The sequence below is a fragment of the Bombina bombina genome, chromosome 1 (assembly GCF_027579735.1).
Source record: "Bombina bombina isolate aBomBom1 chromosome 1, aBomBom1.pri, whole genome shotgun sequence".
Classification (NCBI taxonomy): Eukaryota; Metazoa; Chordata; class Amphibia; order Anura; family Bombinatoridae; genus Bombina; species Bombina bombina.
The window spans coordinates 1432898959-1433043137 of NC_069499.1; the positions used below are offsets into that span (position 1 = coordinate 1432898959).

The 144179-nt window shown below is 37.5% G+C and overlaps 1 protein-coding gene across 1 annotated transcript; it reads left to right on the plus strand.

Annotated features, from left to right (window-relative positions):
- The first annotated feature begins 15565 nt into the window (after positions 1 to 15565).
- Positions 15566 to 111053, plus strand: CERS2 (ceramide synthase 2). Its single transcript, XM_053705491.1, has 11 exons — positions 15566 to 15707; positions 39116 to 39289; positions 58890 to 59007; positions 66710 to 66828; positions 71959 to 72016; positions 82178 to 82228; positions 82693 to 82785; positions 85738 to 85866; positions 99739 to 99845; positions 109515 to 109668; positions 109840 to 111053. The coding sequence occupies exons 2-11, from the start codon at positions 39117 to 39119 to the stop codon at positions 109969 to 109971; spliced, it is 1134 nt and encodes a 377-aa protein (XP_053561466.1). The 5' UTR covers positions 15566 to 15707; position 39116; the 3' UTR covers positions 109972 to 111053.
- The last annotated feature ends 33126 nt before the right edge of the window (positions 111054 to 144179 follow it).

Consider the following 144179-nt stretch of genomic DNA (forward strand, 5'->3'; position numbering starts at 1 on the left):
ATCTTACTCAAACCCAGGCATTTTCTTTTTAAATATTCATTAGTGTATTAACACAAGTGCACCATCAATGTTTCAGCCCTGCCTTTCTCAAGTATACATATTTATATATTCAACGTACAAATAATATGTATATAATGAATTGGAATACTGCTGTAAAATAATGGTGAAGCTAACATATAGTTTTAAATCCCTGCATGGAATAACCCCAGATCACAGAGTCCTCTAATGGTTTTAAATTTTTATTGGAATGGCCTCAGAATTGAAAACCCTGTGAAAGTTACGCAAGTCACTTTGCAGCTTTTCCAGTGGATTAAATTAAACCCCAATCTCTGTAACATTTTCAGAGGTTTCTTATCTAATATTAGCATAATAAAAGGTTAACGCCTTTGAAAGCTTGGTAGAATTCATGTTCCTTTCCTCTTTAGCTTGAGTTAATCAGAGATGACTGAGGACTCTGAAGCTAAGTATAACATAGCCCTATATAAAAACAATCTCAGGGTAATTGCAGAATGCACATCAGGTCTTAAGTGTCTCTGGGGAATGGGGTAGACACAATTTACCAATGTATTTTACATTAATGGCAGGGAATATAAATTATGAATATATATTGCATTATTTTATTGTTTTACAATGCTTAAAAAAACATTTTTTTTTGATGAGCATGTGTTTAATGATCCCAGTGATGTTTTATCTTCTATTACTTCTACAATCTACAGCAAAATAAAAATAAATATAAACCCTTTTGTGCAGTGTAACAATTCTTATGTAGGATAGAACTGTTTTGTTCTGCCTGAGCAGAAGAAACAAGACCCGTGACAGCAACACCCCATAACAAGAGAATAAGCCTACTAGTAGCCTGAAAAGGCATGGGGCCCATCTGTAAGACACAAACAACAAGCAAGTCAGAGGGCCCAACACAATAAAAAGAGGTTGCTGTTAGGACATTTTGGGGCTAAACTTCCATTCCTTTTCAAATTTGTGGTAGAGTAGCTAGCAGAACCACACAACTGAAGATAAAGGGTACACATTAATCGCAGTACAGCACTACTAAAGATAAGGGGTATATAGTAACCAGCAGAGCCGCACTACTGAAGATAAGGGGTACACAGTAACCAGCAGAACAGCACTACTGAAGATAAGGGGTATACAGTAACTAGAAGAACCGCACTACTGAAGATAAGGGGTACACAGTAACCAGCAGAACAGCACTACTGAAGATAAGGGGTATACATTAACCAGCAGAACAGCACTACTGAAGATAAGGGGTATACAGTAACTAGAAGAACCGCACTACTGAAGATAAGGGGTACACAGTAACCAGCAGAACAGCACTACTGAAGATAAGGGGTACACAGTAACCAGCAGAACAGCACTACTGAAGATAAGGGGTACACAGTAACCAGCAGAACAGCACTACTGAAGATAAGGGGTACACAGTAACCAGCAGAACAGCACTACTGAAGATAAGGGGTACACAGTAACCAGTAAGACAGCCCTGCTGAAAATAAGGGGTATACAGTAACCAGCAGAACAGCACTACTGAAGTTAAGGGGTATACAGTAACTTGCAAGACAGCACTACTGATGATAAGGGGTATACAGTAACCAGCAGAACAGCACTACAGAAGTTAAGGGGTATACAGTAACTTGCAAGACAGCACTACTGATGATAAGGGGTATACAGTAACCAGCAGAACAGCACTACTGAAGTTAAGGGGTATACAGTAACTTGCAAGACAGCACTACTGATGATAAGGGGTATACAGTAACCATCAGAACAGCACTACAGAAGTTAAGGGGTATACAGTAACTTGCAAGACAGCACTACTGACGATAAGGGGTATATAGTGACCAGCAGGACAGCACTACTGAAGATAAGGGGCACACAGTAACAAACAGAACAGCACTTCTGAAAATAAGGGGTATACAGTAACCAGAAGAACAGCCCTACTGAAGATAAGGGGTATATAGTAACCAGCAGGATAGTACTACTGAAGATAAGGGGTATACAGTTACCAGAAGGACAGCACTACTAAAAATAAGGGGTATACAGTAGCCAACAAGTAGAGTAGACCAGCTCCTAAATCCGTAAGCGATCTCCAAACTGAAAATAAGAGGTATACAGTAGCCAGCAGGACAGCACTACTGAAGATAAGGGGTATACAGTAACCAGCTGGACAGCACTACTGAAGATAAGGGGTACACAATAACCAGGAGAACCGCACTACTGAAGATAAGGGGTATACAGTTACCAGCAGGACAGCACTACTGAAGATTAAGGGGTATACAGTAACCAGCAGAACAGCACTACTGAAGGTAAGGGGTATAAGGTAACAAGCAGAAAAGCACTACTGAAGATAAGAGGTATATAGTAACCAGCAGGATAGTACAGTAACCAGAAGAACAGCCCTACTGACGATAAGGGGTATATAGTAACCAGCAGGATAGTACTACTGAAGATAAGGGGTATACAGTTACCAGAAGGACAGCACTACTAAAAATAAGTGGTACAGTAGCCAACAAGTAGAGTAGACCAGCTCCTAAATCCGTAAGCGATCTCCAAACTGAAAATAAGAGGTATACAGTAACCAGCAGGACAGCACTACTGAAGATAAGGGGTATACAGTAACCAGCTGGACAGCACTACTGAAGATAAGGGGTACACAATAACGAGGAGAACCGCACTACTGAAGATAAGGGGTATAGAGTAACCAGCAGAACAGCACTACTAAAGTTAAGGGGTATACAGTAACCAGCAGAACAGCACTACTGAAAATAAGGGGTATACAGTAACCAGCAGGACAGCACTACTGAAGATAAGGGGCACACAGTAAACCAGCAGAACAGCACTACTGAAAATAAGGGGTATACAGTAACCAACAAGCAAAGTAGACCAGCTCCTAAATCCGTAATCAATCTCCATACTGAAGATAAGAGGTATACAGTAATCAGCAGGACAGCACTACTGAAGATAAGGGGTATACCGTAACCAGCAGGACAGCACTACTGAAGATAAGGGGTATTCAGTAAGTAGCAGGACAACACTACTGAAGATAAGGGGTATATAGTCACCAGCAGGACAGCACTACTGAAGATAAGGGGTACACAGTAACCAGCAGGACAGCACTAATGAAGATAAGGGGTATACAGTAACCAGCAGGACAGTACTACTGAAGATAAGGGATATACAGTAACCAGCAGAACCACACTACTGAAGTTAAGGGGTACACAGTAACCAGCAGATCAGCACTACTGAAGATAAGGGGTACACAGTAACCAGCAGAACAGCACTACTAAAGATAAGGGGTATACAGTAACCAGTATGACAGCACTACTGAAGAAAAGTGGTACACAGTAACCAGCAGAACAGCACTACTGAAGTTAAGGGGTATATAGTAACCAGCAGGACAGCACTACTGAAATAAGGGGTATACAGTAACCAGCAGGACAGTACTACTGAAGATAAGGGGCACAGAGTAACCAGCAGAACATCACTACTGAAAATAAGGGGTATACAGTAACCAACAAGCAGAGTAGACAAGCTCCTAAATCCATAAGCGATCTCCAAACTGAAGATAAGAGGTATACAGTAACCAGCAGGACAGTACTACTGAAGATAAGGGGTATATAGTAACTAGCAAGACAACACTACTGAAGATAAGGGGTATACAGTAACCAGCAGGACAGCACTACTGAAGATAAGGGGTATACAGTAACTTGCAAGACAGCACTACTGAAAATAAGGGGTATACATTAACCAACAAGCAGAGTAGACAAGCTCCTAAATCCATAAGCGATCTCCAAACTGAAGATAAGAGGTATACAGTAACCAGCAGGACAGTACTACTGAAGATAAGGGGTATACAGTAACTAGAAGAACCGCACTACTGAAGATAAGGGGTACACAGTAACCAGCAGAACAGTACTACTGAAGATAAGGGGCACAGAGTAACCAGCAGAACAGCACTACTGAAAATAAGGGGTATACATTAACCAACAAGCAGAGTAGACAAGCTCCTAAATCCATAAGCGATCTCCAAACTGAAGATAAGAGGTATACAGTAACCAGCAGGACAGTACTACTGAAGATAAGGGGTATATAGTAACTAGCAAGACAACACTACTGAAGATAAGGGGTATACAGTAACCAACAGGACAGTACTACTGAAGATAAGGGGCACAGAGTAACCAGCAGAACAGCACTACTGAAAATAAGGGGTATACAGTAACCAACAAGCAGAGTAGACAAGATCCTAAATCCATAAGCGATCTCCAAACTGAAGATAAGAGGTATACAGTAACCAGCAGGACAGCACTACTAAAGATAAGGGGTATACAGTAACTTGCAAGACAGCACTACTGACAATAAGGGGTATACAGTAACCAGCAGAACAGCACTACTGAAGATAAGGGGTATACAGTAACTTGCAAGACAGCACTACTGACAATAAGGGGTATACAGTAACCAGCAGAATGGCACTACTGAAGATAAGGGGTATATAGTAACCAGCAGGACAGCACTACTGAAGATAAGGGGTATACAGTAACCAGCAGAACGGCACTACTGAAGATAAGAGATATAGAGTAACCAGCAGGACAGCACTACTGAAGATAAGGGGTATACAGTAACCAGCAGAATAGCACTACTGAAGATAAGGGGTATACAGTAACCAGCAGGACAGCACTACTGAAGATAAGGGGTATACAGTAACCAGCAGGACAGCACTACTAAAGATAAGGGGTATACAGTAACCAGCAGAACGGCACTACTGAAGATAAGAGATATAGAGTAACCAGCAGGACAGCACTACTGAGGATAAGGGGTATACAGTAACCAGCAGAATAGCACTACTGAAGATAAGGGGTATACAGTAACCAGCAGGACAGCACTACTGAAGATAAGGGGTATACAGTAACCAGCAGGACAGCACTACTGAAGATAAGGGGCACACAGTAACCAGCAGAATAGCACTACTGAAGATAAGGGGCACACAGTAACCAGCAGAATAGCACTACTGAAAATAAGGGGTATACAGTTACCAGCAGGACAGCACTACTGCAGATAAGGGGTACACAGTAACCAGCAGGACAGCACTACTGAATATAAGGGGTATACAGTAACCAGCAGGACAGCACTACTGAAGATAAGGGGCACACAATAACCAGCAGAATAGCACTACTGAAGATAAGGGGTATACAGTAACCAGCAGGACAGCACTACTGAAGATAAGGGGTATACAGTAACCAGCAGGACAGCACTACTGAAGATAAGGGGTATACAGTAACCAGCAGGACAGCACTACTGAAGATAAGGGGCACACAATAACCAGCAGAAAAGCACTACTGAAGATAAGGGGTATACAGTAAACCAGCAGGACAGCACTACTGAAAATAAGGGATATACAGTAACCAACAAGCAGAGTAGACCAGCTCCTAAATCTGTAAGCGATCTCCAAACTGAAGATAAGGGGTATACAGTAACCAGCAGGACAGCAGTACTAAAGATAAAGGGTATATAGAAACTAGCAAGACAACACTACTGAAGATAAGGGGTATACAGTAACCAGCAGGGCAGTACTACTGAAGATAAGGGGTATACAGTAACCAGCAGAACCACACTACTGAAGTTAAGGGGTATACAGTAACCAGCAGAACAGCACTACTGAAGATAAGGGGTACACAGTAACCAGCAGAATACCACTACTGAAGATAAGGGTTTCACTTTATTTAGAATGCACTTGTTGTACACAATATTATAAGCACCTTTAACCATTATTGTATGTGGTGAAACACCTCATACAATAATAAATTTGGAGTTTTATATTGTTTTTACCTAATTGGTTAGTGGAGTCGTCTCTCCCCCCCCCCCCCCCTCTTCAATGTGGATCCACTCCCAACATATACCTTGTGATGTTTTAACAATCTTATTGTGATTTTTTATGTACTCATTGTTTTACACTTATTGCGATTTTAACCAGTGTGGTTTTCATTTATTATCTGGATTATTTGGTTTGTTTTTCTTGATATTGTAATAAATTGTTTAAACCATTTTAATTGAACAAAGTACTGGTTCCTGGAATATACCTTAGCCTTTTTTGGCGCTCCTATTTACCCACAATTGTATTTCCTATTAGACCTATTAGGGGGTCTTCTTTATAGTGCAGCAGGTATAGGTCTAGGCGCTGCCCGCTCCCCCATTCACCATAGGTATACAGTAACCAGCAGTACAGCACTACTAAAGAAAAGGGGTATACAGTAACGCAGAATAAGGGGTATACAGTAACCAATAGGACAGCACTACTGAAGATAAGGGGTATACGGTAACCAGCAGAACAGCACTACTGAAGATATGGGGTATTCAGTAACCAGCAGAATAAGGGGTACACAGTAACCAGCAGAACAGCACTACTGAAGATATGGGGTATTCAGTAACCAGCAGAATAAGGGGTACACAGTAACCAGCAGAACAGCACTACTGAAGATATGGGGTATTCAGTAACCAGCAGAATAAGGGGTACACAGTAACCAGCAGAACAGCACTACTGAAGATAAAGGGTATTCAGTAACCAGCAGAACAACACATAGTGAAGATAAGGGGTATACAGTAACCAGCAGAACAACACTATTGAAGATAAGGAGTATTCAGTAACTAGCAGTACAGCACTACTGAAGATAAGGAGTATTCAGTAACTAGCAGTACAGCACTACTGAAGATAAGGAGTATTCAGTAACTAGCAGTACAGCACTACTGAAGATAAGGGGTATTCAGTAACTAGCAGTACAGCACTACTGAAGATAAGGGGTATTCAGTAACTAGCAGGACAACACTACTGAAGATAAGGAGTATATAGTGGCCAGCAGAACAGCACTACTGAAGATAAGGGGTATACAGTAATCAGCAGTACAGCACTACTGAAGATAAAGGGTATTCAGTAACCAGCAGAACAACACATAGTGAAGATAAGGAGTATTCAGTAACTAGCAGTACAGCACTACTGAAGATAAGGAGTATTCAGTAACTAGCAGTACAGCACTACTGAAGATAAGGAGTATTCAGTAACTAGCAGTACAGCACTACTGAAGATAAGGAGTATTCAGTAACTAGCAGTACAGCACTACTGAAGATAAGGGGTATTAAGTAACTAGCAGTACAGCACTACTGAAGATAAGGAGTATTCAGTAACTAGCAGTACAGCACTACTGAAGATAAGGAGTATTCAGTAACTAGCAGTACAGCACTACTGAAGATAAGGAGTATTCAGTAACTAGCAGTACAGCACTACTGAAGATAAGGAGTATTCAGTAACTAGCAGTACAGCACTACTGAAGATAAGGAGTATTCAGTAACTAGCAGTACAGCACTACTGAAGATAAGGGGTATTAAGTAACTAGCAGTACAGCACTACTGAAGATAAGGAGTATTCGGTAACTAGCAGTACAGCACTACTGAAGATAAGGAGTATTCAGTAACTAGCAGTACAGCACTACTGAAGATAAGGAGTATTCAGTAACTAGCAGTACAGCACTACTGAAGATAAGGAGTATTCAGTAACTAGCAGTACAGCACTACTGAAGATAAGGAGTATTCAGTAACTAGCAGTACAGCACTACTGAAGATAAGGAGTATTCAGTAACTAGCAGAACAACACTATTGAAGATAAGGAGTATGCAGTAACTAGCAGTACAGCACTACTGAAGATAAGGGGTATTCAGTAACTAGCAGTACAGCACTAATGAAGATAAGGAGTATTCAGTAACTAGCAGTACAGCACTACTGAAGATAAGGGGTATTCAGTAACTAGCAGAACAACACTATTGAAGATAAGGAGTATTCAGTAACTAGCAGTACAGCACTACTGAAGATAAGGGGTATTCAGTAACTAGCAGTACAGCACTACTGAAGATAAGGAGTATTCAGTAACTAGCAGTACAGCACTACTGAAGATAATGGGTATTCAGTAACTAGCAGAACAACACTATTGAAGATAAGGAGTATTCAGTAACTAGCAGTACAGCACTACTGAAGATAAGGGGTATTCAGTAACTAGCAGTACAGCACTACTGAAGATAAGGAGTATTCAGTAACTAGCAGAACAACACTACTGAAGATAAGGAGTATTCAGTAACTAGCAGTACAGCACTACTGAAGATAAGGAGTATTCAGTAACTAGCAGAATAAGGGGTACACAGTAACCAGCAGAACAGCACTACTGAAGATAAAGGGTATTCAGTAACCAGCAGAACAACACATAGTGAAGATAAGGGGTATACAGTAACCAGCAGAACAACACTATTGAAGATAAGGAGTATTCAGTAACTAGCAGTACAGCACTACTGAAGATAAGGAGTATTCAGTAACTAGCAGTACAGCACTACTGAAGATAAGGAGTATTCAGTAACTAGCAGTACAGCACTACTGAAGATAAGGGGTATTCAATAACTAGCAGTACAGCACTACTGAAGATAAGGGGTATTCAGTAACTAGCAGGACAACACTACTGAAGATAAGGAGTATATAGTGGCCAGCAGAACAGCACTACTGAAGATAAGGGGTATACAGTAATCAGCAGTACAGCACTACTGAAGATAAAGGGTATTCAGTAACCAGCAGAACAACACATAGTGAAGATAAGGAGTATTCAGTAACTAGCAGTACAGCACTACTGAAGATAAGGAGTATTCAGTAACTAGCAGTACAGCACTACTGAAGATAAGGAGTATTCAGTAACTAGCAGTACAGCACTACTGAAGATAAGGAGTATTCAGTAACTAGCAGAACAACACTATTGAAGATAAGGAGTATTCAGTAACTAGCAGTACAGCACTACTGAAGATAAGGGGTATTCAGTAACGAGCAGTACAGCACTACTGAAGATAAGGAGTATTCAGTAACTAGCAGTACAGCACTACTGAAGATAAGGGGTATTCAGTAACTAGCAGTACAGCACTACTGAAGATAAGGGGTATTCAGTAACTAGCAGAACAACACTATTGAAGATAAGGAGTATTCAGTAACTAGCAGTACAGCACTACTGAAGATAAGGAGTATTCAGTAACTAGCAGTACAGCACTACTGAAGATAAGGGGTATTCAGTAACTAGCAGTACAGCACTACTGAAGATAAGGAGTATTCAGTAACTAGCAGTACAGCACTACTGAAGATAAGGGGTATTCAGTAACTAGCAGAACAACACTATTGAAGATAAGGAGTATTCAGTAACTAGCAGTACAGCACTACTGAAGATAAGGGGTATTCAGTAACTAGCAGTACAGCACTACTGAAGATAAGGAGTATTCAGTAACTAGCAGTACAGCACTACTGAAGATAAGGGGTATTCAGTAACTAGCAGAACAACACTATTGAAGATAAGGAGTATTCAGTAACTAGCAGTACAGCACTACTGAAGATAAGGGGTATTCAGTAACTAGCAGTACAGCACTACTGAAGATAAGGAGTATTCAGTAACTAGCAGAACAACACTACTGAAGATAAGGAGTATTCAGTAACTAGCAGTACAGCACTACTGAAGATAAGGAGTATTCAGTAACTAGCAGAATAAGGGGTACACAGTAACCAGCAGAACAGCACTACTGAAGATAAAGGGTATTCAGTAACCAGCAGAACAACACATAGTGAAGATAAGGGGTATACAGTAACCAGCAGAACAACACTATTGAAGATAAGGAGTATTCAGTAACTAGCAGTACAGCACTACTGAAGATAAGGAGTATTCAGTAACTAGCAGTACAGCACTACTGAAGATAAGGGGTATTCAGTAACGAGCAGTACAGCACTACTGAAGATAAGGAGTATTCAGTAACTAGCAGTACAGCACTACTGAAGATAAGGGGTATTCAGTAACTAGCAGTACAGCACTACTGAAGATAAGGGGTATTCAGTAACTAGCAGAACAACACTATTGAAGATAAGGAGTATTCAGTAACTAGCAGTACAGCACTACTGAAGATAAGGAGTATTCAGTAACTAGCAGTACAGCACTACTGAAGATAAGGGGTATTCAGTAACTAGCAGTACAGCACTACTGAAGATAAGGAGTATTCAGTAACTAGCAGTACAGCACTACTGAAGATAAGGGGTATTCAGTAACTAGCAGAACAACACTATTGAAGATAAGGAGTATTCAGTAACTAGCAGTACAGCACTACTGAAGATAAGGGGTATTCAGTAACTAGCAGTACAGCACTACTGAAGATAAGGAGTATTCAGTAACTAGCAGTACAGCACTACTGAAGATAAGGGGTATTCAGTAACTAGCAGAACAACACTATTGAAGATAAGGAGTATTCAGTAACTAGCAGTACAGCACTACTGAAGATAAGGGGTATTCAGTAACTAGCAGTACAGCACTACTGAAGATAAGGAGTATTCAGTAACTAGCAGAACAACACTACTGAAGATAAGGAGTATTCAGTAACTAGCAGTACAGCACTACTGAAGATAAGGAGTATTCAGTAACTAGCAGAATAAGGGGTACACAGTAACCAGCAGAACAGCACTACTGAAGATAAATGGTATTCAGTAACCAGCAGAACAACACATAGTGAAGATAAGGGGTATACAGTAACCAGCAGAACAACACTATTGAAGATAAGGAGTATTCAGTAACTAGCAGTACAGCACTACTGAAGATAAGGAGTATTCAGTAACTAGCAGTACAGCACTACTGAAGATAAGGAGTATTCAGTAACTAGCAGTACAGCACTACTGAAGATAAGGGGTATTCAATAACTAGCAGTACAGCACTACTGAAGATAAGGGGTATTCAGTAACTAGCAGGACAACACTACTGAAGATAAGGAGTATATAGTGGCCAGCAGAACAGCACTACTGAAGATAAGGGGTATACAGTAATCAGCAGTACAGCACTACTGAAGATAAAGGGTATTCAGTAACCAGCAGAACAACACATAGTGAAGATAAGGAGTATTCAGTAACTAGCAGTACAGCACTACTGAAGATAAGGAGTATTCAGTAACTAGCAGTACAGCACTACTGAAGATAAGGAGTATTCAGTAACTAGCAGTACAGCACTACTGAAGATAAGGAGTACTCAGTAACTAGCAGTACAGCACTACTGAAGATAAGGGGTATTAAGTAACTAGCAGTACAGCACTACTGAAGATAAGGAGTATTCAGTAACTAGCAGTACAGCACTACTGAAGATAAGGAGTATTCAGTAACTAGCAGTACAGCACTACTGAAGATAAGGAGTATTCAGTAACTAGCAGTACAGCACTACTGAAGATAAGGAGTATTCAGTAACTAGCAGTACAGCACTACTGAAGATAAGGAGTATTCAGTAACTAGCAGTACAGCACTACTGAAGATAAGGAGTATTCAGTAACTAGCAGAACAACACTATTAAAGATAAGGAGTATTCAGTAACTAGCAGTACAGCACTACTGAAGATAAGGGGTATTCAGTAACGAGCAGTACAGCACTACTGAAGATAAGGAGTATTCAGTAACTAGCAGTACAGCACTACTGAAGATAAGGGGTATTCAGTAACTAGCAGTACAGCACTACTGAAGATAAGGGGTATTCAGTAACTAGCAGAACAACACTATTGAAGATAAGGAGTATTCAGTAACTAGCAGTACAGCACTACTGAAGATCAGGGGTATTCAGTAACTAGCAGTACAGCACTACTGAAGATAAGGAGTATTCAGTAACTAGCAGTACAGCACTACTGAAGATAAGGGGTATTCAGTAACTAGCAGAACAACACTATTGAAGATAAGGAGTATTCAGTAACTAGCAGTACAGCACTACTGAAGATAAGGGGTATTCAGTAACTAGCAGTACAGCACTACTGAAGATAAGGAGTATTCAGTAACTAGCAGTACAGCACTACTGAAGATAAGGAGTATTCAGTAACTAGCAGTACAGCACTACTGAAGATAAGGAGTATTCAGTAACTAGCAGTACAGCACTACTGAAGATAAGGAGTATTCAGTAACTAGCAGTACAGCACTACTGAAGATAAGGAGTATTCAGTAACTAGCAGTACAGCACTACTGAAGATAAGGGGTATTCAGTAACGAGCAGGACAACACTACTGAAGATAAGGGGTATATAGTGGCCAGCAGAACAGCACTGCTGAAGATAAGGGGTATAGAGGAACCAGCAGAACAGCACTACTGAAGATAAGGGGTATACAGTAACCAGCAGAACAACACTATTGAAGATAAGGAGTATTCAGTAACTAGCAGTACAGCACTACTGAAGATAAGGGGTATTCAGTAACTAGCAGTACAGCACTACTGAAGATAAGGAGTATTCAGTAACTAGCAGTACAGCACTACTGAAGATAAGGAGTATTCAGTAACTAGCAGTACAGCACTACTGAAGATAAGGAGTATTCAGTAACTAGCAGTACAGCACTACTGAAGATAAGGAGTATTCAGTAACTAGCAGTACAGCACTACTGAAGATAAGGAGTATTCAGTAACTAGCAGTACAGCACTACTGAAGATAAGGGGTATTCAGTAACGAGCAGGACAACACTACTGAAGATAAGGGGTATATAGTGGCCAGCAGAACAGCACTGCTGAAGATAAGGGGTATAGAGGAACCAGCAGAACAGCACTACTGAAGATAAGGGGTATACAGTAACCAGCAGGGGGTAAGTCATGCAGCGATGGACAGCAAAGTCTAAATATATATTTATATGAATATATACATATATGTATATGTTTATATCTGCATATACACATATTAACACATAAACATATCTGTATATAAGCATATACATATATATTTATAGTAATAACACAGTCCCCATAGACCCCACACCCGCTCACTTTAACCCCTTAAAAAACTGCTTCCTGCATATTTTATTAAAATAAAATAAAGATGCTACAATTTGTTTTTATACAAAAGGAACTTCACACTTTATTTTAGGGGCAATTATGGGACATTTTATAAATTAACCAGAGGTCTGACATCTCGGTAATTTGGTAAGCTCGCGGTAGCAATAACCAACCACTTGTAATGGCTGGTTATTCATTGAACACCCATAGATTCTGTTAGGGAGCTACAAGATCATGTATAGAAAGAGAGAGCAGTCTGGGTCATGCATTGGATTTGGAATCTATTTAAGATATGTAGCTCGCATGATGTGGCTACAGATGCCCTTTGTATAATTTAATTTCTAATTGGTATGCAGCTGAAATAAGGGGGTGTAGGGAGCCATATATATTATCTAATGTCATTCATGGATATATAATGGACATGTATTGGAATATAATGGTATGCACATGCTCTGAGGTCTCACTTGGGTATATAGCAGGCGTATCTGATCTAAGGTCTCCTCTTGTTTCTATATTTAGTGAATAAAGCATTACCCTTTATTTATATCTCTATATTTCAAATTGTCTTTTAGTTACCATTGAGTGAGTAATATGTATGTGTGTGTATGTGTGTTTGTATGCATGTGTATGTGTGTTTGTATGCGTGTGTATATGTATGTGTATGTATGTGTATGTGTGTGTGTGTGTGTGTGTGTGTGTGTTTGTGAGTGTGTGTGTGTATGTATGTGTGTGTATATGTGTGTGTGTATGTATGTGTGTATATGTGTGTGTGTGTATGTATGTGTATATGTGTGTGTATGTATTTGTGTGTGTGTGTTTGTGTGTGTGTGTGTGTGTGTATGTATGTATGTATGTGTGTGTGTCTGAGAGTGTGTGTGTGTGTGTGTATGTATTTGTATACTCTATGTATGTGTGTGTATAAGTGTGCGTATGTGTGTGTGCATGTGTGTACTGTATGTGTATGTGTATGTATGTGTGTGTGTAAAAGTGTGTGTATGTGTGTGTGTGTGGGGGGGCAAAACATTTCTTGCACTAGGGCTCACTATTTATTAGTCCTGTCACTAAGCAGTCCTATACATTTATTGAATCTAATCCTTACGACTGCTTATAGCATATTTACTAGTGTGGCCCATAGTTTTATCGACCATGTAGAATTTAATTAAATTAGAAGCTAACCATTAACATCTATAATTGCTTAAGGTGCCCAGTACTTGATATAAGAGAAATCACTAAGACAAGAATTTTTTTTGGTAAATAAGACATGCTGCATAAAGCGAAAGGTTTCTCCCCATCTCATAGAGCGATGTTTCTCTGAACTGATGCAATATTTTAGGAATCAAAATAAATCAACTGAGTTAATATAAAATATAGGAATTAGTAGCATACATACATCATCAAAATGGGTTAAGCCACCCCTTTAAGAAATCTGAATTTATTTGTAATTGTAAAATGTATTATATGTTTATAGTTATTTTATATAATATTTTAGACCTATAATTTTCTGTATACATTGCAACATGGTGTAAAATGACAAATATAATAAATATATATATATTTATTTATATATATATATTACGGTTGCTAAGTGTCCAGTATTCAAATGGGCAGCCTAGTATTTTAGCAGGCTGTCCTGTAAAATCTTCACAAAAATACTGTTAAATTACAAATTTTTATAGGTTGTTAAATGTAGCTAAATGTAATAGACATCATATGCCTCAATGCATAACAAATATGGAGCAGAAAGAAGAGAGTGGTAGTCAAGTGGGTTAAATCTCTACTATATACATGTCATCTCTACTATATACATGTTACTGGCAAGGCAACCAAAGAAGTCAAATATTGATTTGCATGTTACTGGCAGCTAAGGGGTAAAATGACTGCTCACTTGAGAAAAACAAATGCACATTGGTAGATCAAGAGTTGGGGCTTTTGGGGGGATATTGTGTGACCACATCTAACATTGTGCCTGCTTCAGTCACCTAGAGATTGCCCGGTATTTTTGTGGACAGCTGGCAACCTTAATATTAATGCTGAATGAGGGACACTGAAATGTGTGTTTGAAAATTTTAATAACTCACATGCTGCTATTTATCCTGTACAAAATAGAAAATTATATATGTATGCTACTGAGAGATAGCAGTGGGGAGCCAATGACAAAAGACAAATATTTTTGTAGTCACCATAATTACCATATAGCTCCCAGACAGTAGTGCAGTGCTGCTGCTATGTACTGTACATAGTGTGTTTGATAATATAATAAAATGTAAAAGTCCCTTAAAAGTATATGCTCTATCTGAATAATGATCATTGCCCATGCCTGTAATGTATAATTTCACTTTAAAAGACAGACACAAATAAAAAAAAAATTAAGTTTATAATTATTGACTAGTATATTGAATTTTTCTTTTAGGCTTAAATTCACACACCTACATACATTCTATATACTAATAAAAGAGTTTTGATTTATTATAACTTTATTTCGATGGTTAACCAATGTTGTTGCCCATCATCCACCCCTCATCTGGCAAGCCTAGTAGCCATTCCAGTTATTTCCCAGCCTGCTGAATTCCCAGTACGACAGCAGCAGGGTATACAGGTATTTCAATTAAAATTAGTATTGATGACAGAAACTGCAGCAACAACAGTTAATTGTACAGGTTTAACCGGGTGGGAGGAGAAGAAAGTAACATATGGAGGGAGTGGACAAAGTACCTAGAGAGGAAAGGGAGAAGCCAACAGGCGGGGTGGAGTGGAAGCAACGTCAGAGGATCTGATCTCCTGGGGAGAGAGGGGAAAGCTTCAGGGACACAGTAACGCTGGCCCAGGTCCTGTCTCCGGCTGCAGGAAGAAGCGCTAACTCCCTATACACAGCAAGTGAGTAGCGAGTGCTTTATTTGTTGCACAGTTTGTGTAACCTCTGACACCTAAAAGGGTACTGTGTGAGTGAGGGCAGGGCACATGCTTACAGGGGAACTGGCAACCTTTAGTTTGGAGGGCAATGCTATAAACTAATTCAGCCTTTTCATTCGTTTTATTATAGGGTATACAGGGCAAGCCTGTGGAGTGGGGCCACCTTAATTGCATGGCCTGCCCACACCTGTATGCAGTTAGTGAGTATAAGTTCTATAATATAGATGATGCTTTCATGTGTGAGTGTAGTTCTGTGACTGTATTTATATGGGTAATATTAGTATTCAGGGGTTACTCTTCTCTTGTGTTGTATTAAACTTTGTGGATACGCTTATATACTAAACTGGAGTACTGTTATGATGTATATAATCATACACTTTATTTTCCCTTTACTATTATTATCTAGTACTGATGTTGATCATTTTTTTTATCTCTGGTATATATTAATGTAATAGTGGATCATCTCTCTTTTTGAGTAACTGAGTATTCTAAGTGATCTCAAGTTTATAATAGAGAAGTACTCTGGATGTTTTCCCATCTGTAAAGTGCTGTGTATGCCAATCTGAAATTAGTAACAGCTGTGGTGTGGATGCCCCCCTGCATGTAGTATTGAAGCATTATGGATGCCCTCCTGTATGTGGTATTGTGGCACTGTGGAAGCCCTCCTGTATGTGGTATTGGGGTGCTGTGGAAGCCCTCCTGTATTTTTGGTGTCTTCTGGAATAATTAAGTAATATAGATGCTATTATTATTGAAAGAGATAGATATATATCTATCTCTAATCTCTATCATCTCAAAATGTAACTCTTCTGATTCAGATAGAGCAGGGGTGGTCAACTGGTGACCCATTGGCCATGTGTGGCCCTCTGCACTAGTTTTTGTGGCCACTGGGAAGGATCAGAACTAAAAATGTGTGCCATAGTGTTTGTGGCTACAGAAAAAAATGTGTGCTTTGAGACTTCTGTGGGAGGTAAAACAAGGTATTGAGAACTCATAATTGTACTCTGGAGGGGAGAATGGACAGAGTGCACCCTGCAATGTGAATCTAGCCCTGTGCCACTTTATGAAATCATTATTTGTGTGTTTAATAGCTATTTATATACAGCTTTTAAACTATTGATCTGTGGCCACTGCCCCCCCCCTTGTGTTAAGTTTGCCATCACTGAGAGCATTACATTATAAACTACTTTCCAATATTATTCTAATGTCTAATGAGCTTTGTTTTATATTGGTATACAGTGTTGAAAAGTAATACATAGGTATGCTCAGGAGCAGCAATAAACTACTGGGAGATAGCTACTGATTGATGTCTGCACCTTATTTGCTCACCTGATGTGTTAAGCTAGCTCCCAGTCATGGTTGATACTTCTTAAAAAAAAAAAAAAAAAGAGAATTAAGTAAATTTGATAATGGAAGTAATTTTGTAAAGTTGTTTAAAATTGTATGTTCTATCTGAATCGTGAAAGAGGGAAATTATGTTTTTTGTGTCCACTAATTACAGTAGAATTGCATAATTAAGGGGCCAGTCAACGTTCAAATTAATGTTACGTAACGTTAACTTAGCAACACCTGCAAATGAAAAAAGGATTTTTAAAGATTTAACCCCCCAAAACCGTACTTACTGCACAAGTACATAAAAGACAATACAATAACACTCCATCTAAATTTCAAATAAGCGTTTTTTTTTTTACCAATTTATTTTTTCCCCATTTGCCGACCGCCCTGTATCATGTGACAGCCATCACCCCCCCTGTATCATGTGACAGCCATCAACTAATCAGACTAGTATATGTGTACCCTGTTAAGTTTTGCACATGCTCAGTAGGTGTGTTTATAAAAATGTGCAACATTTTAATAGAAGTAAATTGCATGTGCCATCTGATTAACCCTTTTAAGGACACAGCTTTCAGTTTGCTCAATTGTTTTATGACGGAAAAATTCCATCATATCTCCTTAAGAGGTTAATGAAAGTATAGTTTTGACTTTAGTGTCCCTAGTTTTCTTATGTAATGGCAATACTGTGACTTTCCTTGTTTTACTGTAACAAATTCCTAGGTTTACCTCACTGACTAGTAGTAATGGCTTTAAAACTGTTTTGCTCAGGGACATCATTGGCTTGAAACTGATGTGACACCTTAGATTTATTGTATATGCCAGTGACACTCCTAGGCACTCATGTAATGTAATATTGAGATATAAATGGTAAATCCTTCAAACTGTGGATGGCGATCAGTATATGTATTATGTCCTCCTATGCATATTAATACCATTTGGAGATATCCTGTTTATAATATTGTGAAAACCTTTCTGTGTATAGCAACAGTGTTGTTGTATATGCTCTGCTGCTTAGCTTCATAGTGGTGGAGTTCCAGGATACTCTATGTATAGTAATGGTGCACTTTGGATGCCCTCCTGTGTTTTGTAAAAGCATACTGTGGATTTCACACTCAAAGAAAGAACAGCAAATTGTTCTGTAGAGCACTTGAGTTAACTTCTGCCACCACCCTTTGTCCATGGTTACACTGAAGCTGTGATATTTGGCAGCCATCCTGATGTAAACTATAGTCTACTGTGGGTGCCTTTAGATATAGAGCCAAGGAATACCATAATTACCCCTATATACAACAGAGTGCATATACGTCTATGGATATCATGTTCTGTACAGTAATGGACAACTATGGATTGCCCCTCTTGTATAGTAATTGATTATTGAATACCATCTTGCACAGTGATGGATAATATAGTACCACTACCTGGGATACCATCCCATGTATAATAATTTGTACCCTCTATAGATATATGGAGAAAGGAAACAAAAAGTTAGGAGTCTGGGGTAAAATTCTAGGAGCCAGTGGCTCCTAGGTTTGTCGAGCCCTGGTAATAGAGTATTATGTATATGGGAATTGAGTAATCTGATGCCTTATTCTGAATGCCATACAGTAAGTAAATTACTAGACCTGTCTTGCTCTGCATACTAATGGACTTGTGTAGTAATTAAGTACTCTCAGTGCCACACAGTGTATACCAGGGGTTAACAGTTAACTTGAAACCTAGAAGCCAGCAATAATATTTAAGTTCTAGCCACATAGTTTATCAGCCAAGGAAGGAAGTTTTATAGAGAGATTAGAGAATTCTACAAAAAGTCAGTAGCCAGATTTAAATGTTTTTGTCTCTGGCTTTGTATTTTAATAAATAGTCTAGATAGTGGGAGTATTGTGGTTGCCATACTGTGTTGTTATGAAGCTAGCTGAATACCTTCCTTTGTATAGTGAAACGTGTTGTGGATAGTTTTCTGCACATCTGCTATACACAAGCTTTCACAGTACTCCATGTATGCTCCACAATGTATTATGTTGTGAAAAGCTATTTTTCCTCTCTATAGTGATGTCTGGGCACTGGGAGGACTCGTACCGCAAGACCAGGTACACTTTGCCTGGCAGTTAGAGTAACACCTGATTAAGTCAAGAGTTTTGCTTTTTTTGTCATTGTTGAATCATGTGATATTCATTAAGCCATGAACATCTTTATTTAGCTAGCTTTATCAGGGAATCCTTTTAAAGGGATATGAAGCCCAAAGTTTTTTTCTTTCATGGGTCAGATAGAAAATACAATCTTAAATAACTTCCTCATTTACTTCTATTATCTAATGTGCCTTGTTTTCTTGGCATTCTTTGTTGAAAAGCATTCTTAGGTAGGCTCAGGAGGTAGGATCTAGCTGCTGATTGGTTGTAGCAAATATATGCCTTATGTCATTGGCTTACCAATGTATTCAGCTAGCTCCCAGTAGTGTATTGCTGCTATTTCAATTAAAGGGATATTAAACCTAAACATTTTCTTTCATGATTCAGATAGAGCATGCAATTTTAAACAACTTCCTAATTTACTTCTATTATCTAATTTGCTTCATTCTCTTGATATTCTTTGCTGAAAAGCAGATCTAGATAGGCTCAATAGCTGCTGATTGGTCGCTGCACATAGATGCCTCGTGATTGGCTCACCAATGTCTATTTCTATTTATTCAACAAACGATATCTAAAGAATGAAGCAAATTAGATAATAGAAGTCAATGTGAATGTTGTTTAAAATTGTATTCTCTATCTAAATCATGAAATATTTTTTTGGGGTTTAATGTCCATTTAAGGATACCAAGAAAACAAAGCAACATTGATAATAGAAGTCAATTGGAAAGTTGGGGCACATTCCAGTGCGGAACATTTGTGTTGGCATATCCCTAAAAGCTGCCCTGGAGAACCTCTTAACTTTATTGCCTAAAACAAGAGGAAATAGAAAGAGGGAGTGGAGTTCAGTAAGTTGGATAAGATCTGTTGTAAAATTCCATGGATCTGTGTTATCTGTGTCTTCAGTTGATACAATGTTGCACAGTGAAGATACATTTTTCAGTCTCTTTAACCCTCCCAGTGCCAGGTGAGCATAATTACAGTTGCTTGCTTGCTTATTTTTTTTTTTTTTTCTCTTGGCTTTCATTTGAAAGAAAATGAAAATGTTCTTTGTTTATGCTTACATGAATGTGTGTTTTATAGGATAAGTAGGCAAATAAAGATGTATCTAAATTACAGTGCAAACTCCATGTCAGCCCTCTTCCTGTCAGTACATGGAAATGAAGCACTGCATTAAGATGGACATTAGACTTGCCTTGGTTTACTTTGATCTAAGTATGTGATAATCTATAAGAGATCCAATATTTAGTGTTATTTCAGCAGATACTGCAATATCCCAAGTCATAACTTTCAGCATTTCACCACAAGGATAAACCTTTAATTAATCTTGGCAGGTTTTTGGTTTATTCATATGATAAAAAAAAGTATATCTATGTATAGACATTAGTTCATAGTATCTTGAAAAAAGGGGTTGACAAACCTGTTTAAAATTGAGGAGCCAGACAGTTGTATTTGTGTACAGATATATGGAGAATGTAAAAAGTAAAATTCTAGGAGCCAGTGGCTCCCTGGCACCTGGGTTTATCAAGCCTGGTCTTATGGGGTGTTTAAGTGCAACAATAAAATGTTCTGTTTTTAAATCTATTTTTTTTTTTATTAATTTGGAACCAAGTGATGAGGTGTTTTTATACATTTCCAAAGCAGTTTAGGGTTGGCATAAATGTAAAATAAAACACACGTAAATCATGTGCAGAAATAAGTCTAATTTTATCAAATATATTGTGTTAGAAAATGCATATTCCTGGAAGTTATTATAGTTTTAGATTAATATTTACCTTTTTTAAATGGGGGGGGGGGGGGGAATGTGGCTCCAGGGAGTCCGGGCACAGTAGTTTGTGTGTGTTTTTTTTTTTTTTTTTTTTTTTTTTTTTTTTTAAGGGTCAGATCAGCAAAGTGTTGTCTACTGCTTCTGTCAGAGAATTTAAGACCATGCTGAGTCTGGCTGCTGCGTTGGAAATACGTCAGGTGGATGGAAACACGGTCTTATGTCAGCTGTGCTCATAGCAAGGAAGAGAGATGCTGCAATTTGCCCTGCTATTATCCCTAGGCAAATGCATTTTGCCATTTACCATGGCCCATTTGGAAGGAGCCCCAACATCGGGCTTTGTCAGTGCCTGCCAAGGCTGGGTTCAACAAATCTGTTTAATTTTGGAGCCAGGTGTACTTTTAGAAGCCACACAATGGTATTTGTATATAGATATATGGAAAATAACCCAAAAAGTTAGGAGCCAGGGATAAAATTCTAGAAACCAGTGGTTTCTGGGTTTGTCGAGCCCTGTGCTACAGCCTACATAGAAGTAGTACCCAAGCATTAATACGTCTGGGTCTACCTGTGTGCACTTTTAAATGAGTAAGTTCTTACTGTAAAACAACTGTTTTCCAACTTTAAACTGACGTCAGTGTAGTGTAGCGGGGTATTCGGAACAAACCACATTCACTATTTTTTGTTTTTAACCTGTGAGGGAGCGTTGGAATCACATAAGAGTTTAATAATCGTTATATACATTGTTCCATTCTTGCATTTTCTTATGAGTAGTATGCTAGCACCTGTATGTTCTATAATATGCTAAGCATTATGTGTGTAAATACATAATACTTGAGGTAAGCCCTTATTAAATGCCAGTCATTTCCAGCAAGTGTCTTGTTTTACTTTTTGTCTGTGCCATGTGTGTTTTGTTGGTGAAATGACGTGAGCCAGAGTTGTAGTTACACGCACTAGTACCTTTCTCGCAGTGTTGTGAGCTAATAGTTCCAGTGCAGTAGACTAATCTGAATAAAGCAGGTTGTGCTTGAGTAATTTTTCTCTGACATGTGGGCTGGGTTGTGTACTTTGGATACAAGGAGTCTTCGCCCTTTTTGATGGTGAATCACTTCAGAGCGTTTACACCAGAAAGCTGCTGCTAACAACTTTATCACACAGCAATTGATATGATTTTATATTCTCTAGTAAAGATTTTATCTCAACTTACATACTCATTTTACACTGTCAGAACGCCATTTAAATGGACATGCTAATGCAAACATGACGTGCAAAAGGAGCAAGTGATTTGAGTGGTCATGTGACTGCCACTGCTGATCAGCTCGCCAGTAGTTTCTTGCTCTTAAGCTGAAATGCTTGTGGATCCTGGACAGAGTTTTGCCTATGTGTTTAACCTCTTTGTGAGGATTAAACACATTACTGTTTAGGGCATGTAATATTTGCATTGGGCGTCCCTTTAAACCTCCATATAGAACAAATAATTCATAATCGATTCTGATATAACATATAATGTTATGTATTTGCACATAGTTATGATTTTGACTAATCAGCTGATTAGTAAACATGGTTATTTTACCTTTACTTCTGGCCTGCTGGGGAGGCCTGAGCACAGGTTTGAAAACCAGTGATCTAAGGCAATGCACTGAATAATACAAAACTTACAACCCAGATTTTGTTATGAACGGTGGCTTTGGGAATAGGCTGGACCTGGCATAACACCCATCCTCAGATCGCACTGCCCTCTCTTAGCTTATCCTTTCCCCTATTGCATATTTCTACCCCTTTACTTCTATTCCTTTTTTTCACTACATTCCCTTGTCTGCCTTTTCAGTGTATGTATGTGTGTGTGTATATGTATGTGTATGTGTATCTATCTATCTAATCTATCTATCTAATCTATCTATCTAATTTATCTCTCTCGGAAAAGTCTACTTCAAAATTGTTATTGTTTTAAAAAGATAGATAATCCCTTTATTACATAGCATATCACATGGCTATTATCTATTGACTTGTGTTTTAGCCAATTAGTGTTGTGTCCTGCACAACTCCACGGGAGTGAGCACAATGTTATCTATATGGCCCACATGAATTGGCAGTCTTATTGTGAAAAGCTAATAAAATTGCATGCTCTTATCTGACTCATGGAAGAAACATTTGGGGTTTCATATTCCTTTAATCACCCCAATACTTCTGTTATTCTGCATTCAAGTATGTTCTCTTGTTCTAACTTTTCTTATACTGTAAAGAAACATTCAGAAGTTTTTTTTTGTTGTTGTTGTTTTTTTGTTTTTTGTTTTTTTTTAGCTGGCTAAACATTATCCCCAGGCAAAGGTGCTAAATATTTGTTTCACAGTAGAACAGGGTTATATTAATCTGTAGTATGTACTGTTTAGTGACAGGATAGCAGGTTCACTAACTGCCCTTTTTTTCTGTCTAGCAATGGTTGTCACTTAAAACAATACTGTACAGGGATTGAAAAGCAGTGAAACTTGGCAACGTACAAGCATGATAATGCAGTCTTGCTGGTTTGTCCTTACAAGAAATATTGGGTTACTTAAGGGCATTTGGTGAGAATACTTTCAAAAGCGAGGATCAACTTCTTTGTTTAATTACCTCTAGAGTTTGTTTATAGCAGGAATAGGTACACGGAGGGACAAGTTTATAGAACATTGAGTCTATCCCCTTGTTCTCTTCTTCCCAGTACCCCGCTGATTTGATGGTTATACATAAAAGAAAAAGAGAGAGATATTATATATATATTTCCTCATTACATTTCCTCTCCTGGAGTCTTTAAGTGTTTAGCATTTTCTATTTGCATTTTGTAATGACTCACATTTATTATTGGCTCTGTGTCTCCACTTTTTATGTTTCTGTCTACGAATACAAGCAACAGTGATACAAGTGACAAGGGACAGAACAGCCATGGGGACCTCTTTAATGTTTCCTTCCTCTGCAAGCTCAGACCTGCCCGATTTTATTGTCGTATGCCTAAATGTTTCTCACCTGTGCAGCTGTGAACATAGCTTTACTCTTGGAAAGGTTTTAACTATTTGATTGCTGTAGTGCATGTGTTTTAACATTTAGTATTTGCTGCTTTTTTATTTTGAGTTGCGTATGTATGTATGTATGTATGTATGTATGTATACACACACATCCTATACACAGTAGTACTCGGAAAATCCCATACACCAGGTTGCCTTGAAAATGGGTCCAGGTGCTCAGTAAAGTGCCCTGATCCTGCTACTGGAGTACACAACCATATGGCATGACAAAAGTAGCTTATACCATGTGATACGTTGTTGTTGCATTTCATACTGCAATAATTTAACCCCATCATTACACATCACATTTAAAAAAAAAATCTGTGCCCTTGGATTTATAACAAACTTGTGGGGCGCTGATAAACATACATCCAATGCATGCATTCATGAAGGGCTTGAGAAAAACATAATTTATGTAAGAACTTACCTGATAAATTCATTTCTTTCATATTAGCAAGAGTCCATGAGCTAGTGACGTATGGGATATACATTCCTACCAGGAGGGGCAAAGTTTCCCAAACCTTAAAATGCCTATAAATACACCCCTCACCACACCCACAATTCAGTTTAACGAATAGCCAAGAAGTGGGGTGATAAGAAAAAAGTGCGAAAGCATATAAAATAAGGAATTGGAATAATTGTGCTTTAAAAAAATCAAAACCACCACAAAAAAGGGCGGGCCTCATGGACTCTTGCTAATATGAAAGAAATGAATTTATCAGGTAAGTTCTTACATAAATTATGTTTTCTTTCATGTAATTAGCAAGAGTCCATGAGCTAGTGACGTATGGGATAATGATTACCCAAGATGTGGATCTTTCCACACAAGAGTCACTAGAGAGGGAGGGATAAAATAAAGACAGCCAATTCCTGCCAAAAATAATCCACACCCAGAATAAAATTTTAATGAAAAAACATAAGCAGAAGATTCAAACTGAAACCACTGCCTGAAGTACGTTTCTACCAAAAACTGCTTCAGAAGAAGAAAACACATCAAAATGGTAGAATTTAGTAAAAGCATGCAAAGAGGACCAAGTTGCTGCTTTGCAAATCTGATCAACCGAAGCTTCATTCCAAAACGCCCAGGAAGTAGAAACTGACCTAGTAGAATGAGCTGTAATCCTTTGAGGCGGAGTTTTACCCGACTCGACATAGGCATGATGAATTAAAGATTTCAACCAAGATGCCAAAGAAATGGCAGAAGCTTTCTGGTCTTTTCTAGAACCGGAAAAGATGACAAATAGGCTAGAAGTCTTTCGGAAAGACTTAGTAGCTTCAACATAATATTACAAAGCTCTAACAGCATCCAAAGAATGCAATGATTTCTCCTTAGAATTCATAGGATTAGGACATAATGAAGGAACCACAATTTCTCTACTAATGTTGTTAGAATTCACAACCTTAGGTAAAAAATTCAAAAGAATTTCGCAGCACCGCCTTATCCTGATGCAAAATCAGAAAAGAAGACTCACAAAAAAAGAGTAGATAATTCAGAGACTCTTCTGGCAGAAGAGATGGCCAAAAGAAACAAAACTTTCCAAGAAAGTAATATAACGACCAAAGAATGCATGGGTTCAAAAGGAGGAGCTTGAAGAGCCCCCAGAACCAAATTCAAACTCCAAAGAGGAGAAATTGACTTAATGACAGGTTTTATACGAACCAAAGGTTGTACAAAACAATGAATATCAGGAAGATTAGCAATCCTTCTGTGAAAAAGAACAGAAAGAGCAGAGATTTGTCTTTCAAGGAACTTGCAGACAAACCTTTATCTAAACCATCCTGAAGAAATATAAGTCTTCCAGACTCTATAATATATCTCTCTAGATACAGATTTACGAGCCTGTCACATAGTATCAATCACAGAGTCAGAGAAACCTCTTTGACCAAGAATCAAGCGTTCAAACTCCATACCTTTAAAATTAAGGTTTTGAGATCCTGATGGAAAAAAGAACCTTGAGACAGAAAGACTGGTCTTAACGGAAGAGTCCACAGCTGGCAAGAGGCCATCCGGACAAGATCCACATACCAAAACCTGTGAGGCCATGCTGGAGCTACCAGCAGGACAAACGAGCATTCCTTAGAATATTGGAGAATACCCTTGGAAGAAGAACTAGAGGCGGAAAGATATAGGCAGGATGACACTTGTAAGGAAGAGATAATGCATCCACTGCCTCCGCCCGAGGATCCCGGGATCCGGACAGATACCAGGGAAGTTTCTTGTTTAGATGAGAAGCCATCAGATCTATTTCTGGGAGTTCCCACATTTGAACAATCTGAGGAAATACCTCTGGGTGAAGACCATTCGCCCAGGTGCAACGTTTGGCGACTGAGATAATCCGCTTTCCAATTGTCCATACCTGGGATATGAACCGCAGAGATTAGACAGGAGCTGGATTCCGCCCAAACCAAAATTCGAGATACTTCTTTCATAGCCAGAGGACTGTGAGTCCCTCCTTGATGATTGATGTATGCCACAGTTGTGACATTGTCTATCTGAAAACAAATGAACAACTCTCTCTTCAGAAGAGGCCAAGACTGAAGAGCTCTGAAAATTGCACGGAGTTCCAAAATATTGATCGGAAATCTCACCTCCTGAGATTCCCAAACCCCTTGTGCCGTCAGATACCCCCACACAGCTCCCCAACCTGTAAGACTTGCATCTGTTGAGATTATAGTCCAGGTCGGAAGAACAAAGAAGCCCCCTGAACTAAACGATGGTGATCTGTCCACCATGTCAGAGAGTGTCGTATAATCGGTTTAAAGATATTAATTGAGATATCTTTGAGTAATCCCTGCACCATTGGTTCAGCATACAGAGCTGAAGAGGTCGCATGTGAAAACGAGCAAAGGAGATCGCATCTGATGCGGCAGTCCTAAGACCTAAAATTTCCATGCATAAGGCTACCAAAGGGAATGATTGTGACTGAAGGTTTTGACAAGCTGATATCAATGTTACACTTCTCTTGTCTGACAAGGACAGAGTCATAGACACTGAATCTATCTAGAAACCTAAAAAGGTTACCCTTGTCTGAGGAATCAATGAACTGATTGGTAAATTGATCCTCCAACCATGCACTTGAAGAAACAACACAAGTCGATTCGTATGAGATTCTTCGAAAAAGAGAAGACTGAGCAAGTACCAAGATATCGTCCAAATAAGGAAATACCAAAATCCTGTTCTCTGATTACAGAAAGAAGGGCACCGAGAACCTTTGAAAAAAATTCTTGGAACTGAGGCTATGCCAAACGGTAGAGCCACAAAACTGGTAATGCTTGTCTAAAAAGAGAATCTCGGACACTAAAAGTGATCTGGATGAATTGGAATATGCAGATACACATCCTGTAAATCTATTGTAGACATATAATGCCCTTGCTAAACAAAAGGCAGGATAGTCCTACAGTAACCATCTTGAATGTTGGTATCCTTACATAACGATTCAATATTGATAGATCCGGAACTGGTCTGAAGGAATTGACCTTCTTTGGTACAATGAAGAGATAAAATAAAACCCCAGCCCCTGTTCCAGAACTGGAACTGGCATAATTACTCCAGCCAACTCTAGATCTGAAACACATTTCAGAAATGCTGAGCCTTTGCTGTGTTAACTGGGACACGGGAAAGAAAAAAATCTCTTAGCAGGAGGCCTTAACTTGAAGCCAATTCTGTACCTTTCTGAAACAATGTTCTGAAACCAGAGATTGAGAACGGAATTGATCCAAATTTCTTTGAAGAAAACGTAATCTGCCCCATACCAGCTGAGCTGGAATAAGGGCTGCACCTTCATGGGTACTTAGGAGCTGGCTATAGGTTTTTATAAGGCTTGGATATATTCCAAACTGGAAATAGTTTCCAAACTGATACCGCTCCTGAGGATGAAGGATCAGGCTTTTGTTCCTTGTTGTGAGGAAAGGAACGAAAATGATTATTAGACCTAAATTTACCTTAGATTTTTTATCCTTTGGTAAAAAAGTTCCCTTCCTTCCAGAAACAGTTGAGATAATAATTTATTACCCTGGAAAGAAAGGGAAAGCAAAGTTGACTTAGAAGACATATCAGCATTCCAAGTTTAATCCATAAAGCTTTTCTAGCTAAAATAGCTAGAGACATATACCTGACATCAACTCTAATGATATCAAAAAATGGTATCACCAATAAAATTATGAGCATGTTATAGAATAATAATAATGCTATAAAATTATGATCTGTTACTTGTTGCGCTAAAGCTTCTAACCAAAAAGTTGAAGCTGCAGCAACATCCGCTAAAAATATAGCAGGTCTAAGAAGATTACCTGAACATAAGTAAGCTTTTCTTAGAAAGGATTCAATTTTCCTATCTAAAGGATCCTTAAATGAAGTACTATCTGCCGTAGGAATAGTAGTACATTTAGCAGGAGTAGAGACAGCCCCAAAACCTTAGGGATTTTGTCCCAAAAAACTCTAATCTGTCAGATGGCACAGGATATAATTGCTTAAACGTTTAGAAGGAGTAAAAGAATTACCCAAATTATTCCATTCCCTGGAAATTACTTCAGAAATAGCATCAGGGAGATTAAACACTTCTGGAATAACTACAGGAGATTTAAATGCAATTAATACTTCTTTAAATAAAGAACGAATAAATTCCATCTTGAACAAATACAAAGATTTATCAGCATCAACCTCTGAGACAGAAACCTCTGAACCAGAAGAATCATTATCAGTATCAGAATGATGATGTTCATTTAAAAATTCATCTGAAAAAAGAGAAGTTTTAAAAGACTTTTATGTAAACTAGAAGGAGAAATAACAGACATAGCCTTCTTAATGGATTTAAAAAAAAAAAAAAATCTCTTATGTTTATCAGGAACACTCTGAAAATTAGATGTTGACGGAACAGCAACAGGTAATGTAACAGTACTAAAGGAAATTTTTATCTGCATTAATAAGTTTGTCATGACATGCAATACAAACAGCTGGAGAAACAGATACCAAAAATTATAGCAGATACACTTAGCTTGGTAGCTCCAGCACCGGGCAGTGATTTTCCTGAAGTATCTTCTGACTCAGTTGCAACGTGGAACATCTTGCAATATGTAATAGAAAAAACAACATATAAAGCAAAATTGATCAAATTCCTTAAATGACAGTTTCAGGAATGGGAAAAAATGCCAAAGAACAAGCTTCTAGCAACCAGAAGCAATGAAAAATGAGACTTAAATAATGTGGAGACAAAAGCGACGCCCATATTTTTTTAGCGCCAAATAAGACGCCCACATTATTTGGCGCCTAAATGCTTTTGGCGCCAAAAATGACGCCACATCCGGAACGCCGACATTTTTGGCGCAAAATAACGTCAAAAAATGACGCAACTTCCGGCGACACGTATGACGCCGGAAACGGAAAAGATTTTTTGCGCCAAAAAAGTCCGCGCCAAGAATGACTCAATAAAATGAAGCATTTTCAGCCCCCGCAAGCCTAACAGCCCACAGGGAAAAAAGAGTCACATTTTTGAAGGTAAGAAAAAATGATTAATTCAAATGCATTATCCCAAATATGAAACTGACTGTCTGAAAAATAAGGAATGTTGAACATTCTGAGTCAAGGCAAATAAATGTTTGAATACATATATTTAGAACTTTATAAACAAAGTGCCCAACCATAGCTTAGAGTGTCACAGAAAATAAGATTTACTTACCCCAGGACACTCATCTACATGTAGTAGAAAGCCAAACCAGTACTGAAACGAGAATCAGCAGAGGTAATGGTATATATAAGAGTATATCGTCGATCTGAAAAGGGAGGTAAGAAATGAATCTCTACGACAGATAACAGAGAACCTATGAAATAGACCCCGTAGAAGGAGATCACTGCATTCAAATAGGCAATACTCTCCTCACATCCCTCTGACATTCACTGCACGCTGAGAGGAAAACCGGGCTCCAACTTGCTGCGGAGCGCATATCAACGTAGAATCTAGCACAAACTTACTTCACCACCTCCATAGGAGGCAAAGTTTGTAAAACTGAATTGTGGGTGTGGTGAGGGGTGTATTTATAGGCATTTTAAGGTTTGGGAAACTTTGCCCCTCCTGGTAGGAATGTATATCCCATACGTCACTAGCTCATGGACTCTTGCTAATTACATGAAAGAAAAGAAAAACTGGGAGGTAAATAACCAGCTTGGTAAGCCGAGCTGCACCATTTATTTAATCAAAATAAAAATTAGACACAAACTTCCAGTCCCAACTAGAATCAGTTGGCTTTTGTTTTGTCCTTCAAGTGCACAATAGGAAGTGTCACGCATAACTCACACCATATAATAACTTTATCATAGAGAAATGTAACGTACATTGTATCATCTATTTACTAAAGCAAGAGATCCTTTTGCCTATGTGCCAATCAGAAGCAGCAAACCCCTGTACCTGCCAATCACTGGCACCCAATATATTTATGTGCACTATTCGTGAGTACAATAAATAAAGATGAAATAGGGAAGGCAGACGAAGACGGATGGGCCGGCTCTTAAGTTTTCATAACTGCTTTTCAAATAAAGATACCAAGAGAACATAGGAGTAAATTAGAAAGTGGCTTAAAATTGCATGCACTATCTGAATCACGAAAGAGAAACATTTGGGTTTAGTGTCCCTTTAAACACAGTTATATAAAAAGACACTGTGCATTAATAAGCTACTTTAAAACATTGAACTCAATTTTTTTTCATTGAGTCCGATAGAGCAGGCAATTTTAAGCAACTTTCTAACTTACTCCTGTTATCTTTTTTTTTTTTTTTTTTTTTTTATTCATTCTCTTGTTATCTTTCTTTAAAAAAGCAGGAATGTAAGCTTACAAGCCGGCCCATCTATTGTTCAGTACTTGGGTACAGCTTGCTGGTTGATGGGTAAATGTAGCCACCAATCAGCAAGCGCTGAACCAAAAATGTGCCAGCTCCTAAGCTTACATCCCTGCCTTTTCAAATAAAGATACCAAGAGAATGAAAAAAAATAATAGGAGTAAATTAGAAAGTTGCTTAAAATTGCCTGCTCTGACTCATGATAGTTTAGGTTTAGTGTCCCTTTAAAAACAGTTATATAAAAAGACTGTGCATTAATAAGCTAGTCTAAAACATTGTATTTTTGTTTTGCACTTTTACATCCGTTTAATTATTGGAGGTTTCTACCATATCACATCTCTCCCTCCTCTCCTCTTTTCTTACACACCCACACTAATCCCCATTAGATCCACACTGATATTAAATGAGCCAATAGTATGTGTGCTGCAAATATTGACAGGTGCACAATGTGTTGCCCTAAATCAACCTAAAATATGAGAGCTGCATTGTGGAGCCAGTGCTTAAAGTGACCTGAAACCCAAACTTTTTCTTTCATGATTCAGAAAGAACATTTGAATTTAAACAACTTTCCAATTTACTTCTATTATCTATTTTGCTTTATTCTCTTGATATCCTTAGTTGGCAAGCATACCAAGGTAGGCTCAGGAACAGTAATGCATTACTGGGAGCTAGCTGCTGATTGGAGGCTACACATAAATACCTCCCTTTTCATTAGTTGACAAGATATGTTCAACTAGTTTGCAATAGTGCATCCTTTTAAAGGGACATGAAACCCAAAACATTCTTTAATGATTCAGATAGAGCATGCATATTTATCAACTTTCTAAATCACTTCTATTATGAATTTTTCTTTCTTTTGGTATCTTTTGTTGAAAAGCAGGACCATAAGCTCAGGGGCCTGCCCATTTCTTGAGCACTATATGGCAGCAGTTTTGCAAGAATGTTTATTCATTTGCAAGAGCACTAGATGGCAGCATTATTTTCTGCCATCTAGTGGTCCAGACATCTACCTAAGTATCTCTTCAACAAAGAATATCATGGGAACAAAGCAAATTTGACAATAGAAGTAAACTTTTTAAAAAAAAAAAAAAATACAAAATACAATAGATGTGTCTAGTGACTCAGTGGATAACAACATTTTTTCAAGCCTGCCAGCATGTGACCTTCCATTGACTTATAATGGGGACATCTTCCTGATTGCACAAACGAATGCAAATTATTTCCAGGGATTTAACGTGCCGTGTGCCGTGTTAATGACAGTTTTATTTATAAGTAAAAGTCAATAAACAAAGTCTATAAATGTGTAGCAGGATATTCCGGAAGAATTAGCGCTAGTTTCACACTACAGCATCAGTCGGAGAACAGGAATTTGAACGGCACAAATAAAGAAAACATATTACACGGATTAAAGGGATATGAAACCCAACATTTTTCTTGATTCAGATAGAGAGCATGCAACTTTCTAAATTACATTTGGTGTATCTTTTGTTGAACAGCAGGACCATAAGCTCAGGAGCCAGCCCATTTCTGGAGCACTATATGGCAGCAGTTTTGCAAGAAAGTTATCCATTTGCAAGAGCACTAGTTGGCAGAACTATTTCCTGTCATGTGGTGCTCCAGATACCTACCTAAATAAACACATATAGGAGCAGGGAGCTTGAAGAGGTTTAAAAGATACAGTAAAGTAAAAAATGAACAGCTTTTTAATTGACTTCTATTATCAATATGCTTAGTTCTTTTGGTATCATTTGTTAAAGGGACAGTCGACACCAGAATTGTTGTTGTTTCAAACGTTAGATAATCCGTTTATTACCCATCCCCCAGTTTTGTATAACCAACACTGTTATATTAATACTTTTTACCTCTGTTATTACCTTGTATCTAAGCCTCTGCAAACTTCCCCCTTATCTCAGTTCTTTTGACAGACTTGCAGTTTAGCCAATCAGTGCCTGCTCCCAGATAACTTCAGGTGCACGAGCACAGTGTTATCTATATGAAATACGTGAACGAACACCCTCTAGTGGTGAAAAACTGTTAAAATGCAATCTGAAAGAGGTGGGCTTCAAGGTCAGTGCTGACTCATAGGTAACTCCACGGGCGTGATCACAATGTTACTAACGACCTCTATATGTGAACAAATGTAAAAATACATACAGATAAGAAGCAGCCTTCAAGGACTAAGAAATTGGCATATGAGCCTACCTAATTTTAGATTTTGTCTAAGAATACCAAGAGTACTAAGGAAAATTGATGATAAAAGTAAATTGGAAAGTTGTTTAAAATGACATTCCCTATCTGAATCATGAAAGTTTTGACGAGACTGTCCCTTTTAAAGAGTTAACCTAGGTGAGTTCAGGAGCGTACACCTGTCTCTAGAAATCTGGCAGCAGTGTTTGTAGCTATGTATCACATTGCTATAAACAACGTCGCAAACACTGCTGCTATGGATGCGTGCACGCTCCTATGTTCCAATCGGCCTACCTAGTTTTACTCTTAACAAAGGATACCAAGAGAATAAAGCAAATTTGATAATGGACGTAAATTTTAAAGTTGTTTAAAATTGCATGCTCAATCTGAACTATGGAATTTTATTTTTTACTTTACTGCCCCTTTAATGTGCCCATAGGGTAAAACCTGCACCCTGTGAGTCCATCTTATTTGTATTTATTTTTTCCACTCCCTGCATTGCTCTTTGACTTCCAAACCTCAGCTACCTGCAGTACCCAGCTAGAGAACTCAGCGAATAGAATAGAATAGCACATCATTAAAAAAAAAAAAAACACATTTTTTAAAGGGATATCAAACCCATATTTTTTCTTTCATGATTCAGATAGAGCATGTGATTTTAAACAACTTAGCAATATTTCTTTGTTCTCTTGGTATCTTTTGTTGAAAAGCTGGGACGTATGCTCAGTAGCTGGCCCATTTCTGGAGTACTATGGGGTCGATTTATCAAAGGCTTTTGCCAGCCTTTGAGACCCTACGACTGCAGGTTCTCACAAGACCGCTTCTAGGTGGCGAATTTCCATCTCCCCGGTTTCTTTCAACCGGGGAGATGGCAGCGCTATTTCCTGTCATGTAGCGCTCCAGATGCCTACCTAGGTATCTCCAACACAGAATATCATGGAAACTTTTTTTTTTATTATTATTAAATTGTAAGTTCTGACTGAATCACAAAATTATTTTTTTTTGCGTTTCATATCCCTTTAATATTTCTTATAACTCCTATTAAAAGGGACATCTGTTTTAAAAAAAAAAAAAATGGTCATTGAGATTTTGCTAAAAATCTGGTTATATCTCCCAAAATGTCAACCCATTAATTTAACCAATAGGGGTAAAATTAAGACTTTATATATTTTTCCTTTGGGGATATATTTCTGGATTTTAGTACCATAGGGGTTAATTTAAGACTTCATATTTGTTTTATTGTTTTTTCAAGTAATTTATAAGATTTTGTGTTTAGAGAATATATTTCTGGCTCCTATCACCTCTAACATTTATGAATTTGGGTCTGGGAAATCTGACCACCTTAATTTTAATTGAAGGTTTTGTGGGCAACATATGCAGCACTTTGAAAAACTTGTTTGCCTAACCGTGTTGTAAACTGTAACTGAATATCTGTTTGGGTCTCAGACTAAACAGAGTTGGCACTTGGTAGACATGGTTACATATCTGTTTATCGTGCACAGTTTTAGGATTTGTTACTCTGTTGTCCAGGAAGCAATATATGTAAATATGTTTCTGTTTTAACGTTTTTTGAGCTTGAGTTCCTTTATAGCATGACAACGAATACAAGATGTAAAACACACAGACATGGTCATGTAGCAATATGTTGTATGAGTTTTGTTTTACCACAGTTCTGCTTAGTGTAATTAAAGGGATACTAAACCAATTTTTTCTTTTCTTTTTTTCGTGATTCAGATAGAGTATGCAATTTTAAGCAACTTTCTAATTTACTCCGATTTTATTAATTTTTCTTTGTTGTCTTGGTATCTTTATTTGAAAAAGCAGGAATGTAAGCATAGGGGCTGGGCATGGATAGCGCTTGCTGATTGGTGGCTATTTTAAGCAAATCTTTCATTTTACTCATTTATTTTTCTTTGTTCACTTGGTATCTTTATTTGAAAAGCAGGAATGTTAGCTTAGGAGATGGACAATTTTTGGTTCAGCACCCTGGGTAGCCCTTGTTGGTTGATGGCTACATTTAAAGCCACCAATAAGCAAATGCTACCCAGCTGCTGAACAAAAAACAGGCTCCTAATCTTTTCAAATAAAGATAGCAAGAGAACAAACAAAAAATTGATAAAAGGAGTAAATTAGAAAGTTGCTTGAAATTACTTGCTCTATCTGACTTGTGAAATAAATAATGTTGGTTTCATATCCTTTTAAACTTTGCAAAACAGTTTATGAATAGGTTTGGGGTTGTAAAATATTTGCATGTCTGTTTTGTATATCATAGTACTGCTAAGTCTTCTAATGTGCACTGTATTTATCAGTTTCTTATGAGTGCATGTTTGAAAATGGAGATTATCATCTAAATTATAGGTGCGGCTGGTAACAGCAAACAGTGGTTGGTGGGGGTATGTATGAGGGCAGTTGGGGGGGGGGGGGGGGCAAAACAGGGCACTAGTGGTTAATTTAAACTTGTCCTGATTAGTTAAGCCATGCATTAAAGTATCTGATTTTTAAATAGATTTCAAGTTTTCTTTTGTGCTTATTTTAGAATGGACTGTTTTTAAACTCAGAGGGGTTTTTTTTTTTTGTTTTTTTGTTTTTTTTGTTCTGTAACATTTGACATTTTTGTGATACTGGTACCCTTTTATGTTCAGTGTGCTCAGAAGTTAAAGGGACACTGAACCCAAATTTTTTTTCTTTCGTGATTCAGATAGAGCATGAAATTTTAAGCAACTTTCTAATTTACTCATATTATCAAATTTTCTTCATTCTCATGGTATCTTTATTTGAAATGCAAGAATGTAAGTTTAGATGCCGGACCATTTTTGGTGAACAACCTGGGTTGTCCTTGCTGATTGGTGGATAAATTCATCCACCAATAAAGTGCTATCCAGAGTTCTGAACCTAAAAAAAAGCTTAGATGCCTTCTTTTTCAAATAAAGATAGCAAGAGAATGAAGAAATTGATAATAGGAGTAAATTAGAAAGTTGCTAAAAATTGCATGCTCTATCTGAATCATGAAATAAAAAAATTGGGTTCAGTGTCCCTTTAAGAGATAGATGTGGTGATGATGAGGTGGGTACAATTTTCATCTTGTAATATTGCTGCAAGTTTATTTTTTTTTATTTTTTTTTGCAAACATGTTTTATTAAAATCTAGACTATTGTGTTTCCACAATATTGTGGCTGGTGGGATTTTGGGAAGAAAAGTAAGAAGTTTTAAACTGATATTAAACATTAAATAAATACTATATGCAAATATTAGCCTGCTGTGAGTAATATGTTGATATATGTAACCAATATGTAAAACGGGCAATAAGTGTGCAAACAAGGCTGGGCTTTCAATTTTGCTTAGTTTTTACACTATCCTGTATTAAAAGGACAGTCTACACCGTAGTCATCTTAAAGTCTTACCTTAGATTAAGCTGCAAATAGCTTCCTGCACGTGTTTCTATATCATGCAGCAGTAACAGTAAAAAAGTTATTTTAAAATTAATATTGTTTCTGGTCACTTTGAAATGGCTGGCAAGCTCCGCCCACTGATGACATCATGTTCTGGGCTGCATTAAAGGCTCACTAGTTACAAAAGACTCACTAGTTGGATTCAACAAACTGTCAATGTTATTTAGCAGAGTGCATAGATGCAGCCCAGATCATGTTGTAATCGATGGGTGGAGCTTGGCAGCCATTTCAAAGTATTAATATATTTTTGTTTTTCTGTGATTACCTTGTATATAAGCCTTTGCAGGCTGCCCCCTTAAGTTCTTTCGACAGACTTGCATTTAGCCAATCAATGCTGACTGATAACATTGTTCTCACTCCTGTGTAGTTATCTATATGGCACACATGAACTAGCACTGTCTAGCTGTGAAAAACGGTCAAAATGCACTGAGATAAGAGGTGGCTTTCAAAGGCTTAGAAATTAGCACATGAGCCTACCTAGGTTTTGCTTTCAACAAAGAATACCAAGAGAGCAAAGCATTTGATGATAAAAGTAAATTGGAAAGTTGTTTGAAATCACATGCCCTATCTGAATCATGAACGTGTAAGGTTGACTAGACTTGTCCTTTAAGGGGAAAACCTAGCTTCCAACATGACAGCGCCTAATTATAGATACTAACTGGAATAGGAAATCCCACAAATTTCAGAGTTTAATTGCAGGAAATGGGAACAAAAAATAACTTGCTGTATAATTTTTTTATTTTTTTACTACACGTAATTAAACATTTTTTATGACAATTTAAATTTGTTTATGTCCGTTTTAATGCCATTTACTGTTAAATAACATGTTAGTATAATGATAAAATGCTCTAATTTATTTGTACATTTTAGTAGTGTCCAAATGCACTTTAGTAACTTAAACCCCTCCAAAGGAGCAAAGCACTAACTAAAGTTCTGCTCAGGAACCATTGTGCATTAACAGGAGATGACCAATGCTCCAATTAGAGGTTAAACACAGTTACCAAGGGAATATCTTGTGTAATAACAAAATGCACTAACAAAGTGCAACATTTTATTAGTGCATTAGCATGATGTCCCCTTTAAGGATTGGCTAATATTTAACCAAAAACCTGGAAAACAAGTTCTGGAATCTAATTACCCAAGCTAGATGTATACTGACAGCCTGTCATTAACTGCCAGCATGAGGCATGCAAACTGGGAAATACCCCATCAGTTAGTGAGCCCATCTTGCTAAAATTCTATTATGGCTCCTAAATATTTATTCAAGGGACATTAAAAGTGTAAAGAAAATGTGTTGTAGCATTTTTTTATTGCACTGTTGCTTGCATTATCTGTATGTTTAACCCCTGCAACGGCAAAAATAGACATGCAGTCACCCTCATCTATGTTTAGTGTGGGTGGGAATACCATAAGCAAACTCGGCTATTTCAAATGAGGAAATAAAGGTGAAGGAGCTATTTGTAAATTATTTAACACACTAGATGGTAAAATGGATATTTGGGAACACATTAAACAGGTGAAAATATCCCTTTAATACTGTTACATAAATGTTGAGCTTTTGTGATTGTTCTATAGCAACACAAAACAAATGTCTAGAGGAACAGATTAACACCTTGTTTGCTATGTTTTGCCACTTTCATTATTTGGCTTCAGCAGAAAAGATAAGGTTATGAACTGTAAATGTTAACATTGAGACAGATTATGAGTAACGCAAATTTGCGCTTATGCGAGCGTGATATTTGCCCTCCACTCGTAACAGCGCACGCAAATTTGCCCGTTTCTGTGCTTGTGATAAATTTTCACTCCACTTGTAATTTAGCCCTAATTAGGGCAAATTTTGCTTTAAATTGCAGGCAGAAAATAAAGGTATTCTCTTCTAGTGTGCTTAGGGCTGTATTTATCATGTGCCTGGTGGACGAGGTTCGCTATCATGAACTTTGGTCGCTTGGCAATGCCACCCCCTGCTCACATGCAAACAAGGGCTGTCAATCATCCCAATCGGAACAGAATGATTGATATCTGCTACACTTTAGGTGAGCGAAGAGGTTAAAGGGACCGTATACAGCAATTTTCATATAACTGCATGTAATACACTACTATAAAAAATAAGAGGCACAGATACAGTATAAAACTGTTTAAAAATGTATTTCAAAGCTCTGTTTAGCTCTGTTGAAAAGGTAGCTGGAAAGCCCACTGCAAGTGGGAAATTAGACACTACCTCTCCCCCTTCTTTTGCATATGAAAAGACCCTTTACACAAACAGGAGCAAGCTGGAGAAGGTAGCCGACGGTATTCTCCTAAAACTCTAGGGCTTGGTTAGGAGTCTGAAAATCAGAGCAATGTTATTTAAAAATAGGCAAAATTATACATTTAAAAAAAAAAAACCAAAAAAAACCTTTAAGGGCTATATAAATAGATCATCTACAAATTATGAAAAGAAAAATTGAGTATAAGACTGAGTGTCATAAGACTGTAGCTACTTAACCCTGGGACTTCGCAGCTGCATTTGCAACTTAATACATGGGGCATATAATGCCTCATTACATTTAAAACTTGCTTACTTGACTTTTGTTGATGACTTTAAGAACTATTTGTGTTAATCTTCCTCTCTTGCTCTAGTTTAACAATAATTCTCTTTCTTTGTTCCAGGATGTTCAAAACGATCTACAATTACTTCTGGTGGGACAAACTGTGGCTTCCTGAGACTGTGACATGGGCGGACCTTGAAGATAAAGATGGTCGTTCATATGCCAAAGTGTCGGACCTCTATGTAACTATCCCCCTCGCATTTGTGTTCCTTGTAGTGCGATACCTCTTTGAAATGTGAGTATCTATCTGTGTAGGGATTGGAAGGCTGAGACGTGACACAGTCCATATAAAGTCTCTCTCTTTATCGATGCCCTGACTGTAGAGAAGAAAAGCATTTGGATCTATGCATTTTTTGTATTTCTTTAACAGTGGTTAATAAAAACTCCCTGACCATACAGACAGTTAAAGGTACCCCCCCCCCCCCCACACACACACACACACACATTTCCTTCTATGGCTTTATCTATATCTATTGTTGTTTTGGTAGAATAAAAAAGTGCATAGGGATTATCTGCTGGAGCATGCCTAGAAGATGTGAACTCGGTTGAAATACAAATCCTGTGTCTAAACATTGATAAGTGTGGTGGGGTTGGCTGCTCCAGGCAGCTAAGTCATGTAATTCATTTTGCTTATTTTTGAAAATTATTTTAAAATACTTGCTAGCAATTTTTAATTTTTTTTTATGCAAACTAGTTTTGACCTTTTAAAGCCGTTATGCCATTCTATTCCGTCATAATTGCACTGGGCTTTAAAGCCGTTATGACGGAATAGAACGTCATAGCTAACGGCTGTCCTGAAGCCTTCTGTGCTTTCAGGATTTGATCGCTGTCTGGAGGGCGTTCCTAGGGTTGTAGGGACGCCCCCCAGACGCGATCCAATAATTGAAATCTCGCGATCGTGTGTTTTACATCGGAACAGTGGACTTTGTTACGTTTAAACAGATTTTACTTAAAGGGACAGTCTACATCAAAATTGTTATAGTTTAAAAAAATAGATAACACCTTTACTACCCATTCCCCAGCTTTACACAGCTAACATTGTTATATTAATATACTTTATAACCTTTAAACCTCTAAATTTCAGCCTGTTTCTAAGCCACTGTAGACGGCCTCTTAATCACATGCTTTTGTATTTGCTTTTAACAAAAGGAGACTGCTAGTTCATGTGGGCCAAATAGATAACATTGTTCTCATGCCCAGGGAGTTATTTAAGAGTCAACACAGCACTAATTGGCTAAAATGCAAGTCAATATATAATAATGTCATGTGATCAGGGGGCTGTCAGAAGATGCTTAGATACAAGGTAATCACGGAGGTAAAAAGTATCTTTGTAAAACAGTGTTGGTTGTGCAAAACTGGGGAATGGGTAATAACAGTATTATCTATCTTTTAAAACAATACAAATTCTGGTGTAGACTGTTTCTTAACATTTTTCAGGCCAACAAAAAAACTGTTTAAATGCTAGATTCTTCTGAATGATAAACAAAAGTTGTGTTCAGTACATTTTTATAAATAGGTTTGTGATGGTGCGCTATAGCAGTGATTTTCAACCTTTTTTTTTTTTTTTTTTTTTTTTTACATAAAAAAAAAAAAAATTCTGTGGCACACCACCATCCCAAACTTTTAAAACATCACACATTGTAGCCTAATACAATATTATGTATGTATGTGTGTGTGTGTGTATATATATGTATGTATGTATGTATATGTATATATATATATATATATATATATATATATATATATATATATATATATATATATATATATATATATATATATATATATATATATATATATATATATATATATATATATATATATATATATATATATATATATATGGCACTCTCACTTTCAATGTCCCAATGCCAGGGTGCCAGCAGATAAGTATACACGATGAAGGAAGGCACTCACTGGTCTTTTCATCAAAACTTTATTGTCAGCACTCTCAGGCCGGACCGGGTACACATCCAAAGACCCTGCAACATGCACAGCCCTGGGTGCAAGGCCCAAACAAGGAAAATTACAAAAAATAATATTTTTTAATATAAACACACAGAAAAAGTCCAGCACTCACTCACAAGCTCTCAACTAAGATAAAAAGCAGCAATGGAAGAATTAGTTATCGCATCTGGCCAAATGGGAAAAGCCCAGGTACCTCGTCAAGGTTTCTTCCAATAAACCTGGGTCCCTAAACAGGCTCACAATCAAACAACTGTGAAAAAATGGAGGGTGCACAGGCTTATGTAATTTCCCAAACATATACAAAACATGGGGTGGGGTCAGCACTCTCAGGCCGGACCGGGTACACATCCTATGACCCTGCAACATGCACAGCCCTGGGTGCAAACCAGCACTCTCAGGAAGCTGCACTGTCACCAGAGCCACAGGCAGTTAACCCCAAATCAGTCCATATGAAGGGGTTTGGAAAATGAATTGCAGGCAGTACCAATATTAGTTATAGATAAAATTAAATATTTATTGAAAACTTAGTTAAAATTCCATAGTTGGAAGGCACATTTTATGTATACATACAACCTCAGCACACAGGTGCTGCATCCGACGCGTTTCCTGCTTTACAACAAGCACTTCATCAGGGATACACAGCTGTTCTCCCTGTGAATATTTAAGCCTTTCACATTTAACCCTTAACAATGCTGTCAGAACTTTCAATGGTCTTTCCATACCGCATTGTTAATAATGTATAATACACATATATACTTTTAAAAACATATATTGTAGGCAAAAAAAAGTTATAAATATTCAGCATTCTAAACATTTATAAGAAACTCCTAAGCTATCTCAAAGATATTGCTCCCTAACTTTTAAAGGGATCACTAACATGATATAATACATTTTTTAGATCAAAAACAAAATTAATTTGAGATCCTGGATATTTAATTTTCCTTTTCTATTATAATCATGTTAGAACTTTATTATTTTAATAAGTAGCTTTTTTTAAAATGTTAATTAGATGGTACAATGGTTTGAAATAAATTTTATAATGAATTTTATATCTGAAATAAAGAGGCTATTTACAATACATGGTTTTGTAATTTTAAATTATTATGAACGATACACACTCTGAATACCTTCTCATGGCTTATGTGTTGGTTTTATTTTCTAGTTATTAGATGTTGAATTAAGCTAAAATTCCTATTCCTATCCAATTATTTCTTGTTGTTTATTATGTTACCTAGGATAATAGGAATTTATATTTTATACTTTGCATATATTTGTTTTAGCCTATAAACAACTTTAAGTCCCAAATTTTGTTGATACCTTTTGGGAAGCCTGTTTGGAGTTTGTGTATCCAAAAAGCTTCTTTTTTATTTAAGTATGCTAATCTGTCCCCTCCTGTAATTTGTTTTGTGACACAATCAATTGCTTGAAATTCAAACAAAGATAGGACATATTTCAATGAATCTTCATCGAATGTATGGCCTGGTCTATGTCTAGAAAAATGTTCAGCAACTGGTGTCTTTGGTTCGAAAGACTCCAAGGAGAGCAAATGCTCTCGGATTCGGTCCTTCAGGGGTCTAATTGTTCTACCTGTATATTGACACCCACACAGTTTACAGGAGATAAGATACACCACGTACCTCGATGTGCATGTTAAATACTGAAATATCCTGAATTCTTGTTTTGTAATGTTTGAGTGGAAAATATCTCCTACTTTGACATAGTTGCAGCTTTTGCACGGTCTTACACCACATTTAAAGGTCCCATTCTTTTTGGTTAGCCAGTTGCGTGCAGGTCCCTTTATATTTTTAGCAAAATTTCTTTTCACATAGTTGCCTATGGTTTTGGCTCGTCTTGATACAAATCTTACACCTTCAGTTGTTATATTTGTTAATGATGGTTCTTTACTTAGCATGGGAAGGTACCTTTCCACAATTTTACAAATTTTATGGTACTGATTACTGTATTTTGTTGAAAAGACAAGTTGATTATCATTGACTCTTCCTTCCCTTTGTTTATCACTGAGTAATTCAACTCTATCCATAGATCTGACTAGTTCAATGGTTTCTGTGAGGGCTTTCTCTTTATATCCTCTCTTAATAAGTCTATTTTTTAGATCTTCTGCATGGGTGTTATAGTCCCTGAGATTGCTGCAATTTCTGCGCAACCTCATAAATTGTCCCTTTGGGATTGCTCTTTTTAGATGTGTGGGATGGTGAGAGTCTGACCGCAGGATGGTATTACCTGAAATATCTTTCCTGTATGTTTCTGTATATAAAACATTATTAATAGTATCTATTTTTATCTGTACATCAAGAAAAGTGATACTATCTCTATGCCAAGTGTATGTAAATTTTAAATTCATGCTGTTGTCATTGAGAATCTTAACAAAGTTTTCTAGCTGTTTGATATCTCCTTGCCATACTACAAGGATATCGTCAATAAAACATTATCTTTGTAGTCATTTAGTTCTCCAAATATCTTGAAAATCTCAAAATATCCAAGATAGATGTTCGCATATGAGGGGGCAAATTTTGCCCCCATTGCGGTTCCTCTATTTTGCAGATAAATATTATTTTCAAATACAAAATAGTTATGTGTTAATAGAAATTTTACTGCATCAACCAGATAACTAATAAAGACTATGTCATATTCTGTGTATAGCTTGAGGATCTCCTCCAGCGCCAAGAGGCCTTGTTGGTGTGGAATGCACGAATAGAGAGACACCACATCTATAGTAAGTAATAGATATGTATCTTTCCAAGTAAACTCCTCTAATTTTCTAAGGAGTTGTTTGGTGTCTCTCAGATATCCGGGCATATTCCTCACAATTGGCTGGAGGAAACCATCAATCCATTCCCCCAGGCGCTCTCCCAGTGTGCCTATAGTGGAAATTATGGGTCTCCCCGGGGGGCAAAGGGGATCCTTATGCATTTTGGGTATGTGTTTAAATGTTGAAACCACTGGGTATCTTGTCAATAAATGTTCTGTTGTTTTGTCATTTAAAATTCCCAATTTTTTGCCTTCAATCAATAATTTTTCCAATTCACTTATAAACTTTAGGGTTGGATTAAATGTCAACCTCTTATAGGTGTTTTTATCACTAAGCTGTTTATATGCTTCATTAGTATAAGCCATTCTATCGACTTCTACTATCATACCTCCTTTATCGGAGTTGGAGATCACTATGTTTTCATTTTTTTGTAGTTCCCTTAGGGCTTTCCATTCTTTATTTGTTAGATTATCTGACTTCCTTAATTTCTGATTTTCTTTGCTATTTAACCTAGTTATTTCTTGTTCCACTATGCTATGGAAAAGATCTATAGTATCTCCCCTAGATTGTGATGGATAAAAGTTTTATCAGTTATATTCAACCTACTTCTAGGGATGATATGGTTTTCTTCATTAAATCTTACACTGTCACTATTTAGTGAGGCTAGATTAGTTACATCGCATAGTTCTTTAAAACTAAGTTTCTCAAGATCCATAGGTATATCTCTGTTTACATTTGATAAATTTGACATATCCATAACATCATTATCATCAACAATAGTATCTACATTATTGAAAAAATGCTTTCTTAGTGTAATTTTTCTTATGAATTTATTGAGGTCTAGCAGAGTATCAAAGAGATCAAAGTCATTTGAGGGAGCATAACTTAGTCCTTTAGAAAGTATCCTTTGCTGGTCTTCACTAAGGACTGTGCTAGATAGATTTATTACATTTTGCCCCTCTGACTCCTCCCGTTTTTTGGTCCCCTATTTGCTCTGCTAGGGTATCTTGGTACTCCATCTTTAGGTTCCGATCCTGGTGTCTTGTTTTTTGCTCCTGTATCAATTTTCTTTCCTCTTGTCACTAGCTCGGATAGGGGTTTTCGGTTTGGGTTCTCCTTTGGTCTTGTGGCAGTTTCTTTACTTGCTGTGGCTCCCCCTTCTGATTCTATCTCTGCATAGTCATATTCCTCTATGTTTGGCTCAGTTGTTAATTCAATATCTGAGTTACTAGTAGTGTTTTCTGTGTCATCAGTTAGACATTCTGTGCTGTTTCCACTCTCATTAAATGAGACTTTTTTCTGCCCAGGATTTCTGTTATTTCTTCTGGTCCTTTTCTTCTTTTTACTATTGGTGTTAGCAGTCCAATTATAAACTATGTTTAATTCATAGTCTTTACAGTCACGATGGTATTTGTTAATTTTTCTTTCCATTATGTCTTTGTCCAACTTTTCCAGTGTTTCATTGTACTGCTTGACATATGCTTCATATTTAGTATCTTCCAAATGTGCTTCCAATTCTTCTTGGATTTGAGCCAATTCAACTAGCATTGTTTCTCTTTCCTTCCTCTTTTTGATCAGGAGTTTATTCATAAGAATCAAAGAACATTTAGTTAGAGTATTATTCCAGTCCTCCATAAATTCTTTATCTTCTCTGTCATTTGCAGGATATTTCTTCATCCTGAGGCCTCTTGGTACTTTATTTTCATCAATATACAATTGCAAAAATTCAATTTCCCACCATAGCCTTAGCTCCTTTATGCTACTTTTCTCTTTCTTTGAAAATAAGTTTCCTATTTCAACCTGTGTGCTATCTTGGGTTGTAGTGCCTTTTATTAGGCAGTTAACCCCAGTCAGGCCTGGGTGCAAGGCCCAAACAAGGAAAATTACAAAAAATAATATATATATATATATATATATATATATATATATATATATATATATATATATATATATATATATATATATATATATATATATATATATATATATATATATATATATATATATATATATATATATATATATATATAATGAAGGAAGGCACTCACTGGTCTTTTCATCAAAACTTTATTTAGTGTGAAGTTTCGGGGGGACACTCCCCTTCCTCGTGCGTCCCCAAAACGTCACGCTAAATAAAGTTTTGATGAAAAGACCAGTGAGTGCCTTCCTTCATCGTATATATGTGTATGTGTATATATATATATATATATATATATATATATATATATATATATATATATATATATATATACATACACACACACTGTATGTATTGTGATGCCATGCCTCCTACAAACTATACGTGACACATTGACATTCATTCACAAACAATCATAATGAATGTCAATATGTCATGGTTGTAAATAGGGTTGCACCGATACCGATACTAGTATCGGTATCGGTACCGATACCAAGTATTTGCATGAGTACTTGTACTCATGCAAATGCACCGATACTTATACCGATACCTCCACTTCCTACCCATATGCTATCTTGTGGCATTTTTTCAAACTGCATGTTCCCATTTCATTTTAAACTGGTGTGGAGACTAAACTAAAAATTGTTTACTACTGTTCTGCCAATACAAATTGCTGTTATTTGTATTATTGTAGGAGAGATCACTGTACCTCGTTCAGACAAACCCCTGAAGTACTGGTCAGTTAATAAACTGAGATTTCCAGCTCTGGCTAAAATGGTCCAAAAATATCTTTCTGCCCCATGCAGTAGTGTGGAAAGTGAAAGACTGTTCAACTTAGAGTCAAACCTCCTTACTGATAGCAAAAACAGACTTATAGCTGAACATGCAGAGAGGCTTCTGTTCTGTTCCCTAAAAAGAAATTGCCACTAACTTTTGAAAAATTATTCTAATTGCTAAATTGCCTATTTTACTGCTAGTTCTCATCTTGCACAATGATGTTCAAAACATACTATACTCTGAGGAACATCCATAGGTTAGCTTATATAATTGCAACAAGAGTACTCATGGCAAAAATTAAGTTAATTCCAATGAGCACTCATCCTGCAATTATAGGAATAGATTTAAATTACATTTGATTGGTAAGCTTTATTAATGCTTTGTTCACTATTCCAACCCCATAGACTTTAGCATAGCATTGGTAGAACTTACCAGTCAAATGTAATTTAGCCCATAGTGTTGTTCCCCATGATTAAACAGTGCATTGTTCTATTTTTACTATTTTTTCTATTTTTTACTGTATTGCACTTTTGGTTGGTTGTGATTTTATATTTGTTATTTGTTGTTATTATTAATATATTTTATTGTAATATTTTTATTTATAAACATGTTCTGTGAAGTTTATGACAAATAAAACTGTTTTATTATTTCATAATGTCTTAAGTTACAGTCCTTCATAATTATAAAGAAGGAATCTTAAACAATTAGTCTGTATTGTGCTTGGTTAACTGTCACATGACATTAAAAAAAAAAAGTATCGGTAATTGGTATCGGCGAGTATTTGAAAACAAGTATCGGTACTTGTACTCGGTCTTAAAAAAATGGTATCGGTGCAACCCTAGTTGTAAATGATACTGTAAAAATAAAGAAGAGTGTGCGCTGGCAACTGTGGGGATTAGGTCCAATATTGATTAAAACATGACTGACAATTTTTAAAATATGTATAAACCATTATATATAGGGTTGCACCGATACCACTTTTTTAAGACCGAATACAAGTACTGATACTTTTTTTTTCAAATACTCACCGATACCAATTACCGATACTTTTTTTTTTTTTTTTTTATGTCATGACAGTTTACCAAGCACAATACAGACTAATAATTTAAGATTGCTTCTTTATAATTATGAACTGTAACTCAAAAGACATTTTGAAATAATAAAAGTTTTATGTGCTTGTTGTCACAAAGTTCACAGAACATGTTTATAAATAAAAATATTACAATAATATATATTAATAATAACATTAAATAACAGCTGCAGCAGCTGGGGCTGGGAAGCTACAATTTAAAGGGGTGATTACTGGATGAAATTGGTTTGTAGGGTGCCTATATAACTCATCAATCTGACATTTGTACTTAATAAAAAGTTATATAATTTAATTCTGAAAATAATATTGGGGAAGGAGTACCCAGTAATCCCCTTTGAGAAAAATGGGGCATTAGCATTCTACTGACTCAACAGAAAATAGGGCTGGTCTTCATATTTTTCCAGGGCTGCTTTTTATTCCCAGTCCAGCCCTGGCTAAGGATGTTCCTCAGAGTACAGTATGTTTTGAGCACAATTGTTTAGGATGGGAACTAGCAGTATAACAGGCAATCTATCAATTAGAATAATTTTTCAAAAGTTAGTGGCAAGTTCTTATTAAGGAACAGAAGCATCTCTGCATGTTCAGCTATAAGTCTGTTTCTGCTATCCGTAAGGACTTTTGACGCTAAGCTGAACAGTCTTTCACTTTTCATACTACAGCATGGGTTAGAAAGATATTTTTGGGCCATTAAATCTCAGTTTATTAACTGCCCAGTACTTCAGTGGTTTGCCTGAATGAGGTACAGTGGTCTCTCCCAGGTAGGCTTCCAGCTGTAAAGTAGCAACTTTTGGAACACTGCCCTGACGTACAATAATACAAACAGCAGCAATTTGTATTGGCAGAACAGAAGTGAACAATTTTTAGTTAAGTCTCTACTCCAGCTTAAAATGAAATGGGAACATGCAGTTTGAAAAACGCCACAAGATGGCGTATGGCTAGGAATTGGCGGTATCGGTTTAAGTATTGGTGCATTTGTTCACAGTTATGTAGACTTTTAATCCACCTATGTGCTGTTCGTTCAAACAGCTAATCCTCAAATAGAAAGTTCCGTTCCTAGTCAAGATAACCAATCAACAGACAGTTCCGTTTCTTAAAATGTTAGATCAGCAACCAGTATAAATGCTTTGCTAATATGCGTCCCAAATAATATCCTTTTCACTGTAAAAGTGACAAATTCAACCTCGCTGTAGGGCTACAACAGCTCTACAGTGCCTACCTGCTCTTTCTTGAGCTGAATCGTCCGTCGGGGTACGGCACAGGTGTCTGGAGCGGCTCCTGTCAGCTGGTGGTGTCACTGAACGTCTCGGAAGTAGATCCGGCTAAGATGAGAACTCTGCGCAGAGTGTTTTGGAGAGAGGTAAAGTAGTTCCAAACAATCTCTTGTAATCCTTGACAGTAGTGCTGTTTAATCACTTTGTGATTATCTGTCTGAGTCCTTCAAAGCGTTTCGCCATGTACCATGGCTTTATCAAGATGGTTCAGACATGTTTTCAGCTTCTTTATATACATATAATTCGTCTGTGATTGGTCTGTTAATTTTGATGACGTCCCTTCTTTAAGGTGGATTGTAAATAAGGTGGATTGTTGTTCTTGTCAGATATGCTTTTCAAAGCTACCGTATCTTTGTTTTGTTTCACAAAGTTTATACTCATCAAAAAAATATACAAAATACATAAAAGAATACATAAAAAGTAAAAGAAATATTTATTGGACAATTGATTACCTAAAACTACTTAGTAGGAGCCATTAAAAAGTACTGATTATAAATATATAGAAAGTCTAATATTTATATTTATTAATAATATAGAAACTACAGGGATAAAAATTATACAACAGAATTGTTGTTAAACTGATATTATCTCTGTATGTTAATACATATCATTGGGTCCTTTTGTAGCTTCAAGTTAGGGTTAACTTTTGCTTTTATACATATATATCTCAAAAACAGGAGGTTAAAAATGATTAATTTCCCAAAAGGGGAAAGCCAACCGCCTACTGAACGACACAGACACTTACAAAAAACTTAAATTATATCCTATGAACAAAATTAATACAAACTTACAAAACATTTTAAAAGAGGCCAAAGTAAATAACATAATTAACACCAAAGAATTCTATTTCATCTATCAAAAACATCCTAAAATGGCCATGTTCTATTTCTTACCCAAGATTCATAAAGATTTATCTAATCCACCAGGGCGCCCTATAATTTCGGGCATATCCTCCATTTGTTCAAATCTTTCCTTATATGTAGACACAAAACTCAAGAAATATGTCCAAGAATTGCCATCATACCTCAAGGACACTACAGATGTTTTGAATTTACTAGAAAACCTGAAATGGCAAGAGAATTATATTTTGGCAGCTAGCGACGTTAGTTCCCTGTACACCAGTATCCAACACGATAAAGGTATTGCGGCTATAGATTGGTTCCTAAAAAGTGAAAACAGTACGCAAATGAAACAAACAGTTCATCTTAAACAGTATAAAATTTATACTTGAAAACAATGTTTTTGCATTTAACGATGACATATATCTTCAGGTACAAGGTACCGCAATGGGCACGAGGTTTGCTCCCAGCTATGCCAATTTATTCATGGGTAAATGGGAACACCATTTTACCCAGGAGCATGAGCTGGGAGCAAACCTCATGCTATTCAAAAGATACTTTGATGATATTTTAATAGTGTGGAAGGGGAGTGAAGACAACCTTATCACTTTTTTTGAAAATATAAATCAGAATGATTTAAATTTAAAATTCACATACACAATAAGCAGGCAACAAATAACGTTTTTAGACTTGGATATTTATATAGAACAAGGGGAACTAGCAATGAGAAACCATTTTAAAACGACAGATGCCAATAATTATATCCCCACACATAGCTGTCATCTAAAAAGGTGGATAGACAACTTCCCCATGGGTCAGTTCCTTCGAATTAGACAGAATTGTTCGAAGCTCTCTGATTTTGACACACAGGTCAAGATCTTAGAAGATAGATTCCTAGAAAAAGGATACAATCATGATATTTTAAAAGAAAACATCACTAAAGTCAGAAACATGTATAGACAGAATATACTTTCTAAAAAGCGAAGAGTTGAAAATAAAACCAATAAAACTTTAAAAGTACCTCTAGTTACTAACTATGATTGTCACCATAAACATCTAACCAAAATTTTAAACAAACATTGGCATTTGATCAAATCAGATCCGATTTTAGGGAACAGTATTTCCGAATATCGTAGTATTGTCTTTAGAAAAGCAACCAACATTAAGAATATCCTCGCGCCTAGTGATTTTAAGCAAAAAATAAATCTAACAAAAGATAAAGATCTAACCGGAAAAAAATTACAGGGGTACTACCCCTGTTACATCTGTAAAGCCTGCCAACACAGCACCAAATGTAAGGAGTATAAGTCCACAAACACGGGTAAAAAATACAACATCATAGAGACCATTAGATGCAGTGATAAGGGGGGTCATATACTTGATCCAGTGTACATGTGGGAGAGACCTCTAGAGTTTTGCGAACAAGGATTAGAGAACATCTCAACCTAATCAAAAAAGGGGATCAGGACACTAGGTTGTATGAACGTTTTAGGACAGTACACCACAACAATACTAATGACCTCAAATATTGGGGCATATTTAGAATCAATAAACCATGGAGAGGAGGAAATTTTGATAAACTGCTCCTTAGAAAAGAAGCAGAACTTATTTTTGAGCTCCAAACTCTGTATCCCCAAGGACTAAACTCAGAGTTAGATCTACACCCATTTATTTTAGAGTGAAGATAACATGAGCCCCTTTCAAAAATACCCACCCCTATTTTATAAGTATTTCTAGGTATCAATGATAAGACCATTTTCTGGGGATTTTAAATTATTTAGATATATATATATATATATATATATATATATATATATATATATATATATATATATATTTTTTATAGTGGGAATTTCTAAGATTTTTAGTGTTGGATTTTTAATTAGCTTTTTAATATTAATATATTTTTTTTAATATTAGGATTTTTTATTAAGATTGTAATAACTTGCTAAAATATGACATAGCCACATCTAGCGAGAAATGCATCCCGTATGTGTGTATATATATATATATATATATATATATATGTATATATGTATGTATGTATATATATATATGTTTATATATATATATATATATATATATATATATATATATATATGTATGTATATATATATATATATATATATATATATATATATATATATGTATGTGTGTGTATATATGTATGTGTGTGTATATATGTATGTATATATATATATATATATAGCAAATATACGAATGACCCCATATATAGAATAAGGAATATGATGAGACTCACTATATATGAATATAATTTAAATACATATCTATCGATGGAATACTAGTCCTATACAATATTTAAAATGAATCATTTTTAACCTCCTGTTTTTGAGATATATATGTATAAAAGCAAAAGTTAACCCTAACTTGAAGCTGCAAAGGACCGAATGATATGTATTAATACATAATATCGGTTTAACAACAATTCTGTTGTATAATTTTTATCCCTGTAGTTTCTATATTATTAATAAATATAAATTTATAATCAGTACTTTTTAATGGCTCCTGCTAAGTAGTTTTAGGTAATAAATTGTCCAATAAATATAATTTCTTTTACTTTTTATGTATTTTGTATTTTTTTTTGATGAGTATAAACTTTGTGAAACAAGAAAAGAGATACGGTAGCTTTGAAAAGCATATCTGACAATTACAACAATCCACCTTATTTACAATCCACCTTAAAGAAGGGACGTCATCAAAATTAACAGACCAATCAGACGAATTATATGTATATAAAGAAGCTGAAAACATGTCTGAACCATCTTGATAAAGCCATGGTACATGGCGAAACGCGTTGAAGGACAGATAATCACAAAGTGATAAAACAGCACTACTGTCAAGGATTACAAGAGATTGTTTGGAACTACTTTACCTCTCTCCAAAACACTCTGCGCAGAGTTCTCATCTTAGCCGGATCTACTTCCGAGACGTTCAGTGACACCACCAGCTGACAGGAGCCGCTCCAGACACCTGTGCCGTACCCCGACGGACGATTCAGCTCAAGAAAGAGCAGGTAGGCACTGTAGAGCTGTTGTAGCCCTACAGCGAGGTTGAATTTTGTCACTTTTACAGTGAAAAGGATATTATTTGGGACGCATATTAGCAAAGCATTTATACTGGTTGCTGATCTAACATTTTAAGAAACGGAACTGTCTGTTGATTGGTTATCTTGACTAGGAACGGAACTTTCTATTTGAGGATTACCTGTTTGAACGAACAGCACATAGGTGGATTAAAAGTCTACATAACTGTGAACAAAGTCTTTTAGACTTAACGCTACATCTTATATTTCATAGTCTAATATAGACTAACCCCCTGTTGCACAGAGTCAAACTGCTCTAATTATTGTCAGATATCTCGATCAATATTTTACTTCTTTGTATATGTTTATGTACATGACCGGTCATATGTTCAATTTTTATATGTAATTATTTTATTTCTATAAATAGATTACATTTTTAACACGTTTCCATTTGTAAGATTACTCCTTTCTTCGCTTTGAGCCTATCTAACGTATAATAGTCTTTTGCTATATACAATTACATATACACTTATATAGGGGTTAATATAATATTATTTCTTTGCTTTGAACTTATTTAACGTATAATAGTCTTTTGCCTTATACAATTGCATACACACTATATAGTGGTTTATATATATATATATATATATATATATATATATATATATATATATATATATATATATATATATATATATATATATATATATATATATATATATATATATATATATATATATATAATTAAAAATTGTCAGTCATGTTTTAATCAATATTGGACCTAATCCCCACAGCTGCCAGCGCACACGCACACTCTTCTTTATTTTTACAGTATCTCCTAATATATCTGCTTTATGGGAGCAGATTAGTGTGTGTGCAGGGGATAGATTTGCGCACCTTATACCCTCTCTTAACACATGGTTGTAAATGATGCCTGCCTGTCTGCCTGATGAGCCTGTCGCATACCTTTTAAAATTTGAAAGAGGGACACCCCTGCACTGGGAATAAAAAACGAGCAAAATTTTAAAAATATGTCACACTGTTGTCAGTCTGCCGGGGCACACCTGAGGATCTCTCACGGCACACTAGTGTGCCGCGGCACACTGGTTGAAAAACACTGCTATATAGAAATGTGTATTTCCTTGAGTCCTATTTCAGCCACACCTGTAGGAAAATGTAAATGGGAAAAATTTATGACTAATCTATTACAGAGCAAGTTTAAGTAAATGAAAATTAATGTTTTACTCATCCTAGAGTTTTCTGCTCTCTGACCTGGGAAGCAGCTAATTAGAATGCCAAACACATACAATATGACAGGGCTGACAAACAGTTTGAGGGTGCTTGTATACAAATGCATGTAGAAAAATATAAAAGTTAGTGGCCTTGAGGTAAAATGCAGTGATCTGTAGTTACATAGCTCCCAGGATTTTCATGCCCTGTTATAGGACATAAATGGAAGGAAGTAATTTGAGGGCGCCTGAACTGTATTATCAGGAGCCCTCAACTTGTGTACAGGGTTGAATAATATTTATAGGGGTTAACTACCCAAGGCAGAACATGCTCTGATCTGAGATGTCATCACAGAAAATGCAGCTTGTGTGCAGAAAGAATGGGACAAATTGAGGAACTGTTAGTACTTTTTTCTTTGCAGCGCTGCTCCACACCAAGCTGTTCTTGGCTGCACTGTGTAAATGTTTTCTTTAACACAATACATCCAGAGCGAAGCACTTTTTAAAAGGGGACGGTCCAATACGGAGCAAAGCTGCAGTGCATTGATTGATTGTCTCTCAGGGATTTTTTTCAACACTACCCCTAGTCTTTCCCAGTCTGCAAAGCTGAGGCTCCTGAATGTGAGGGTTTCTTCATTTTTTTTCTTCTAATTATGTGATATTAGACCAACAGCAAAGGAAACAAATGCATTAAAGACGTTTTAAAAAGCTAATCAAGGGGGCGTGTCCGGGCTATGGTCCAAGATGGCCGCTAAACTAGGAACTCTGTAATCCAGTGTTACATTCTGCCTGTAATCTGGAAATTAAAAAGCCATCCAGAGGGAATTCATACCCTATAACATGGGGGATACCTTGCTGACTGGAATCATATGAAAAATTTTGTTTGCAACGCAACTGGACTCCCTAGACTGGACTGCTGAGTGTCTCTGGCGGCTTCTGAGAAGAGAGAGCTCGCCCCCCCCCCCCCGGGACACCGGGTAAACGGAGAATAGTGACATTCTCTACCTAACAGATACATTGAACATGGGAGACTTGTGTGCTTTTGCAAGAACTGATGTCCTCTTTTGAACGCACAGTGTGCTGCAGTATCACGAACTCGGGGTACGCCACGCCATTTTCTGCCTACAGGCTACTTTGCAACTTAGTCTTCCAATTGGCCCTGTTCAATTTCGGCGAGTGCAGCACAGAGTCTTAAGAGAGACACCATACTTTGATGTGATCCATTCCCCGAAAAGTTTGGGACTCTGCAGATATTTCAGTGTCGGTATTGGCTAGTGGAGGAGACCTGGTCTCCTAGTTTTTGGGCTCAGTGATGGACAGAGATCTCAAAATTCTGTCTATACATTCTCAGTTCATTGTCTGGCCCATTTCTTCATGGACATAGGAGGCACGCCTATATGTACTTTTGTCTGCACACATGATGATTTCTCTATTACATCTAGGTCTCTCTCAGATATGTTTTATTTACATGCTAGGTTCCTAGAATGGGGGCCTGACTAAGATTAGGATTAGGTTTTGTTGCACTTAGTTACCTAGTTTGGCGTTATGTGCATATAGAAGTTTAATGCTGCGAGTCATAGATTCATTTAAGTACTGCACATGCTTTGCCTTTCCTTTTTTGAATGATATTTCTATTAGGGAGACTGGGGTTGAACTGTCATACTCAAATAAATATAGGTTATATAGAACCCTACCAATCTGTTAGGTCCTAGAGGGCTCCTGGAGCTATAACCCCGTACATTTACCTCATACTTATTTTCAACACACATGGTCCTAAAGCGGCCGCTAATTTTCAATTGAGGTATGTTCCATTCTCATTTTTACATGTTTTAGGGGAGCTAATACGTACTGCACAGATATACCATTCTTTGCTATTGCAAATAGAATACATAATGATTGTTGGGGGACCATTATATCACTAAGTTCATATTGATTACTCTACTAGATTCATATAACTGTGGCTGTGCTAATATTTACAGCATTATGTATGATAAATATAGGATCAGCACAAATGTTTATATATATTTTTTTTATTTACAGGAAGATCTGCGAATGCATTATAGGCTGCTAATTCACTCATATCTATATAAAATATCTAAAGTCCAGGACCCTGCTTCTCTTAAATATGGGTTTACTCAATACCATAGAATACCTTTATTTTTGTTACCTGACTATGTACTGCATTAAGCAGATATAGAGTATCACATTTCCTTGTTGTTGTTTGTTATGGACACCCGAAGACCTATGGCTTTTCTTTTTAGAGTTTGTATAAGAAAACTAGGTCTTATGACTATCATTTATGTTATGCTCTGTCCATGTTAAAATATTTATATATAAAATGAGGTACCGCTCATGGCCTACTATATTTCCTACTGTTTAGGAATTTATGCTGTTTGTAGTTGTAAGACATGCCTATGTATTAAGTGTGCAAGAATTAATGTATGTATAGGTATGTTGCCATGAAAGTATATAATGCTATTTATGTACGTCATTGTTGCCTCAATAAAAATTATTTAAAAAAAACAAAAGCTAATCAAAATTTATTTTTTCTCTGCAGTTATTTTGCAATGCAATTTTCAACTGTTGCAATATATAAATTATATATAAACTGCTTTATTCTCCATTTATTCATTACATTGCAGTACTTTAGTGTAACTGCCTAATTTAAAAAAAATAAAAATAAATCTCATTGCAGAAAGTGAAAAACAGTTCTGCCTCTGGGGTTAACTATAGGATTGTGTAGTATGAGCTTTAGCTTATTCTCGCTAAAGGTGCAGTGGAAACTAACAAAAAGAAAATGTCACGAATGACAAAAATGTATCTATGGGGGTCATAAACAAGACTAGTTCCATTCCAATATACATTCAGAAAATGCAGAATGTGGTCGTCCCTGTATATATTTTATCATGGCGTGAAAGCTTGCATCTGTTAGCCGTTAAAGGAAATTGTGTATCCAATGATCAGTTTTTCCTAATGGAGTCTGTTAAATGGTTTATATATTAAATTTGGTTTATATCTGTCCCATAACAAAATGTTTGCTTTTTTTTTGGTGCTGCTGTTTATAGTTCTGATACAAGCCAAGTCTGTTGTTTTTATACAACAGTAGGTGATGGTGCCAACCTCTCTTATCTGTGATGCAACATAATAAACAAATTCCTTGTTCCTAGCACTATTAGATACATTTTGAGGATTAACATAAAAGCATATTCTAACAATTCCTCAGAGAATGTTATTTTTCCTCTATGTGTTTAACCTTCACCAAGAGGTGAAATATATAGCTAAAGTTCTTCTCTGGAACTGCAACTCATTGCAGCTTCTGAGCTGGAAATGGTCAGTGAGCCAGTTAGGAGTGACAAACGCACAGAGGGCTCTATTTCAGCAGCTGCAAATGCCGTTTTGGAGCACTTTCTAAAGAGGCTGCAGGCTATAGTTAAGAAGCTGCGGTCGTCAAATCTAAAGTGGCATTTGTTAATTCTCCTGGACTTCTCCAACCCAGGTGATTGACAGCCCATTTGTCTACCGTTAGGCCATTAGTAAATGTAACCCATAGCCTCCAATTATGCTAGACATAATGATGTATTCAAAGCAAAGATTAGTCTTAGAATAATATGTAGATGTATATTTTACAATTGTATTAGTTGTTTAAATATTGGAAATATAAGTGCAAAGGTTTAGTTTCTTTAAATTTAACTTCTATAAAGTAATGGACGCCACCATGTTTGAACTAGTTTTCTATTCATCTATTTGTGCAAACAAGGCTGTGTGGAAGCCTTTTAAGATAATGCTAGGTTTCACACAGCCTTGTTTGGATAGTCTCTCTTTTTTTTTTTTTTTTATTGCCCAATTATTTGTCCCTAATTGCTATCAGTAATAAAGACAGATAAGGGAAAACTTAAATTCCAACATGGCAGCCCCTATTACTTTTAGAGACTCTGGAATTTAGAAAACCAACAATTTTCCAAGTTAAAAGTTTAATTAAAGGAGACAAAATAAGTTAATGAAAAGTATACAGAAAATTTTTGGTTTTAATTAAACCTTTTATATTAAAATCTCATACTGTTGTTAAAGGGACAGTATAGTCCAAAATAAACTTTCATGATTCAGATATGGCATTTAATTTGAAACAATTTTCCAATTTACTTTTTTTGCCAAATTTCTAAGCCCTTGAAGGCCGCCTCTTCTTCTCTCAGGGTATTTTGACAGTTTTTCACCACTAGAAGGTGTTAGTTCATGTGTGTCATATAGGTAACATTGTGCTCATGCACGTGGAGTTCCTAGGAGCCAGCACTGATTGGCTCCTAGGAACTGAAATAAGTGGGCAGTTTGCAGAGGCTTGGATATAGGATAACCACAGAGGTAAAAAGTGTGTGTATATAACTCTGTTGGTTATGCAAAACTATGGAATGGGTAATAAAGGGATAATCTATCATTTTTAAAACAATAACAATTCTTGTGTAGACTGTCCCTTTAAATGTCCCTTTTTTTTTAAAAATCGCTACATTTTACAACTGTGCCTCGGATTGTGCATGAACGCAATATCTTTGTTATACAGCGCTAAAATCTCCATCTGGGCTATCTGTTAACGTTTCACCAGTATTATTATAATGCTTTGGTTTAAATAGTTAACCATCCACGTGTAATACTATGTGCAAGGCCACAAAAAGATAATGCACCCTACTCTATCACGCTCCACATAGTACAACAAGGAGCAATAGTGTAAAATAACTAGGGGCAATAGTGTAAAACTGTTATACAGAACTAAATAAATTTTTTTTTTTTATTAGAATGTCACTTTAAAATTCTGCCTTTTGCCTATTACTTTCAAGCACTGTGGCGTTGAATAGTTTCGGTTATAGGAATTCCATTGCCTGCTATTGGGGAATTCCCTGTATTATTATTTAATTATTTCTCCATCTGGTCTCTCTTGCAGATTAGTAGCCAGTCCACTTGCAAATGCCCTTGGTGTGAAAGACAAAGTTCGGCTACGGGCAGCACACAACCCAGCTCTGGAAAAATTCTTTAGCTGCTCCTCAAAACACCCCAAACAGGTATGTTGTTAATTTGAATGGCTGCCTGTCTATAATGTAAAAAAATAAATAAAAAAAAATAAAGGACATTTCTCCAACATTGGTGTGTCCGGTCCACGGCGTCATCCTTACTTGTGGGATATTCTCTTCCCCAACAGGAAATGGCAAAGAGTCCCAGCAAAGCTGGTCACATGATCCCTCCTAGGCTCCGCCCACCCCAGTCATTCTCTTTGCCGTTGCACAGGCAACATCTCCACGGAGATGGTTAAGAGTTTTTTGGTGTTTAAATGTAGTTTTTATTCTTCTATCAAGTGTTTGTTATTTTAAAATAGTGCTGGTATGTACTATTTACTCTGAAACAGAAAAAGGATGAAGATTTCTGTTTGTAAGAGGAAGATGATTTTAGCAGACAGTAACTAAAATCGATTGCTGTTTCCACACAGGACTGTTGAGATGAAGTAACTTCAGTTGGGGGAAACAGTTAGCAGACTTTTCTGCTTAAGGTATGACTAGACATATTTCTAACAAGACCATGTAATGCTGGAAGGCTGTCATTTCCCCTCATGGGGACCGGTAAGCCATTTTCTTAGTTAAACATAAAAGAATAAAGGGCTTCAAAAAGGGCTTAAAAACTGGTAGACATTTTTCTGGGCTAAAACGATTGCTTTACTAGGCATATTATGCAGATTCTAACTAATAATTGGTATTATAATCTTGGGGAACGTTTAGAAAAACGGCAGGCACTGTGTTGGACACCCTTTTTCAGATGGGGGCCTTTCTAGTTATAGACAGAGCCTCATTTTCGCACCATTAATGCACAGTTGTTTTTGGAGAGCAAGGCATGCAGATGCATGTGTGAGGAGCTAAGAATCACTGAAAAAGCTTATAGAAGGCGTCATTTGGTATCGTATTCCCCTCTGGGCTTGGTTGGGTCTCAGCAAAGCATATAGCTGGGACTGTATAGGGGTTAAATGTAAAAACGGCTCCGGTTCCGTTATTTTAAGGGTTAAAGCTCTGAAATTTGGTGTGCAATACTTTTAATGCTTTAAGACACTGTGGTGAAATTTTGGTAATTTTTTAACAATTCCTTCATACTTTTTCACATATTCAGTAATAAAGTGTTTTCAGTTTGAAATTTAAAGAGACAGTAACGGTTTTATTTTAAAACGTTTTTTGTGCTTGGTTGACCAGTTTAAGCCTGTTTAACATGTCTGTACCATCAGATAAGCTATGTTCTATATGTATGAAAGCCAATGTGTCTCCCCATTTAAATTTATGTGATAAGTGTGCCATAGTGTCCAAACAAAGTAAGGACAGTAATGCCACAGATGATGATATTGCCCAAGATGATTCCTCAAATGAGGGGAGTAAACATGATACTACATCATCCCCTACTGTGTCTACACCAGTTATGCCCACACAGGAGGCCCCTAGTACATCTAGTGCGCCAATACTTATTACCATGCAATTAACGGCTGTAATGGATAACTCCATAGCAAATCTTTTATCCAAAATGCCTACTTATCAGAGAAAGCGCGATTGCTCTGTTTTAAACACTGAAGAGCAGGAGGGCGCTGATGATATTTGTTCTGACATACCCTCACACCAATCTCAAGGGGCCATGAGGGAGGTTTTGTCTGATGGAGAAATCTCAGATTCAGGAAAAATTTCTCATCAAGCTGAAACTGATGTTGTGACATTTAAATTAGAACATCTCCGCACACTGCTTAAGGAGGTGTTATCTACTCTGGATGATTGTGACAATTTGGTCATTCCAGAGAAATTATGTAAGATGGACAAGTTCCTAGAGGTTCCGGTGCCCCCCGACGCTTTTCCTATACCCAAGCGGGTGGCGGACATAGTAAATAAAGAGTGGGAAAGGCCCGGCATACCTTTTTGTTCCCCCCCCTATATTTAAGAAATTATTTCCTATAGTCGACCCCAGAAAGGACTTATGGCAGACAGTCCCCAAGGTCGAGGGGGCGGTTTCTACTCTAAACAAACGCACTACTATTCCTATCGAAGACAGTTGTGCTTTTAAAGATCCTATGGATAAAAAATTAGAGGGTTTGCTTAAAAAGATTTTTGTACAGCAAAGGTTCCTTCTACAACCAATTTCATGCATTGTTCCTGTCACTACGGCAGTGTGCTTCTGGTTCGAGGAACTAGAAAAGTCGCTCAGGCACTTAAATTGGCTAACTCTTTTGTTTTAGATGCCGCTTTGCAATTAGCTAGATTAGCGGCGAAAAATTCAGGGTTTGCTATCGTGGCGCGCAGAGTGCTTTGGCTAAAGTCTTGGTCAGCGGATGTGTCATCCAAGACAAAATTGCTTAACATTCCTTTCAAAGGTAAAACATTATTTGGACCAGATTTGAAAGAGATTATTTCAGACATCATTGGAGGAAAGGGCCATGCCCTCCCACAGGATAGGTCTTTTAAGGCTAAAAATAAGCCTAATTTTCGTCCCTTTCGCAGAAACGGACCAGCCTCTAATTCTGCATCCTCTAAGCAAGAGGGTAATACTTCACAACCCAAACCAGCCTGGAAACCAATGCAAGGCTGGAACAAGGGTAAGCAGGCCAAGAAGCCTACCACTGCTACCAAAACAGCATGCAGGGATAGCCCCCGATCCGGAACCGGATCTAGTGGGGGGCAGACTCTCTCTCTTTGCTCAGGCTTGGGCAAGAGATGTTCAGGATCCTTGGGCGCTAGAAATAGTTTCTCAAGGTTATCTCCTGGAATTCAAGGAACTACCCCCAAGGGGAAGGTTCCACAGGTCTCAATTATCCTCAAACCAAATAAAGAGACAGGCATTCTTACATTGCGTAGAAGACCTGTTAAAGATGGGAGTGATACATCCAGTTCCAATAAAAGAACAAGGAATGGGATTTTACTCAAATCTGTTCGTAGTTCCCAAAAAAGAGGGAACATTCAGACCAATTTTGGATCTGAAGATCCTAAACAAATTTCTCAGGGTTCCATCGTTCAAAATGGAAACCATTCGAACGATCCTTCCCACCATCCAGGAAAGTCAATTTATGACCACCGTGGATTTAAAGGATGCGTACCTACATATTCCTATCCACAAGGAACATCATCAGTTCCTAAGGTTTGCTTTTCTGGACAAGCATTACCAGTTTGTGGCACTTCCATTCGGATTAGCCACTGCTCCGAGAATTTTCACAAAGGTACTAGGGTCCCTTCTAGCGGTTCTAAGACCAAGGGGCATTGCAGTAGTACCTTACTTGGACGACATCCTAATTCAAGCGTCGTCCCTGTCAAAAGCAAAGGCTCATACGGACATCGTCCTAGCCTTTCTCAGATCTCACGGATGGAAGGTGAACAAAGAAAAAAGTTCTCTGTCCCCGTCAACAAGAGTTCCCTTCTTGGGAACAATAATAGATTCCTTAGAAATGAGGATTTTTCTGACAGAGGTCAGAAAATCAAAAATTCTAAGCTCTTGTCAAGTACTTCACTCTGTTCCTCGTCCTTCCATAGCGCAGTGCATGGAGGTAATAGGTTTGATGGTTGCAACAATGGACATAGTTCCTTTTGCACGAATTCATCTAAGACCATTACAACTGTGCATGCTCAAACAGTGGAATGGGGATTATACAGACTTGTCTCCGATGATTCAAGTAGATCAAAAGACCAGAGATTCACTCCGTTGGTGGCTGACCCTGGACAATCTGTCACAGGAAATGAGCTTCCGCAGACCAGAGTGGGTCATTGTCACGACCGACGCCAGTCTAGTGGGCTGGGGCGCGGTCTGGGAATCCCTGAAAGCTCAGGGTTTATGGTCTCGGGAAGAGTCTCTTCTCCCGATAAACATTCTGGAACTGAGAGCGATATTCAATGCTCTCAAAGCTTGGCCTCAACTAGCAAAGGCCAAATTCATAAGGTTTCAATCAGACAACATGACGACTGTTGCATATATCAATCATCAGGGGGGAACAAGGAGTTCCCTGGCGATGAAAGAAGTGACCAAGATAATTCAATGGGCGGAGGATCACTCCTGCCACTTGTCTGCGATCCACATCCCAGGAGTGGAAAATTGGGAAGCGGATTTTCTGAGTCGTCAGACATTCCATCCGGGGGAGTGGGAACTCCATCTGGAAATCTTTGCTCAAAAAACTCAATTATGGGGCATTCCAGACATGGATCTGATGGCGTCTTGTCAGAACTTCAAGGTTCCTTGCTACGGGTCCAGATCCAGGGATCCCAAGGCGACCCTAGTAGATGCACTAGTAGCACCTTGGACCTTCAACCTAGCTTATGTATTCCCACCGTTTCCTCTCATTCCCAGGCTGGTAGCCAGGATCAATCAGGAGAGGGCCTTGGTGATCTTGATAGCTCCTGCGTGGCCACGCAGGACTTGGTATGCAGACCTGGTGAATATGTCATCGGCTCCACCATGGAAGCTACCTTTGAGACAGGACCTTCTTGTTCAGGGTCCATTCGAACATCCGAATCTGGTTTCCCTCCAACTGACGGCTTGGAGATTGAACGCTTGATTTTATCAAAGCGTGGGTTTTCAGATTCTGTAATAGATACTCTGATTCAGGCTAGAAAGCATGTAACTAGAAAAATTTACCATAAAATATGGAAAAAATATATCTGTTGGTGTGAATCCAAAGGATTGCCATGGGACAAGATAAAAATTCCTAAGATTCTATCCTTTCTACAAGAAGGTTTGGAGAAAGGATTATCTGCAAGTTCTCTAAAGGGACAGATTTCTGCTTTATCTGTCTTACTACACAAACGACTGGCAGCTATGCCAGATGTTCAAGCATTTGTTCAGGCTCTGGTTAGGATCAAGCCTGTTTACAGACCTTTGACTCCTCCCTGGAGTTTAAATCTAGTTCTTTCAGTTCTTCAAGGGATTCCGTTTGAACCCTTACATTCCGTAGATATTAAGTTACTATCTTGGAAAGTTTTGTTTTTGGTTGCAATCTCTTCTGCTAGAAGAGTTTCAGAGTTATCTGCTCTGCAGTGTTCTCCTCCTTATCTGGTGTTCCATGCAGATAAGGTGGTTTTGCGTACTAAGCCTGGTTTTCTTCCTAAAGTTGTTTCTAACAAAAATATTAACCAGGAGATAGTTGTACCTTCTTTGTGTCCGAATCCAGTTTCAAAGAAGGAGCGTTTGTTACACAATTTGGACGTTGTCCGTGCTCTAAAATTCTATTTAGAGGCTACTAAAGATTTCAGACAAACATCATCCTTGTTGTTTGTTTATTCTGGTAAAAGGAGAGGTCAAAAAGCGACTTCTACCTCTCTTTCCTTTTGGTTTAAAAGCATTATCCGTTTGGCTTATGAGACTGCCGGACGGCAGCCTCCTGAAAGAATCACAGCTCACTCCACTAGGGCTGTGGCTTCCACATGGGCCTTCAAGAACGAGGCTTCTGTTGACCAGATATGTAAGGCAGCGACTTGGTCTTCACTGCACACTTTTGCCAAATTTTACAAATTTGATACTTTTGCTTCTTCGGAGGCTATTTTTGGGAGAAAGGTTTTGCAAGCTGTGGTGCCTTCCGTTTAAGTGACCTGATTTGCTCCCTCCCTTCATCCGTGTCCTAAAGCTTTGGTATTGGTTCCCACAAGTAAGGATGACGCCGTGGACCGGACACACCAATGTTGGAGAAAACAGAATTTATGCTTACCTGATAAATTACTTTCTCCAACGGTATGTCCGGTCCACGGCCCGCCCTGGTTTTTTTAATCAGGTCTGATGAATTATTTTCTCTAACTACAGTCACCACGGTATCATATGATTTCTCCTATATATATTTCCTCCTGTCCGTCGCTCGAATGACTGGGGTGGGCGGAGCCTAGGAGGGATCATGTGACCAGCTTTGCTGGGACTCTTTGCCATTTCCTGTTGGGGAAGAGAATATCCCACAAGTAAGGATGACGCCGTGGACCGGACACACCGTTGGAGAAAGTAATTTATCAGGTAAGCATAAATTCTGTTTTTTGTTTTATTTTCTAGAAGATTTTTTTTTATGTGCACATCAATCCACCCATAAGACTACAGTACTTTCTTTCTCCCCTTTATAATTTTAGTGATATTTTACATGGAGTTTTACTAATCGGTTGTAATGAAGTTGCAATATAACTTAATTTTTAATATACCCCCCCACGCTCTGCCACCCACTTCAAAAGTTAAGTTTTCTGTGAGCTAACAGATCGATTTGTTCTCCAATTAACTCTCTCCCCATATGGCACTTTTCTTGTAGCTAGAGTGTTGATTGGAGAACAATTCAAAGCTTTTAAAACATTTTTCTGTGAGCTAAAGTGGCCGGTGGAGCGGGCGGGGTATTTTGCTATCTATTTATCTATATTAAAAAGTAAGTAATAGCGCAAATTTGTTACAACTGATGACAGTGGCGTCACTAGGGTTGGTGTCACCCGGTGCGGTAAGTTATGGTGTCACCCCCCCCCCCCCCGGAAAGCAGACACACACAAAAACACAGGCACACACACATACAAACACTCAGACACACTTAAAAACATACTCAGATGCACACACAAACACTCGGAAACACACTCAGACACACACACACAAAAACTCAGACACACACTTACAAAATATGTAAACTGCACTGCATTAATTATGAAGCTCATGCCTAGAGCTGCTCCCTGGCTCAGCAGAGCACCAAATGAAAGATAAACAGAGCACTCTAAAAATAAATCACTAAAGAAAAGGTTTAGGCGCAAACTATGAAAATTCTGCTCTCTGACTCTGTTCTAAGCCTGTCAGTGCACAGCCCCGGGCCGCGTGCCTACCGCTTCTTATGGCCAATCACCTCTGCACTCTGCCCACCCCCAGACCCCCGCCCGCCCTCCTACCTGTTCAGTGTGCACTTAGTGTACCGTAACCGTAATGGTCTGGTGGGCATCATACGTGGCTCCTTCACTTTAAAGACAGTGTCAAACAGTCATGCGGTCAGGTGCCAGGCATCCCCTCATGATTTGCCAGTTTCCGTTTAGAGAGACAGCACAGCAGTGAGTGACTCCACTGCTCCACATGTCACTGAGCAGTGAGCACAGATAGGCAGGCAGGTTTAGGCTAGCAGCGCAGCTTTGCAAGCCCCACGGCATGCCCACAACATTCATAGCGAAATTGGGCAGGGGAGAAGCAAAGTACAAACAAGCAAAAGCAGCCGGGAAAACTATTTGTTGAAATTGCAGCACTGGCTCAAGGGGCAAACAATTGTGTGTCTACAACTTCCCCAGTCCCACCAATGTTCCCAAATGCCACCCCCTCTAATAAAAAAAAAATCTATGCATCTCAACATTGTATTTCTTTGAATTTCAATAAAATTTAAAAAAAAAAAAAAAAAAAAAAAATTTTTTTTTTGGTGTCACCCCCTGGAGGGTGTCACCCGGGTGCGGCCCGCCCCCCCCGCCCCCCCCTAGTGACGCCACTGACTGATGAATTAAACTTCATAAAATATCCGGATCTGATTTTAAAAAGGGGGAGACTTTACCATCACTTTAATTTGGCCACGGCAAAAGAGATTGCATGAATAATTTTGAGTTTTGTTTACAGTTTTTAAAAGCTTTTAATAATGTATCTTGTATGTAGATCTTCAGTGCAGTGATAACTGCATTTATGAAAAACATACTTTTTAAATTAAATTTTCTAAACTGATATGATTAAAATGGCAATGACAAAGCTTTGAAATGGGTTTTAAAATCCACAAATTTCCCCTCCCCACAGACTGATTTAGAAAACCTTTCTCGCTCAAGTAAATGCACAGTACGGCAAGTAGAGAGATGGTTCCGCCGGCGAAGAAACCAAGACAGACCAAGCTTGTTGAAAAAGTTTCGGGAAGCCAGGTATAACAGGATTAATTGTGTTTTTTTTTTTTGTTTTTTTTTAAATAAACTCATTCAGATTTTCAAGGGACACTTTTTGCAACTAATAAATAGTTTTTAAATTTATTTAAAATTTGGAAGAAAAGTCAATTTCTGATTGATACACGTCACTCCCCACACAGACAACACAATGCAACAAATACCTATAAATGAACATCACAATAAACTTTGTTCTTCCTGTTCAGCTTAGATTTCAGCCTAGAATAGGCCAAAACATGCCGATGTAAAAAAAATATTAAAGGTATCAGTACATACTACAGTATTGTTATTTTGGTATCTATGCTACTCCTATCTATACATATATAGGGTTGATCTCAATCCTTTAATGTATCAAACTATTTATCTGCAAAAATCCTGATTTTAAATTATATATATATATATATATATATATATATATGTGTGTAAGTAACAAGAACTTGCACTCACTGGTCTTTTCTTCAAAAACACACTTTTAATGTAACGTTTCGGCGATAGAGTATCCCCTTCCTCAGACATCTATAATATATATAGATAATATATTACACACACTATACACACACACACTGTGGAAGTGCTTTCTGCTCTTGGACTACCACTCCTAGATTGTTATTAAAATAAAAATGTGCATTTCTAGGTAAGCAAATCTTTAAATGACATAGTGTCACTAACCTATGTTTAGACCTATATATAGACAGACCATATTATGTGTTGGGTCTTTATAAAAAGCACTATAGGGCTTCTTCTGAGGCCCAGTTTGAATACATTGCAGTACATTGTAACTCATGATAAAAACTCCCACTTCATACAGTTCAAATACCTTTTCTAATCTGTTTACAGCAAAATACACAATTTTATATTACAAGAGGGTCCAATTGGTCTTTTATGATAATTATTGGTTTGTTTCGGTTAAGGTGTAATTTATCTAATATAAAATTATCAAAACCTGTCATTTATAATTCTTAAAGACATAAAGCACATTAAGTACTATAACTTTCCAATAAACTTTTATTATTTACCTGCATGCTTTCCTTTAAGTTAACTGTAATAATGGTGGGTTCTGAGAATTGGAGTTGCACACTGAAGACTTAAGGCTAACACTGCAACATACCTGTCAGCAGAGGCGATAATGCATTGCATATTTTGCTAGTTAAATGACAATGTCTTGTCTACTTCAGGAGCACATGTAATGGCACCTCCTAAATAAGTAAAGGGGTGAGGGCTATGGAAAAACGGCAAACAAGGTTTAATATATTTAGAAAGTTTCACATTTGACCAGTATATTAATGTATTGCAAGACTTCAGAACATTTCTCTTGTTAAGTGTGTTCAGTCCACGGGTCATCCATTACTTATGGGATATATTCTCCTTCCCAACAGGAAGTTGCAAGAGGATCACCCAAGCAGAGCTGCTATATAGCTCCTCCCCTCACATGTCATATCCAGTCATTCTCTTGCAACCCTCAACAAAGGAGGTCGCGAGAGGAGTTGGAGTTTTTACTTAATAATTCTTCAATCAAAAGTTTGTTATTTTAAAATGACACCGGAGTGTGCCGTTTTTTGTATCTCAGGCAGTATTTGGAGAAGAATCTGCCTGCGTTTTTCTATGATCTTAGCAGACGTAACTAAGATCCGCTGGCTGTTCTCGACATTCTGAGGAGTAGGGTAACTTCAGAAAGAGGGGAATAGCATGCGGGGTCCCCCGAGAATTTTTACAAAGGTTCTGGGCTCACTTCTGGCGGTACTAAGACCACGAGGCATAGCGGTGGCTCCGTACCTAGACGACATTCTTATTAAAGTGTCAAGTTTTCAAAATGCAGGTCCAGGTTATCAAAGATTCTTAATGCTTGCCGTGCCCTTCACTCCATTCCAAGCCCATCAGTAGCTCAGTGTATGGAAGTAATCGGCTTGATGGTCGCGGCAATGGACATAGTGCCATTTGCGCGCCTGCATCTCAGACCGCTGCAACTATGCATGCTAAGTCAGTGGAACGGGGATTACTCAGATCTGTCCCCTTTGCTAAATCTGGACCAGGAGACCAGAGATTCTCTTCTCTGGTGGTTGTCACGGGTTCATCTGTCCAAAGGAATGACCTTTCGCAGACCAGATTGGACGATTGTAACAACAGATGCCAGCCTTCTAGGCTGGGGAGCAGTCTGGAACTCCCTGAAGGCTCAGGGATCGTGGACTCAGGAGGAGAAACTCCTACCAATCAACATTCTAGAACACTGAGGTTCATCAGGTTTCAGTCGGACAACATCACGACTGTGGCTTACATCAATCATCAAGGGGGAACCAGGAGTTCCCTAGCGATGTTGGAAGTCTCGAAGATAATTCGCTGGGCAGAGTCACACTCTTGCCACCTGTCAGCGATCTACATCCCAGGTGTGGAGAACTGGGAAGCGGATTTTCTAAGTCGCCAGACTTTTCATCCGGGGGAGTGGGAACTACACCCGGAGGTATTTGCTCAACTGATTCGTCGTTGGGGCAAACTGGATCTGGATCTTATGGCATCTCGCCAGAACGCCAAGCTTCCTCGTTACGGATCCAGGTCCAGGGACCCAGGAGCGGTGCTGGTAGATGCACTTGCAGCCCCTTGGGTTTTCAACATAGCTTATGTGTTTCCACCTTTTCCGTTGCTACCTTGACTGATTGCCAGGATCAAACAGGAGAGAGCATCAGTGATTCTGATAGTGCCTGCGTGGCCACGCAGGACCTGGTATGCAGACCTAGTGGACATGTCGTCCTGTCCACCATGGTCTCTACCTCTGAGGCAGGACCTTCTAATTCAGGGTCCTTTCAACCATCCAAACCTAATTTCTCTGAGGCTGACTGCTTGGAGATTGAACGCTTGATTCTATCAAAGCGTGGGTTTTCGGATTCGGTTATTGATACATTGATACAGGCTCGGAAACCTGTTACCAGAAAAATTTACCATAAGATATGGCGTAAATATTTATATTGGTGTGAATCCAAGAGTTACTCATGGAGTAAGGTTAGGATTCCTAGGATATTGGCTTTTCTGCAAGAGGGTTTAGAAAAGGGCTTATCCGCTAGTTCACTAAAGGGACAGATTTCTGCTCTGTCTATTCTTTTACACAAGCGTCTGGCAGGGAATCCAGACGTCCAGGCTTTTTGTCAGGCTTTGGCTAGGTTTAAGCCTGTGTTTAAGGCTGTTGCTCCTCCGTGGAGCTTAAACTTGGTTCTTAAAGTTCTTCAGGGTGTTCCGTTTGAACCCCTTCATTCCATTGATATTAAGCTTTTATCTTGAAAAGTTCTGTTTTTGATGGCTATTTCCTCGGCTCCAAGAGTCTCAGAGTTATCTGCCTTACATTGTGATTCTCCTTATCTGATCTTTCATTCAGACAAGGTAGTCCTGCGTACTAAACCTGGGTTTTTGCCTAAGGTTGTTTCTAACAGGAATATCAATCAAGAGATTGTTGTTCCATCATTGTGTCCTAATCCTTCTTCAAAGAAGGAACGTCTTTTGCATAATCTAGACGTGGTCCGTGCCCTGAAGTTCTACTTACAGGCAACTAAAGATTTTCAACAAACTTCTTCCCTGTTTGTCGTTTACTCTGGACAGAGGAGAGGTCAAAAGGCTTCGGGTACCTCTCTCTCTTTTTGGCTTCGTAGCATAATACGTTTAGCCTATGAGACTGCTGGACAGCAGCCTCCTGAAAGAATTACAGCTCATTCCACTAGAGCTGTGGCTTCCACTTGGGCCTTTAAAAATGAGGTCTCTGTTGAACAGATTTGCAAGGCTGCAACTTGGTCTTCACTTCATACTTTTTCCAAATTTTACAAATTTGACACTTTTGCTTCTTCAGAGGCTGTTTTTGGGAGAAAGGTTCTACAGGCAGTGGTTCCTTCTATTTAATGTTCCTGCCTTGTCCCTACCTTCATCCGTGTAGTTTAGCTTTGGTATTGGTATCCCATAAGTAATGGATGACCCATGGACTGAACACACTTAACAAGAGAAAACATAATTTATGCTTACCTGATAAATTTATTTCTCTTGTAGTGTGTTCAGTCCACGGCCCGCCCTGTCTTTTTGAGGCAGGTTCTAAATTTTAAATTATAACTCCAGTCACCACTGCACCCTATAGTTTCTCCCTTCTCGTCTTGTTTCGGTCGAATGACTGGATATGACATGTGAGGGGAGGAGCTATATAGCAGCTCTGCTTGGGTAATCCTCTTGCAACTTCCTGTTGGGAAGGAGAATATATCCCATAAGTAATGGATGACCCGTGGACTGAACACACTACAAGAGAAATAAATTTATCAGGTAAGCATAAATTATGTTTTTTGTAATTTTTTTTTTTTTCTTTTGTGATTCAGAGCATGCAAATTGAAGCAACTTTCTAATTTACTCATATTATCAAATTTTCTTTGTACTCTTGCTATCTTTATTTGAAAAAGAAGGCATCTAAGCTTTTTTTTTTTTTTTTTTTTTGGTTCCGTACTCTGGACAGCACATTTTTTATTGGTGGATGAATTTATCTACCAATCAGCAAGGACAACCCAGGTTGTTCACCAAAAATGGGCTGGCATCTAAACTTACATTCTTGCATTTCAAATAAAGATACCAAGAGAATGAAGAAAATGTGATAATAGGAGTAAATTAGAAAGTTGCTTAAAATTGCATGCTCTTTCTGAATTACAAAAGAAAAAAATTGGGTTCAGTGTCCCTTTAAAATCACTGTTGGATATCCATTGTGTTTTGATGGGTTTTTTTTTTTTTTTACCAGAAAGATAAGTTACATTACTGTGAGTGCTAACTAGGCAAATGTTTGTGTTGTAGCTATGTACAAAGCCATGGAAATGTATTTTTTGTATTTCCATACATACATATTGTTGTGCAACCAAAGTATTTAACTCTTCTGTAAATTTCCACCTTTATGCAATAAATTTGATCTGATTTATTCACTTTAATTGCAATCATAATAGCAATCTGCAGATCCTATATTCACAGCATAGCAGATAAGAGTGTGTGCTGCATGCAGCTCTGACTAACCAAAGGTCCTGGACTCCATTTGGCTGCTAAAGCTGACCTGTGCTTTCCTGTGTGTGTAATGTGTGGCAATTCAGCAAAATTTCTAACTTCTTTTTGCAGTTGGAGATTCACCTTTTATCTTCTTGCTTTCATTGCTGGCATGGCAGTCCTTGTAGACGTAAGTAGCGCTTTTTGTATCCTTCCCTCCCATGTATAAAGCTTCCCAAGTCTGATGTAAAAACTTGTTTCGTGCAGCTGAGATATATTTAAGTTTGTCCTTTTGAATACAATAAAGTTTGAGAGGTTTTGTAGTAGGTTTTTTTTTTTTTTTTTTTAAATTGGTACTTTTTAAAAATTTTAAACTCCCTCTAGTCATGGGTGTCGCCATTTTGAAATCTGTTATTGCATTTCGTTACTCTCCTTCAAATACTTACAGTGAAACCTAAGTTCCAAAATGGCGGCACACATAATTAGAGGGTGGTGCATGAAATGTATTTAGAGTTAAGGATCTCTTTAAAAAAAAAAAAAAAAAAAAAGTTGAACAGGCGATTAAACCTTCTTTGAATTTAAAATCTTAAATTATCTTAGTCTTATCTAACATCTGTTCTCATTTTAAATGTAGGCTGCCTTTCTGTACAACAGACGCTCTTTTCCTTTCACCTGGTTCCTTTTTATCATTACCATTTAACTATACAAAATGCAGGCTGTAAAGAAACTGCATTGAATATCCACATTTTGCGTCCAAAAAATTGCAGTGCAAATGTTGCAAAGAAAATTTTACTTTTTGGCTTCCTTTTCTGGATTCTAAGGGGGTTAACTCCAACCATAAATGAAGCCTGAACTATTTAGTGTTGTGACATTTCATTGCAATGTGGTACGTTTCAATGGATAGTGCGGTTTATATGTTATGCTGCTGAATTCCAAGTTTCTACTTATTCAAGCAAATAACTGCAGAAGTCCATTGATTTTAGTAGGTGTGGTAGCATTAACAGAAAAATGAGGTTGTTAAAGTGATTGTAAACATTGTTTTTGTAATTCACAGTATATAAAATTATTCATAAAAACAGGGGCACTTTCATTCAGTATAATATTTAAAGATTCTTCCTTTGTAAAATAATGACAATTTATTGATCGTAAACATCGCACCGTTCTTCCCCTCACATCTCATACTTAATTTTTGTCTTAGATGACGAATCCAACTTCATCCAATCATTGCGTGCCCCAAGAGCTGGATGCCAAAGGGGGCACACAACGATTGGATGAAGCCGGATACGTCATCAAAGACAAAAATAAAGTATGAGATGTGGGCGGAGCAACTGTCTGATGTTTACAATCAATAAATGGTAATTATTTTACAAAGGAAGCGTCTTTAAATATTTTAATAAACGAAAGTGCCTCTGGTTTTATGAATAATTATATATACTGTGAATTACATCGACAGTTTACAATCACTTTTAATCCACGTTGGCCATAGGTCACTAGTTAGGCCTCATCTTGAGAATTCAATTGTTTTTTGGAGAGGAATATAAAATAAACCAAAAACTGTTCAAATAGGGTTACTATAATGGTACATAGTCTAAAAACACTAAACTAACAAGGAAAGACTTCATGATCTTAATATGTGTATCTTAGAGTAGTGTTTCTCAAACAGTGCACCACCACATTTTATCAGTAAAAATATTTTATTGAAATTGGTGTACTTTACAAACTTTTTCCAGCCTAATACTTATGTAACATTGTTTTATTTTGCTGCAAAGGTTAACATGATTGGTTATGGCTGTGTGACCTGGCCTAGCATATTAACTGTTTGAGTGCATTAGCTGCAAATTCCTGTAAGTGTTAAGACACTTTTGAATGAGTCAGTGCTACTGGTCTAGAGCGGAAAACACTGCTGATCCAATCAGCAGCCCTAGTTGCACGGCTGACTGGTTCAGGGGCGTGTTCTGCTTGGGAACAGCAGGGCACCTGCGAGTCTCGAACGTTATTTCTACTTTGTGTTTAACCCACTTTGCAGGGATTAAACACTCAGTTCTGCAGGGTCGATAGTATTAACATTAAAGATCCATTATAATAAAAAAATGACATGCTATAATATGTTAGAGGATGTCATTTTTTGATTATAATGCTGTTGGTTTTATTTTGGGTTTTCTTATGGGGTTTTTTTTTTTCAATGTAGTGTAAACTGTAAAATACGATTTGCTGTTGATTACACAAGAGTATAGCATTCAGAACAAAGGTTTGTCATGACAGAAATTTGCATTGCCAAGTGTGCCACAGTCTGAAAAAGATTGAGAACCACTAGTTTAGATGTGAGAAGGGAGAGAGGTGATATAATAGAAATCTTAAAATATATATATATATATATATATATATATATATATATATATATATATATATATATATATATATATATATATATATATATATATATATATATATATATATATATATATATATATATATATATATATATTAAGATAGATCATACAATTTTAAACCACTTTCCAATTTCTTTAGATTATCTCCTCTCCTTTGTTCTCTTGGTATAAATGGTGGAGAAACATACTTAGGCAGGAGCAGCCATGCACTCACTACTGGGCGCTAGCTTCTGATTGGTGGCTGCACATGTATGCATCTTCATTGATTTTCCTGATGTGTTAAGCTTGTTCCCAGTAGTGCATTCCTGCTCCTTCAACAACTGTATGCCCTATCTGAATCATGAAAGAACATTTTTGGGGTTCATGTCCCTTTTTAAGGGAGTAATAAAGCTGAGGATGTTACCCCTTTTTTTTGTAAAAATTTGCAGAAACATTTGACAGAAATTGTGTTTCATACATGGAATTGATGTTCAGTTGTGGTAGTTATAACTAATACACCAAGGGAGTGCAAGAATGTCTGGGATATGCATATGTTTATCACGAGAATGGTGGCAGCAACTGATTTTAATGGGTGGGGTGTACTACATACCCTAACTGAAGCAAGATCACAGTGTTCTATGGGAGGAGCTTGGGAGGGTGAAAGAGCAGTTAGGGGTGTGACTAGTTGTTTCAGAGTTGTGGCTAGACAGGAAAAAATACTATGGAGAAGAGGGACTTTCTCCTCCTTTCTCTGCACAATGGGGGTGCAACTTAGAGGATGGTTTTGTACCCCCTAGAAATGCCACTGCCTAGGAATTAAACTTTCACTTCAGAAGGAAATGTGAACAAGTTTGATGAACCTTCTGGTACTTTTATGATGTCAAATCTATATATACTTCAGTTTCTGTTGTTGCCATTGGGAACAAGATTTGGCACTCTGCCATGACAAAATGGTCCACTTATCCCAAGGAAGATGCTTAATGGTTAATTCTGCACTTTGTCATATTTATACATCCATTAATATATATATAAACAAGCTATGATGACTGACTTTTGGCACCTCCTCCATGTGCCATCCCGCTGCCTCGGTTTTCAGGACTAAGCCCCAATGCTGTAATGGGGTAGGTACTTGGTGGTCAAACTTGAGTCCGAAATCCTTTCCATCCTTCTGTCAGATCAGCCAATCAATGTGGAAATGACATCATCAAGCCGAGACTAATGGTTATGAGGCCCTTCACGCTGCTGGGGGAACCTTAATTATCGGTGTTGATCTCCAAAAAGACCCAATACAATGTAAATTAATCCATTCGAGAAACACTCTCATAAAACATGGTGCAAGAAATGACGATGACCATACTGTGTCAGTCATCCAAAAAAGGGGTGTGTGGCTTACGTGTTTCATTTATGTGGTGTTACTCCTAGCTTATACCATTAAAATACACACATTTAAAAACAAAACAAAACAAAAAACCTCTTATTGGTTACATTGTTGTGACATTTATCTGTTATTATCCAATTGGTTTGCACTGATTTAAGGTGGAATCTTATTGCAACTTTATAGTCCCTTAATTCACTTCAATTTTCTACATGGTATGAGTCTATTACCACCTTAAAGGGACACTCTACACCTTAGTCATCTTAAAGTTTTACTTTAGATTAAGCTGCAAATATCCTCTTGCACTCATTCTATATCATGCTGCTTTAACAGTAAAAAAGTTATTTAAAATTACTGTTTCTGGTCACTTTGGCTGCCAAGCTCTGCCCATTGACTATCTGGGCTGCATCTATGCACTCTGGATTCAAAAGACCATCAATGCTATTAAGCAATCAGTGAGTGTTTTTTTTTTTTTGTTTTTTTTTTTTTTAACTAGTGAAGGCTTTAATGCAGCCGAGATCTTAATGTCATCAGTGGGCGGATCTTGGCAGCCATTTCAAAGTGACCAGAAACGATAGTAATTTAAAAATTTAGTTTTTACTGTTACTGCTGCATGATATAGAAAGGGGCGCAGGAGGATATTTGCAACTTAATCTAACGTAAGACTTTAAAATGACTAAGGTGTAGACTGTCACTCTAATTCAACGTTTGTCAATTCATAGGGGACATCTTTTTCTCTTATACTCCAGCACCTTCCTGTTTATGCCTGCTTGCATTATTTGCTAACATATACAACCTAATGTGATATATTTCTTGTATGGTATTTAATCCTAGATATACATTGCCTTCAAGCTCTATACAGCTCTTAAACATATTACAATATATATACAAGTATTTAACAGGCTTACTTTGTATTGCAACAATTATGTGGTTTCTATAACCCCCTTTTGCTACTTATTTAGCTCACAGATTACCAAGAAATGTCATTACTCCTATATAAATCATATGAAGATGATGACTAGCCCTTTAATGCTACAAACTTGCCATTAATTTAAATAATAATAATAATTTTAATATCCAAAACTAAATGTCAACACTAAAAGTTGATAAGGTCATATTCAAAATTTAGGCCACTCGGGAGTCTGGTTTGCAACTGGAAAATCCAGAATACCTCTTGCTTTGCTAAAAACTTATCTCTCTCACCCCCTCATGGACCTATTCTTCTCAATAGTAGTCCAACCAAAGGTTTTAGCATCTTTTTCCATGTACCAGATTAAAATGTTGTACAAGGGGTGTTGAAAGAGTACCTCTTCCTATATTTGAGAGGTATTCCCTAATTTGGGAGCATACTTCTCTGGTTGTTAACCCTACATATTAGAGCTTACACCCAACGCACATTGCCAAATAAATGGCATACGTTGGACCTGCAATTTAAACAGGATCTATGTTGATATACTTTGTTAGTAACTGTGCTGCTGAATGTGTCCCTCAGTATGAGGTGTTCACTTGCCCTACAGGTCAGGATACCACATTTATGCACCCCTTTAAAATCTAACCAGGAGCTGTTTTGTTGCTTCCGTGGTTAATTTCTGTTGGTGCCACCAATTTGCCTATTGTCTCTTTTCACTAAAGGAACATTTAGACCAATTAAGGACTATATTAACTAAGACATTGTTGGCCACTAACATGCAAAAATTATTTCATATTATGTCACTGTGACAAAAACTGCCTTCACTTCAAAATTCATAGGTGCCCTCCTTTATTTTTCAATAGATCTTTCCTGTTCACCTTATTTACCTCTTACCTCACTCTTTTTATAACCTCTGTTTTATATCCTCTCTCCTTAAGACGTCTTTTTAAGGTCCACTTGTGCTACATATCTTTCCTGGTCCGAACAATTTTTTTTCAATCTGATGCATTGTACTTTTGCTACAGAGTTAAGATAACTTTTTGGGATGACAGATAACGGGTAACACCATATTACAAGCTAGGAACTGTTTTCTTTAGACCTTTGTATCAACTCTACCATTAGGTTTACCCTCTAAGGTTAAATCTAAAAATCTTATTTTATGTTTGTTTAAACTCAAAAGTAAAAGCTATGCCCACATCATTGGAGTTGAGCCAGTCTACAAAGTCCAAAGCCAGATCTTCACCACCCTTGGAGCAAGTCAACTTTGTAGTGTCTGTAATCGACTATATTTAATCTGTGGGGTTCCCCTCACCAAAGATGTGGGACCGTTTCCACCAACCTATAAAGAGGTTGGCGTACAAGGGGGTAAACTTCTGGAGGTTGTAAACCCTTTCAAAACAAAATAATTGTGAATCAATAAGAATTTGGCTATCCTTAATACAAAATGACTGTCTGATCCCAACTCCTTTTTAAGGAATAAGTCCAGGGCTTCCAATGATTTATCATGATGAATATAAAGATTTCACATCTATTGTGAGCCAATTATATATAGCTTTCTTCCTAAATGAGTGAATTAGCGATGCACCGAAATTTTGGCCGCAGAGACATTTAGTTTTTTCTGGGTTTTTTGCCTTTTTATTTTCGGTACAAATTGTGTAGCGTATTTCAAATTTGATGCTAGCCTAGAGCTGCTGTTTGAGTTAATTTCTTGACTTACTGTTTTGCATATAATACGTTTTCTACGACTATACTTTATTTGGATAATTGGTAAAAAAAAAACCTGTTAAATCTGATTCTGTTACACAGAACTAAATATAGAATAATTTAGAAATTAAATATAGAAATTTGGGTCGCAGAAACATTTTGGCCGAAAATAGCATTATCGTTTTTTTGGCTTTTTTTTCTTCCCCTTGGTAAAATTGTGTAGCATATTATTGTGTGATAATTTTTGTCCAATTTTAGTATGTTACTTTCAATAAGTGTGGTTATTTTATTGGTTTGAAAGTTATTAATTCAGATTCATTCATTAGTGTAATTATGCAAAAAAAAAATATATAATTTGAAATAAAAAATGATTTTTGGCTAAGTGCATTCTGGATTTTCGGTTTCGGTTGAGAATTTCCATTTCGGTGCATTACTAGAATGGATCCATGTGCCATGTCTAAGATAAACATTGGTAAGCCTGCTACTATGAGCTGCAGGATTATGTCCAGCCACTGAGATAAATGCTTCAGTCTATGCCACTCACTATCGGTCTACCTGTGGCTTTTTTCAATGACAGTTCTACCTTAGGTAAATGATTGATTAGAAATGGTTACAATGGGACTATCTACCGATAAGAAGTCACAGGTAGCTGCATCAAAATAGCATACTTTCTCCCATCATCTATAATTGGTTGTAACTCATATTTATAGATATTTGAGGGATATTTTCCTCCATACTGTGCTCTATCTTCAAGTTGACGTTTTACTTCAGTTACAAATTGGGTTCTAGACATCACCACCACTGAGCCACCCTTATCAGCAGATCTAATCACTAGATCCCTATTCTCCTGCAGCCCTGTCAGCCCCTGTTTCTCACCTCTTGTTAGATTGGATTTATGCTTAATTCTGGTGTTGTACAGGAGTGTAATGTCATGTTTTACTTTGTCTTTGAAAAGATTCTAGAATGTTACCTCTATTTTGTAGCGGGTAGATGGTTTCTTAAGAGGGCAATGGTATTTCTCTTTGACCATATTCCATACTTTCCTCCTGTAACAAACCCTCTATCAAATCACGTCTCATTAAATGCCAGTGTCTACAATATGCATTTTGTTGTTTGAAACAGTATTTACTAGGGTTGCACCGATACCGATACCTCCACTTCCTACCCATATGCTATCTTGTGGCGTTTTTTTCAAACTGCATGTTCCCATTTAATTTTAAACTGGAGTGGAGACTAAACTAAAAATTGTTTACTACTGTTCTGCCAATAAAAATTGCTGTTATTTGTATTATTGTAGGAGAGATCACTGTACCTCGTTCAGACAAACTCCTGAAGTACTGGGCAGTTAATAAACAGATTTCCAGCTCTGGCTAAAATGGCCCAAAAATATCTTTCTATGCAGTAGTGTGGAAAGTGAAAGACTGTTCAACTTAGAGTTGAACCTCCATACAAATGTCAGATTGATGTTATATAACAGCCCTACAACCCAATTGCATCACCCCTTTAAATTTAATATTTTATTGTAATATTTTTTTATTTATAAACGTGTTCAGTGAACTTTGTGACAAATAAAACGGTTTTATTATTTCATAATGTCTTTTGAATTACAGGCCTCTATAATTATAAAGAAGGAATCTTAAATAATTATTATTACTGTATTGTGCTTGGTAAAATGTCACATGACATTTAAAAAAAAAAGTGTCGGTAATTGGTATTGGCGAGTATTTGAAAACCAGTATCGGTACTTGTACTTGGTCATAAAAAAATGGTATTGGTGCAACCCTAGTATTTACATCTGTTACCATGTTCTGTGCCTAATCATTCCAGTAGAACTTATGTCAAGTGAGATTTCTAATTAATGTAACATCTAATAAGGTGTTAAACTAAAATTGGTAGATGGAGTGAAGCCTAGGCTTAGTACGTTTTCCTCTGTTTCTGTGAGGGGGGTAATCTGATATTTTGACTCCTCCCCTCCTTGTGGGATGCCTGCCTTACCTCTGATCTAGAATTAAATCTCCTCTGTATTGACCCCCCCCCCCCTTTATGGTCTTTTGTTGTGGATGTAAAAAACCTGTTCCAAACTACATCTATCTTCAGCATTTACCTTGGGGTAGTCTGTTCCATCAAAGCCTCAAGTCATGTTGATTAAAGGGACACTAATATCAAAATTAAACTTTCATGATTCAGAGCATGCAGTTTTAAGAGACTTTCCAATTTACTTACATTTTGGTATTTTGCACAGACTTTTTATATACACTTTCTGAGGTATCGGCTACTACTGAGCATGTGCACAAGTTCACAGTGTATATGTATACTAGTCTGTGATTCGATGATGGCTGCCACATGATAGAGGGCTGGCAAATGAAGGGGACATTTTTGTTTGTCAAACTATTTATCTGAAATTCAAAGCACGTTTTATTGCATTGTCTTTCAGCTCCCTCATGAGCCATTCTTTGTTCCTCTTTTTTTTTCTTAATACAGTTTTCATTACATATTTGCTCCGGTGCAATTTGTTTGTTACTGGATGGTGTACTTGTATGATGGTGTGGAGGTATCCTGTTCCTGCTTTGTATGCACAAGGGACACACCTCTCTCAGCACCTAAGTATTCTACCAGCTGTCATTCATACTGAAGCAGTGTCACCGGAACCAGTTTCAGTTCTAGAAGAATATCTTCCAGTTTGCTAGGTCTTTCCAATGTTTCTACATAGAGATTCAAACCATTTAGTCTGAAAATCTCAAAACATACAGGAAGGGAAGAGGTCCAGATTGTGAGCCAAACAGAAATTTAAAATACTTTAAGATCAGCATCCAGTGCAGACGTCTGTACCGATCATGGACATATGCTAAGCAGCCTTTAAAGGGACAGTACTGTAAAAAATGTCTCTTTGTAATGTGTTCCCAATGATCCATTTTATTGCTGTGTATTAAACTGTTTACAAATAACTCACTTATCTTTATTTTGTCATTTGAAAGCCACTTTTTTTTTTTTAAACTGCCACCTATACTGACATTTTGTAGTACTGCAGTATTGGCTATATAAACGTGTTATAAACCAGAGGAAACAGCAGAATTCAACCCCCAACTGAAGGGTATGAGAGATAAAGAACCAAGCTCATTGAAAGGTGTGTTATTGCAGAAGATACGAATATAATGAACTTTTATCAGCTGCTTGCCTCTGTACATTGTCCGTTTAACACTAAACTTGCTATTACATTTGTGCATATAGCTGCAGAATGGATTGTGCTTGAATATCCCCATTATATCCTGCATCATGCTTGAGTGTATTGTGTGTGTGATTGCCAGCTCATGAGGGTTCTGGTTGTGGTCCAACTTGACTTTAGATGTCCAGTGAATGCAACCTGATATTGTTTATACATGATCAAAGTGTAAATGACCCAATATGTATCCAAGCATTGTTGCTGCTACATGTTAAGATTTGTATGATATTTCCATGTGTCCATAACTCACGTCATCTCTGTGCTTTTAAGCCTTGAGCAGCTTTCTCTGAAATATGAGCAAAACGTTTGCGTACATTAAAGATGATCTCTCTCTCTTCCCACTATGTGTCTATCTCCTTTATTTTTATATTCTTTTTCTTTCTCTTTTTTTTTCTCCTTTTTTTTTCTTTCTCTTTCTTTTTTCTATTTTTCTCTCTTCTCTCCTTTTTTTCTCCTTTTTTTTCTCTTTTTCTCTCCTTTTTTTTTTCTCTTTTTTTTCTCCCTCTTTTTTTTTTCTCTTTTTTTCTCTTTTTTTCTCCCTCTTTTTTTTCTCTTTATTTTTTTCTCTCCTTTTTCTCTCCTTTTTTTTTCTCTCCTTTTTTTTTTTTCTCTCTCCTTTTTTTTTTTTTTTTTTTTTTCTCTCCTTTTTCTCTCCTTTTTTTTTCTCTCCTTTTTCTCTCCTTTTTCTCTCCTTTTTTTTCTCTCTCCTTTTTTTTTTTTCTCTCTCCTTTCACAACTCTATACATAAATGTATATATTTTTGGTCTTTACAGAAACCATGGTTTCATGACCTCCGTGAAATATTTAAGGAATTCCCCAGACAGGTAAGTCTTGCTAAGCACAGTATCAAAGTTATTCCGGCCTCCGTCTAATCATTGGTGCAGCCATGTATAAATCTATCTCTTACTCCATTCCATGCCTGACATGTCTTTGCAAATGTGTAGTAACTCTACTTCAGATACCTGTAGTATATTTTAGATTCCAAAATGGCAGTTAGCATAATTAGAGGGAGGTGCATGAAATGTTTTTTTTAGTTTTTCATTTCTCTTTAATGAGAAATGGGTATCACAAAATAACTGTTATATATTTAGGTATTGAGTGTTGTGGATTTGAGTAGAATAGTTTACTTAGCTGAGCTTTTCCAGCAAACCAGTGTCACTTTTTTTTTTTTTTTTTTTTTACATTGTTAATATAAGAGAAGTACAAACTCCTCTGTCACTTTGGTGAGCTGCTTACTTCTCTCTGCTCATTTTAAACTACCACCTCATTCTGTTTCTTCTCTTCACAGACCATGCTTCCATCACAGTACTGGTATTACATGATTGAACTGGGCTTCTACTGGTCTCTCCTCTTCAGAGTGGCTTTTGATGTCAAGAGAAAGGTTGAGTATTTTATTTTTTAATGTCTTTGCCTGTTAATGAATAAGGGAATTGTTGACCAGATGCAAGAACAGGGCTGAACGCAGGGGGTGGGCAGTTGCCCAGCCCACCCTCATGGTATTGAAAAATCTGTTTGCGATTCTGGGGTTGATGTGAAATAAGTCATATTGGCAGTATAGAACAATTATTAATACATGTTAGAACTATTCTGGCCACAGCTAGTCTGGCTTCTCGACAGGCCAATCCGGTTCTTTGCAGGAATAATTGTAAGGTTAAAAATATAAGCGCCAGCTTGACCTATATAAAATCCAAGTTGTCAGTATAGAGATATGAACTTCTCAGTCAAGTGTTTGTTCAGAGTTTACTGAACAAATTTTTATTTTTTATTTTTTTCCTCAACTCTTTCGGTTTCAACAAACATTCAAAATATAGAGACCTGAATAAAACAGTAGTTTGGCCATGTGGATTTTGATCAACTATGGAGCTTGACATTGGGTTAAATCATTGTAACATAACGAGGTGGATGAAGTGAATTAACTACTTATTGGAGACACCCAAGTGGAAATATCACATTTGGACCATGTAGTCTAATTTTATACAGCTATTAAGACTTCACCCAAACTATACAAGCACACTGTGGGGTTCCAGGATTGTGGTGGCCAATGGGGGGGGGGGGGTCTTTAATTTCTTATTCAGCCCTTCATTTGGAAATAAATTTGAAATTCATCATATTTATATAAATTTAAAAATCTGACACTGCTTTATGAGCAATAAGGAATATATAGTGCTTATAAATTAAAAATAAAATACATAAATGTACGGTAATTAAAATGGTAAGTATATTTAAAGAAATGGCAAATTGCTTTTTTGATTTGTTCTCTTAAATTTTTTATTTTTTTTTAATACATTTGCTGTTCTCACCACTGCAGTAAACGGTGAATCGTTACTGACAGGAAGATTCACTGTTTACTATAAACAGTGGTAGGATCAGAGCTACAACTGCACTATGATGCAGCTTCAAATTACCGCCGTGCTGATGCTAGGTTCACATAGGGCGTATAATGCAGTCCCTATTGGATGAAGCACCCGCCTGTCAAATTGAGATTAAAGAAATTTTCACACTGAGGTGGGCAGGGCAGAGTTAAAAGAATAGTTTAATCAAAATTAAACTTTTGTGATTCATATGGAGCATGCAATTTTAAGCAACTTTCTAATTTATCAATTTTTCTTCGTTCTCTTGGTATCTTTATTCAAAAATCAGGAATGTAAGCGTAGGAGCCAGCCCATTTTTGTTTCAGCACCTGGGTAGCGCTTTCTTATTGGTGTCTAAATGTAGCCACCAATCAGCAAGCGCTACCCAGGTGCTGAACCAAAACTTGTCTGGCTCCTAAGCTTACATTCAAATAAAGATACCAAGAGAGAGGAAAAAAAATGATAAAATGAGTAAATTAGAAAGCTTAAAATTGTCTGCTCTATCGGAATCATGAAAAAGTAATTTTCACTAGACTATCCCTTTAACAGAGCGAGATTAAACTCTATTTATTAAAAACCATGATTATAAAAAAATAAATCTATATATAAATACTTTCAAACTTTATAAAAGTGTTTGAATTTACCTCCACTTTAAGTATAAAAATGAATAATCCAATATAGGGGCTTATTTGAAGCTAGCTGTATATTGTAGTTGCCATTTTACTATGCCAGTTAATAGTAACAACAAAATAAATTGCTTAAGACCTCCAAACAGAAGGCATAGGTAAGGGGCACACTACCTATAACCAAATGTGTGAGACAAAAAATCTGAGAAAAAGATCTGAATAAAAATATAAGTCCCAAAGTCCAAATTAAACAATACTAAAAAATAAATTAAAAAAATAGGTATCTTGAGTTCGACTGGGGGCAGCACTTTAATGGAGACACTTGCACAATGCCAAGAATCGAACTGGAAAGAAGTATTACTCCTGTGTTACATGATTACCCTATTAGACTTTTTCTTTCAGTTTGTATTCTGGTTTTGGCTACTAATACTATATAGTTTAAAACAAAAATGAAAATACAGTTACTGAGCCATAAAAATATGGCTGTTCCCAAGTAAGAGATCTGACATTATTTAAAGCCTTATATTAGCAAATGTTTACTATGTTTAATTTAACCAAACGAAAATGACTGTTAAAGGGACATGAAGTTTTAAACAACTTTCCAATTTACTTCTGTAATCGATCTTGCTTCATTCTCTTGGTATCCTTTATTAAAGAAGCTGCAAACCATTGCTGGTTGCTAGTTGAACTCATTGAGTATTGTGTGCAGTTCTGGCGGCCATATCTTCAGAAGGATATAAACAATCTTGCTACCAAAATGGTACATGGTCTAAAAAATAAAACATACCAGTAGAGGCTCAATTACCTACATATCTATAGCTTGGAGAAGGGAAAGATGTGATATTATAGTAACTTTCAAGTATAATAAAGGGCTTAGTAAAGCTGAAACGGAGTATTTTACATAAAAAGAAAAATTCAAGAACAAGGGTCACGATCTCAAGCTGAAGGGTAGTAGATTCATGAGTAATTTCATGAAGAGTGATTGATTCATGGAATAAACTGCCACAATAGGTAGTAATGACAAACACTGTGGGGGACTTTAAGAATGCCTGGGATAAGCATAAGGCTATCCTACCAACTAGATAAGTTTATACTTTTAGGAAATATCGGGCAGACTTGCTGGGTCTAACTTTTATGTGCCATCAAAATCTATGTTTCTATGGATGGCGAGGTATATATGTTCAGCCACTAATCCACAGCTAGCTCTATGCTCCTGAACCTACCTAGGTATGCTGTAAAAAAAAAACAAAAAAAACCCAAAGCTTATTTGATATTAGTAAATTGGAAAGTTGTTTTAAAATTCTATGATATTCTATGCAAGAAAGACCACCAATGTATGCAATCTGTTTTATCCAGGACTTTAAGGAGCAGATAATTCATCACGTGGCCACAATCATTCTCATCAGTTTCTCATGGTGTGCTAACTACATCCGAGTTGGCACTTTAATCATGGCTGTGCATGATGCCTCAGATTTTTTCTTAGAGGTAAGATTCTTGCAGTGTAATATTTAGTTTCATTACTGTTTGAGTCGGCAATGGAGTTGTTTTGTTATTGGGATCCCAATATGCTGATTCAGTAGAGGTATGTAGACATGCAAATGTTAATTATTTATTCTGCAAACGGTTATCTACAGTTTCTAGTAGCAACACTGTAGCATTTAAAGGCACACGGATCAATTAGTGGTATAGTAAATAAATATATAATACTGGGGGTAAAACGGACATTACCCCAGTGGCTGTGGGTAAAGCCCAATGTAAAATCATACATCAGGCTTTACCCGGGTAATCCTAGGATTACCTAAACGCTTCTGGATTAAGCCCATCTACACTATTTATTTATTTTGTTTTGCCTCTGCCTGGGGGATTGAAGGGGGTGCCCCACCGATCCTCTGGTATCCACCCCAAGTGAACCCCCCAGCTGGAGTCAAAAAAGATTTTAAGATGGGGAATTACAGTGCATCGTATATCAATGTTTGATGCAGTGATTGAAGACAGTAGTTCTTGCAAAAAAGACGAATATAGTGCTGTGATAAGCCTTATCCAGAAGTGTTTGGGTAATCCTAGGCTCTTGCATCAGGCTTTACCCACAGCCGCTGGGTAATGTCAGTTTTACACCAGTAATCCTAGAATTACCCAATATCTGACTTTACCCGCTATGTATGTTTGTAATTTCCATCACTGTTTTTCCATTAATCTCCATTTAACTTGTCATTTATATTTTTTTAGCTCTTTGTTTTCCCTTTTTAAGTTATTTAAAGGATTGAACTTTAAAATGTATATTCATTTACCTTCATTTTTTTTTTATACCAATACAGCTGTAGGAGTTCCATTAGATCCATTAAGCATCATAGACCTAGCATTGCAGTATTGCAAACCTGTTATTTTTTTTAAATGCATTTTAATATGTTTTTAAACAGGTTTAGCTTAACCTTTTTACAGGACTACATCATTTTATTATTGCACTAGTTCCAGCAAAGATAACGATAACTTTACTTTTATTCGACAATGTCCAGTTTAAAAACACAAACGGGTGTATAAACGGTCACAGAGGGACAATCACAGAATGGAGGAGAGAAAGCAACCAGCTTACGCGTTTCGGCCGTAAACATAGCCTTCTGGTTACTGAACATCTGTGTCTCATTTAAAAGGGGGTAAAACAAATTCTGATGGGCTAATACAGAGTACACTCCTCTCTATCTTAAAGTACCTGTGCTCATTTATGATTGACAAAATTTGATAGTAATGAATATATTCATTTAAAATAGAACAAACAAAAATAGACGATTATATTGGATGAAACACACCTATTTGACACAGTGGTATCATGATCAACACAATACCCTATTGGTATAGCTATTCTTTATTAAAGGGCCATTATACACATTTTTTCTTTGCATAAATGTTTTGTAGATGATCTATTTATAAAGCCCATAAAGTTTTTTCTTTGTTTTTTTTAAAAATGTATAATTTTGCTTATTTTTAAATAACATTGCTCTGATTTTCAGACTCCTAACCAAGCCCCAAAGTTTTATTTGAATACCGTCAGCTACCTTCTACAGCTTGCTCATGTTTGTGTAAATAGTCTTTTCATATGCAAAAGAAGGGGGAGGGGGGAGTGTCTTATTTGCCACTTGCAGTGGGCTTTTCAACAAAGCTAAACTGAAAGCTTCTAAGTACGTTTTTAAACCATTTTATACTGGATTTTTATATCCGTATCTGTGCATCTTATTCTTTATAGTAGTGTCTATTACATACAGTTATATGAAAATGAGTGTATACTGTCCCTTTAACGTTTAAAGTGTCACACCAAGTGTAATGTGATACCAAGTAACCCTAAACAGAGCATACTTTAGCGGATAAGTTGCCATATACCAAAGATCAAGAGTGAAATTTAACCATACAATAAAATAAACATCACGTTGATATAAGAATTGATGCCAAATATTTAAAGATAATCAAAGCTTAAAGGACAAATTACTCCCAATAATTAAGGTCATAATTTGAATTGAGATCTTGAGGGAAACGTGTGTTCAATTTCAACACACAACTCACGTTTATTTAACAATTTAAGCCTATTACCTCCTGCTTTAGGGATTTTTACTTTTTCTATAACACACCATTTAAAGGTGTTAAGATTCCTATGGTGAGTGTTTACAAAATGCTGTACTATGTGGGTAGTTGATTTACCTACATTTATAGTTGAAAAATGTTCCCTAATCCTAGAGGAAACGTCCCTAGTGGTAAGGCCTATGTTTTGCAGATGACAACTTTCGCAGATAATCAAGTACAATTGTGACAGCCATATATTCGGCAAACCTCTCCGGTGGTCATAGAAGTAAAGGATTCTGATAAATGGGCAAAATTGCATGGTTTACATTTGTGATGAAAACATCTGTACATGCCGTTATGCAACAGCCATGAACTACGAGTAGGTTCAGTACTAATCAGTTTTGTAGGCGACACATAATTACCAATGGTCTTACATTTTCTGTAAGAACACCTTAGACCTGATTTGACAATATTCTGTAGTTTATCATCTGCTGGTAGCAGGGAAAAACGTTTTTTCTACAATTTTACATGTCATTATATTGGGCACTATACTCAGTTACAAACGTGACCCTATTATGTGAATCAGTCCCATTTTTTGATATTTTTTTTTTTTATCTACCAGCAAAGAATTTCTATCCAGTTTATCAACCTCTCGTTTAGCTTTGTTTATGACTTCAGTTTTGTAACCTCTAACTTTGAGTCTTTCAGGAGGCTGACTGCTTCCTGTACATATTCATCATATACAGAGCAGTTTCATCTTAATCTTACAAATTGGCCTTTGGCCACTGCATATGGAACATGACGGGGGTGACAACTGGTAGCGTAAAGTCAAGTATTACCACTGATCGGCTTGCGATAAACCCTAGAGTGTACATAGCCAGTCATTGTGGTTGTAAGCGTAATATCCAGAAAGTTAATACTCTTTCTGAAGCTCAAAAGTAAATCTCAAGCCAATTTAGTTGTCATTGAGGTAGTATATGAATTTCAAAACCTGATCAAGTGTTCCCACCCAAACCATTAAGAGGTCATCTATAAATCGTTTGTATATTTGAATGTTCTCTCTATAGGGATTAGTATCTCCAAAGATATGGAACCGCTCCCACTAACCTAAAAATAGGTTGGCATAGGAGAGGGCAAATTTAGCCCCCATTGAATGAATATATTCATTATTGTCAAATTTTGTCAATCATAAATGAGCACAGGTACTTTAAGATAGAGGAGTATACTCTGTATTAGCCGATCAGAATTTGTTTTACCCCCTTTTGTTTTACCCCCTTTTTTTTAAATGAGACACAGATGTTCAGTAACCAGAAGGCTATGATTATGGCCAAGTACGACTGAAACACGTAAGCTGGTCGCTTTTTCTCCTCCATTCTGTGATTGTCCCTCTGTGACTGTTTTTATACACCTGTTTGTGTTTTTAAACTGGACATTGTTGAATAAAAGTAAAGTTTTATCGTTATCTTTGGCAGACCTCTTTTACTATATGTGTGAAGCCACCAAATAGAATCTAGCCACAGTAGTGCATGCTGCTCCTGAGCCTACCATGGTATGCTTTTCAACAAATACAGAAGCAATCTGCCAGGAACAAACAGCTCAGTGGCTTGTTCTATGGCCCTGATACCACCTGGGAGTAGCTTCTCTCTATCGGGCCATACAACAAGCCACTGAGTTGTTGTTCATTCCTGGCAGAGGCCTTTTCTTTCTGTATGTATTTGTATTATGACAATTGCTTCTCTATCTGTATGTATTTGTATTATGACCCTGGCAAAAGTCTCCCTAAGGGTGAATGGGGGAAACCAGATGTGGGCTCCTTGTCCAATGTGCTTAGAGGGATGAGGCTGCACCTCACTACGGAGGGCCAAAGGTGGCCGAAATGATCCTCTGGGTTTGCCATTTCCTTTGTTCACAGGAGAATTGACTGGCATTTTGGGGCTGAACTGACCTTGTTAGGTGGTATCAGAATGATATACATCAGGAAAGATCTTTTATGTAAAAAGGTTAAAAAAAGAGAAAAATAATCACTATATATGTGATTATTCAAGAATGACAGGGCAGCACTCTGATCCAAAGTTTGAAAAAAGTTTTATTTAAACTCCTTCACAAGTGTCAGACACGCAACTACACCAAATCCGACAACAAAAGAAAAAATCACATATACGTAAAACACACAAAATCTGGCCTGGAATTCAGTGGTATAATCAGGGAGCAAGTACAGGGTAAAAAATTAGCACATAAGTGTTAACACATGCTCAAACCCTATAGTACATAATCAATGCACAGTTAGGAAAACACCCTCCAATTTAGGGAAATAAGCAATACATGTGGCTATTTGGAAATGCTGCTGAGCCGCACAGATTGTCAGTCCAGTTGGAGCACTTAGTGTTCAAAAACACACTCCGCATATAGTTCTGTAGGACAGATGAGGCTTTCCGGAGGAAGCTTAAACATACAAATGCCTCACCACGTTGTGCTTTTCGAGCTCCTTGGTCACGTTTGACTGGGTCATGTACTACCACCGGGTAACAAATCCTCCGGCAGCTGGAGCAACAGTGACTATCTTCAAAGCCACAGACTGTTTTCTTCCGTATTAGTGCCCCATCAAGCACCTGCACCTCCAGGAAACATATGAACAAGCGTGAGTGGCAAACAGAAGCACAATTGGACTAAAAGAGGCTGCTCCCAGGTGGTAACTAGGCCATAGAACAAGCCACTGAGCTGTTGTTCGTTGCTCACAATTTGCTTCTCTTTCTGTATGCTTCTTAAAAAAACATACCAGGACAACAAAGTAAACCTATGTAAATGCACTTTTAAACTATACGGTAGTTTGGTTCTAAACTCCTTGTTGATGTCATTGCATTTCCAGTTGGGTGCAATATAGCAGTTGCTTTTCCAATAGTCTTCTGTATTTGTGGAATCAAGTGAGTGCTGATTTCATTATAAATAAAACAATAGGTTCGGATATGAGATGATGAATTTGCCCCTTAGAATTAAAGGGACAGTCTAGGCCAAAATAAACTTTCATGATTCAGATAGAGCATGTAATTTTAAACAATTTTCCAATTTACTTTTATCACCAATTTTGCTTTGTTCTCTTGGTATTCTTAGTTGAAAGCTTAACCTAGGAGGTTCATATGCTAATTTCTTAGACCTTGAAGCCCACCTCTTTCAGATTGCATTTTAGCAGTTTTTCACCACTAGAGGGTGTTAGTTCACGTATTTCATATAGATAACACTGTGCTCGTGCACGAGAAGTTATCTGGGAGCAGGCACTGATTGGCTAGACTGCAAGTCTGTCAAAAGAATTGAAAAAAGGCTTAGATACAAGATAATCACAGAGGTTAAAAGTATATTATTATAAATGTGTTAGTTATGCAAAACTGGGAAATGGGTAATAAAGGGACTATCTATCTTTTAAAACAATACAAATTCTGGTGTAGACTGTCCCTTTAATGCTTTGTTCTGAGATCTAATATACCTAACCACCAATTTACTGCCATGTTAGATTGATGGAAAATATCACAAATAACTATAAAGTGATAAAACATTAGCTGTAACTAGAGGTGTGCATTCAGAAGTTAGGGTGGCTTTCGGTATTTGGTTCTTTTCGGAGCAGAATATTCTCTTGTGCAAGTGAAACACACCAAGATCTGGATTTACACAGATCTTAGTGTGTTTCACTTGCAGAAGAGGATATCCGGCTCCGAAAAGAGCCGAACACCAAAAGCAGCCACCAACTTCCCACATTCGTTAGTGAACTAAACCGCTGAATACAAATTTCTAGCTGTAACCAACTTGCAAGATGGTAGCAACAAAAAACCCTTGCCAAATAAAAATTTATTAATTATCCAAACTGGCAGTGCAAATCTTGTAGACCCTAAGGCACAAGGTTGGATAGCAGCAGTTACCAATATTTCTGACCTGTTGAATGGTCCAACTCCGCCTGGGCCACACATGGACCAACCAAATCCATTATACTCATTTGCTCATGTCATTCAGAAGACAAACCATAAGCAATCTATAAATTGGTCCACATTTCAAAGTAATCATCATCACATCTAAAGAAAATACCCATAAAAAAAACCAGTCCCTTGGAAATGCATTGGAACTTTGCAGTTTTCTATGTTCACTAAATCTGTTCCTTTTTTGGATCCATTTTGAAGATGAAAAAAATAAACTAGACCCATAATTGATTTTTATGACAGCTAAGGAAAGTTTATTCCACATTCTAAAGACCTGGAATACAGGTGAAATTTAATTCTGCCCAACTGAGTGGTGAGCTAACTGTTGCACGCAAGGGGTTTATTGTGGCTCTTTGCACATGTATTACAAGTTGAAAGTAAACGGTCACTTGAGCACAATTGAGTTTAAGGCGCATTGTGATAGCACAACTTCAGAGCTCTGGTTAGCTGTTAGGCTCAACTAAAAATGTTGCATAAAACACATCAAAAATACACTACAAATCTTTGAGCCCTTAAAAGTTTTTAATACAATATTTTTTTTAATACTTTATTAGTTTTAGAAGTTAGAAGTCATGCAAAGGGAGACATACATATACATGTCTAAATAAGTGTGTGTGTACATATGTATTTATACGTGTATATAGGTCTGTTAATACACATATATAAATACATATGTATACATATAAATAATAATTTTTATTATAATAATATAAATAGATCATATTATTCTATGTGAAGAACATTGGAATGTGAAATATTTCATGTTGGGTTAGCGCACGCGAGTAAGGGTGTTAATCTCCCCCCCCACCCCCTTTCATGTTCACTTGTAGTCTATGAGGAATAAAATTACCGCATTTTTGATATTCTAAATTCGCCTTTTTGTGCTTGTTTTGTTGGCAAAAACTTCTTGTTTACGTTCAACTTGTAATACGCTCACTACCCGATGCAAGCAAAAAGCTTACTTCTAGCAAAGTTAACTCTCAAGTGCTAAATAGTGTGCCACTTGTAATCTATAGCCATTGCATATCTGCAGTGCACTTGCTTTTTGTGGATAGTATGAGCCTTTACAGACTAAATCGGTAACACTAAAAAGTTTTCCTTGTGTCCATATCCAAACATACAGCTCTGAATAAAAAATAATAATATAGAATTGGAGGGCTTCCTGGAAGACCATTTTCCATGAGCCCAAAATTATGCTAAGATGATGCAAATAATTTGCACACGAAGGATACCTCTACCATAAAGGTCTGATTTCAAACAGCTCTCAACCCATTTATATTGGCATCTGTCAAAATAACAGCCCTAACTAAATGCAGTAAATTCCTTCACTTGTAGTATTTGCTCTACACCAACCCCCCAAAGTGCTTATCTTTTTCTGAACCTTTGAGGCTGAATAGGCTAAAGTTGTCCGACTATACAAACCGTGTAAAGAATTCATGTTTCTGTAAATTTGAAACTTGTTTGTCTGGATTCAAATCAGAAAAGGAATGTCTGTTTTGGCAAACTAACTTGCCAAACAAATCTCAGAAAGGGCTGCATTGCAAAGGGAGTCACTCCGTGCAGACCTGTTATGCATCAGGATAGCAAAAATCATAAGTGTTTGTTTGAACCGTTGTTTGTTCAACCTGGAGTGTGAATTAACTTGTAACACAGTCTCTATGGGTATCGTCACAGAGGGCTAAAGGGACAGTTTACCCAAAAAAGTTCTCCCCTTTAAATTGTTCCCAATGATCCATTTTACCTGCTGGCGAGTATTAAATTGTTTACAAGTAGCTCCTTTACCCCTATTTAAGCATTTAAAATAGTTGATTTAGACTGTTGTATCACTTATACTGAAAGTTTCTGGTCTTGCGTCCAGGCTATTGACACACTTATGTAAACACAGCCAGCAGAAGAAATTAGTCCCAGAGGGGTGCAGGATAGTTAAAGTGCCATGATACCCAAATGTTGAAACAATTCAAAGTGATGCTGCATAGCTGTAAAAAGCTGACTAGAAAATATCACCCGAACATCTCTATGTAAAAAAATAGATATTTTACCTTAAAATGTATTCACACCCCATTGTAAAGGACTTTAAGCAGAAATCAATATGCCTGTCCCGAGACATGCAAGGGAGCGTGCCTAATGCACACGTTATTTCCCTATTCAGTTTAAGGAAATTTACTATGAAATCTCATAAGAGTTAAGTAAAATATCATGAGATCACAGTAAGAGTTAAGGAAAAAGAGTATATTGAGCTTGCTAACAGGATGGTGGTATGGAGCAGCTTCAAAATATATTATTTCTGCATATAGCCCTAGGAAAAAACAATCTAGAGAAAAATGAAGATGCGCTAAAAAAAGCGACCACACTCAGTATGATATAAAGATATTTATATTAAGATAAAGAAATGTTCTTAGAATTGCACAGTCTAATATAATGGTAAAAGCTTTTGCTAAACAATTGACATAATTAAAACAACCACCGGTGGTAATTATAGCTAACAAAGAAATACTCACAATGATTATCTAAAAAGAGAAGTATTAAGCATATATTAAACATAATATAGGGAAGAAACAGTACCTTTATGTTGAATAATATTGAATATTATTCAGCATAAAGGTACTGTTTCTTCCCTTTTTTTCCATTATTAAACTGGAGCAGTGAGTCATAAATTTCCAAAACACCTCCCAACACAGATAATACAAGCTGCCATAAACTAACTATAAGTAACTAAAGAGACTTTGTTCTTTGTATTATTGTCCACATGCTTCTAGCTGGTTGTGCCACATTATAAGCCTCTCTTTTTTTGAGTCTCTCATTTTTACTTTTCAATTTTTAATTGTTCATTGTTATTTATTGTTTCCTTAATATGTTTAATATATGCTTAATAGCTCTCTTTTTTTTTTAGATAATCTTTGATAACTATAATTACCACCGGTGGTTGTTTTAATTATGTCAATTGTTTAGCATAGGCTTTTAACATTATATTAGACTGTGCAATTCTAAGAACATTTCTTTATCTTAATATAAATATCTTTTTATATTATACTGAGTGCGGTCGCTTTTTTTTAGCGCATCTTCATTTTTCTCTAGATCACAGTAAAAGAGTTCATGACCCCGACACTGTTGATGCTGATTGTCTGCAGTTCATTTCTTCATTTATTTTAACTGCAGCTGAAGTATTACTTTTTACACAGAACTTACTCTGGTGAGCTGAGGAAATTGTGAGATAAAATAACTTTTTTGGGGGCGGAGTCAGCCATCGAAGAGACTAGATGTGTTTCCCTGAAGCTTCTACTCGCACTTATAACATTAATGATAATCCTAGGAATCCAGCTGAAAAAAATCTAAAATACTTGAGTATAATCTCAGCTACAAAGGCTCTGGGTACCAGGTATGACAATTTTAGATGTTTCTACAGAGCGGGAGCTATGGCGCGTGATACTCCTGCATGAAGTGGCTCGGATCAAACGAAGCACTGAGGCCATCTTGCCGCCATCCAAATATATATCAGAGAAACTTCAGGGTTCCTTAACAGAAGTGCTCACCATTGCAATGCAGGCAAGTACTTCAAGATTGCAAGACAGAGTGGCGCGCACAATTACCTAATACAACCTCACTTCCAACTTGCATGAGAATTCCACATAGTTCAGTGATCAGGGCCACAGAATCCCCCCCCCATTTTTCTATGACCCACAAGTCTACATATTGCACTCAGAAATGCCAGATAGGCATACCATTTCAAACGATCAAGAAATTGCCCAAAAAAACTTCCACATCAAACTTCCAGCAATATGGAGTCCCTGGATAAATGGGAAAGTGATGTCCTACAAAGTATTGATGCTCACTTTAAGGATCTCAGACAGAGCATATTTGGACTTTTAGAGCACGCTAGGACTCTGACACAGACCACGCTACCCGTATCAGCCCAAGGGACATATCAATACCATCTCACCCAGGCAAATGCCGGTAAGGAAGAAAGAAGAGACAAACCCAACTGTCCTGATCCCTCAAGTAGAGCAGATGAGCCGCCCTATTCAACTTCGTCGAAACCTAGTACAGCGTCCATCTCTCCTGATTTGACGCAGAGAAGTTTATTGCTCGCCGGCCTAAAAGACTCTCTCAGGGCAGCAGCGGTGAGGAGGCGGGGGGGGAAGCGCGGTCTCTTACAGTGGCCAGAGCTCAACTCCGATCTGCTATTTGCCTTAACAGAGACACAGATCTCATCTGACTACTTTCACCATGCTTGATGAATGTGCACATAGGTCTCAAGGAGCTTGCTAACCTACACCAACTGGACTGCCACAGGACTGGAGTGGGCTAAACATAATCCGTAAAAAATAATTGTACATATGATGCAAATGGAAAGCATAATGATCTCTCCTCAACTTTTACTTGCTCACTTAAAATATTTTAGTTTTCTTCTCTCATGGTAGTCTATAATACTTTACTTTTTACTACGTTGTAGTGGTGGAATAATTGCACAGCCTACGTATACTCTCTCTATAGTCTTAGTCAAACAAATGGCGTATAGGGATTGTAAACTTCAGAAACATTTCTTATTTAAACCTGCATGTGGCATATTGCCAGGGGGTCTTTGATTTCCTTTAGATGGAGGAGCCTATACATAAATACTTTCACTTGAGTACCTACTATAGATAAGCACTAAGCTTTATTCAACTTATTATCCTATATATCTTCTCAAATAATTTTAGGATGGATGTTGCCAGCAGCCGGGGCAACATAGCCTATAGCATGAAAATAATGGGATTTGTCAGAAATTTCATAAGGAATAAGTATATCGTGAGTTTCTCTTCTGCCTGTACATAGGTACTGTTAGTGCCCTATTGGTAGTTGGATCCTTCATTTTGAATCTTTATTTTTTTTATTTTAAGCTTATGTTATGTTTGGAGTCACCCTATATTGCTACACTATTTTCTAAGTTCATGTATATCTTTACTTTATTCCCCCTCGAACTCTGGAATATTCTAGGACCCATATTATTTCACTATTTCCTAGGTTCATGTGTATATTTACTATCTGTTAAGACAACATACTTAATTCCGCATAAAACACTCGAAGACCCATAATTTACGGCATTTTAAGGGAGATTTACCAAGTTAATAGAATGAATATATGTTTCCCGGGCTATTTATAGTGTTCTCATGCCTAAAATAATTAAACATCTCTAAAATCATTTCATTCACCACCCATAGTTTCACAGGGTCTAAACTAGAGCGGCTCTCGCCCGCTGTCACTGTTCTTATATTATTGCTATACGCTATTGCTACTGTATATATATTTCATAAGCTACTATACTTTTCAATTGTTATATAATCTACATATTTGCTATCTATATTTCGGGCTAATTTATACTATACTATTTTCAGTATGCCATATTATTCCCACTCTCTATATACCATAATTGTGATGACATTGGTATTCTATAGGGTGTCTATATCTTTAGCTATTTAATACTACAATATGCCAAGGTCCAGGTACTATACTTTTCATAACATATTAACCCTTCAATTATTGTGATACTATTGTTATAGGTGGTGTACATCACATAAGCTAGTTAATAGCATGTAATCCAAGGTCTAAAAGTGTAATACTTTTCAATTGTTATTATATCATTTCTTTATATGACACCCATGTTTTTGTGCTATTCAATTCCATACTATCTCATGGTTTATTAGTGATATTTTTACTTCTCCTCTATGAGTAATACTTATGCAATTGGGTCCATGAGTGGTCTTTCAAGAACTTTGAGGACATTAACAACATATGAAGAGAGGGGTTCCAAGTTGTGATGTACAGTTTACTCATTGTGGTTCCATGGGTGATTCTTTTGCATGTTGCGAGTTGGCCCTAAATAGGGCAGTTATTTTTCTGTATTGGGACAATATTACATACCAAACATTGTATTATTACTTACATCTTATGTAAACTGTTTAAATGCTTATGTATTGCCTGACAACCTCAATAAAAAGTTATTGGGGAAAAAAAAATCTTCCTTTTTTACATAGAGATGCTCAGGTGATATTTTCCAGTCAGCTTTTTACAGTTATACTGCATTAGTTTAAAGTGATTTAGCATATGAGTATTATGTCCCTCTTAAGTAATAAAATGCAAATTTTCCATTGTTAGCTCTAAGTATTTAGCTTTGGTTTACAAACGGATATAAGATAAGGAAGCAAGTATGTGTACACAAAGTGATAAAATGAGATATTACCTGAAGCTTAACCCATTGTAATAGGGTGTGGTTTACAATCTGCAGCTGGTATAACAAGGAATTGGAAATACATTAATGGAAAAACAATTTTACAGTGTACTGTACCTTTAAGTATTTATTTATTTATTCCTAATTAAGAAATATGAATGTACAATACACAATTGAAACACTGAATATCCATATCCTATAAAATTCCATCTAGAGAAACAATCACCATATGAGATTTTCAACAATACTAAAAACTAAAAGTTCTGTGACCTTTAATAAATTAGAACACACAAAAAGCAATCCCAAAAAATAATTCCAAATATTAGTCGGTATCAAATTGCTTGATTTATAATCTGTTTGCCAAGCAATTTTAATTACAGTGCTTCTACTCGTGCACAGTAAGCTTTTGGTCACTGTAATGAATAATCATATTATCCCTACAGTTGCCTACAAATTCTCAGAACACATTCTCATTTGCTAAAATGACCAAGCTGTCCAACATCTGAGTCTTTGATTGAGCCTCCCTTAAAGGGACAGTCAACACGAGAATTGTTGTTTTAAAAGATAGATAATCCCTTAAATACAAATTCCCCAGTTTTGCATAACTAACAGTTATAATTATACACATTTTTACCTCTGTAATAACCTTGTATCTAAGCCTCAGCATACTGCCCCCTTATTTCAGTTCTTTTGACAGACTTGCAGTTTAGCCAATAGCTCAATGCTATCTATATGAAACACGTGAACTAATGCCCTCTAGTTGTGAAAAACTATCAAAATGCATTTAGATTAGAGGCGGCCTTCAAGGTCTAAGAAATTAGCATATGAACCTCCTAGGTTTAGCTTTTAACTAAGCAAAATTGGTGATAAAAGTAAATTGGAAAGTTGTTTAAAATTGCATGACCTATTTGAAACATGAAAGTTTTTTTTGGAATTAACTATCCCTTTAAAAAAAAAAAAAAAAAGTAACACCTTGAGGTCTAACGCTTTGGAAAAATATCAATAATTTTGGGTACCACATTAAGAAATGAAAGTGTAGGAAAGTCAAAATTAAACTTGCATGATTCCGATAGAGCATGTCATTTAAACTCACTTCTATTTTCAAATGTGCTTTGTTCTTTTGGTATCCATTGTTGAAAAAAGAATACGCAGATATCCTACACTTTATATCCTACATATACGCAGATATCCTACAAATTTGATAATAAAAGTGGAAAGTTGCTTAAAATTGTAAGTTCTATTTAAATCACGAAAGAAAATGTTGGGGTTTTCTGTCCCTTTAATGCCTCATTTTGCTGTCCATTTCACACGATTTAATGTATATCCAGCAGCTATAGTCTCTGGAACCCCTGGGATCCATACAGCTACTTAAGAGATTTTAATACACTGTAATGAAGTGCAGAACATAATGGATGCGTATTCATGAAGAAAGTATTGTTTTATAATAAAAAAAAGACCTGACGATTAAATTCCTGGTGCGTAATTACATTGAGCAAGTGAAATGTATTTCTGTAAAAAGAGATCCTTTTGTAAATAAAGTAAATGTTATACAATATTTACACTGACAAGTAATGCATTCGATATAGAAAAGTGCTTTGTATGTGAGAGTTGCTGACTCGAATCTCTTGTTTTTGTTTTTAGTCTGCGAAGATGTTTAATTATGCTGGTTGGACAGATACCTGTAACAGTATTTTTGTAGTGTTTGCAGTGGTGTTTATAGTAACAAGAATTATCATCTTTCCTTTCTGGTAAGTAGTTTCTATGTCTGTTTTAAGTTTTGATGTATGATATGTTTGCTCTAAGTGGGATTTAATATATATCCCTTTTGCTCTAAGTGGGATTTAATATATATCCCTTTTGCTCTAAGTGGGATTTAATATATATCCCTTTTGCTCTAAGTGGGATTTAATATATATCACTTTTGCTCTAAGTGGGATTTAATATATATCCCTTTTGCTCTAAGTGGGATTTAATATATATCCCTTTTGCTCTAAGTGGGATTTAATATATATCCCTTTTGCTCTAAGTGGGATTTAATATATATCCCTTTTGCTCTAAGTGGGATTTAATATATATCCCTTTTGCTCTAAGTGGGATTTAATATATATCCCTTTTGCTCTAAGTGGGATTTAATATATATCCCTTTTGCTCTAAGTGGGATTTAATATATATCCCTTTTGCTCTAAGTGGGATTTAATATATATCCCTTTTGCTCTAAGTGGGATTTAATATATATCCCTTTTGCTCTAAGTGGGATTTAATATATATCCCTTTTGCTCTAAGTGGGATTTAATATATATCCCTTTTGCTCTAAGTGGGATTTAATATATATCCCTTTTGCTCTAAGTGGGATTTAATATATATCCCTTTTGCTCTAAGTGGGATTTAATATATATCCCTTTTGCTCTAAGTGGGATTTAATATATATCCCTTTTGCTCTAAGTGGGATTTAATATATATCCCTTTTGCTCTAAGTGGGATTTAATATATATCCCTTTTGCTCTAAGTGGGATTTAATATATATCCCTTTTGCTCTAAGTGGGATTTAATATATATCCCTTTTGCTCTAAGTGGGATTTAATATATATCCCTTTTGCTCTAAGTGGGATTTAATATAGACCCCTTTTGCTCTAAGTGGGATTTAATATAGACCCCTTTCTATTTAAATCTGTCCAAAACCGTATAAGCTTTACATAAAGGTAGAAGTTACTGATATTTACGTTGAGGAAACATGCTTTTGAAACGCTAGGATTTACCAGTGCTACAAATAAAGGTGTCTTTCAGTCATAGGGCTCCATGTACTAAGCAGTCAGCGAGCTACCCGCAACAAATCTCGCGTCAAAACTCGCAAACTGATATGTACAAAGCCGTCAATTATGTTAAAACTCGCATCTTTAAAATTGCGAGCGTACTTATCCGCCAAACCTCGCTACCGCTCCATTTTTCACTGTAATTAGACACATTTGACCACCAACTCGCCAAAAAACGAATGTACTAAAAAATCTATTTGTCCGCTCGCTACAATTTCCGCTCCCACCTCGCTATTTTTGCCTCGCCACCTTTTAGGTGGCGGGCAAGGTACAAAACAATAGGAAAGTCAATCTAGACGCCAGTCTAGACATATATAAAAGGCAGTAATATCAGCATTGTACTTACAGCATAACTGGCGTCTAATTTGTCTCTCATTTCCATGTACATAAATTGCGCCCAATTTGTCGACTGTAATTAAAGAGTAATCTATTTAAATTTGTATTGTTAGTTGTCAATCTTTCTAATTATTTTTATATTAATATTTATATATTATCAGATCCAGATGAAGCCATATCCAAATTGTAAATAAATATTACAAAAATAACGCTCTGTTATCACTCTTCAAAAAATTTTGAACAATAATAAAGTTGTTTAGATAAGTTGAACTTTTATAGGAGCAAAATTCTATTCCCGCGACTACTATGATGTTCGTGACACCTTGCATGTCACGTGTTAATAATTGGCCAGACAATTCAACTGAAAGTTAAGTACCATCAGCTTAGTCGCGGCGAGCGAGGCGTCAAATTTATCAACAATCCGCAACTGCTCGCGGCGGGCTAGACTTGTCTATTTATTGGGGGAATATTAGTACATAGCGACAGCGGACACCATTTCGCCCGCGGCGAGTAACGGCGAGTTTATCCGCGTCTACAATGACGGATGAATTGACGGCTTAGTACATGGAGCCCATAAAGTATAGGAAAATTCATGCTGAAAGTTCCTTTATTTGCAGTGAGTTTATGCTGAGCTCAGCGCCTCCTGCCACCCACGACAGAACACTTTTTTTTTTTTTTTTTTTTTTTTAACCATGGGGTGACTTTTCCACCCCTTAGACAATAGCTTTCTATTTATCCGGTATAATGCAGATTGGCCCGCACGGCCATTGGATAAGAGGGAAAAAGTCACCTCATGGTTAAAAATAAATAAATAAATAAAGCGTTTTGCCGGAAGCGCTCAGCTTGGCATAAACTCGCTTCAAATAAACAACTTCCCCTTTATTTGCAGCACTGGTAATTCCTAGTGTTTCAAACATGCTAGGATTTACAATCCCTTTAAGTGCACATTACAATGAATTATGACTGCACGTCCATGTTTAGAGGCATAATAAAATTAGCTCAATGCCATAATTTCCTGAATCCCTTACTAAAAGTTATGAAATGGTTTGATTTTAAAAAGGAAATCTTGATGTTGACTCAAAGAGCTCTGTGACTTATGGAGCAGCTCAGAGAATAAAAATAAGTTTAGGATTTTTCATTTCAAATGGTTTATTACATTTTTCTAACAATAACAAAAATCAGAGGTACAAAAAGATATTGGATAAAGAGATACAAAGCAGCTGACAAGGTACCATGGTTTTAAAAAGCAAATAAGTGGTAAAACACACAGTCCCATTGTTCTAAGGAGGGTTGAGCCAAACTATAAGGGCCCGATCTAAACCTCACAAGCTCACGCCTACTCGCAAGGGCTGCCCTGTTGGAATTATCATAAAAAAGAGGCAGTCCCTGCAAGTGATGAGACGCGGTCTAATGCAGACATCCTCAAACTTAGCCCTCCTGAGGTTTTGGAACTACATTTCCCATGATGCTCAGCGAGCTGATATGCTGGCTGTGCATCATGGGAAATGTAGTTCCAAAGCCTCTGGAGGGCCAAGTTTTTAAGGATGTCTGGTCTAATGGATGTAGCTGGAAAGGGACACTTCGCACTGTGGATTGAAGTGAGCAGCAAATTCTGCAGCCAATATAAATCGCATTACGCTGCTTTCTGCATATAGCATCTTACATTTGCCTCGATTTCCATATGCATGTGTTTTTCTATTAGGGTTATAAGTAATTAATTTAAATGTTTTGAGAAAAGCTCGTCGCCTTTTAGTTTGCGAGAAAAAAACCAAGATCTGTAGTGCGAAAATCTTTACAGAATTAGACTGGGATTATGAAAAAAATGCTTTGTATTTTGTACTTGTTTTGAAGAATTTCTAAGTGATTTCTGCACATCAAGTGGATTTAAATTACGTAATTTTATATACTTTTTTTTTTAATACGATTTTAGGTTTTGTTACTATTTTTGATGCACCTAAACTATACTTTTTTTACTGCGTATATTTGTGGTAATGGTTAAATTAATAGTTTTGTAAGATTTCTTTTAAAATATTTTTATTGTGCACTTTTATAATATCCGCATCTCCTCCCCATACGAAAATGCAGTGTATGATCCATAGCAAAGCACGGTTTTCAGGTTAAAAAGTGGCTTTAGATCATTCCACCAGGGAAATAGAAGTACTGGCGAACATTCTTTAATAATCTCGCCAGCCCAGGGACCTTTAGATCATTGAGCCCTAAATCTTTGCTCATAACTCTTCCAAAAAGACTCACTCTGAGCAGTGATGTATATAGTGTTGCTTTGAAAAAGTGTCCCTGTTACAGAGGTTAATTGATGCAGTTTCAGGATATGAAAAATATAACTTCTAATACAAAGGGCATACAGTAAAAAATTAGTCTTGGTATCCCAATGTGAATAAACAGTTGAGTCCACAATCCATTACTCTTGGGAATTACTCTCACTGTGACTAGGTGTAGGCAAATATTCCCAAACCCCTAGAGCTTTATATTACACCTCCCACTTCTATGATAGTTCATCTAGGTAGGAAAAGAAACAAACAAAAATAATAAGGGAGCCAGGAAAAAAGATGAACAAACCATCACCAATATATAACATGGGGGGGTATTGTGGACTCTTACCACCATGAAAGAAATACATTTTCTTTTGTAAAAGTGGTAAGAGTCCATGATCCATTACGCCTGATAATACCAAAGCTGTGAAGAGTCCACGAGTAATAGCAACAAAAAAAAGAAAAAGGGTGGGATATTTTTTCCATACAGAAACTAAATCCAAAACCGTTCAAAGAAAATTCTATTATTTATTTACTTAAAAAAAAACTACTGGAAAATTAAGCATAAACGACAGCCTGAAGGACTTTACTATCAAAAGTTGTCTCGGAATAAGCAGAGACATCAAAATTGTAGCATTTATTAAAAGTATGCAAACATCACCAAGTAATTGCCTTGAAAACCCAAGATGTAGCCACTGATCTGGTAGAATGAGCAGTAATCCGTTTAGCTGGCGTCTGACCCATCTACAAGTAAGCCTCATGAATCAAAAGCTTCAAATAAGACAACAAGGACACAGCAAAAACTTTCTGACCACCCTTAGTAACATCTGAACAGTCTGAAACACTTAGTATCATGAAGATAATACTTTAATGCTCTAACCACATCCAGATTGTGAAGAAGCCTTTCTGTAGTATTCCAAGGATTAGGACATAAAGAAGGGACAACAATTTCTGGACTTTTATATATTATCAAGACACAACCTTTAGGTTAATAAAAATCAAATTTAGTTCTCAAAACTGCCTTATCCTGATAGAAAAAAAAAGATGGCTCAAACTTTCAAAGAACTAGCAGATACATACTTATTCAAACCATCTTGCAAAAATTGCAGAATCCTAGAAATTCTGAAAGAATGCCAGGAAATAAGTTTTACAAACTTCATAATTTTTTTCTTAATTACTGGATTTTGAGCTTCAATCAGAGTTTTATTCACAGAATCTGAAAAACCACTACGCCTAAGAACTAACCGTAGAGCTTTTCAGATCCAATGGTAAAAATGGACCTTGACACAGAAGATCTGGCCTTAAAGAAAGGGGCCAAGGAGGACAGCTGGACAGGATACGTGTACCAAACTATATAAGTAAGGAAACAAATACCCCCTCCAATAGAACTGCAGTTGTAACTATGGAGCCCGTATAGGGAGCTGCCTCTGTATACCTATATGGTACTAACAATTGCACCAAAACGAGTGCACATGCACACTCAAATGCCCAAAGCTTTTTAGAAAGTCATAATATTTGAGAAAAGTATTATTTGAGAAAATATTTGAGAAAAGTATTGCACCTCCTTTATCAAATGCGTGATACAAACATTTTGAATAGTACAAAAAGCAGTATACAGAGTACATTACCCCTTCACCTTAAATAACCCCAAATGGCTCCTGACAACGCCGAGCCGCGTCCGCGGCCCGCATGCTGCATATCCGGAAGTTGCGTAACCGGAAGTTGTGTCATCAACGTGTATCACGTGATGACGTCTGTTGCCATAGTGACATAGGTTGTTGTCGTACGATATCATAGGCAAACCGGAGAGGCTTATTCATCTGTCAAAAGGATAAAGATTACAGTAATCATCAGCCAATATCTACATTTACTCTGCCTAAGTCACATACTAATGCAGACAGTAATGTTATAGGAGCCATATGTGAATAATAAAAACAATAGAAGCAGCTACTCACTAATGATCAATAGCAGCTTAAATAAAAACATAGTGTTATATATAGAGGATATACGTTGTTACAAACATTTAGAAAAACATTGGGAAAACATTGGTATATATGTATTTATCATTAAATGGATATTGGGAATTCTTTAAAGTACCATATATATATATAAATAACCCAAACCTTAAATAATGCATATAACCAATATATTTGTTATTCATGTTTCCTGGAGTATGGCAGAAGATACCAGAGGACTTGAAGCGGTCATATTTGCACATCAATGTCATATAAAAATAGATAAATATATATGACAATAAAAAGTGAGGATAAAAAATGGGTTTATGAAAAACACAGGTAAGAGAAAAAGGTTCAGTTTCCAGTGTAAAATGGTGAGAAATCCAGCATGGTGTTTAACCCTCTAGGTGTTATGGTATCCAGAGTGTAATGTGTGTATGTATATATATTCCCAATATCCATTTAATGATAAATACATATATACCAATGTTTTTCTAAATGCTTGTAACAACGTATATCCTCTATATATATATATATATATATATATATATATATATATATATATATAACACTATGATTTTATTTAAGCCGCTATTGATCATTAGTGAGTAGCTGCTTCTATTGTTTTTATTATTCACATATGGCTCTTATAACGTTATTGTCTGCATTAGTATGTGACTTAGGCAGAGTAAATGTAGATATTGGCTGATGATTGCTGTAATCTTTATCCTTTTGACAGATGAATAAGCCTCTCCGGTTTGCCTATGATATCGTAAGACAACAACCTATGTCACTATGGCAACAGACGTCATCACGTGATACACGTTGATGACGCAACTTCCGGATATGCAGCATGCGGACGCGGCTCGGCGTTGTCAGGAGCCATTTGGGGTTATTTAAGGTGAAGGGGTAATGTACTCTGTATACTGCTTTTTGTACTATTCAAAATGTTTGTATCACACATTTGATAAAGGAGGTGCAATACCTCCGAAACGGCATGCATCTTAAAATTATTTATTAAAGGCTAAGTTTTAACTTTTTCAGTGAGTGCCTTTTTCTATCTATGGATGTTGGACTATTTCTAAGTGCACCCTGGAGGTTGCTATAATTTATGGAGTGCCTTTTCTAAATATATATATATATATATATATATATATATATATATATAACCTCGTCAAGGTCCTTTCCAATATCTGGGACCCTAAAACAGCCACACAATGCAAGCTTGTGGCTCTGGGGACAGCACAGCTTCCTGTGAGTGCCAGTGGCACCCAGGGCTGAGCATGTTGCAGGGTCATGGGATGTGTACCCGGTCCGGTATGAGAGTGCAGTTCCCTTCCGTGTTTTGTATATGTCTAGGGTGATTACATATGCCTGTGCACCCTTCCCTTGTTCCCAGTTTGTTTGGATTTGAAAGCTTGCATTGTGTGGCTGTTTTAGGGTCCCAGGTATTGGAAATGACCTTGACGGGCTTGTCCTATTTGGCCAGATGCGGTAACTAACCTTTCCATTTTTGCTTTCAAATCTTAGCTGAGAGCTTGTGAGTGAGTGCTGGGTTTTCTCTGTGTGTTGTATTTGTTTTTTAATTTTCCCTATGGTTCTTGCACCCAGACCTGTCTGGGGTTAACTGCCTGTGGCTCTGGGGACAGCACAGCTTCCTGTGAGTGCCAGTGGCACCCAGAGCTGAGCATGTTGCAGGGTCATGGGATGTATATGTATATTTTATAGTCCCACTTAGAACTGCACACCATATAAATGTTCGAAGTAGCTGCCAGGGTGCAATGTCAGAATAGATATCCACTGTTCAAAAAAAGGACAGCACTCACTGGTCTTAAAAAATTATAATATAACTTTTAATTCTACAAGGGGTTAAAATCCAGGGGTAAACATGACGTTTCGATGCCTAACTGGCATCTTTATCAAATGTCCCAAAGAAAAAGAGGTAGTTCCTGAGAGGGCACATCGGCTATGTGATTTTCCGATGAAAGCATAAGGTCTCTGGCTGTCTTTTCCCAATTTATAGTGACTGAGGCTATTTGCAGCTGATTTCAGACCTCTTCGCGCCGTAACAAGAGAAGTCCGCCACACCCACAAATCTCGTGATAGGTCAACATGTTCCGTGTCTATCACAGCTGTGTTTACACAACGCATGGCTTATTATCATATACGTCGAGATGTTCCTTTATACTCCGCCCTACAATGATGCGGCTAGCAAATCCCACGGCTGTGGGAGGTTGGATCGTCACCATGTACACCCACTTGTCACGCCTTTATCGAGGTCAGGACCAATCATATGGCAAACCTTGTGTGGATAGAAGTTCAGAATGCTTCTGGCATAACAATGCCGTAATCGGAGAACAAAATCTTCTTTCGGCCAGCCAAGTTATGGTGCATGCTCACTCCTCTCATCATGTCAGCCGTAGTTGTGACAAACAAAAGCCATGCAAGGCAAAGAGATATGGGGTGTCTTGCACATATATATATTCCAAACAAAAGTATATGCCCCACACATTGCGGGTACTCCCCCACTAGTTCAATGTAGATATCATTATGAGAGTGTGAATACACTGAATCAGAGTATGTCTTGTTACGATATTCTTCTGTATATGTAATCAGCATGTGGGATGTTGGATCATCTCAGTTAGCAATGCGCATCATATACTCAAAGCAGCACATAAGCCAGAGAAGAAAAAAAGAAGAAAGGAAAGAAAAAAGAAAAAGCAAGATAGACATAGAGGTAAAGGAATAAGTGCATAGTTGGAACTGTAGAATTATGGGCCTCCCCCTTTATCCTTAATAGGAGATGCAAAGATAGTTAATAGAGGATTATAATAAACTAAGGCAGAGAAAGTCATTTATCCAATAAAAGGTCCAAAATCTAGTTTAAACGATGGCGAATAGAGTATCTTTTATTTTTATGTGGATGTTGGAAAGAGTCCCCCGTCTGCATGGAATTGCAGTTAACATATTCACCACATCGATAGCATCCATTTTTTCTCGATTTTAACCATGTATCCGTTTGATAGCTGCCTTTAGGGTCTGTTTTCATAAGTAAGTCTCTAATACTTTTTGCCCGTCTGTACACCACTCTCGGTGGTTTCGTTTTCCAACTCTCAAGACCCTTGTCTGTTTCAAGGAGATCCCATCTCTTATGGACAGATTCATGTATGGTGGTATGTAAGGGAGAGAATGTAGTGATGACGTTAAGTGATTTGTCATCAATATTAGTTACATCTCTAGTCCTAATGAGTGTCTCTTGATTGGAATCATCTAATGTCTGTCTCGCCTTGGCAATATCTTGTTTGTCATATTGTCTTGCTTTTAATTTTAAGCACATAGAGTCCAACTGTGACTCACATAGTGCGGGTTCAGAATTGTTTCTTATCACTCTCGTGAGTTGAGAGGAAATTATACCCAGCTTCTGATGCCGAGGTGTCTATCTCTCCAGATTTTTAGAAGCCAAGGCTGCATTAAATTAGTGCATTGAGACAGGGACCAGTGGAGACAAAGATAAGATTAACTACCATAGAAGTGGGAGGGGTTATCTTTGCCTCCTCCGTGTGGCAGGGAGAGTTATTCCCAGGAATAATGGATTGTGGACTCTTACCACCTTTTATGAAATAAATAAGGTTAAAGGGATTGATAATAAACAACTTGAGTGTACCACATGAGAGGAAGGGTAGATGTAAAGGTGAGGTCGCTCCCATTAAATACGAAAACCCTGAAAAGAAAGGAGAGGAGAAGAGTAGTGTGGGCCAATAACTATGGATTATAATGGTGTTTAAAATATAGAAATTGCTAATGGTTGAAAACAAATTTCTAAATGACCCAGTCCATAGAACCTTATTTTTAGCTCTGGTATTTTCTTAATTATTCCTATCACTATATTAAATATGTCTATGGGGGTGTCTCCTAGGTTTCAAAGTAATGTAAAAACACTTTACACCAGGAGCTGACAGATGTATTCGGCAACCAGGATACAGCATATGAGTCACTTTCTGTGTGCCTGACCACAAATTAACTGTCTAAAATATATTTTTCTTTAGGATCCTACACTGTACCTGGGTTTACCCAATGGAAAGTTATGCACCCTTCTTTGGGTATTACTTCTTCAATGTCATGCTTTGGGTTCTCCAGTGTTTGCATATCTTCTGGGCATACCTCATCCTTCGAATGGCCCACAAGTTTCTTACTGGAAAGGTAGGTAAAATGTCTTGAGATTAGGGTTAGATATTCCAGTGCATTGTTTTAGATGTTGCTGTAAAACAGCATAACTTTCTTTATTAAAAAAAGTAGGATTAGACAATTGTGGTATCTGTTAGACTATATTACATGATAGGCTTACTGTTCTGATTTAATGTCTCCCACCAGCTGGAGCAGGATGAAAGAAGTGACAGAGACGAGACCGATATCCCTGATGAAGAGGAAGAAGAACACACCAAGAATGGATTTCTTTCAAATGGGCATTCAGTACAGAATAACAACCACCATAAAGCAGATTGACCTTGGAGTAGTGTGGCTCTTCTGCTTCTAATATCGCTTCCTAAACTAGTAATTTCTAAGGAACATGTTTAAATCCTTAAGCCATTATTTCTAATTATACATGAATCCACACTGTTCTAAAATTATACATCTTGAAGACACAGATCATCATCTCAGTGACTTGAATGTCCAGTAGACTTTCTCCACTGGACCTCAGGAAGTTGAAGTAATCAGATTTAGAAGGAAATGTATTAATGCTTAAAAATGTCCTTAAATGGAGATAGCGACTTTAATTTTATGAACTTGTCTCAATCATCTTCCGTTATCTCTTGCTGCTTTAGAATTGTAAAGAAGAACATATGGATCACATAATGTTGTTTTATTTAATGCTATCTTTGATTTACAAATTTAGGACCCTCGATTTTCCCAATCACTAGCTGATCTTGCAATTCTGGTTTGTTGTTATCCAGTGAGAACTCTCTATTGAACATAGGAGAGTGAGGGTCTTATGACCTGGAGACACAACCTTGCTTAATCAGTCTTTTCAGTATGGTTGATTTCTACCTACATAGATTTATTGTCATTTGATGAACACATGCCTTGTACAGGCATGTAGGAGGTTGACCTGTTTCTGTACATCTTTTGTATTTATGATTCCCCCCCCCTCTCTCAAACCATATTATATCTAATATACAAGATATGAGTATTTATCACAGTCTCGATTTAGAGATTTGTTTTTAGAATTCTGTTTGCTAGTCCTAGAACCATACACACTAAAGCGACACAATTTAATATATCTCACTCTGGATTTTGCTTTTACAATCCAACTCATAATACAGAATCCGCTAGTTCCTTTTTTTTGTTTTGTTGCCAAGACATGCTTCAGTATCAGTCAATGACTCCTAAGATGATCCAGTAGGAGGCATTGTATTTTTAGATCTACTGTTGCAGCTTTAAGTTATTTGCAGTGTCACCTTGAATCAGAAAATCATATTGTTGATAAAAACAAATATTACCAAGATGGTCCATCTTGTTTATTATGATTTATAGTCTTGCATTATTTTTATCTTTGTCAATTTTCTAATAAAATACATTTTTCCTTGTTTTGGATTGCTGAAAGGTAAAAAAGTTTCATCCGCTGCATAGTTGGACATAATAAAACTTGTCTAGCAAACAAGGTAAAAATAAAAAAAATATTCAAGTATTCTTTTTACCGGGGAAGGCTTTGAAACAATAATGTAACTTTCTCAAATATCTGAGATTTCCTAAACAAACAATTAGTGTTTGTAACCAATCAATTGCAAGCAATATTATTGTAAATTAAAAGGAAAAATTGTAAATACTACTAACCAAAATTGTACATACTTTCTCTTACTTGGTGTATTCAGTCCACGGATTCATCCTTACTTGTGGGATATTCTCAATCCCTACAGGAAGTGGCAAAGAGAGCACACGGCAAGCTGTCCATATAGCTCCCCTCAGGCTCCGCCCCCCCCAGTCATTCTCTTTGCCGCTCTAACAAGTAGCATCTCCACGGGGGTGGTAAAGAGTATGTGGTGTTAGATTTGTAGTTTTATTTCTTCAATCAAGAGTTTGTTATTTTAAAATAGTGCCGGTTTGTACTATTTACTCTGAGGCAGAAAATGATGAAGATTTCTGCTGAGAGGAAAAAGATTTTAGCATGTTGTAACTAAAATCCATGGCTGTTCCCACACAGGACTGTTGAGTACCGGAGAACTTCAGTTGGGGGGAACAGTTTGCAGGCTTATACTGCTTAAGGTATGCTCAGTCATTTTTTTCTAACAAGACTTGGTAGTGCTAGAAGACTGACAGAAATCCCATGAGGGAAGGTAAGCCATTTTCTGAGACACAGTATAGAATGATGGCTTCAGTTAAGGGCTTAAATACTGGTAGACACTGTGATGGGCTAAAATGATTACTTTATTAAGGTAATCTTATATTTATTAAGCTTTTTTAAACGTTGAAAACACTTTTTGGGGATTTTTTTACGCCTGGCATTTTATAAGACGGCTAATCTGACTCAGAAAGGCCCCATAACTCTGGAGAAGGAAGAAGGGGGCCTCATTTTCGCACCTCAATTGCGCAGTTGATTTGCAACACAGCTCCACGCAGCTTCATGTGCATAGCCTTTAGAGTACAGGAGGACTTCAGGGAGGCTTAATTTACACCTGCAAATAACCCTAAAGGAAGGTAAAGCCACAGCAAAGACTGTGGCATAGTACTGTAGTGGGTTAAACCGGGTATTTACTTCATTTTGCTCTGGTTTGGGCATTAAGGGGTTAAATGAAAACTTGTGTGCAATCATTTCAAGGCATTAGGATCATGTGGTGAAAATTTCATTAAGAGCGGATGTTTTTTGATTTGGTAAAAAAGTGTGTGCCTTTTTTATTATTTAAAGAGACAGTAACATTTTTTCAAAAGGTATTTTTTTTCAATATTTTAGTGTTGTCTGAGTCTGTCAAACATGTCTGAGCCTTCAGATAGACCTTGTTCTTTGTGTTCAAAAGCCATGGCAGTACCCCCATAGCATTTATGTTTAAAGTGTGCAAAAACATCTAAGCATTTTAAAGATCATCCAGTGACAATTAAAAATGCTGCCCAAGATGATTCCTTAACGGAGGGTAATGAGGATAGTCCTTCCTCCCCCCATGTGTCTACACCAGTTACGCCCGCGCAAGCGATGCCTAGTACCTCTAGCGCATTGGCCCCTATTACTTTACAGCAAATAGCAGCAGTAATGGATAATTCCCTTGCAGCATTTTTATCCAAACTGCCAGTTTGGATAAGCAATCTGAAGCTTTGGATAATTTATCTGTAGTACCCTCACAAAACTCAGAGGTTGCAGTGAGGGGAAGGGCTGTCTGAGGGAGAAATTTCTGACACAGGAAAAGTTTCTCAGCAGGCAGAGTCAGATTCCTTAGCGTTTAAATTTAAGCTGGAACACCTCCGCGTCCTGCTTAAGGAGGTTTTAGCTACGCTGGATGATTGTGACCCCATGGTGGTCCCTGAAAAATTGTGTAAAATGGACAGATATTTAGAGGTCCCTGTATACACTGAGGCATTTCCGATCCCAAAGAGGGTGGCGGATATTGTGACTAGGGAGTGGGAGAGACCAGGTGTGTACCCTTTGTTCCCCCCACCTATCTTTAAGAAAATGTTCCCCATAAACGACCCTAGGCGGGACGCGTGGCAGACGGTCCCTAAGGTAGAGGGGGCTGTTTCAACACTTGCTAAGCGCACAACTATACCAATAGAGGACAATTGTGCTTTCAAAGATCCTATGGATAAAAAATTGGAAGGATTGCTGAAGAAAATTTTTGTTCAGCAAGGTTTTCTCCTTCAACCAATTGCCTGCATTATCCCGGTAACTACTGCAGCGGCTTTTTGGTTCGAGGCCCTGGAGGAGTCGCTCCAGAGGGAGACTTCATACGATGAGGTCATGGATAGAATTCACGCTTTAAAGCTGGCTAATTCTTTTATCACTGATGCCGCTTTCCAATTAGCTAAACTAGCGGCGAAAAACTCAGGTTTTGCCATCATGGTGCGACGAGCGCTTTGGCTCAAATCGTGGTCGGCGGATGTGTCGTCCAAAACAAAACTGTTAAATATTCCCTTCAAGGGGAAAACCCTTTTCGGCCCAGAGCTGAAAGAAATTATTTCAGATATCACTGGAGGCAAGGGCCATGCCCTTCCACAAGATAGGCCGTTTAAGGCCAAAAACAAGGCTAATTATCGCTCCTTTCGCAACTTCAGGAGCGGACCTGCTGCAACCTCTGCTGCCGCAAAGCAAGATAACGCTTCCCAGCCCAAGGCAACCTGGAATCCCTTGCAGGGCTGGAATAAGGGTAAACAGGCCAAGAAGCCTGCTCCTGCTACCAAGACACCATGAAGGGGTAGCCCCCGATCCGGAATCGGATCTGTTGGGGGGCAGACATTCTCTCTTTGCTCAGGCTTGGGCAAGAGATGTTCCGGATCCCTGGGCATTAGAAATAGTTGCTCAGGGGTATCTTCTAGAATTCAAGGACTCTCCCCCAAGGGGAAGGTTCCACATTTCTCGTTTGTCTTCAGACCAAACAAAGAAACAGGCATTCTTACGCTGTGTAGAAGATCTACTAAAAATGGGAGTGATACACCCAGTTCCAATTGCAGAACAAGGACTGGGCTTTTACTCAAACCTGTTCGTAGTTCCCAAAAAGGAAGGAACTTTCAGGCCAATCCTGGATCTAAAAATTCTAAACAAATTCCTCAGAGTTCCGTCTTTCAAGATGGAAACCATTCGGACAATCTTGCCGATGATCCAGGAAGGTCAATATATGACTACCATGGATCTAAAGGATGCGTACCTACATATACCTATTCACAAAGATCACCATCAGTTCCTAAGGTTCGCCTTTCTGGACAAACATTACCAGTTCGTGGCCCTTCCTTTCGGGTTGGCCACCGCTCCCAGAATTTTCACAAAGATGCTAGGGTCCCTTCTGGCGGTACTAAGACCGCGGGGCATTGCAGTAGCACCTTACCTAGACGACATATTAGTACAGGCGTCGTCCTTTCACAGAGCCAAGGCTCATACGGACATCGTTCTGGCCTTTCTAAGGGCTCACGGGTGGAAGGTGAACGTAGAAAAGAGTTCTCTGTCCCAGCTCACAAGGGTTCCCTTTCTGGGAACATTAATAGACTCGGCAGAAATGAGAATCTTTCTGACAGAGGTCAGAAAGTCAAAACTGTTGAATACAGTGCATGGAAGTAATTGGTTTAATGGTTGCGGCTATGGACGTAGTCCCTTTCGCCCGAATCCATCTCAGACCACTGCAACTGTGCATGCTCAAGCAGTGGAATGGAGATTATGCAGATTTATCTCCTCAAATTCAAATGGACCAAAAAACCAGAGACTCTCTTCTCTGGTGGTTGTCTCAAGATCACCTGTCTCAGGGAATGAGTTTCCGCAGACCGGAGTGGATCATTGTCACGACCGATGCCAGTCTGGTAGGCTGGGGTGCGGTCTGGAACTCCCTGAAGGAGGTTTTTGCTCAGCTTTGGGGCATTCCAGAGTTGGATCTGATGGCGTCCCGTCAGAACACCAAACTTCCCCTTTACGGATCCAGATCCAGGGATCCCAAGGCGGCATTGATAGATGCATTAATAGCGCATTGGTCATTCAGTCTAGCTTATGTCTTTCCACCGTTTCCTCTTCTCCCTCGGCTAATAGCCAGAATCAAACAGGAGAAGGCTTCGGTAATTCTGATAGCGCCTGCGTGGCCACGCAGGACTTGGTATGCAGACCTAGTGGGCATGTCATCGGTCCCACCATGTAAACTGCCATCGAGACAGGATCTTCTAATCCAAGGTCCTTTCAAGCATCCAAATCTATTTTCTCTGCAACTGACTGCTTGGAGTTTGAACGCTTAATCCTAGCTAAGCGGGGGTTCTCTGAATCAGTTATAGATACTCTGATACAGGCCAGAAAGCCTGTCACCAGGAAAATTTACCATAAGATATGGCGGAAATATCTTTGTTGGTGTGAATCCAAGGGTTACTCGTGGAGTAAAGTTAGGATTCCAAGGATATTGTCTTTTCTCCAAGAAGGTTTGGAGAAAGGTCTGTCAGCTAGTTCCTTAAAGGGACAGATATCTGCTCTGTCTATTCTGTTACACAAGCGTCTGGCAGCTGTACCAGACGTCCAGGTGTTTGCACAGGCCTTAGTTAGAATCAAGCCTGTTTACAAGCCTGTGGCTCCTCCATGGAGTCTAAATTTAGTTCTTTCAGTTCTTCAAGGGGTTCCGTTTGAACCTTTGCATTCCATAGATATCAAGTTATTATCTTGGAAAGTTTTGTTTTTAGTAGCAATTTCTTCTGCCCGAAGAGTTTCTGAATTGTCTGCTTTGCAGTGTAATTCACCCTATCTGGTGTTCCATGCAGATAAGGTTGTTTTGCGTACCAAACCTGGTTTTCTTCCAAAAGTGGTTTCTAATAAGAATATTAACCAGGAAATCATTGTTCCTTCTCTGTGTCCTAATCCAGTTTCTAGGAAGGAACGACTTTTACACAATCTTGACGTGGTTCGTGCCTTAAAATTCTATTTAAAGGCAACTAATGATTTCAGACAAACATCATCCTTGTTTGTTGTCTATTCTGGTAAGAGGAGAGGTCAGAAAGCGACTGCTACCTCTCTCTCTCTCTCCTTCTGAACGAATTACAGCTCATTCCACCAGAGCTGTGGCTTCCACATGGGCTTTCAAGAACGAGGCTTCTGTTGAACAGATTTGTAAGGCAGCGACTTGGTCTTCGCTGCATACATTTGCCAAATTTTACAAATTCGATAGTTTTGCTTCTTCGGAGGCTATTTTTGGGAGAAAGGTTTTGCAAGCAGTGGTGCCTTCCGTTTAGGTTACCTGACTTGTTCCCTCCCTTCATCCATGTCCTATTGCTTTGGTATTGGTATCCCACAAGTAAGGATGAATCTGTGGACTGAATACACCAAGTAAGAGAAAACAGAATCTATGCTTACCTGATAAATTACTTTCTCTTACAGGTGTATTCAGTCCACGGCCCGCCCTGATATTTAAGTCAGGTTCAAATTTATTTTACAATAACTACAGTCACCACTGCACCCTATGGTTCTCCTTTTTCTCCTAACCGTTGGTCGAATGACTGGGGGGGCGGAGCCTGAGGGGAGCTATATGGACAGCTTGCTGTGTGCTCTCTTTGCCACTTCCTGTAGGGATTGAGAATATCCCACAAGTAAGGATGAATCCGTGGACTGAATACACCTGTAAGAGAAAGTAATTTATCAGGTAAGCATAAATTCTGTTTTCAACACGTCACTCAAAATATGTGTAAAGCATATACATAATTTATAGTCTGATGAAGAAATACAAATTGATTAAATTTGTGCATATGCGCTTTTTTTTTTCTTAGAGAATGCATATATGCAGAAAGTGGGGTTTATTAATGCATCTGCCTTCTATAAAGAGGTGGGTTTTTGTTTTTACCTGTGACGGCCTTTGTAATGATCATTGGTAGCTAAGTTTTTTTTTATTATTTTACTAGACAAATCCATTGATATCTGCCTTATTCTGTAGCACTAGGTACATGAGTAGGGATATTTATTTCATATAGGTGGCAAGAGTCCGTGAGCTAGTGACGTATGAGATATATATTCCTACCAGGAGGGGGGCAATGTTTCCCAAACTTCAAATGCCTATAAATACACCTCCCACGTCACTCGTACCTCAGTTTTACAAACTTTGCCTCCTTAGGAGGTGGTAAAGCATGATGTGCTTGATTTCTTCTGTAAAAGGTGCTTCTAAGAAAATTGTAACCCAGTTTCTCTCTAAGTACAGTGTTTGAGGGATGTGAAGGGAGTATTGCCTGACACCATATTTTCGCCTAAGGGAAATCTCTGTAAATTCGGTTGTGGGGATTCATCTGCTGCCTCCCTTTACAGATCGACATTTATACTCCTCTACCATTACCTCTGCTGAAATGTTTCAGTACTGGTTTGGCTGTCTGCTATATGTGGATGGGTGTCTTCTGGTAAGTATATATCATTTTTAAGACACTCTCTCAGCTATGGAAGGCACTTTATATTATAAAGTTCTTAATGTATATTGCATATATTAGCCATGAGTCAGGTCTGTTAATATTCCCCTTTGCAGTCGCACCGTTTCAGAATGGAAATTATGTTTATGGGAGAATTTTTTTTTTTTTCTTACCTGGGGTTCCGGTTAGTTGTTAACATGGAGTCTGTTTTTAAAATTATTGTGGGAAAATTAGGCTCGCGATGACGCAAATTGCATCATTTTATTGCATCATTTTTGCCGCAAATATTTTTGGCGTGAAATTACTCCTGCTGTGGCGCGAGTTGCGTCATTTTTGGCGTGAAGTCATGCAGGTTATGACGAGAATTGCGTATTTTCAGTGCGTCATTCTTGGCACCAAAATTTGTTATATTAAGCCTCTCCCTCTAATGCTCCCTGCTCTCATATTATAGAGAGCTATGATGCTTGCTTTTGATTTTACTTTTTGTAAAAGAATTTTATCATAAGCATTTTTTCCCATTCCTGAAACTGAGGACATTGGATATATTGTTTAAATGTTGTTTTTTCTTTTTTGTTACATTTTGCAAGATGTCTCAAACTGATCCTGCCTCTGATGTTGCTGTAGGAACTAAGCTGCCTGAACACAATTCTACCAAAGCTTAAGTGTGTTTGTTGTAAACAAGCTAATCTTATTTCTTCAGCTCAATTATGTGGCATTTGTTATGACAAATTATTACATGCTGATAATGTTTGTATGAGTACAAATACATCTACTGTTATTCCTTCTCAGTCTAATGTACCTGATATTCCTGCAGATATGAAATGTTTTTATTGCTGCAGCCATAGAGAAGGCTATGACTGCTATTCCACCTTCAAATAAACGTAAAAGGTCTTTCCAAACTTGTCATAGATCTAATGAATTTTGTACTGACCGACAGCATACTGAAATATTCTCTACTGATGAGGGTTTCTTTGACTCAGAGGATCCTGCATCAGAGACAGAAATTGACAAATCTTTTTTATTTAAAAATTGAACATATTCGCTCTCTATTAAAGGAAGTATTGTTTACTTTGGGTATTGGGGAGTCTAGTCCTTCTGATAGCAAAGCTAATAATAGTTTAAATTCTGTATTTAAGACTTCTGAGGTTACTCCTGAAGTTTTTCCTATTCCAGATGCTATCTCCAAAATGATTGCTAAAGAATGGTCTAAACCTGGTAACTCTTTTAACCCTTCTTCTAGGTTTAAGAAGTTATATCCTTTACCTGTGGCTAGTCTAGCGTTTTGGGAAAAGGTCCCTAAGGTTGATGGGGCTATTTCCACTCTTGCCAAATGTACTACTATTTCTATGGAAGATAGTACTTCTTTTAAAGATCCTTTTAGATAGGAAGCTTGAATCTTACCTTAGAAGAGCATATTTACATACTGGTTATATTCTTAGACCAGCTATTTCTATGGCTGATGTTGCTGCTGCTTCAACTTTTTGGTTGGACAGTTTAGTGCAGCAGTTATCAGATCCTAAACTATCTAGCATTGTTCTTTTACTTCAGCATACAAATAATTTAATTTGTGATGCTATATTTGATGTCATTAAGATTAATGTCAAATCTATGTCTTTAGCTATTCTAACTAGAAGAGCTTTATGGCTTAAATCTTGGAATGCTGACATGGTGTCTAAATCTAGATTATAATCTCAATCTTTTCAGGGTAATAATTTGTTTGAATTGGATTCTACTATCTCCACTATCACTGTGGGTAAGGGAGTTTTTCTGCCCCAAGACAAGAAATCTAAGGGTACATTTTAAAGCTCCCAATCGTTTTCGTTCCTTTTGTCAGAATAGAGAACAGAAAACAGAAGAAGACCATCTTCGAATTGGAATAAATCCAAGCCTTATAAGAAACCAAATCCAGCCCCTAAGACTGCATGAAGGTGCGGCCCTCATACCAGTTCTTCTGGTGGGGGCAGACTAAACTTATTTCAAGAAATTTTGGACAAATTCTGTCCAAAATCAGTGGATTCAGAATATTATTTCTCAAGGTTATCAAATAGGTTTCAGAATAAGACCTCCCATGGGAAGATTCTTTCTTACTCATGTTCCAACAAACCATGTGAAGGCTCAGGCTTTTCTGAAGTGTGTTTCAGACCTAGAGCTTTCAGGGGTGATTGTACCAGTTCCTCAGCAGGAACAGGGATTGGGTTTCTATTCAAATCTATTCCTTGTCCCAAAGAAGGAAGATTCTTTCAGACCAATCCTGGATCTGAAAAATTTAAATAGTTTTGTAAGTCCCAACTTTCAAGATGGTGACTAACTACTATTCTGCCTTTTGTTCAGCAAGGTCATTTCATGTCCACAATAGACTTACAGGACGCTTATCTTCACATTCCGATTCATCCAGACCAATATCATTTTCTGAGATTCTCTTTTCTAGACCAGCATTACCAATTTGTCACTCTTCCATTTGGCGTAGCAACAGCCTCAAGAATTTTCTCAAAGTTTCTCGTGCCCTTCTATCTATAATCGGAGAGCAGGGTATTGTGGTATTTCCTTATTTGGAATATGTTTTGGTACTAGCTCAATCTTTTCATTTGGCAGAATCTCACAACTAATGTTGTTAATTCAAAGACATGGTTGGAGGATCAATTTACCAAAGAGTTTCTTGATTCCTCAGACAAAGGTCACCTTCTTAGGTTTCCAGATAGATTCAGTGTCCATGACTCTTTCTCCAACAGACAAATGAAATTGGTCTTAGCTTGTCTAAACCTTCAGTCTCTCTAATTCCCTTCAGTGGCTATATGCATGGAAGTTTTAGGTCTTATGATTGCAGCATCGGACGCAATCCCCTTTGCTCTCTTCATATGAGACCTCTACAGCTTTGCATGTTGCACTAGTGGTGCAGGGATTATACGCAGATATTACAGTTGATATACTTAAATTCCAACACTCAACTCTCTCTGACTTGGTGGTTAAACCATCACCTATTTGTTCAAGGGGACTATATGTTAGTCCTTCCTTGACTGTGATCACAACAGATGCAAGTCTTACAGGTTGGGGAGCTGTCTGGGGGTCTCTGACAGCACAAGGGGTTTGGAACCCTCAAGAGGCGAGGTTACCAATCAATATTTTAGAACTCTGTGCTATTTTCAGAGCTCTTATGGCTTGGCTTATATTGAAGAGAGAACTTTACATTTGTTTTCAAACAGACAATATCACAACAGTGGCATATGTCAATCATAAAGGGGGGACTCGCAGTCCTTTAGCCATGAAATAAGTTTCTCTTATATTTTTCTTGGGCAGAATCCAACTCTTGTCAAATCTCTGCAATTCATATCCCAGGTGTAGACAATTGGGAAGCGGATTATCTCAGCCGTCATTCTCTACATCCAGGGAAGTGGTCTCTCCACTTAGATGTGTTTTTTTTTCTACTTGTACAGATGTGGGGTCTTCCAGAAATGGATCTGATGGCCTCTCATCTGAACAAGAAACTTCCCAGATACCTTTCTAGGTCCAGGAAACCTCAGACGGAAATGAAGGATGCTCTAGGAGTTCCCTAGTTTTATCAACCTGCTTACATTTTTCCGCCTCTGGATCTTCTTCCAAAGGTGATCTCCAAGATCATTATGGAACATTCTGATGTGTTTTTGATAGCACCAGCATGGCCTCACAAGTTTTGGTATGTGGACCTTGTCAGAATGTCCAGTTGCCAGCCTTGGTCACTTCCAATAAGACCAGACCTTCGGTCTCAAGTCAGTTTTCCATCAGGATCTCAAATTTCTAAATTTGAAGGCATGGAAATTGAATGCTTATTTCTTAGTCATAGAGATTTCTCTGACTCGGTAATTAACACTGATACAGGCTCATAAGTTTGTTTCAAGGAAGATTTATATTTTATGTTGTTCCACTCATGATTGTTCTTGCCATTCTTTTAGAATTCCTAGGATTCTACAGTTTCTTCAGGATGGTTTGGATAAAGGTTTGTCTGCAAATACTTTAAAAGGACATCTTTGCTATGTTTTATTTCATTTCAGTTTCCTACTTTTGAGCCTATGCATTCTTTGGATATTAAACTACTTTATTAGAAAGAGTTATTTCTTTTGGCTATCTCTTCTGCTAGAAGAGTTTCTGAATTGTCTGCTCTCTCTTGTGAGTCTCCTTGTCTGATTTTTCATCCAGATAAAGCTCTTTTGTGGACTTCGTTTAAAATTTTTACCTAAAGTTGTGAATTCTAACAACATCAATAGGGAAATTATTGTTCCTTCCTTGTGTCCTAATCCTAAGAATACTCTTGAAAGGTCTTTACATTCTTTGGATGTGGTAAGACCTTTTAAATATTATGTTGAGGCTACTAAAGATTTCATAAAGACTTCTAGTCTAATTGTTATGTTTTTCTGGTTCCAGAAAAGGTCAGAAAACATCTGCCATTTCCTTGGCATCTTGGTTGAAGCTTTTGATTCACAAAGCTTATTTGGAGTCGGGGCAGTCTCTGCCTCAGCGAATTATAGCTCATTCTACTAGTCGTCACATCTTGGGCTTTCAAGAAAGAAGCTTCAGTTGATCAAATTTGCAAAGCGGCAACTTGAGCTTCTTTTCATACATTTACTAAATTTTACCGTTTTCTTTTGTTTGCTTCTTCAGAAGCAGCCTTTTGATAGAAAGGTTGTTCAGGCTGCTGTCTCAGTTTGATTCTAGTGCCTATGATTTTGAGATTTTTTTTAAGAAAACTTAATTATTTGGATTTAATTTCTCAGCGGAAATGGCTGTTTTTATTTTATCCCTCCCTCTCTAGTGACCTTCCACATCTTGGTTATTATACCCCATACGTCACTAGCTCATGGACTCTTGTCCCCCTATCTTTTTTATGCTTTTACACCTCACTAACTTGGCTTTACATTAAACTGAGGTATGAGTGAGGTGGGAGGTGTATTTTTATAGGCATTTGAGGTTTGGGAAACTTTGCCCCCTCCTGGTAGGAATGTATATCCCATACGTCACTAGCTCATGGACTCTTGCCACCATGAAAGAAATTAATTTATGGTAAGTTCTTACATAAATTATGTTTTTCATGGTTCAAGATTCTTCATTTACAAAGAAGGAGGTAAGAGTTGTAAGAATTACAAAGCTGAAATGCAACTCAGGAACCTGCCATCCATAATATAAGGTTGGCATTTTGTGGACTCCCCATCAAGAAAATAATTGATTGCTTAATTAGTCCACAATCCATTAGTTGTAGGATACAGCTCAGTGAAGTCCAAGAAACAGAACAAATGCGACAAGGAAAAGCCAGGTGACTACTCAAGCCCAATGGTCTGCAAAACTTTCCTGCCAAAAGAGCCTTAGCCAAGGCAAAAACATTAAAAAGATCAAATTCACCAGAGGTATGAGCAGAAGTCCAGCTGCCTTACAAATCTACTCCATAGAACTACCTGCTGACAAATTTGTAGCAGCAGCAGAGGATCTGTGACTCCTGAATATTTTGGAGGTACAATACAGTCCTGTGGATAGTCAAAGTTTTTATAAAAGTTCCTGAAAGTTAAAGTATACTCTGGCCATATAACTACCATGTTAAACAAATTGGCTCCCAGACCCTACGAAGGTATATAAAAACAATTTACCTTAAACGTTCCATTTCTCACCACAGCAGCACTGAATACTGTATGTTAGAATCTGTATTTCCTCAGAATGACCAGTTATTAAGGAGCAGTGCAGAGTAGGAAATTAGCAGATAAGTTAACATTTGGATGGGGCTCTCTGACATCTCTACATATGGAGAAGATTGTTGCCTGGCTGAACTTCCCTGATGCCTCTTCCCTGACCGGTGCTTCTGATAGGAATAATGTGTTAGTGATTCCCTATCAATCATCTTTCTTCATTTAAAACAAAATTCAACTTTTTCCAGGTGGAGGCAAAACTTTGTCTGAGGCTAAGTAGGAGGGTATGCTGGTTGTGGAAAACCAAAAATCTGGAATTTTTAGGGGAGTTTGTTCCAAAGAGCTTACAGTCTAAAGGTTTAAGGGTGAGGGAGGAGACCAAGAATTTGATTTAGCTTGTTAAGTGAATTGTAGTTGCAACAGGGAGACATGATATATTTTCTCGGTTAGGAAGAAGAGGAACTTTCAGATCAGAAGTGGTAAGCCTCTCTAAATAGGGAGTTTGAAAGAGCCCTTGAAACTATGGAAGGTTGGAATTGGGTATAGAGTATCATCAGAACTGAGAAATATTTGGGGTGGGAGAGGGAAAACGAATAATAATGGGTGCAAATAGAAATAGGTCAGAGGTAGATCGAACAAGGTAGTATGGGCAGTATTTAGAGAAAAGTAAGATTTGGGGACAATTTATTAAGGGCCGAATGTCCCTTAATGCCCCTGTTTCTGTGTGAGCCTTCAGGCTCGCCAGAAACAGGAGTTAAGAAGAAGCAGAGGCGGCGTACAGCAATCAGCCCGATCTGGTTGATTGACACCCCCTGCTAGTGACCGATTGGCCGAGAATCTGCAGGGTGAGGCATCACACAAGCAGTTCACTAGAACTATTTGTGTAATGTTAAATTCAGCAATTTCGGGCGGACATGATCCGCTACAGCAGATCATGTCCGTTCGATAAATTATAAATCAGCCCCTTGGTGTGAAAGTAGCGGATCATGTCCGTCTGATAAACAATAAATCGGCCCCTTGGTGTGAAAACATAATTTATGTAATAATTTACCTGATAAATTCATTTCTTTCATATTGGCAAGAGTCCATGAGCTAGTGACGTATGGGATATATAATCCTACCAGGAGGGGCAAAGTTTCCCAAACCTCAAAATGCCTATAAATATACCCCTCACCACACCCACAATTCAGTTTAACGAATAGACAACCAGTGGGGTGATAAAGAAAGGAGTAGAAAGCATTAACAAAAGAAATTTGGAAATAATTGTGCTTTATACAAAAATCATAACCACCATAAAAAGGGTGGGCCTCATGGACTCTTGCCAATATGAAAGAAATTAATTTATCAGGTAAGTTCTTACATAAATTATGTTTTCTTTCATGTAATTGGCAAGAGTCCATGAGCTAGTGACGTATGAGATAGCAATACCCAAGATGTGGAACTCCACGCAAGAGTCACTAGAGAGGGATAAAAAATAAAAACAGCCATTTTACGCTGAAAAAAATTAATCCACAACCCAAAAAAATAAGTTTATTCTCATAAATGAAAGAAAAAAACTTAAATCAAAAGCAGAAGAATCAAACTGAAACAGCTGCCTGAAGAACTTTTCTACCAAAAACTGCTTCTGAAGAAGCAAATACATCAAAACGGTAGAATTTAGTAAATGTATGCAAAGAGGACCAAGTTGCCACTTTGCAAATCTGATCAACTGAAGCTTCATTCTTAAAAGCCCACGAAGTGGAAACTGATCTTGTAGAATGAGCTGTAATTCTCTGACCCGACTCCAAATAAGCTTGATGAATCAAAAGCTTTAACCAAGAAGCCAAGAAGATAGCAGACATCTTCTGACCTTTCCTAGGACCAGAAAATATAACAAATAGACTAGAAGTCTTCCTGAAATCTTTACTAGCTTCAACATAATATTTCAAAGCTCTCACCACATCCAAAGAATGTAAGGATCTTTCCAAAGAATTCTTAAGATTAGGACACAAGGAAGGGACAACAATTTCTCTACTAATGTTGTTAGAATTCACAAGCTTAGGTAAAAATTTAAATGAAGTCTGCAAAACCACCTTATCCTGATGAAAAATCAGAAAAGGAGATTCACAAGAAAGAGCAGATAGCTCAGAAACTCTTCTAGCAGAACAGATAGCCAAAAGGAACAACACTTTCCAAGAAAGAAGTTTAATGTCCAAAGAATGCATAGGCTCAAATGGAGGAGCCTGTAACGCCTTCAAAACCAAATTAAGACTCCAAGGAGGAGAAATTGATTTAATGACAGGCTTAATACGAACTAAAGCCTGTACAAAACAGTGAATATCAGGAAGTATAGCAATCTTTCTGTGAAATAAAACAGAGAGAGCAGAGATTTGTCCCTTCAAGGAACTTGCAGACAAACCCTTATCCAAACGATCCTGAAGAAACTGTAAAATTCTAGGAATTCTAAAAGAATGCCAATAGAATTTATGAGAAGAGCACCATGAAATGTAAGTCTTCCAAACTCTATAATAAATCTTTCTAGAGACAGATTTATGAGCTTGTAACATAGTATTAATCACTGAGTCAGAGAAACCTCTATGACTTAGTACTAAGCGTTAAATTTCCATACCTTCAAATTTAATGATTTGAGATCCTGATGGAAAAATGGACCTTGAGACAGTAGGTCCAGCCTTAACGGAAGTAGCCCAGGTTGGCAACTGGACAATCGAACCAGATCCGCATACCAAAACCTGTGTGGCCATGCTGGAGCCACCAGCAACACAAACGATTGTTTCATGATGATTTTGGAGATCACTCTTGAAAGAAGAACTAGAGGCGGGAAAATGTAAGCAGGATGATAACACCAAGGAAGTGTCAGCGCATCCACTGCTTCCGCCTGAACATCCCTGGACCTGGACAGGTATCTGGGAAGTTTCTTGTTTAGATGAGAGGCCATGAGATCTATCTCTGGAAAACCCCACATCTGAAAACACATCTGGATGGAGAGACCACTCCCCTGGATGTAAAGTCTGACGGCTGAGATAATCCGCCTTCCAATTGTCTACACCTGGGATATGCACCGCAGAGATTAGACAGGAGCTGGATTCCGCCCAAGCAAGTATCTGAGATACTTCTTTCATAGCTTGGGGACTGTGAGTCCCACCCTGATGATTGACATATGCCACAGTTATATTGTCTGTCTGAAAGCAAATTAACTGTTCTCTCTTCAACAGAGGTCAAAACTGAAGAGCTCTGAGAATTGCACGGAGTTCTAAAATATTGATTGGTAATCTCGCCTCTTGAGATTTCCAAACCCCTTGTGCTGTCAGAGATCCCCAAACAGCTCCCCAACCTGAAAGACTTGCATCAGTAGTGATCACAGTCCAGGTTGGCCGAACAAAGGAAGCCCCTTGAACTAGATGCTAGTCGAACATTGGGATTTAAGGATATTAACTGTGATATCTTTGTATAATCCCTGCACCATTGATTCAGCATACAAAGCTGAAGAGGTCTCATGTGAAAACGAGCAAAAGAAATTGCGTCCAATGCTGCAGTCATGAGGCCTAAAACTTCCATGCACATAGCTACTGAAGGGAATGACTGAAACTGAAGGTGCCGACAGGCTGCAACCAATTTCAAACGTCTCTTGTCTGTTAGAGACAGAGTCATGGACACTGAATCTATCTGGAAACCTAAAAAGGGGACCTTTGTCTGAGGAATCAAGAAACTTTTTGGTAAATTGATCCTCCAACCATGTTTTTGAAGAAACAACACTAGTTGATTTGTGTGAGATTCTGCAGAACGTAAAGACTGAGCTAGTACCAAGATATCGTCCAAATAAGGAAACACCGCAATACTCTGCTCTCTGATTACAGAGAGAAGGGCACCTAGAACCTTTGAAAAGATTCTTGGAGCTGTTGCTAGGCCAAATGGAAGAGCAACAAATTGGTAATGCTTGTCTAGAAAAGAGAATCTCAGGAACTGATAATGTTCTGGATTAATCGGAATATGAAGGTATGCATCCTGCAAGTCTATTGTAGACATATAATGTCCTTGCTGAACAAAAGGCAGAATAGTCCTTATAGTCACCATTTTGAAAGTTGGTACTCCTACATAACGATTCAAAATTTTCAGATCCAGAACTGGTCTGAATGAATTTTCCTTCTTTGGAACAATGAATAGATTTGAATAAAACCCCAGACCTTGTTCCTGAAAAGGCACTGGCATGATTACCCCTGAAGACTCCAGGTCTGAAACGCACTTCAGAAAAGCCTGAGCTTTTACTGGATTAGTTGGGATACGTGAGAGAAAAAATCTTCTCACAGGAGGTCTTACTCTGAATCCTATTCGATACCCTTGAGAGACAATGCTCTGAATCCATTGATTTTGGACAGAATTTATCCAAATATCCTTGAAAAACCTTAATCTGCCCCCTACCAGCTGAGCTGGAATGAGGGCCGCACCTACATGCGGATTTAGGGGCTGACTTTGGTTTCTTAAATGGCTTGGATTTATTCCAATTTGAGGAAGGCTTCCAATTGGAAACAGATTCCTTGGGGGAAGGATTAGATTTTTGTTCCTTATTCTGACAAAAGGAACAAAAACAGTTAGAAGCCTTAGATTTACCCTTAGGTTTTTTATCCTGAGGCAGAAAAACTCCCTTTCCCCCAGTAACAGTTGAAATAATAGAATCCAACTGAGAACCAAATAAATTATTACCTTGGAAAGAAAGAGATAGTAATCTAGATTTAGATGTCATATCAGCATTCCAAGATTTAAGCCACAAAGCTCTTCTAGCTAAAATAGCTAAAGACATGGATCTAACATCAATTCTGATAATATCAAAAATAGCATCACAAATAAAATGATTAGCATATTGCAGTAAGCGAATAATGCTAGATATGTCAGAATCCAATTCTTGTTGCGCTAAATTCTCTCACCAGAAAGTTGATGAAGCCGCAACATCAGCCCAAGAAATTGCAGGTCTGAGAAGATGACCTGAATATAAATAGGCTTTCCTTAGATAAGATTCAAGCTTCCTATCTAAAGGATCCTTAAAGGAAGTACTGTCTTCCATAGGAATAGTGGTACGTTTAGCAAGAGTAGAAATAGCCCCATCAACTTTGGGGTCTTTTTCCCAAAACTCTATAGAATTTGCTGGTAAAGGATACAATTTTTTAAACCTTGAAGAAGGAATAAAAGAAGTACCTGGCTTATTCCATTCCTTAGAAATCATATCAGAAATAGCCTCAGAAATAGGAAAAACCCCTGGAGTAACCACAGGAGGTTTAAAAACAGCATTTAAACGTTTATTAGACTTAACGTCAAGAGGACTTTTTACCTCAATATCCAAAGTAATTAACACTTTTTTTTTTAATAAAGAACGCATATACTCTATTTTAAATAAATAAGTAGATTTGTCAGTGTCAATATCTGAGGAAGGATCTTCTGTATCAGATAGATCCTCATCAGAGGAGGATAAATTATTATGTTGTTGGTCATTTGAAATTTCATCAACTGAATGAGAAGTTTTAAGTTGGAAATGCAGACAGAGCCTTCTGAATAGAATCAGTAACAAATTCTTTAAAATTCATAGGTATATCATGTACATTAGAAGTTGAAGGAACTGCAACTGGCAATGTACTATTACTGATGGACACACTATCTGCATGTAAAAGTTTATCATGAACTATTACAAATGACAATCGGAGATAAAATTTCCACAATCTTACAACAAATGCACTTAGCTTTGGTAGAACCGATGTCAGGCAGCAAAGTTCCAGCAGATACTTCTGAGGCAGGATTAGATTGAGACATCTTGCAAAATGCAAAAAAAAACCAACATATAAAGCAAAATTATCAATTTCCTTATATGACAGTTTCAGGAATGGGAAAAAATGCAAATAGCATAACCCTCCGACATAGAAAATGGCAAGAGGCAAACAGCAATGGGATAATAAATAATGAAAAAAAGTTTGGCGCCAAGTATGACGCACAACGTAACTGTAAATTTTTTGGCTCCAACCATGTCCGAAAATGACACACTCGCGTCACTAACGACACAACCTGTGTGAACAACTCGGCATCAACTATGACACCGGAAGTGACGAACTTGCTTCAACGGACGTGCCTTTTTGCGCCAAAAAATTATCGCGCCAAAAAATTATCGCGCCAAGTATGACGCAATAAAGTGTAGCTTTTGGCGCATCTGTGAGCCTAATACCGCCCGCAATTGTCAAGAAAAAAGTAGTCAATTTAGAAAAAAAGAGTAAACATCAGGTAAGAAAAAAAAATCTTAAAATGTTTATTTTCCACAAATATGAAACTGACAGTCTGCAGAAGGACATATATGAACTTGACTCATGGCAAATATAAGTACAATACATATATTTAGAACTTTATATAAATGCATAAAGTGCCAAACCATAGCTGAGGTGTCTTAAGTAATAAAAAACATACTTACCGAAAGACACCCATCCACATATAGCAGATAGCCAAACCAGTACTGAAACAGTTATCAGTAGAGGTAATGGTCAATTGAGAGTAAATCGTTTATCTGAAAAGGGAGGTAGGAGATGAATCTCTACGACCGATAGAACCTATGAAATAGACCCCCGTTAGGGAAATCATTGCATTCAATAAGTGATACGCCCTTCACGTCCCTCTGACATTCGCTGTACTCTGAGAGGAATCGGGCTTCAACAATGCTGAGAAGCGCATATTAACGTAGCAATCTAGCACAAACTTACTTCACCACCTCCATAGGAGGCAAAGTTTGTAAAAACTGAATTGTGGGTGTGGTGAGGGGTGTATTTTTAGGCATTTTGAGGTTTGGGAAACTTTGCCCCTCCTGGTAGGATTGTATATCCCATACGTCACTAGCTCATGGACTCTTGCCAATTACATGAAAGAAATTGTTGATCTTAGAATCAATATCTTAATCTGGGTTCTAAAGCATGTGAGGAGCCAGTTTATGGTGTGAAATTTGTATAAAATAAATTTGCTGTTCATGTAGTCTTCATGTGCAGTTTGAAAGCTAGTGTGATAGTGAGAAACAGAAAAACGGTTAACTATGACTATCCCGTAGTACTTGAAGCCACATGTTTACCAAGAATGTTTACATATAATAAAATACATTTGCTCATGTCTTAAACCAGAAAATGGAGAAACAGAAAAGTCAGTTAAAATTTAAAAATCCAGTGGCCTTGAAAAATAATGAAGTTAGTGTCAGCTATGAAATTGAGCCTGCGAAAGTTATTAATTACATATTAACAGAAAGGGGGAAATAATTTGGAATGGCCGTTTCATGATTTTACATATTTCACACTATCTCCTTCCTGCAAACCTCCAGGTTGTGACCCCTTTATTCAATTCTTGGATAATAACCCTATTACTAAATATAGGTGTGGCCAAATTTATTGGTACCCTTGCATTTTATGAGAGAAACACAAAAAAGCCTGATTGTCATTTGTCAAACTGCATGCTGGTAAGCCACAGTCCTTTTGGGAGAATGTCTTTTAGACAGACTAAACAAAAGTAGAGCCTTTTCTTTCATGGAATTGGCAAGAGTCCATGAGCTAGTGACGTATGGGATATACAATCCTACCAGGAGGGGCAAAGTTTTCCAAACCTCAAAATTCCTATAAATACACCCCTCACCACACCCACAATTCAGTTTTACAAACTTTGCCTCCCTATGAAGGTGGTGAAGTAAGTTTGTGCTTGATTTTCTTCTGTGATATGCACTTCTCAGCCTTTTGAAGCCAGATTCCTCTCAGAGTACAGTGAATGTCAGAGGGATGTGAAGAGAGTATTGCCTATTGATTTTATGGTTTTCCTCGCAGGGAATCTTTTCAAAGGTTCTCTGTTATCGGTCATAGAGATTCATCTCCTACCTCCCTTTTCAGATAAACCATATACTCTCATATTCCATTACCTCTACTGTTAAGGTTTCAGTACTGGTTTGGCTATCTGCTATATGTGGATGGATGTCTTTCGGTAAGTATGTTTTCATTACTTAAGACATTCTCAGCTATGGTTTGGCACTTTGTTTTGTTATAAAGTTCTAAATATATGTATTGTACTTATATTTGCCATGAGTCAGGTTTATGTATATGTCCTTTTGCAGACTATCAGTTTCAAAATTGGGGAAAACATTTTTAGGAAGTTATTTTTTCTTACTTGGGGTATAGTCTTTTTCTTTAAATTGACTATTTTTCATTTAATTTTCGAGGTCACAAAATGCTGATATTTATTGCGTCATTCTTGGCGCGAGTATTTTTTTTGCGCGAATGTACGTTCAGTGTTGCAAATTCATCATTTCCGGCGTCTTAGTTGATGCCAGGTTTCCTTGCACAAGGTTGCGTCTGCCATGACGCGAGTTGCGTCATTTCCGGATGTTGTTAGCGACAAAAAATTTGATTTTGAGTTGTGCGTCATACTTGCCACCAAATAATTTTATTATTTTAACCCCACTTCCTATATGCCTCTTGCTTTTTTCTATGCTCAGAGGGCTATGCTGTTTGCTTTTTTTCCCCCCATTCCTGAAACTGCCATATAAGGAAATTGATAATTTTGCTTTATATGTTGTTTTTTTCTCTTACATTTGCAAGATGTCTCAATCTGATCCTGTCTCAGAAACCACTGTTGGAGCCCTGCTGCCTGATAACAGTTCAATCAAAGATAAGTGTATCTGTTGTAAGTTAGTGGAGATTAGATCTCCAGCTGTGGTATGTAACAGTTGTCATGATAAGCTTTTACATGCAGAGAGTGTATCCATCAGTACTAGTACAATGCCTGTTGTTCCTTCAACATCTAATGTACATGATATCCCTGTGAATATAAAAGATTTTATTGCAATTTAGAAGGCTTTGTCTGCTATTTCGCCTTCTAATAAACGTAAAAGGTCTTTTAAAACTTCTCATAAAGTTGATGAAATTTCAAATGACCGACAACCTACTGTATTATCCTCCTCTGATGAGGATCTATCTGATTCAGAAGAACCTACCTCAGATATTGACACTGACAAATCTACTTTTCTCTTTAAGATGGAGTATATTTGTTCCTTGTTAAAGAGGTGTTGATTACTTTGGATATTGAGGAAACTAGTCCTCTTGATACTTAAACTAGTAAACGTTTAAATTCTGTTTATAAACCTCCTGTGGTTACTCCAGAGGTTTTTCCAGTTTCTGATGTTATTTTTTATATGATTTCAAAGGAATGGAATAGGCCTGGTACTTCTTTTTCCTTCTTTTAGGTTTAAAAAGTTGTAGCCTTTGCCAACAGTTAGATTAGAGTTTTGGGAAAAATCCCCAAAGTTGATGGGAATATTTCTACTCTTACCTAACGTACTACTATCCCTATGGAAGATAGTACTTCCTTTAAGGATCCTTTAGATAGGAAACTTGAATCTTATCTAAGGAAAGCTTATTTATATTATGGCTGTCTTCTCAGGCCTGCCATTTCTATGGCTGATGTTGCAGCTGCATCAACTTTTTGGTTGGAAAGCTTAGTGCAACAGGAAACAGATCCTGATTGTCTAGCATTGTTTGCTTGCTTCAACATGCTAATCATTTTATCTGTGATGCCATTTTTTTATATCATCAAAATTGATGTTAGGGCTTTGTGGCTCAGATATTGGAATACTGACATGGTATCTAAGTTTAGATTACTATCTCTTTCTTTCCAAGGTAACAATTTATTTGGTCCAAGCCGTTTAAGAAACCAAAGCCAGTCCCCAAGTCTGCATGACGGTGCAGGCCTCATTCAGCTGGTGAGGGCAGATTAAACTTTTCCAAAACATTTGGGCAGATTTTGTTTAAAATCAATGGATTCAGAGTTTTGTCTCTCAAGGGTATCGAATTTGATTCAGAGTAAGACCTCCTGTGAGAAGATTCTTTCTCTTACGCGTCCCAGCAAATCCAGTGAAGGTTCAGGTTTTTCTAAAGTGTGTTTCAGATCTAGAGCTTTCAGGGGTACTCATACCAGTTCTGTTCAGGAACAGGGTTTGGGGTTTTATTCAATTATATTCATTGTTCCAAAGAAATAATTAATTCAGGCCAGTTCTGGATCTGAAAATTTGAATCTCACCCGAATCAACTAGTGTTGTTTCTTTAAAGACATGGTTAGAGGATCAATTTGCCAAAAAGTTTCTTGATTCCTCAGACAAGGGTCACCTTTTTAGGTTTCCAGATATATTCAGTGTCTATGACTCTGTCTCTAACAGACAAGAGACAAATTAAATTGGTTTCAACTTGTCGGAACCTTCAGTCTCAATTTTTTCCCTGCAGTAGCTATGTGCATGGAAGTTTTAGGTCTCATGACTGCAGCATCGGACGTGATCTCCTTTGCTCGTCTTCATATGAGACCTCTCTAGCTTTGTATGCTGATTCAATGGTGCAGGGATTATATAAAGATATCATAATAATATCCTTAAATCCCAATGTTCGACTCTCTCTGTCTTGGTGGTTAGATCACCATCATATAGTTCAAGGGGCCTCTTTTGTTCGTCCAACCTGGACTGTAATCACAACAGATGCAAGTCTTTCAGGTTGGGGAGCTGTGTGGGGATCTCTGACAGCACAAGGGGTTTAGAAATCTCAAGAGGAACTCCGTGCTATTTTTAGGGCTCTTCAGGGTTTGGCCTCAGTTGAAGAGAGAACCGTTCATTTGTTTTCAGATAGACAATATCACAACTGTGGCATATGTCAATCATCAGGGTGGGATTCACAGTCTCCTAGCTATGAAAGAAGTATTGTGGATACTTTCTTGGGCGGAATCCAGCTCTTGTCTAATTCCTGTGGTACATATCCCAGGTGTAGACAATTGGGAAGTGGATTATCTCAGCCATTAGACTATACATCCGGGGAGTGGTCGCTCCATCCAGATGTGTTTTTTCATCTAAACAAGAGACTTCCCAGGTACCTATCCAGGTCCAGTGATTCTAAGCTGGAGTCGGTGGATGCGTTAGCAGTTCCTTGGTTTTACCAACCTGCTTATATCTTCCCACCTCTAGTTCTTCTTCCAAGAGTGATTTCCTAGATCATCATGGAACGTTTTTCCATCAGGATCTCAAATCATTGAATTTGAAGGTATTGAAATTGAACGCTTAATGCTTAATCATAGAGGTTTCTCTGACTCAGTGATTGATACTATGTTACAGGCTTGTAAATCTGTCTCTAGGAAGATTTATTATTGAGTCTGGAAGACTTATATTTCATGGTGTTCTTCTCAAAAATTATCCTGGCATTCTTTAAGAATTCCTAGAATTTTACAGTTTCTTCGGGATGGTTTGGATAAAGGTTTGTCTGCAAGTTCCTTGAAGGGACAAATCTCTGCTCTTTCCGTTTTGTTTCAAAGAAAGATTGCTAAGCTTCCTGATATAGTCACTGTTTTGTACAGGCTTTGTTCCGTATCAAGCCTGTCATTAAATTAATTTCTCCTCCTTGGAGTCTTAATTTGGTTTTGAAGGCTTTACAGGCTCCTCCTTTTGAGCTTATGCATTCCTTGGATATTAAACTACTTTCTTGGAAAGTGTTGTTCCTTTTGGCTATCCCTTCTGCTAGAAGAGTTTCCGAATTATCTGCTCTTTTTTGCGACTCTCCTTTTCAGATTTTTCATCAGGAAAAGGCAGTTTTGTGGACTTCATTTAAATTCCTACCTAAGGATGTGAATTCTAACTATATTAATAGGGAAATTGTTGTCCCCTCCTTGTGTCCTAATCCTAAGAATTATTTGGAGAGATCCTTACATTCTCTAGATGTTGTAAGAGCTTTGAAATATTATGTTGAAGCTACTAAAGATTTTAGGAAGACTTCTAGTCTATTTGTTGTCTTTTCTGGTTCTAGGAAAGGCCAGAAAGCTTCTGCCATTTCCTTGGCATCTTGGTTAAAGCTTTTGATTCATCAGCTTATTTGGAGTTGGGTCAGGCCCCGCCTCAGAGAATCACAGCTCATTCTACTAGATCAGTTTTACAAAATTCTACCGTTTTGTTGTATTTGCCTCTTCGGAAGCAGTTTTAGGTAGAAAAGTTCTTCAGGCAGCTGTTTCAGTTTGATTCCTCTGTTTATGTTTTAAGTTTTTTCTTTGCATTTATGAAAAAAACTTATTCTTTTGGATGTGGATTTAATTTTTTCAGTGGAAAAACATAATTTATGTAAGAACTTACCTGATAAATTCATTTCTTTCATATTAGCAAGAGTCCATGAGCTAGTGACGTATGGGATATACATTCCTACCAGGAGGGGCAAAGTTTCCCAAACCTCAAAATGCCTATAAATACACCCCTCACCACACCCACAATTCAGTTTAACGAATAGCCAAGAAGTGGGGTGATAAAAAAGTGCGAAAGCATAAAAAATAAGGAATTGGAATAATTGTGCTTTATACAAAATCATAACCACCACAAAAAAAGGGCGGGCCTCATGGACTCTTGCTAATATGAAAGAAATGAATTTATCAGGTAAGTTCTTACATAAATTATGTTTTCTTTCATGTAATTAGCAAGAGTCCATGAGCTAGTGACGTATGGGATAATGACTACCCAAGATGTGGATCTTTCCACACAAGAGTCACTAGAGAGGGAGGGATAAAATAAAGACAGCCAATTCCTGCTGAAAATAATCCACACCCAAAATAAAGTTTAACGAAAAACATAAGCAGAAGATTCAAACTGAAACCGCTGCCTGAAGTACTTTTCTACCAAAAACTGCTTCAGAAGAAGAAAATACATCAAAATGGTAGAATTTAGTAAAAGTATGCAAAGAGGACCAAGTTGCTGCTTTGCAAATCTGGTCAACCGAAGCTTCATTCCTAAACGCCCAGGAAGTAGAAACTGACCTAGTAGAATGAGCTGTAATTCTCTGAGGCGGAGTTTTACCCGACTCAACATAGGCAAGATGAATTAAAGATTTCAACCAAGATGCCAAAGAAATGGCAGAAGCTTTCTGGCCTTTTCTAGAACCGGAAAAGATAACAAATAGACTAGAAGTCTTACGGAAAGATTTCGTAGCTTCAACATAATATTTCAAAGCTCTAACAACATCCAAAGAATGCAACGATTTCTCCTTAGAATTCTTAGGATTAGGACATAATGAAGGAACCACAATTTCTCTACTAATGTTGTTGGAATTCACAACTTTAGGTAAAAATTCAAAAGAAGTTCGCAACACCGCCTTATCCTGATGAAAAATCAGAAAAGGAGACTCACAAGAAAGAGCAGATAATTCAGAAACTCTTCTGGCAGAAGAGATGGCCAAAAGGAACAAAACTTTCCAAGAAAGTAATTTAATGTCCAATGAATGCATAGGTTCAAACGGAGGAGCTTGAAGAGCTCCCAGAACCAAATTCAAACTCCAAGGAGGAGAAACTGACTTAATGACAGGTTTTATACGAACCAAAGCTTGTACAAAACAATGAATATCAGGAAGAATAGCAATCTTTGTGAAAAAGAACAGAAAGAGCAGAGATTTGTCCTTTCAAAGAACTTGCGGACAAACCCTTATCTAAACCATCCTGAAGAAACTGTAAAATTCTCGGTATTCTAAAAGAATGCCAAGAAAAATGATGAGAAAGACACCAAGAAATATAAGTCTTCCAGACTCTATAATATATCTCTCGAGATACAGATTTACGAGCCTGTAACATAGTATTAATCACAGAGTCAGAGAAACCTCTTTGACCAAGAATCAAGCGTTCAATCTCCATACCTTTAAATTTAAGGATTTCAGATCCTGATGGAAAAAAGGACCTTGTGACAGAAGGTCTGGTCTTAACGGAAGAGTCCACGGTTGGCAAGAGGCCATCCGGACAAGATCCGCATACCAAAACCTGTGAGGCCATGCCGGAGCTACCAGCAGAACAAACGAGCATTCCTTCAGAATCTTGGAGATTACTCTTGGAAGAAGAACTAGAGGCGGAAATATATAGGCAGGATGATACTTCCAAGGAAGTGATAATGCATCCACTGCCTCCGCCTGAGGATCCCGGGATCTGGACAGATACCTGGGAAGTTTCTTGTTTAGATGGGACGCCATCAGATCTATTTCTGGAAGTTCCCACATTTGAACAATCTGAAGAAATACCTCTGGGTGAAGAGACCATTCGCCCGGATGCAACGTTTGGCGACTGAGATAATCCGCTTCCCAATTGTCTATACCTGGGATATGAACTGCAGAGATTAGACAGGAGCTGGATTCCGCCCAAACCAAAATTTGAGATACTTCTTTCATAGCCAGAGGACTGTGAGTCCCTCCTTGATGATTGATGTATGCCACAGTTGTGACGTTGTCTGTCTGAAAACAAATGAACGATTCTCTCTTCAGAAGAGGCCAAAACTGAAGAGCTCTGAAAATTGCACGGAGTTCCAAAATATTGATCGGTAATCTCACCTCCTGAGATTCCCAAACTCCTTGTGCCGTCAGAGATCCCCACACAGCTCCCCAACCCGTGAGACTTGCATCTGTTGAAATTACAGTCCAGGTCGGAAGCACAAAAGAAGCCCCCTGAATTAAACGATGGTGATCTGTCCACCATGTTAGAGAGTGTCGAACAATCGGTTTTAAAGATATTGTTTGAGATATCTTCGTGTAATCCTTGCACCATTGCTTCAGCATACAGAGCTGAAGAGGTCGCATGTGAAAACGAGCAAAGGGGATCGCGTCCGATGCAGCAGTCATAAGACCTAGAATTTCCATGCATAAGGCTACCGAAGGGAATGATTGTGACTGAAGGTTTCGACAAGCTGCAATCAATTTTAGACGTCTCTTGTCTGTTAAAGACAGAGTCATGGACACTGAATCCATCTGGAAACCCAGAAAGGTTACCCTTGTCTGAGGAATCAAAGAACTTTTTGGTAAATTGATCCTCCAACCATGATCTTGAAGAAACAACACAAGTCGATTCGTATGAGATTCTGCTAAATGTAAAGACTGAGCAAGTACCAAGATATCGTCCAAATAAGGAAATACCACAATACCCTGTTCTCTGATTACAGACAGAAGGGCACCGAGAACCTTTGTAAAAATTCTTGGAGCTGTAGCTAGGCCAAACGGCAGAGCCACAAACTGGTAATACTTGTCCAGAAAAGAGAATCTCAGGAACTGATAATGATCTGGATGAATCGGAATATGCAGATATGCATCCTGTAAATCTATTGTGGACATATAATTCCCTTGCTGAACAAAAGGCAAGATAGTCCTTACAGTTACCATTTTGAACGTTGGTATCCTTACATAACGATTCAATATTTTTAGATCCAGAACTGGTCTGAAGGAATTCTCCTTCTTTGGTACAATGAAGAGATTTGAATAAAACCCCATCCCCTGTTCCGGAACTGGAACTGGCATAATTACTCCAGTCAACTCTAGATCTTAAACACATTTCAGAAATGCTTGAGCTTTTACTGGATTTACTGGGACACGGGAAAGAAAAAATCTCTTTGCAGGAGGTCTCATCTTGAAACCAATTCTGTACCCTTCTGAAACAATGTTCTGAATCCAAAGATTGTGAACAGAATTGATCCAAATTTCCTTGAAAAAACGTAACCTGCCCCCTACCAGCTGAGCTGGAATGAGGGCCGCACCTTCATGTGGACTTAGAAGCAGGCTTTGCCTTTCTAGCTGGCTTGGATTTATTCCAGACTGGAGATGGTTTCCAAACTGAAACTGCTCCTGAGGATGAAGGATCAGGCTTTTGTTCTTTGTTGAAACGAAAGGAACGAAAACGATTATTAGCCCTGCTTTTACCTTTAGATTTTTTATCCTGTGGTAAAAAAGTTCCTTTCCCACCAGTAACAGTTGAAATGATGGAATCCAACTGAGAACCAAATAATTTGTTACCCTTGAAAGAAATAGAAAGTAAAGTTGATTTAGAAGCCATATCAGCATTCCAAGTTTTAAGCCATAAAGCTCTTCTAGCTAAAATAGCTAGAGACATAAACCTGACATCAACTCTAATAATATCAAAAATGGCATCACAGATAAAATTATTAGCATGCTGAAGAAGAATAATAATGTCATGAGAATCACGATGTGTTACTTGTTGCGCTAAAGTTTCCAACCAAAAAGTTGAAGCTGCAGCAACATCAGCCAAAGATATAGCAGGTCTAAGAAGATTACCTGAACACAGATAAGCTTTTCTTAGAAAGGACTCAATTTTCCTATCTAGAGGATCCTTAAACGAAGTACCATCTGACGTAGGAATAGTAGTACGTTTAGCAAGGGTAGAAATAGCCCCATCAACTTTAGGGATTTTGTCCCAAAATTCTAATCTGTCAGACGGCACAGGATATAAATGCTTAAAACGTTTAGAAGGAGTAAATGAATTACCCAATTTATCCCATTCTTTGGAAATTACTGCAGAAATAGCATTAGGAACAGGAAAAACTTCTGGAATAACCACAGGAGCTTTAAATACCTTATCCAAACGTTTAGAATTAGTATCAAGAGGACCAGAATCCTCTATTTCTAAAGCAATTAGAACTTCTTTAAGTAAAGAACGAATAAATTCCATTTTAAATAAATATGAAGATTTATCAGCATCAACCTCAGAGACAGAATCCTCTGAACCAGAGGAGTCATCAGAATCAGAATGATGATGTTCATTTAAAAATTCATCTGTAGGGAGAGAAGTTTTAAAAGATTTTTTACGTTTACTAGAAGGAGAAATAACAGACATAGCCTTCTTTATGGATTCAGAAACAAAATCTCTTATATTATCAGGAACATTGTGCACCTTAGATGTTGAAGGAACTGCAACAGGCAATGGTACTTTACTAAAGGAAATATTATCTGCTTTAACAAGTTTGTCATGACAATCAATACAAACAACAGCTGGAGAAATAGCTACCAAAAGTTTACAGCAGATACACTTAGCTTTGGTAGATTCAGCACTTGACAGCGATTTTCCTGTAGTATCTTCTGACTCAGATGCAACGTGAGACATCTTGCAATATGTAAGAGAAAAAACAACATATATATAAAGCAAAATTGATCAAATTCCTTAAATGACAGTTTCAGGAATGGGAAAAAATGCCAAAGAACAAGCTTCTAGCAACCAGAAGCAATAAAAAATGAGACTTAAATAATGTGGAGACAAAAGCGACGCCCATATTTTTTCGCGCCAAATAAGACGCCCACATTATTTGGCGCCTAAATGCTTTTGGCGCCAAAAATGACGCCACATCCGGAACGCCGACATTTTTGGCGCGAAATAACGTCAAAAAATGACGCAACTTCCGGCGACACGTATGACGCCGGAAACGGAAATAGAATTTTTGAGCCAAAAAAGTCCGCGCCAAGAATGACGCAATAAAATGAAGCATTTTCAGCCCCCGCGAGCCTAACAGCCCACAGGGAAGAGTCAAATTTTTGAAGGTAAGAAAAAATGGTTAAATCAAAATGCATTATCCCAAATATGAAACTGACTGTCTGAAAATAAGGAAAGTTGAACATTCTGAGTCAAGGCAAATAAATGTTTGAATACATATATTTAGAACTTTATAAACAAAGTGCCCAACCATAGCTTAGAGTGTCACAGAAAATAAGATATACTTACCCCAGGACACTCATCTACATGTTTGTAGAAAGCCAAACCAGTACTGAAACGAAAATCAGTAGAGGTAATGGTATATATGAGTATATCGTCGATCTGAAAAGGGAGGTAAGAGATGAATCTCTACGACCGATAACAGAGAACCTATGAAATAGACCCCGTAGAAGGAGATCACTGCATTCAAATAGGCAATACTCTCCTCACATCCCTCTGACATTCACTGCACGCTGAGAGGAAAACCGGGCTCCAACTTGCTGCGGAGCGCATATCAACGTAGAATCTAGCACAAACTTACTTCACCACCTCCATCGGAGGCAAAGTTTGTAAAACTGAATTGTGGGTGTGGTGAGGGGTGTATTTATAGGCATTTTGAGGTTTGGGAAACTTTGCCCCTCCTGGTAGGAATGTATATCCCATACGTCACTAGCTCATGGACTCTTGCTAATTACATGAAAGAAATGGCTGTTTTTATTTTTATCTTCTCTCTAGTGACTCTTCTGTGGAGTTCCACATCTTGGGTATTGCTATCCCATACGTCACTAGCTCATGGACTCTTGCCAATTACATGAAAGAAAACAATTTATGTAAGAACTGCCCTGATTTCATTTCTTTCATATTGGCAAGAGTCCATGAGACCCACCCTTTTTATAGAGGTTATGATTTTTTGTATAAAGCACAATTATATTTCCAGTTCCTTTTTGATGCATTCTACTCCTTTTTCTATCACCCCACTACTTGGCTATTCGTTAAACTGAATTGTGGGTGTGGTGAGGGGTGTATTTATAGGCATTTTGAGGTTTACTTTACTAGCTCATGGACTCTTGCCAATATAAAAGAAATGAATTTATCAGGTAAGTTCTTACATAAATTATGGGTTTTTTTGGCAAATCACAATAACTTCATGTTTCCAAAAGAAAGAATAAAGCTTTGAAAGAAAAGAACAAGAAATATGGAAGAGGCTCATTGATGTTTTGTGATTGCTTTGCTGCGTCTGTCACTGGGTGCCAAGAATCTGTGCATGGCACAATGAAATCAGAAGACTATAAAGGCATTGTGGAGTGAAGTGTACTGCCCAGTGTCAGAAAGCTGTGCCTCAGTCGCAGGTCATGGGTCTTCCAGCAAGAAAAAGACCCAACTCATACTTTAAAAAGCACACAAGAATGGATGAGAACATTGGACAGTTCCAACGTGGCCATCGATAAGTCCAGATCTGAATCTCATTGAACATCTGTGAAAAGAGCTGAAACGCGCTGCTGGGAAAAGGCACCCACAAACTGGAGCAGTTTACTTAAGAAGAGTGGCACAAAATCCCAGTCAAAAGTGTAGAAATCTTATTCAGATTGCAGTTATAATTTTTTATTTTTTTTTACTTAATCAAAGTCTAATTTATATATTGAAATTTCTGTTCCTATTGTTTTGATAGAATTGGTTCACCTATTTGTAAACCTATTCATCACAGGTGTAATAGTGTTGGTTAATTGGTAGGTTGGGCCTTTTTAAGTATTAAAGATATATTTTTGCAATTTATACTAAAGCTCTGTTGGGTGAAGTTTTTATCTCTTAAAAAAAGACCGTATACAATGATTTTATTATATGCACTGTGTTTGCAGTCAAAAAACTTTTGAACGGAATCGATGCCTGCTTTGGAGTTCTTAAAGGGACACTGAACCCAAATTTTTTCTTTTGTAATCCAGAAAGAGCATGCAATTTTAAGCAACTTTCTAATTTACTCCTATTATCAATTTTTCATAGTTCTCTTGCTATCATTATTTGAAAAAGAAGGCATCTAAGCTTTTTTTTTGGTTTCAGTACTCTGGACAGCACTTTTTTATTGGTGGATGAATTTATCCACCAATCAGCAAGGACAACCCAGGTTGTTCACCAAAAATGGGCCGGCATCTAAACTTACATTCTTGCATTTCAAATAAAGATACCAAGAGAATGAAGAAAATTTGATAATAGGAGTAAATTAGAAAGTTGCTTAAAATTTCATGCTCAATCTGAATCACAAAAGAAAATTTTTGGGTACAGTGTCCCTTTAAATACATTTCAGAAGGCTTTTACATATACTTTTGTTTGTGAATATATTCCACTTAGTAGTTTCAGTTGTTTGTGTGTTCTACACCATTCTGGGCTTTCCCTTGCAGAGGTTTTATGGTGACCGACCTGAACACTAAACGCTGATCCCAGGAAACAGCTGGCGCCATTATACAGACACAGAATGTCCTTTACAGCTGAAGGAGAAGTTGGATGCAGCTATTTCATATAGGAAGTTTTTCCATTGTGTTTCCACACATTTAACGCTTACCTATTTTTCATTTTGTCCAAAGGCTGTGCTACAAAATATTCAGTTAAGAATACCTATATTTTGCCCGTGCCAGTCTAATTTATTTTACTGTTTTAAAGTATTATTTGAAGACAAAACCTAACTTTTGATTTATATAACGATTAAAATAAAGAATGGTTGCTACCAAATAAGTTCATTTTTACTTAGTTCAGAGAAAATTGTACGTTTTCCTAAAAATTTTAAGTGGAAGGGTAACAATACTTTCGGCCACATCTGTAAGATTATACACAAATGTATAGGCATCCCATAGATGCAATTTAAAACAGTGCTGGACAAATTTCTAAATCTAGGAGCCAGCCCATAAATGTATGAGCCAGAAAGTTTTAGCCATCCCAATGAAATAACAAAATTTATGCTTACCTGATAAATTTCTTTCTTTCAGGGCATGGAGAGTCCACAACGTCATTCCAATTACTAGTGGGATATTCAACTCCTGGCCAGCAGGAGGAGGCAAAGAGCACCCCAGCAAAGTTGTTAAGTGTAACTTCCCTTACCCATAATCCCCAGTCATTCAGCCGAAGGAAAATGGAAAAAAAAAGAAACACAAGGGTATAGAGGTGCCTGAGGTTTACTCAAAAAAGAACTGCCGAATTATAATTTAAAAAGAGGGTGGGGGTCATGGACTCCATGCCCGGAAAGAAAGAAATTTATCAGGTAAGCATAAATTTTGTTTACTTTCCTATGGTATAGAGAGTCCACAACGTCATTCCAATTACTAGTGGGAACCAATACCCAAGCTAGAGGACGCGGAATGAGGGAGAACAAGGCAGGAAGACCTAAACAGAAGGCACCACCGCTTGAACAACCTTTCTCCCAAAAGAGGCATCAGCCGAGGCAAAAGTATCAAATTTGTAAAATTTGGAAAAAGTATGCAAAGGGGACCATGTTGCCGCCTTGCAAATCTGTTCCACAAAAGCTTCATTTTTTGAAAGCCCAAGATGAGGAGACAGCCCTAGTGGATTGAGCCGTAATTCTCTCAGGAGGCTGCTGTCCAGCTGTCTTAAAAGCAAAAGGAATTATACTTCTTAACCAGAGGGAAAGGGAAGTAGAAGTGGCCTTCTGACCCTTATGTTTTCCTGAGAAAACCACAAACACAAACAGGACAGAAGATTGCCGAAAATCTTTAATAGCTTGTAGGTAAAATT

Bases quoted from the DNA above. Each gene is read 5' to 3' on its own strand.
- CERS2 (XM_053705491.1), top strand. From the start codon at position 39,117: ATGTTCAAAACGATCTACAATTACTTCTGGTGGGACAAACTGTGGCTT. The intron at 66,829-71,958 runs GTATAACAGGAT...TTCTTTTTGCAG, and splicing joins AAAAAGTTTCGGGAAGCCAG to TTGGAGATTCACCTTTTATC. The intron at 72,017-82,177 runs GTAAGTAGCGCT...TGGTCTTTACAG, and splicing joins GCATGGCAGTCCTTGTAGAC to AAACCATGGTTTCATGACCT.